The 144,179-nt window shown below is 39.1% G+C and overlaps 1 protein-coding gene across 4 annotated transcripts; it reads left to right on the forward strand.

The window, feature by feature from the left end:
* The first annotated feature begins 26,181 nt into the window (after window positions 1-26,181).
* Window positions 26,182-102,355, forward strand: CASR (calcium sensing receptor). Of its 4 annotated transcripts, none has more exons than XM_059391055.1 (7): window positions 26,182-26,347; window positions 73,163-73,587; window positions 75,814-76,120; window positions 79,359-80,243; window positions 94,583-94,813; window positions 97,948-98,071; window positions 99,388-102,355. In XM_059391055.1, the coding sequence occupies exons 2-7, from the start codon at window positions 73,403-73,405 to the stop codon at window positions 100,902-100,904; spliced, it is 3,249 nt and encodes a 1,082-aa protein (XP_059247038.1). In that variant the 5' UTR covers window positions 26,182-26,347; window positions 73,163-73,402; the 3' UTR covers window positions 100,905-102,355. The 4 variants fall into 4 exon arrangements, with proteins under 4 accessions (XP_059247038.1, XP_059247039.1, XP_059247040.1 ...); XM_059391056.1 differs by lacking the exon at window positions 26,182-26,347 and adding an exon at window positions 26,562-27,065; XM_059391057.1 differs by lacking the exon at window positions 26,182-26,347 and adding an exon at window positions 26,562-27,054.
* The last annotated feature ends 41,824 nt before the right edge of the window (window positions 102,356-144,179 follow it).

Consider the following 144,179-nt stretch of genomic DNA (forward strand, 5'->3'; position numbering starts at 1 on the left):
TTGCTTTTATTTCTTTCTCTCTTTTTTCTGCTTTTAATTTATTTATAATATAATTTATTTTCAGCATAACATAATTCATTGTTTTTGCACCACACCCAGTGCTCCATGCAATAGGTGCCCTCCCTAATACCCACCACCTGGTTCCCCAAACTCCCAGTCCCCGCCCCTTCAAACCCCTCAGGTTGTTTTTCAGAGTCCATATTCTTTTTTTTTTTTTTTTTTTTTTTTTTTAATATTTTTTTTTTTTATTCGACAGAGAGAGATGACAAGCAGGCAGAGAGGCAGGAAGAGAGAGAGGAGGAAGCAGGCTCTCCACCGAGCAGAGAGCCTGATGCGGGGCTCGATCCCAGGACCCTGAGATCATGACCTGAGCTGAAAGCAGCGGCTTAACCCACTGAGCCACCCAGGCACCCCCAGAGTCCATATTCTCTCATGGTTCACCTCCCCTTCCAATTTCCCTCAACTCCCTTCTCCTTTCCATCTCCCCATGGCCTCCATGTTATTTGTTATGCTCCAAACCATATGATCATTGACACTCTCTATTTTATTTATTTCACTCAGCATAATCTCTTCCAGTCCCATCCATGTTGCTACAAAAGTTGGGTATTCATCCTTTCTGATGGAGGCATAATACTCCATAGTGTATATGGACCACATCTTCCTTATCCATTCATCCGTTGAAGGGCATCTTGGTTCTTTCCACTTATTTCTTAAGTCAGACTTTCAGTTCTTAATTGATGTATCATAGAATGGAAAGTCTTGGTTCAGCTGAGTCCAAAGGTACAATCAATATCTTCAAGCTACTCCCATCCTTGCTTCTGCTTCCTTTTGGCTTGGATTGTCTTTGCATTTTGACCTCCTCTCCTATCATAGGAAGATTCTTTCAATACAGCTGGGAAAGATGGTCACAAGAAGTTCCAGCTTCTGTTGTCTGGAGAATCTTTTTTGTCAGCCACAACAGAAATATTCTTGAGAGAATGTCAGTTGGGTTTGTTTGGGTCACAAGTTCATCCCTGAACCAATCACCATGGCCGGGGATTTCTGACTTTATTAAATAGGTCCAAATATTGCTCTCTTCTCCCTCCCAAAAATCCCAGGGGAGTGGAGTCAACTCAAACTGGAATACAGTATAATGTTATATTGGGGAGAAATGGTGTAATGGGTGTTGGTGCCCCATCCAGTTTCCCTTATCTGGACAATGCACCCATCCCCCTGGAGCTGTGAATGTTGACATTGTAAACAACCCATAAACTGCCTTCTCTCTCTCCGAGTCTTGCCCTTGGCCAAATAAGAACTTCCTCTCCTAATTCTATATTTGAAATTTGATTTTATTCATTATGATTTTTAATTAATTTTGATTAACTTAAAATGTTGCGTTAAAATGGTGTTCATCTTCATTAATGACTCTTTGCCAACCTTCAAATTTTACCCTGCTCCCCTCACCCTAGTCCTGGCCCCAGCTAAGAAGCTATTGCTAGCCCTCCACCATCCCCTCTGGGGACAGACCTCAGTCAATGATTAACTGATGTAAGGGTACAAAAGGTCGGGGCCCCATTGCCTCAAGACAGCTCTAACTCTGCAGGAGGAGCTTCCCATAGGATTAGATCCTATAGTTAGTTTCCAGCTAGGACCACATTCTTGCTGGTTTTTATTCCTGCCTCATTTCTGCCTTTCTCTCCTTTTCTGAGAGCATTCCCTGCAAGTTATATGGATAAGAATGCTTGACTCTGAAAAACAATCTGAGGGGTTTGAAGCAGCAAGGGGGTGGGAGGTTGGGGGAAACAGGTGGTGGGTATTAGAGAGGGCACGATTGCATGGAGCACTGGGTGTGGTACAAAAACAACGAATACTGCTATGCTGAAAATAAATAAATTTAAAAAAAAAAAAAAAAAAAAGAATGCCTGTCTTCAGGGAACCCTACTTAAAACAGTTGCTACCCGGAACAGTTCTAGAAAGTAGAAACTGAAGGTGAGTTTCTGTAGTTCAGTTATTCACCAGTTGGATAACAATGAGAACTAGGTTTTGATACTGCCTGGATGCTGTGGCAGTAGATTATTGAAACTTACCTGCAGTGAGCTATTATGGGATCCAGACACAAGAAGATGCATTAACTGGTACAATGTCCTAGCATTAAAGTCACCTAGAATCTCTAAAAAATTCCCAAGTCCAGACCACATGAAAGATAATTACATCACAATTTCCTGGGAGGAAGGACACAGGCACCAATCTTTTTAGAAGCTTCCAGGTGATGTCAATGTGCTGACAAGTTTAGGATCTACTGTCTCAGGCAGTTGAGGGGTATGGGAGCAATAGTGACTGCAAGAAAGTACTGTGGAATCAGCTCTTGGAACTCATTAATTTTTTGCAGAGAGAAAAATCATAATTTTATTAATGAACAATTTTAAACAGAAGAAACGTCAGAGTATCTCTTTGACATGTAAAGAGACACTCTGTTTCCTGCAGCTGGAGGGGAGACATGGCTGGAGACTAGGCTGAGGCTATATCAAGAACTTCAAATTGTCTGACACTCTAGGCTTATAGAACTGACCAGCTGTCTCCCCTATTGAAAGCTACTGCTCTCCTGCTGCTTAAAGGCTATAAGGAGATCTCCAGGAGGTAGTGCTTTACAAGTAGAGTTGCCAGATAAGATGCAAAATGCTCAGCTAAATTTGAATTTCAGATAAACAGTGAATAATCTTTTAGTATCCCAGTCTCCTGTATCCTGTATTGTTACTTGCTAAAGCTGGCAACACCAATTTTTTCAAGATTAATTTATTCATTTGGGGCGGGAGGGACAGAGGAAGAAAATCATCAAGCAGCCTCCACATCCAGCCCAAGAGCCTGAAGCAGTGCTCAATGTCATGACCAATGAGATCATGACCTGAGCCAAAACCAAGAGCAGGATGTTTAACCGACTGAACCACCCAGGCACTACTGGCAATCCTATTTTTAAGGCAATTCTTGCCCTCTACATGGTCTGCCCCCACTTCCATCTGGCTACAGGACGCATCATTAATACCAGGGCTATCTAAAAACCTGACTGGGAAGTCTGATGCTTGCTAAAGGAATAGGAGAGAAACTATACCAAAAAAGCTAAGGACCTGGCTGGCATGTACTGGCAGGAATTGGGAAAGTATTCCTGGGAGTGAATCCTGAGGTGCTGGATAAAGGGAGGAGGAATGAAAATCTAGACAAAGGATTTAACACATGGCCCTAAGAGGATCCTGTGTGACAACTCCTAATATATTACTGAAATGGCACTTGATGATTGGAGAAAAACATGGCTCATTGTAAATGAAGTAGAGGTGTCAGAACTGTGATGGCAAAGTGTGGAGAAAGCCTCAGAAGGTTGGAATACTAGAGAGCAGGGGCAGCTCTTAAACCTCAGAGGTAATGGGTGTAATTAATGTGATGGGCAGCAAGACTGGAACAGTAGGTAGGGGACCTCACTGATCCCTAGAGATGACTCCTAAAAATGGTACCCCTCGGGGCAAGGAAATGGGCCACCCTCGGAGGTCCTGTTTTACATATGTAACCAAAAAGGATCAGAACAGATAAGAAAACTGAGGTCACAAGCCCACCATCACCCTACATCTGGAGGTAATCTCTATCTTTGTGATAAATTTTTCTTGTTTGATTTATTATTTTGTAGCCTATGTATGTACCCTAAACAACATAATTTAGTTTCCCTCAGTTTCCAACTTTTATATAAATAAAATTATACTCTACAGTTTTTAGTATTTTAGGTGTGATTAATTTCCTTCATTCTATATTATGTTTGTGAGATTCATATGTATCACGAGTGTCCTCCATGTTATTCCATTGTATGAATATCCTATACAAGGTCTGCTTTGTGGGACATGCAACCAGGATAGTCATACAGGCTCTCGCACTCAGAAGGACCTGTTTTTGGTCTAATAGTTTTATCTTTGAATTTTAGTTTGGTAAGGGAAGTTTGATGGAACAATGCAGCATGTGGTGCAGGCTTGAAGTCTCGGCTCAAAAATGATCCTACCTCCTGCCATCTTCCTGGAGTAGGTTTCAGCCAATCACTCCCAACCCCAGTCTTCCCAGGCTTCCTGGCCCAGCCCCATTCAGCAATGGTTAACACCCTATCAGAGATCTGGGCAAGGGCCCAGAAAGGGTTAGGAGAGTCTCCTACAGTATCTGGGTGTGGGCAGGGGGTGGAATATGGTTGCAATCATCCCTCTAGGCTGGGAATGCCATGGTGAATTTAGAGGTAACTTGATGGAGACGAACCTCTCACCCACCTATGTCCAGGAACCTAGCACTTTCAGACATTTGATTCAGGAGGTTTCAATACTTTGTGGATTAGAAGGGGAGAGGACTGCCTCAATTTTGGGGGCCAGTTCTAGAAGCTGGTGGGAAGAGTAAACCAGCAGTTGGTGGGTTTTGTGCCTGCACCAGAGAATCTGTACTTGCTCCATGAATGTCCCTGAATCCAGTAAAGCATACATTAGACAGCAAATCATAACCACCTTGACAAGTCGAGAGAAACCACAGAAGAAAGGAAAACCCTTTCTTCTTGCTTTTGGAAGGTGAACACGTTTTCATTTGGCACTGGGCCTGGCAAATGATGTGGCCAGCCCTGATGCTATAGTTTGTTTGTCCATTATTATTTAAATCAATTTGCAAACCTTAAAAATTGTACCCATATAAAAATGCATATTTAAGGGCTAGTACAGTCAGTTGAGCATTTGGCTCTTGGTTTTGGTTAGGTTGTGATCACTCAGGATCATCAGATGGAGTCCTGTGTGGGGCTCTACACTCAGTGCAGGGTCTGCTTAAGTTTCTCTCTCCCTCTGCCTCTCCCTGCCCTCTTCTCTAAAATAAATAAATAAAGCTTAAAATATGTATAATTAGATGTGTTTGACATATTTATACACCCATGATGCTGCTGCCAAAACCAAGATTCAGAACATTTCCCAAAAGATTCCTAATATCCTTTGCAGTCCACTCTTCCCTCCATCCTGGCCCCTAGACAACCACTGATCTGCTTTTTGTCATTATAGATCGTTCTACAGATGACAGGTTGCTTTTCAAGAATTTTACATGAATGAAACTATACAATATGTATTTTTTTAATTAAAACATTTTATGGAAGTATAGTTGACATACAATGGTAAATTAGTTTCAGGTGTACAACAGTGATTCTATAACTAGTATGTATTATTCCTGTGTGACTGGCTTTTTTGACTCAGCAGTGTTTTGAAAATCTACTTAATCTTGATGGACAGTTGAATTTTTCCCAAGTACAGCTGTTATGGAAAATGCCATTGTTGACTTTCTCACACACATGACCTCGTGTACCTTGAACAAATGTCTCCAGGGTTCATACATAGGTCCTGGGCCATGGTTAGTTTCTATTTTATTAGATAAAGCCAACCTCTTCCAAAGTTGTCATTCCAGTTTAAATTCCCACCAACATATATGACAGTTTTCCCTACTCTATATCCTTGTCAAATCTTGGTGGTGTCAGTCCATTTAACTTTTGCCAATCTAGTGGGTGTGTGGTGACATTTTATTTGTGGTTGGTTGGTTTTAATTTGCATTTCCCTTATTACATCATTTCATATTCTTATTGGCTAATTAAATTTTGCTGTATTATGAGGTACCCATTTATACAGTTTTTATATTAGATCTAACTTTTTCTTTTTGATTCATAGGAGTTCTTTATATATCTTGATTACGAGTGAGTTTTTCTATCAGTTTATATGTTACAAATATCCTCTCCTCTTCCATAACTTGTCTTTTCATTCTTTTTATTGTACCTTCTGAGTAACAGAAGTTCCTCATTTTAAGGGACAAAAGCATCAATCTTTTCCTTCATGATCAATACTTTTTATATCTTAAGAAATCAGTCCCTACATGCAAATCATGAAGATATTCTCCTCCTGTGTTATCCTCTAAAATATTTTTGTCTTTTCCTTTCACATATAAGTACTATCTACAATTTATTTTTTTGTATCATACAGAGTAGATATCCCAAATAATTTTTTCTTCAATTTGGATACCCAATATTCCCAGCATTGTGTACTAAAAAAAATCCACCCTTTTTCCACTGCTCTGATATACTACCTCTGTCATAAGTCACTTGTCCAGATATGCATGGATTCGTTGGGGGAATATCTGTTTTAGCTATTTATCTATTTTTCCATCCTTACACCTACCACCACACTGCCTGGTTAGTGATTACCAAGAAGTCTTAAGCTAAAGTCTAGTAAACAAGTTATTCCACTTTCTATCTTGACTAGTCTTAGCCATCAGCACTTTCATATATGTTTTAAAATTTGCTTACCAAATTCCACAAATAGATCTTTTTGAATTTTGACCGTTACTACATTAAATCTATGAATCAATTTGTAAAGAATGGACATCTTCACAAAATCATGTTTTCTATCCTATGAGTATGGTAGAACTCTCCAATCACTTATGTCTTCTTAGATGTCTTTCAATAAAATGCTTAAATTTTCTTCATGGTAGCCATGCTCATTTGCCCATCTTTTGATAGAAATGATCCTTGGCACTTAATGTGATATTTTTAGTTTTCTTTCATGTCTAATGAACTGTTGCCATTATCGAGAACTACAATTTATTTTTGCACATTGATTTTTGTATCCAGAAAACTCCCTAAATGCTCTTGTTAGTTCTACTAATTTATCTGTAGATTCTTTGAGGTTTTCTACTTACACAGTCATTCATTTCATCTGAGACTAGTGATATTTTTATTTCCTTTCCAATCTTTATACCATCTTTTTATTTCCTTGCCTTACTGTATTTCCTAGGATTTTCAGTACAATACTGATTAGAAGGCATTTTAATTAACAGGCATTGTTTTATTTTTTATCTCAAAGGAGATGCTCTCTAGTGGTTTACCATTAAGAATGTTTGCCGTAGGTTTTTGTACAGATTCATTATCAGTTTAAATATATTTTTATTCTTAGTTTAAGAGATTTTTCATCCTATAATTATAAATGGATATTTAATGTTATCAAATGGTTTTCTGTATCCTTTGTGACAATAATACAATTTTTCTGTATCATTCCATTAATGTGGTTAATTATGTTCATAGTATTTCCAAAGTTATTTGATTTTATATTTCTGGGATAAATGCTATTTAGTCTTGATCTTTTTTATATATGACTAGATTTGGCTTGCTAAATATTTGGCTTCAGATTTTTGTATCCATTTTCATGAGTCAGATGTCTGGTAATTTTCCTTTCCTCTCCAGTGTTCTAGTGCTAGTCCAGTTTTGGTATCAAAAGTATATTAGTTTCCAAAAATGAGTTAGAGAAACGTTACTCCTTTTCTATTTTGTAAGAGTTTGTCTCATACTAGAATTATTTCTTTTTGTTTTTTATTGTTTTTGTTTTTAGATTTTATTTATTTATTTGTCAGAGAGCGAGCGAGCGAGCACAAGCAGGGGGAGTGGCAAGCAGAGGGAGAAGCATACTCCCTCTTGAGCAAGGAGCCTCATATGGAGCTCAATCCCAGGACTCTGGGATCATGACCTGAGCCAAAGGCAGCAGCTTACCCAAGTGAGCCACCCAGGAGACCCTAGAATTATTTCTATTTAGAATGTTTGACAGACCTTGCTGGTAAAACCATCTGTGCCCAGAGTTTCCTGTAAGGAGATTTTTACTACTGATTCCATTTCTTTAGTAGTATAGCACTATTCAAGTTTACTTTTTCTCTTTGAATCAGTTTTGTTTGCTATATTTTTCTGGGAAATGGTCCAATCTATGTAACTTTTCAAATTTATTGGCATAAAATTATTTATAAAATCTCCTTGGTGTGATTATTGATGTGTGCAAGATCTGTAGTGATGGCTCCTTTGTTATTCCTAATATTAGTTATTTGTACCTTTATTTTCCCTTTCTCTCTTTCCATGCCAACCTCTCTCCCATACATGAACTCAATGTCACCAGAGATTTGTCAATTTTATTAGTCTTTCCAACAAACTACCTTTTGGCCTTGTTGATCCTTCCTATTTTATACTTTTCCTACTTCATTCATTTTTGCTCTTATATTTGTTATTTCTTTCCTTCTACTTTCTTTTGGCTTAGTTTGTCATGCTTTTTCTAACTTCTTTAAATAGAGAATCCATCCATTGATCTTCAGGCGATTTCCTTTCTGATCTACTTACATAAGGCTATGAATTCCATCTAAAAACTGCTTAATTATATCCCAATACTATGCCATGCAGCATTTATATTATTGTTCAGTTCAAGATATTTTTAAAATTCTATTGTGATTTCTTATATAGCTCATGGGTTACTTTTATTTTATTTTATTTTTTAAGATTTTATTTATTTATTTGAGAGAGAGACAGTGAGAGAGAACATGAGCGAGGAGAAGGTCAGAGAGAGAAGTAGACTCCCTGTGGAGCTGGGAGCCCGATGTGGGACTCGATCCCAGGACTCTGGGATCATGACCTGAGCCGAAGGCAGTCGTCCAACCAACTGAGCCACCCAGGCATCCCCATGGTTTACTTTTAAATGTACTTCTCACTATCTAAATATTTAGGGATTTTCTAGGGGGGTTTTGGTTTTGTTGCTTTGTTTTTACCAATTTTTAGATTAATTTTACATCATAATCAGAGAACATGATCTGCATGATTCCTAGTCTGTGGTTTTTAGTTGTTGTTGTTGTTCTTTATAGCTCAGTATGTTGTCAAATTTTTTAGTTTGTTCCTTGAGTTTGAAATGGAAGTACTTTTGTAGTTGTTGGGTACAGTGTCCTATATAAATTCATTGTGTCAAATCCATTAATGTAGTAAAATCATTTAAATTCTTATTGATCTTTTTTTGTATTGTTATCCTATCAACTACTGAGAGAAACTTTTTAACTCTCCCATGATATCTGTGAATTTTTCCATTTCTTATAATTCTGTCAATTTTTGCTTTGTATATTTTGAGGCTATATAATCAGATGCATTGTAAATTTTAAATTGTAATGTTTTCCTGGTGAATTAAGCCTTTTATTGTTATAGAGTAATTCTCACTACATATGGTACTTCTGCCTTTAAGTATACTTTGTGTTATGTAATTAGCCATACCACATTTGTTGGTTAGTATTTGCAAACTGTAGTTTTTTTCATCCTTTTAAGATACCTCTTAGTGTCTTTATGTTATAGATGTGTCTAAACATTTATTCTTAGTTTTTATAAATCCAGCTTATCAATTATTATTTTATTTATTGTAATTGTTGATATATTTTGCTTAAATATATCACCTTTTTGGTGCTTTTTATTTGTTCCTTCTGTTTATGTAAATTTTTCTCTCCTTTCTTGCCTTCTCTTAGATTAAGTATTTTCCAGTATTCTACTTTTATTCTCTACTGTGAAATTAAATATTTTGTTTCCATTATTTTAAAGACTTCTATAAAAATAACAAAATTAAAAATTAATCAAATTTGAAAAATTAAAAATAAACAAAATAAAAAAATACAAATTCTCAAAGTGTACAATTAATTACCATTTCCTCTGGGAAAATACAAGGCCCAACTACACTTTTAATACCATTTAAACCCCTTCCAACTTACAAATTATTTTTTATGTATTTAACCATATCTTTTCTTTTTTTTTTTAATACCATAGACATCATTACTGTTTTATATAGTCAATTTACCCACATGTTTACTACTTTTACTGTTCTTTATTTCTCCTTAAACTCTAGGCATTTCTTCTAAGTATCCCTCTAGGATCATTTTCGGTCTATCTAAGGCATATGCATTAGGCCTTCTGCCAGTGAGAGTTTGCTGCTGAAAAACTCTGTTTTGATTACTAACCCTTATTCTTGACAGATATAAAATTCTATGTTGGCAATTTTTTTAAAGTCCAATGAAGATATTACCCCACTGTTTTGTAGCTCTCCTTGTTACATGGAGAAGTCAACTGACAATCTGTCACTCCTTTGAAAGCAATCTATTTTTTTTTTCCCTTTCTGGCTTCTTTTAAAATCTCTTTATCTTTGGAACTCTGATATTTCATTATGATGTGTCTAGGTATAGGATTTCTTTTTATTTATGTTGCTTGAGTTTCATTAAGCTTCTTAAATTGCTGTATTGATATTTCTTTTTTCATTTCCAATAAATTTTGATCCATTATTTCTTCATATATTGCTTTTCCAAATTTCTCTTTCTTCTCCTACTAGAGTTCTGATTAATTTATTCAGGTCTCCCCATACTACCCTCCTTGCCTCTTAACTTTTTGTCTGTGTTCTCCAGGGTTTTTTCCTCTAGACATTTTTTCTTACCCTATCTTGTAATTCACTAACTATATCTTTACCTATATCTAATTTGTTGTTAAACATTTCTACATTTCATCTACTGTGAGATGAAATTCTTGGTCCTTCTCAAAATAAAATGGTTGTCATTCATTCATCCATTCATTTATGCAATTAACACTGAGTACTTACTATGTTTCAGGCACAGTGGATGAATAAACTTGGATATATAGTAGTGAGTAAAGCAGACAAGACCCCTGCCCTCATGGAGCTCACAATCTAGTAGAAAGAACATACATTTAGGAGGTACTTAAACATGCACATTCATTCATATTGTAATAAATATGATGAAAAAGAAGAACAAAATATTGGGAGAGGAAATGGGCGTTGGAGTTTCCATTGTGCCTCTTTTACTTTCACGAAAGCTCGCATCCTGATTTATTCTAATTGTCTGATACTTGTGGCTATTTCTTAGCTACCAACTTGTCTTTTGTCTGACACTATTCCTCTCTGAGCCATCATCCCTAATAGGGATACACCCAAGTCTGACTCTGCTTCTCTTTACCCTGGCTTCCCTGCTGACCTAGCATGGCATGAGTCAGTCTTGCTCTGAGAAACAAAGTTCTGAGAAAACTGAGCCAATGAAGAGGTGACAAAAAAATAAAACTCCTAGCGTAAGGGATTTGGAGCATGTAGGGGTGGAAAAATCACCCTGGAGTTGTCAGATGAACCTGATCCAGATAAAATACTCTGTGCTTAGATGAGCAAACAGATAGAGAAGTAAATAAAAGTACATTTTGAGTACTGTTTGGAACAGTGGCACATAAATACCTCCTGTGCCTTGAGAAAAACCCTCACACTAATAGAGATCTCATGACAAAATAAAACCTAAATATTTAGACTGTGAAAAAAACAGAAAACCAAACATGCAGTCAATGAATCCACATTTCCCTAACACCAGAGTCTGGAAAATAAACCATTAAATTCTCAGGGTTTCAGGATTTTTAAAAAAGTCCTAAAATGACAGGAAATTTCCTACCAGTGTCTTCCTTGAGCTGAGTGCATTTACCGTCAAATCTCTGCTCCACCAGCTACATGGTCTTAGGGAGACTGTTAAGTCTTATTCACTTTGAGCTCAATTCCTCATCATAAAATGTGAGTAATAATGGGCCTTCTAGGAGGGTTTGATACTTAACATGTGATAGGTATTATAATTTTATAATATATAATTTTTTCGGCATCCAGCTCCATGCCGAGCACATATTAAATGCTCAATAAATGTTTGGTTGTTCTATGAGATGTACTTTTATTATTGAAGCCCCCCTCAAATAGTGAGGCTACATCTCTAAGATTAATGGGTAGGTGGTATCTGCAGCCTCACAGAGGCTTTCAGAGGTCTGGTGACCAGATCTACAAAGAGTGACACAAAGGTACTCCAAGACACATTCACCAAGCTAAGCTCCCCAGGCACGGAAAGGAAAATACTTTTTCCATTTACCTAGGCCAGGTGCTTTGCTTGACCTATCTATCTTCCACCTCCTTAGGTAGACAAGGTCACAGAAACAGAACAATTTGCATATTCTTTAAACAAATAAATAAATAAATAAATAACACTGGGTAATGATTATAAACATTCTTAATCTAGCTGAGCTAAAATGAAAACTCAAACTGACTAGAGGAGCTTTGCCAACCACCGGCTCAACATATAAGGTTGTGGTAGAGTAGACAGTTAGTTAGACATGAGCTGCAGGGAAGAACACTGATAAATAGGTTGCACATTAGAAGACTGGGGGCACAGCATTCTGACTTTGTGGCTTTTAAGACCCCTCAACATCCTGGCCTTTCGGCTTCTAAGGTCCCAGGACTAACAGACCAAGAGCCACCTATGCAGTACAAGCACCCCATCCTTCTATTTCTGCCTCAGTATAACCCATAGACTCATTATAATGCACATGCACTGTGATTTTAGTCCCACCATGGGGAATGCTGCCATGACTGTTCTGGTACAAACCTTGTAGGGTCAAAAACTTCCCCTCCCAACTTGTGAGAAAACTGTGCCAAATGTTTGGAATCCCTTTATTAGAGACCACTCTCCATGACCCAAGACCCAGCTCACATAAAAGGAAAAGACCCCTGTAGCCTCAGGGCACACCTGAGGGGCCTGCCCACTCTCCCTTCTCGAGGGTGTATAGTCCTTAATAAACTGCTTTGTGCTTACTACTTTCCTTCTGGCTGTCTTTATTCAAGCATGGATCCTCATGTAAATCTTTCACATAATGTAGCCTCTCCAAACCATTAACAGTTGCATGGACTTAGCTTTACAAGAAGACCACCGACACAGTCCCAGGCCCTACACCTCTTTCCTGACCAGAGTTCTAGCCCACACCCTGGTGGTCTTCGGTCAGCTCATATGTTTTAACTTTCCCCATGAAGCAGCAGCAATTACCTTCTTTATTCTGTCACCCGCTTCAGCTCCGTAGCTACGAAATGGCAAATCATGAACTGTCAGAAGATGGGGCAGGGGCTGTCTGCAAGGTCACCACCTCTGGCTGCCTCCCTGAGTATTTAATGGAAACTTAAGCTCTACAGGAAACTTTGTTGTTAAGGCCCTGGTACCTGGGGTATAAGGAGACTCTCTTGGAACAACACTTGGTCCCAAACCAGTCTGTGGCACAGAAAAAGAAGGTATTCTCAGGAAAGGAGAGACAGTCTGCAGGGCTCCCCACCTGAAAGGGTAAAGTTCGCCTTAGAAAATTTGATGGACCTAACCAATAAATCATCTAAAATTCAAGGAGATTTGCTCCTACCACAAAGAAAAATAAGGTCAGAATTTTTCTTCTCAAAAGAACCAAAGCTACTCTTTGGAAAGGAAGTTTGATATTTATAACTATGGGTTTCTTAGTAATCAGCTGGCAACAATTTTATAAATCAAGAATGGAGACAAAATTAAACACTCAGATATGAGTTTTATACATCATAGTTAAGGTCAATCCTATGACAGTAAAATGGTTAATCGTGGGCTTTAGCTGTTCAGTAAAACAGGAAAAAAAAAGATAATTTATTTCCTGAAAACTAAAGACTAGGCTTTCTCTTTAATCCCAGACCACATTATCCTGATAAATAAGGAAGTTGGGCTTATTAACAGGAGCTTAATAAGATTGCATCCCCCTTTAAATATCCTGAAGACATTGGTGGCTTTCCTCTCTAGCATCAAACTGTGGTAAGCAACTCAGAGTCATTTCCTGCCCTGCTCTTGACTCCCGGCAGCAGCCTGTGGACATGGCTGACCAGGGCACAGGGCCATGATTCATCTATCTTCCAAGCATACGGATATGAGGGCAGCACCATCTCACAGGAAAGCACAATTTTGTTTTACATTGTTTAATGTGCTTCTGGGACAGCACAAGCTGTCCCTATTCTAAGGCTAGAGAATTTTTATTTCCTCTCTTGTTTGTGGAAATGGGCTCCAAATCTGACCCTATTTAATCACAAATTGATAATACTAAGCACACTAAGATGCCAACTGGAGGACTTCCCTGGACCATGGCAGACAGCAGCACTAATCCTTCTCACTGAACTTAAGCCCGACCTCAGAATACAGAAGTCTTGGCAGCCCCACTAACAACAAGAGTAGGTATGTGTGATTAAAACCATCATATATTTCCTCAGTTCAACAGTTCATACTATTTTTTCACCAGGAAAGGAAAACAAGTTACTATTTCAACAGTTAGCATGGAATTCTACTAAGGGAAGAGAACAACTAGTTCTCTTGTACATTCTTCTGATGCCTTTTTTTTTTTTTTTCTCAGTTTTACTTTCAAATTCCCCTCGGAACTCCCTAACTCCTCAGTCAGAATCCAATATAGATAATCACCTTAATATTCCTGTAGACTTTGGGGAATGGAGGAAGAAGGATGGTGCCTATGTGAAATGAAGCACAAGGAAGAGAGGACCACAGACACTGAAAGAAATGGTAGAAGCCAGGAAAGAGTAGAGAGGCAGGCTGCAGAGTGGATAAACTCAGAAAGAGGCAGACACAAGAGAATCCTGCAGATAAGTGGGCAGGGAATGGGGAAACAGGTGCGTGAGTGTAGACGGGCTTGGGGCTGTTATATGGTGAGTCAATCTCCATTTATTTATTTACTGGACTATTTTTCTGGTCTATTTTTAATTGATATCTTCAAATTTTTCACTTTGTCTTATCTTTTTATAGCAAGTTTATTGAGATACAATTCACATGCCATAAAGTCCATCTTTCTAAAGTGTCTAATTCAGTGATATTTAGTATATTAACAGAGTTTTGCACTGATCATCACTATTTAATTCCAGAAGATTTTTATCACCCTTAATGGAAGCTCCATATCCATTAATAGTCACTCATCATTTCTTTCTTCCACATAGCCCCTGGCAAGTACTAATCTACCTTACGACTTATGGATTTGCCTATCCTGGACATTTCGTATAAGTTGAATTACACAATGCATGGCCATTTGTGTCTGGCTTCTTTCACTTACTATAATGATTTCAGTGCTCATCTATGTTGCAGAATGTTATCAGAACTTAACTCCATTTTATGTCAAGCTCCATTAATTGGAGATACCATATGTCATTTATCGGTGCATCAGCTGATGGATATTTGGGGTGTTTCCACTTTTGATTATTATGATAATGCTGCTATGAATATTTATATGTAAGTTTTTGGTGGACATTTGTTTTCAATTCTCTTGGGCATATACATAGGCTATAGGTATATACAATTAAACATACTTGGAAGTACTAGATCATATGATAACTCTCCAACATTTTTGAGAAATTGCCAAACTGTGTTTCAAAGTGAGACACCCCTCAGCAGCATTTGTTAAAGAAGACTATTCTTGGGCACCTGGGTGGCTCAGTGGGTTAAGCCTCTGCCTTCGACTCAGCTCATAATCTCAGGGTCCTGGGATGGAGTCCCGCATTAGGCTCTCTGCTCGGCAGGGAGCCTGCTTCCTCCTCTCTCTCTCTGCCTGCCTCTCTGCCTACTTGCAATCTCTGTCAAATAAATAAATAAAATCTTTAAAAAAAAAAAAAAAGACTCTGCTTAAACCTAGCCAAAGAGGTAAAGGATCAGTACTCAAGGAACTACAGAACATTCATGAAAGAAATTGAAGAAGACACAAAAAGATGGAAAAGCTTTCCATGCTCATGGATTAGAAAAATAACCATTGTTAAAATGTCTATACTGCCCAGAGCAATCTATACTTTCAATGTTATCCCAATCAAAATTCCACTGGCATTTTTCAAAGTGCTGGAACAAATAATCCTAAAATTTGCATGGAACCAGAAGAGACCCCGAGTTGCTAAGGAAATGTTGAAAAAGAAAAACAAAATAGGAGGCATCACCACTGCCTGATTTCAAGCTTTTCTACAAAGTTGTGATCTCCAAGACAGCATGGTACTTGCACAAAAACAGACACATAGACCAGTGGAACAGAATAGAGAGCCCAGATATGGACCTGCAACTCTATGGTCAAATAATCTTTTAAAAATCAGGAAAAAATATACAGTGGAAAAAAGAAAGTCTCTTCAACAAATAGTGCTGGGAAAACTGGACAGCTATATGCAGAATAATGAAACTCTACCATTCTTTTACACCATAAAAGACCTCAACGTGAGACAGGAATCTATCAAAATCCTAGAGGAGAACATAGACAGTAACCTCTTTGACATAGGCCACAGCAACTTCTTTCAAGACACGTCTCCAAAGGCAAAGGAAACAAAAGCAAAAATGAATTTTGGGACTTCATCAAGATCAAAAGCTTCTGCACAGCAAAGGAAACAGTCAACAAAACAAAGAGGCAATCCACAGAATGGGAGAAGATATTCGCAAAAGACAATACAGACAAAGAGCTGATATCCAAGATCTATAAAGAACTCCTCAAACTCAATCCTCAAAAAACAGATAAACACAACAAAAAAAAAATGGGCTGAAGGCACGAACAGACACTTCTCCAAAGAAGACATACAAATGGCTAACAGACACACGAAAAAAATGTTCACCATCATTAGCCATCAGGGAAGTTCAAATCAAAACCACATTGAGATACCACCTTACACCAGTTAGAATGGCCAAAATTGACAAGACAGTAAACAACAAGTATAGGAGAGGATGTGGAGAAAGGGGAACCCTCTTACGCTGTTGTGGGAGAATGCAAGTTGGTGCAGCCACTTTGGAAAACAGTGTGGAGATTCTTTAAGAAATTAAAACTAGAGCTGCCCTATGACCCTGCAATTGCACTACTGAGTATTTACCCCCAAAGATACTGATGTAGTGAAAAGAAGGGCCATCTGTATCCCAGTGTTCATAGCAGCAATGGCCACCATTGCCAAACTTTGGAAAGAACCAAGATGCTCTTCAACAGACAAATGGATAAAGAAGATATGGTCCATATATACAATGGACCTCCATCAGAAAGGATGAATACCTAATTTTTGTATCAGTATGGACAGGACTGGAGGAGATTATGCTGAGTGAAATAAGTCAATCATATGGTTTCTCTTACTTGTGGAGCATAAGGAATAACACAGAGGACATTGGAAGAAGGAGAGGAGAAGTGAGTTGGGGGAAATTGGAGGGGGAGATGAACCATGAGAGACTGTGGACTCTGAGAAACAAACTGAGGGTTTGGGAGGGGAAAAGGGTAGGGGGTTCCATGAGCCTGGTGGTGGCTATTAAGGAGGGCACGTATTGCATGGAGCACTCGGTGTGGTGCATAAACAATGAATCTTGGAACAGTGAAAAATTAAATTAAATCAAATTTTAAAAAGAAGACTATTATTTCACCCATGGTATGGTCTTGGCACCCTTGTCAAAAATCAGTTGACTACTAGGTATTTACTCAGAAGGATAATATTTACCCAAATGATACAAAAATACTGATTTAAAGGGATATGTGTACCCCCAATGTCTATGGCATTATCTACAACAGGCAAATTATGGAAAGAACCAAAATGTCCATCAAATGATGAATGGATAAAGAAAATATGTTACACACACACATACACACACACACAATGGAGTATTATTCAACCATAAAAAGGAATGAAATATTGCCATTTGCAATAACATGGATGGAGCTAGAGAGTATTATACTAAGCAAAATAAATCACCCAGAGAAAGACAAATACCATGATTCCACTCACATGTAGAATTTAACAAACAAAACAGATGAACATAAGGGGGAAAAGAGAGGCAAACCAGAAAACAGACTCTATTGGAAGGATAGGTGGGCGGGGAGATGGGTTAATGGGTGATGGATATTAAGGAGAGCATGTGTGATGAGCACTGGATGTTGTACGTAAGCAACGAATCACTAAATTCTATAGATGCAAACTAACACTACACTGTATGTTAACTAACCAGCATTTAAATAAAAAACTGAAAAAGAAAAAAATCTGTTGGTCACAGATTCGTGGGTTTTTTTCTGAACTCTCCATTCTATTCCATTGATTTGTATGTCTATTCTTATGCCAGTAGTTAGTTCATGATCTTGATGACCACAGTTTTGTAGTAGGTTTTGAAATTTTAAAAAATGTGAGTCCTCAACTTTGTTCTTCTTTTTCAAAATTGTTTTGGCTATCTTAGTGACTTGCAATTCCATATGAATTTCAGAATCAACTCATCAATTTCTATAAAAAGTCAGCTAGGATTCTGATAAGGATTACATTGACTCTGTAGACTAATTTGGGGAGTATTACCATCTTTTTTTTTTAACTTAATTTTATTTTTTCAGTGTTCCAAGATTCATTGTTTATGCACCACACCCAGTGCTTCATACAATATGTGTCCACCTTAATACCCATCATCAGGCTCAACTAATAATATTAGCTCTTCTGAATTATGAACATGCGGTGTCTTTCCGTGTATTGAGGTTTTCTTTAATTTTTTCAACTGTTTTGCTGAACTCATTTATTCATTCTTATAATTTTTATAGATTTCTTAATTTTGTTTTTATATAAAGTCATAAGATAGTTTTACTTTTTTTCCCCAACATGGACTTTTTAAATTTTTTTTTTTTGCTTAAACACCCTTGTTAAACTCTTCAGTACAATGTTGAATAGAAGTGGCAGAGCAGAAATACTCACCTTGTTCTTTACCCAAAGAACTAGTCTTTCACTTTTATGTATGATTCTCTAACTTGTTGACATATAACTTTCTATTATATTCTCTTATAATGCTCTTTATTTTTGTAAAGTAAGTAGTTATGCACCTCTTTCATTCCTTTATTTTAGTAATCTGTGGTTTCTTTTTTCTAGTTAACCTAGCTAAAGTTTTGTTAATTTTGTTGGTCTTTTCAAAGAACTAAATTTTTGATTTATTGATTTTATTAGTTTTCTATTCTCTATTTCACTTGTTTCCACTCTAGTCCTTTTTTCCTTCCTTCTGCTAGCTATATGTTTAGATTTTCCATCTTTTTCTGTTTGTTTCTTTTGATGGAAGACTAGATTATTGACTTAAAGATCTTTCATTCTTTTCCATATAGATGTTTGCAGCTATAAATTTCTAAGCACTAGTTTACTTGTATTCCATGTTTGGTGTGTTTTTCATCTCAAAAAATTTCTAATCTAGCTTATAACTTTTCCTTTGGCATAGTTGTTATTTAAGAGTGTGTTTTAACAATCTGAGGGGTTTGAAGTGGTGGGGGGTTGGGAGGTTGGGGTACCAGGTGGTGGGTATTATAGAGGGCCCGGATTGCATGGAGCACTGGGTATGGTGAAAAAATAATGAATCCTGTTTTTCTGAAAATAAATTAATTTAATTAAAAAAATAATATGTTTTAATTTCTACATATCTATGAATTCCCAAATTTCTTCATTAATTAATTTCTAATTTCATTCCATTGTGGCCAGAAAGCATGGTTTGTATTATTTTAATCCTTTTAAATTAATTGAGACTTATTTTTTTTAAGATTTTATTTATTTATTTGACAGAGAGAGAGATCACAAGAAGGCAGGGGGTGGGGAAGCAGGCTCCCTGCTGGGCAGAGAGCTGGATGCAGGGCTTGATCCCAGGACCCTGAGATTATGTCCTGAGCCAAAAGCAGAAGCTTAACCCACTGAGCCACCCAGATGCCCCAATTGAGGCTTATTTTAAGGTCACAAACAAAAAGTACATGTATATCCTCTCTTTTATTTATCTTTGTAATTACCTTTACTGTGCTTTTTATTTCTTCATGTGGGTTTGAGTTACTGCCTGGTTCTTTTCATTTGAACCTAAAGGACTACACTTAGTATTTCTTTTCCAGTTAGTTGACATATAGTGTAATATTAGTTTCAGAGAATAGTTGGAGATATTGTTTGACCACAATCTTATTGTGTATCAATACTGTGAGAGAGAAAATTTTAGAAAGAGCCAACTCAGGCAAGTAATATTCTAAATTTACCATATGCATCAGTCAAATCAGTCTGGGAGCCCAGAATGAAAGAGAACTTTAGCAAACTAGAGCTCATACTAAGGAAAGAAGAACAATATGAGAGAGTCTTAAAACCTGTCTTTGAGGAACTGCTAAAGGAATTGAAGCACATGGCTCAGAGAAGGGAGTGCTGCTGGGGAATAACTGAAGAGCCAGCACATACTAGAAGACTTGTTAGGGATGCTTGGATGGTTCAGATGGTTAAGTGTATGTATGTCTTTTGCTCTGGTCATGATCTCCAGGTCCTGGGATCTAGCCCCAGCTCAGCAGAGAGTCTGTTTCTCCTTCTCCCTTTGTTTCTCCCCCTGCTTGTGCGGTCTCTCTCTCTTTCTAAGAGAGTAAATAAAATCTTTTTTTTTTTTTTTTAAAGACTTATTCTGTATTGTCCAGAGGAAGGAAGTATGAATTGCTAGAAGATGTCAGTTCGATATAAGTCAATTCAACTCAACAAATATTTATGGCACCTATTATATGCCAGGAATTGTTTGAGGCACTGGGAATAAAGTAGTGATCAAAATCTCTATTATCAAAGAGTTTACATTTTATAAGAGAGATAGACAATAACACAAATACGTCAGGTGATGAGGTGATAATGTATCCTAAGAAGATAAAGCAACGTATCAGTGACAACCAATTAAGAATGACATTTTAAAATGATGCCAGATACAATTGTATCAAAAACCATCAAGAAGTGCTTGGGTGTCTCAGCAGGTTAAGTAGCCAACTCTTGATTTCAGGTCAGGTCATGATCTCAGGGTTCTGGGATCGAGCCCCACTGGGAGCTCTGCGCTTAGCGGGGAGCCTGCTGGAAGATTTTCTTCCTCTTCTTCTGTCCCTCCCCAACTTGTTCACCTACTCCCTCTCTAAAAATTAAATAAATAAATCAATCTTTAAAAATAAAGGATTCCCTCAAATGCCTAGGAATAAATCTAGGAAAATTTGTGCAAAAGTTATACACAGAAAACTCCAAGTTATTAATGAGAGTAATTAAAGTAGACTTAAATAAGTAGGAGAATATTCATGTTTATGGATTGCAAATCTATGAGACGTTAATTTTCTCCCAAATTGACCTATAAATTCAATGTAATTCCAGTAAAAATTCTAGAGCTGTGTGTATGTGTGTGTGTTGACAATTTGATTCTGAAATGTATATGGAAATACAAAGGACCAATAGCCGCCCACATGATCTTAGAGAGGAATAAACTTAGAGAACTTTACCAAATTTCAAAACTTACTATAAAGCCACAATAAAAAAGACAGTTTGGTATCTCAGCAAAACAATAAGCCAATACATAATGGGACACAATAGAGAGTCCAGAGACAGACCCACACATAATTGGGTATTTTACAAAGATGACACACAGAACAGAAGGGAAATGTTGATCTTTTCAGTAATAGTGCCAAGTCAATTGGATATTCATTGGGGAAAAAAAGAAAGTTGACCATAAAAAAATCAATTCCAGGAGGATCATCGATCTTAAAGTAAAAGGAAAACAACAAGGCTTCCAGAGATAACATTGGAGAATATATTCATGACTTGGTGTAGGTGAAAGACCCCTCCCCGGGAGGATAGATAGGATAACTAACCGCTTGTTTGCTTTTCTGTAAATCGCTGGCTTTTAGATATAATATTAGGATCCCAGTTGTGTGATTAATTGCTCTTTTGCCTTTCTGTAACAGCTTGGCTACTAAGGCAAAGCTTTCTTAAGCCGGACCAAACACACTAATCATAAAGGAAAAGACTACATTATTTTTTGAAGATTTTGTTTATTTATCTGTCAGAAAGAGAGAGAGAACACACAAGCAGGAGCAGCAGGGAGAGGGAGAAGCAGATTCAGATTCCCCGCTGAGCAAGGAGCCAGATGTACAATTTGATCCCAGGACTCTGCGTCATGACCTGAACTGAAGGTAGACGTTTAACCAACTGAGCCACCCAGGAGCCCCAGGAAAAGACCACATTAAAAATAAAACTTCTGTTCATTAAAAGGCAAACCACAAAATTGGAAAAGACATTTTTCATATCAATAATTGCAAAGAACTAGACTATAAAAGGTATGCAAATATTTAGCGTCAGAAGAGATTGTCAAAGAATGTTCTAAAGTCAGAGTAATTTCTATTTCCACCGGTAGTAAATGAGAGTTCTTAGTTATCTTAACCCAGTAATTCTACTCTGATATATTGCTCAACAGAAATGCAAGCACATGTACACCACAAAATATCCATGACAGCATCATTTGTAATAGTTAAAAACTCAAAACAACTCAATGCCCATCAAGTAAAATGGATCAATAAATTGTGATACAGTCATATGAGAATACTCCACAGCAATGAAAAGGAACAAAGTGCTGCACAATATGGTTGAATGTCACAAGCTGCTGAGTGAAAAAAGTTAAATATAAAAGAGTATTTACTCAACGATTCCATTGATATAAATATAAATACGGTGTTCTAAACCAGGACAATGGTTACTTTCTGGGGTTTTTACCAAATGGAAAAAAGGTACAAGTGCTGGTCAAGTTGTACATATTTCTAAACATGTGTTCCACTTCAATAAAAACAAAAACAAAATGATTAGGCCCCATCTGAGTTTCTTAGCCCATCTTAAGAGGGATCAGGGTGAAAGAGGACACGGGCTAGAAATGAGAGTGTGAGAACATCCTCTAGCAATAACATAGGAAATTAGGAATCCAGGAGGAAAGACAGCCAAGGAGAAATTCATGGCAGCTAGATTCCTACGCGTTTGTAAAGAACAGAGTATTACATATTCATTTTTAAGTTGTGTTCTGGGCTGCAATTTGCTCCAACTTCTCTGACCCCATCACCTCTCCCCCCTTCAACTTTATTTCCCTCAAGCCATATATAAAGTTCACAACACCCTAAAATATGGTAAAGCAGAATAAAGAAACGGATGATGTGTGGAGAAAAAAGGACTATGCTATTAAGGGATAGGAATCCCAGAGGAAGGCATCTCTGAAAAGGTAACACTCGAATAGAGATCAAAAAGAATGTTCCAGACTGGGAAAAGTAAATGAAAGTCTCTGAGGCAGGATCTGGTGAGCATATTCAAAACCCAACAAGGAAACCAGTGTATGGGAGCCAAGGAGGATTATAGGAGATGAGATCAGAGAAATAGCCAGAGGACGCTGGCTTGTCTGGGCTCTGAATTTTACTGGATTTTAGTCTGAGTGAGATAGGAAGTCATTCCAGACAGGGTTTTGAACAAAGAAATGACATAATCCAAGTTGTGTCAAACGTATCCTTCCAGGTGCCGAGGGAAGAACAGATTGCAGAGAGGCAAGGTAGGATGCAAGAAAAATTAGGAGGTTTTCTAAGGGACACTGGCTTAGATAAAGCTGGTAGTGCTGGAGGTGGAGAAAAGAGGTTGATTCTGGCTGTATTTTGAAATTAGAGCCAGCATGACTTGCAGATGGACTGGGTATGGAATGAGAGGGAAAGAGAGGTCTTTCAGGGAAGCCTTAAGAAAGAACTTTCTAACCTAAAGAGCTGTCTATTGAATGAGCTTCTCTGAAAGCAGTTATTCTAATGGGGGCAGTTACTCATTCAATCTGTTTGCTCTTTTCCTTCTAGCTTGCCTGTCGTGTAAGATCCCAAGAGGATTCCTGCCTTTAGAGGCAAAAGGCCCCAGTGACATCTTAAGATATTCCAAGTGCCAAATACTCTGAAGCTTTAAGACAGTCTGATAGTGATCCTGTACTTGATGAATTTTTAGCCCATACAGTTGTAAAGTAAATTTCCTACACCAGAGTCACTTTTTAACGGCTGTGTACCTTTTTCACACATACGCATTTTTATACTTGTCAAAATGAACAGCAGAGACAGATGCTTTGGGGCAAGCAGACACCACACAAGCATGAGACTGGCAGATACGGATATTTGAAAGAAGGAAGAGATGCCCTGTCCTCCTGGTCTTTGGAAATCGTTATGAATACAGACGATACCAGAAGAAAGTGAAGTTAAAGAGTAGATGATTGAATTGTAAACAAACACCCTAACATTTTCAAACCCCCTTCCCCAAATGCTATCTCTTTCAAAGCAATTACCTTCAGAGTAATTTACCAGTGTTTCATACATAATACAATTGTCACATTGATGCTGCTGTTGCTCAAAGTTCACCTGGAACCCTTCTTTGGGAATTTGTCCTCAACGGGAGTTAATGTGACTTTTTTAAAAATGCAGTTTTTCCAGAGGTCAAGTCTCCGGCAAGCTCTGCTGTCAAGAATCTCAGATTCTCCTGGTTGGCAGGAACGTCAGAGCTTATAAACTATCTAGTGTGTTTGCCTTCCCATGCCATCACTAGTGACAAGCAGTCATCTAAATTTCGCTTCAGTTCCCGAAGGGAGCGCAATGTGGTAAATATTGCCATGGCAGCCCTTTCAAATCTTCTCACCCAGCTCTGATTGTCAGAAAGTTTCCGTTCGGGGTGCCTGGGTGGCTCAGTAGGTTAAAGCCTCTGCCTTCGGCTCGGGTCATGATCCCAGGGTCCTGGGATCGAGCCCCGCATCAGGCTCTCTGCTCAGCGGGGAGCTTGCTTCCTCCTCTCTCTCTGTCTGCCTCTCTGCCTACTTGTGATCTCTGTCTGTCAAATAAATAACTAAAATATTAAAAAAAAAATTTTTTTTAAAAAGTTCCCGTTCATTTTGAACTGAAACCTGTCCCACCACACCTTTCATCCACTGGTCATAACGGAGTGTGAGGCAGGATTTCCCAAAGGTTAGGCATCTGTTACCACCTTCATCATTTGGCCATTTCTACCATATCCAAATAGCACTGGTCTTATTCATTCTTTAATATCTTTCTTTGAGGTTACCCAATTTTCTTAGGTAAGTAAATTTACCTTAAATGAAAGCTACAACATCTTGTAAGTGGAAAACCTGTATCAGTCAGAAATTAACAGTGTAAGGAATAATATCAGAAGGAAGCAAAAGCAATGATATTAAATTCTACTTAGGAACTGTTGCCTAGCAAAGATGTTGAGCCTGAGGCAGGCTTTCTCTTTGTTAAAAACAGATTAGCAAGTGTTAGAGAAATGTAAAGACAAAGAATCACAAAAACGATTGTTCTTCTTTAGGCATAATCTATAGAGTGGAGAGAACTGAAAAGGACAGAACTTCTTTCACCATGTGATCCACTGTTATTTAATTTCCTCACCTGTATACCACTCAAAGCCATTTACTACATCCCGGGTGGGAGATGTACACACTGGAACTCACTGGCAAAGGGTTTGACTGTGGTCAAACGACTCAGATTTCAGGTCATGCTTCTGCCACCTCCTAACTGCTATAAGCTTCAGTTTCTTCTTCTTTAAAATGTAATAAAAGCTCTTCAGAGTGAAGAGCTTAAATGTCTTAAAGACATTTAAACGTGATGCCCAGGTGTGAGTTGATCACAGAAAAGTATTAATTCAGCCCAAGGCTGCAGTGTTATTCAGTTTTGGGGTGGAATTATTTCAGCTTTTGGGCACTGACTACATTGTGCTTGTAGCCAACTACAATCTTCCAGACATCTTGATATGGACGCCTGCTGAGCCAAATCCCCCACTATGAACTTGCATTGCTGGGCATTTGGGCCTGAAGGAGGGCTTGGCATTTATTCTTATTAACTAGATTCTCCTCTTCACTTTATCCTGGTGCTTGAACATTTATGCAACTCCCCTTATGCTGCCTTCGAGGGGAAGTAAATTAATGGGCAGAAGTTGGCTGTGATGAGGATGTATTTGAGAGATTACATTGAGTCTATGCTCCTTTGAACCAAGAAAATGGAAACTTTTTGTGGAGTAACCACTATGTATCCGGCATTTCCCCCAAATACTTAACTACATTTAATACTCCAAGAATCCCTCAAGGTGTTAGCCCCATTTTACAGAGAAGAAATTTGATTTTTTTACTTGAAGTTGTTAAGCTTAGTAACTATGCTTAATGTTATTTTGTAAACACTTCACCACGTTACTTCATCTTTTCCTTTAAAAATAACTATTCCCCTCTTGTTCTAAAAACATTTTGAGGCACACATGCCTTGATGTTTTTCATTTTAAGGATTGTGCAATATCTCATTAAGTTATCCTCCCATAATTTATTTAACCGATTTCCTATTGTTGACAGTTTGGCTTTGTTTGTTTGCTTTTTGTGTTTCTTATTATCATTAATTTATGTAAAAAGATAATAATCTTGCTACAAACATCTACACATGAACATTATTTTGTTTTGGAAATTTCCCCAAGAATGAAATTACTGCATCAAAGGGATAATAATTTTTGTCATTCTTTATAGATGCTAGCAAACTGCCCACCCAAAGGGGTATGTGTTGTTTGAGGATAAAAAGAAAAACACGGGTTTTCTACAAAAGAAATTAATTTTCCCTACTGAAAAAATATTCGAGCGTCTGATAGGTGGCGGGCGCTATGCCAGGCGCCCCGGACTGGAATGAGCAAGGCATCGGTCCCCCGGTCTACCAGGAGCGCAGGGTCGGGTCGGTGCAGGAAACCACAAGCTACAGGTGCCTGCATCTGGCGGAGCAGGATCTCGAGTCCTTTGGAGCAGGAGCTTGTACAGAAGCAAGGAGGGAGCTGTTTTCGAGCACCGAGGAAGTCTCGCAGCGTAAACAGCGCTTGACCCGAGTCTTACAGAATGAGTAAGAGTTTGGGCATGGGATTTGTATTTATTTTACTGTGGCTCTCTGGTCTTTTACAAAAAAGAAAAGAAAAGAAAAGAAAAGTTTCCCACTGTTGGCACAGAGAACGTTAGTGGAGTCGCAAGCCCCCAACGTCTTAAAGCCTCTTTCCATTTTCGAGGAGGAGGGAAGGGGTTCTCTCCGACTGCGGAAGCAGGATCTGGGGTCCGGGAAATTCCTGGTGCGGAGAGGACAGGGGAGGACCTGAGCGTGGGACCCGCTGTTCTCGGGAACCAGACCCAGTGGGCGGCCCCCGGGGGAGAGAAGAGGCGCCCTGGGCGCCGGGCTCCAGAGGAGTTAGCGCAGCTGGATCTGGGCTGGGAAGACCGTGAGGGTGCTGGGGTTACCAGGGGTGCGAGGTTACGGAGCAGCGGGCGAGTGGGCTCCGAAGGGAGCTGGGCTCCGCAGTCTGGGATCCCCAAGGGACAGGCGGGCGGGGAGCGGGAGAGGGGCGGAGCTCCGAGGCCCGAGCCGCGGCTGCCGCCCAGAGGGTCTGCGGGGGCTGCGGTGGCTGCCCTGACAGCCGGCGCCTCTCCGAGACCTTGACCGAGACCGTGGTTGCTGGGCCCACCTGGCGTCCGAGCTCAAGTTCCTGCCCATCTTCGTGTAGATCCACAGCCAACCGGCCGGCGCTGCCCCTGGTGAGAGAGCTGGGGCCAGGGCTGCAGGTAGGACCAAGGTACGCGAGGGGGGCGGGCGGAAAGTGCCACAATGCAGGATGGGCAGTGGCGGGGTCCAGGGACCGCATGGGCTCAGGAGCAAACGAAGGGCGCCCGTCGGAGCAGCTCAACCCCGGGAACACCGGGTGCGTGGCTTGAGGGAAGTCAAGACCAAAGACTTCAGGAGCAGGACCGACTGTTCAGTTACCCGCAGAAGCTGCTGGGGGTCGCCCTTTGGGTTGAACGGGAGTGCGTACCAACACACGGGCTGTGGGTAGTGTGCTATGCCTGCGCCTTGTTTCTGCCTGTGGCGTTGTCAGAAAGAACTCCCTTTCCCTGTGTCTTAACAAGGGACCGGGCAGCTTTCTAGTATGTTCGCAATGGAAAGGGAGGGCCACCGTGTCAGCATCCAGCCTCTTTAGCCAAAGCCTCCAGGTGCCTTGAGGACACTGCCTCTGTGGCACCAAATTAAGGTGTCAGACCTGATCACCAGCTGCCACATTCCCTGTGGAGAAAAATAAAAGGTACCAGACAGTAGGTGGTCATTTATTATTTTTTAGGTTATTTTAAAACTGTAATTTTAACAGATAACACATGCACTTGGTTTTTAAAATCAAATATTGCAAAAATCTTGTCTTCCACTTTGTAGCTTTTTTTTTTTTTTAACTCATGTCCTTTCTTATTCTTGCTCTGTCCCCTCCTTTTGATTCTTTATCCTACCTCCTGCCTAAAGAAAGTACCAGAAGAAAATGACATCACTGCCACTGCCTGCATCTCATAATCGCCAGTGTTCCCCACTGGCACAGCCCCTGCTGTCTTCAAAGTCTTTCACTGGGGTAGCCCTTTGGGGTAGGGAGCCCACTACTGAGAGGACACTTCATTTACTTTACTTAACTCTCCCAGCCTTAGGGAAGAGTCCATGATGAGTGCTAAAGTATGTTCTTTTCCTTAAACTAGAATTTCCAAGTGTGACTTAAGTAGAGTCTGGTACTGAGGGGAATTGATGAAGGGTATTTCCTAAAATGCGCTTGATTTCCAGGAATTAACACCTCAGGAGTTCCTATTCCTGAAAACACAGTTTTGCCAATTATGGCTCTTAGTAGCTTCTCCCTTCTCCACCCAGGCCCAACAGAGTGGCAGGCAGAGGATTCTTCCTCCAAAAGAACCTCAAAAGCTGGATGTTTTATACTTGTGAAGGGGCTCAGGGACATAGCTTTGTGGCAGACAACGGAGGTGGGGAGGTGGTGGGGAGAGATGTAGAAGAAGGGTTAGAGAGGAACACAGAAGTAGGAAGGGAGGAGCAGGCCAAGATTCTTGAGAAGAGAAGAATCCTGAAGCATAGGGCCCTGGCATTTAGGAATAATCTCCAGATAATTTTGCTATGAGACCGCACATGTGGCGTAACTTCTTGCTAACAATCAGCACAATCAACTCTGTTCCAACGCTTTTACTAGGCAAGGCCAAAATGTATTGAGAAATGAAAAAAAATCAGCAAATAAACCCATTTTTATCTATTTGACAAAATAGAAGTAGTTTGAATTATTTTTAAGAACTAATAGGCTTTTTTAGAAGTTATGTAGTGTTTAAAATAACCTAATAGGGGGCACCTGGGTGGCACAGTCAGTTAAGTGGTCGAGTCTTGGTTTCAGGTTAGGTCATAACCTCAGTGTTGTGGGATGGAACCCCTAGTCAGGCTCTGTGCTCAGGGCAGTATCTTTTTTTTTTTTTTAAGGTTTTATTTATTTATTTGACAGACAGAGATCACAAGCAGGCAGAGAGGCAGGCAGAGAGAGAGAGAGGAGGAAGCAGGCTCCCTGCTGAGCAGAGAACCCTATTCGGGTTTCGAACCCAGGACTCTGGGATCATGACCTGAGCCAAAGGCAGAGGCTTTAACCCATTGAGCCACCCTGGTGCCCTGGATGGACAGTGTCTTCTTAAGACCCTCTCTCCCTCTCCTTCTCCCCCTCCATCCTGCTTTCTCTCTCTCTCTGAAATAAATATATAAATCTTTTAAAAAATAATAAAGTAAATAAAATACCGTAATAAGTACTCTAAGTCACTACATTTCCTTTATTTTGTTCATTTTATTCATGTTGCATTACCTAGACCTGGATCCCACACGTGTCAGAAAGTTCAGGTTGGGGAGAAGCTGCACTTGTAAGGAGACTTTTTTAAAAAAAGATTTTATTTCTTTATTTGACAGAGAGAGAGATCACAAGTAGGCAGAGAGGCAGGCAGAGAGAGTGGGGGAAGCAAGCTCCCCGCTGAGCAGAGAGCCCAATATGGGGCTCGATCCCAAGACCCTGAGATCATAACCTGAGCTGAGGGCAGAGGCTTAATACACTGAGCCACCCAGGTGCCCCATAAGAAGCCTTTTTGAATGGAGGTGAGTAAGGGAGATTTGAAAATAAGGACTGATCCTTGTGGTAGAGAAGGGAAATAATGAGGAGGAATAAATTGACTACCAGCTTGAGTCTCATAAGGAATGAGGTATAATTCTTAAGAGAACATGGCAATGATTGATTGATTGATTGATTCATTCATTCATTCATAATGTTTATAGAGTATCTGGCTATGTGTCAGTCACTGGAGGAAAAAATGGTGAAAAAATAAAGAAAGATCTCTGATCTCCTGGAGCTTATAGATGCATCAGGGAAGCAACTGTTAATAAAATAACAAAGTATTGAATATGTAATTACAAATTAAAACAAGTTCCCTAAAATAAAGAAGTAAAGTTCTTTGAGGGTGTATACAGATTGTATTGCAAGACCAAGGAAGGGTTTCTCAAGGAGGTTTCCCTTCAGCTGAGATTCCAGAGTAGGTGGAAATATTGAAGATATAATCGGTTTTGAGATAGGAGCAGAGTGTATCAGCTAGAAATTGCATTTGGCTGCTAGTAATCAAGAAGTCTGGCTGCCACGTAGTGTTTGCCATACAGCATGTGTATACATGTAGAACTAGCATTTCTGAAATTCTGGAAAAGGATTCCTTGCTGTCACAGTATCATCTGTGCTGTCTTAAGTTGGTCATGGTTTTCCATTGCTGTTACTCATGCTTTTAAATGAAGTGTTTAATTTCATTCTTATCTGTTTATTTTACTATGCATAATAAAATATGTGCATTATGGTTCAAAAACAAATGATCTATATTCCCATTGCTAACATAGATATGCATGTATCTGCCATACCAAATTTGACTTGTACATGACAACTCATTGTTATCACTTTCCCAGTGAAAAGAAGTGTGGCAGATAGACTACAGTATCTTCTCTCCACTCTTACCCACTGCTGTAATTGGTAGGATGTCAAAATGTTCAGTTACTCTAAAGCTGCAAGTACCTCTTCAGAGTTTCATATTCAGTCCTTTAGTAAAGAAAAACAATTACTAATTGCATTGATGCTCTAAGTAAAAGCAATATAAATTTCACAATGTATTAACGTGGGATGCTCTGACCAAGCAACATACTTCACATGTGAACAAATATTTTCATTCATCCAACAATATTTGCTGTAAATCTTCTATGTGCCCAGCACTGTGCTAGATACTATGGATAAAATGGATTAGTAAGATATAGTCCCAGCATGTGAGGAATTCATAGAAGTTTAAGACGGGGGACTCATACTTACTCATGTAAGGATGGGAAAGCGCTGTGGTTGCCATAATGAAAGCATAATTAAGGAACGTGATACACAGGGAGCCAAGGGGTCTATTTCACCAAGGAGAGGAGAAGTTGAGGAAAGGTTCAGGGATGAGTTAACACTTGAGATGAATCTTGAAAGATGAGACATTCCTCAAGATAAACAAAGGAAAGAGGGCATTATAAAAGAAGGGATTTGTGTGGAAAAACAAACAAAAACAGAAGTGTGGAACAGCAGCCAAGGTCTAGGACATGCAAGTGGCTCAAAGAGCTGAAGCATAAAGAGCAAAAAGGAGCTCATGAAGGGATGAGGCTGGAGTGGTGAGCAGACCAGGTCATTGGAGAACCAGCGTGCCATCACATGGATAGATGCCGGTTTTAAAATGTGCACAGTGAAAGCACACATACCCAAGTTTGAGTCACAGCTCTGTCACTTTCTAGCTGTGAGGCTTTGATTAAGTATCTTGACCTCAATAAGTAATGGTAATGAAGGTTGCATCTCCCTTATTGGGTTCTTGCAAGAACTGAGGATAAATCGTGTAGTACCCAGCACAGATTATGTATCTAGTTATTATTGGCGTGCTTTTTTTTTTCATTATTTATCCTAATACAAAGGAAGCCACTATAGGGTTTTAAGTAGAGGAGTGACTTAATGAGCGTTTTTATTTAGACCATAATCATTCTGGCTGCATAAGGATGCTGAGTTAAAGGGGGGACAAGTTTGGAACAGAGAAACCACTTACAGAAATTATACCCATTCAGATGATGATGATGATAGCCTGAACCATGGTGGCTGTGGCAGTGGCCATGGAGAAAAGGAACCAAAGCTTGAGATGTCTGCAAGTTTTGTAAAGTCCACAAAACTCATTTACTCATTACTTGTGGGGAGTAGGATTCTAGTCTGTCATTTTTTGGTTTTGTCATCTAAATGACTTTAGGATAACAAAAGGAAACCAGGTATCCACAAGGACTAGGGATCAGGTATCTAGGATGTGCTTCTGTGCAGAGGACTTAATGATTAGAACAACAACAACAACAACAACAAAAAACCCTGTCTTTGTAATTGAGAAGACTCCTTGACAACTTCTATGTTACAACATAAAATAATGTCAGGAAGGCTTAGTTGATCCAGAACAAATAAAAGCCATTATCTCCCTCTCTCTCTCTCTCTGTCTCTCTCATCTCTGGGAGGCTTTTAGTTCAAGGTGAATGAACATTAGATCTCATCCATTTGCCACTGTCATAAAGTGGCACATACAACACTCACTCATGCCTGGTAGTTTTGTTTTTCACTCTTGCCTGACACTAACCTGATTGAATTTTTTCTCTTTTTTTCTCAAATGCCCTCTCACAGTTCAATATGCACAAGCTAAGGTGCCTCTATTAAAGCCAGTGAGAATCAGGGGATTTCGATCATCCCTATTTTATAATGCAATGTAGTCTTGCTAACCACATCATCCATTTCATAAGATGGAAAATTATCCAGATGTGTGTGGTAGTGCTCGGTGCACCGTTGCTGGGAATTTTGTGCCTGTTTCCCCCAAACGTGGATCCTAGGAAATGCTGACTGAGTGTTGGATTCACTTGCTTGAACAACTGTATCATTACTTGAAGCCACAGAAATGTACAGACATTATAATTAGGCAGGGCCAATGAGTGAGTGGTAAAGTGTAAAATGAGGAAAAATAAGGTCTGCCTCTACACTAGACGGTCTAGAATTTGGATAAAAGTGGACTGTCCATCTCTGTGACTTTGGGCAGCATACCTCACCTCTCTGAGCCCCAGTTTTTACTGGGGGATATTCCTTTAGTTATCTGTAAAATGGAGGATGTCTCCTTGAAAGGGTGGTTGTGAGGTTTACATGAACTATATAGGGAAAGTGCTTACCACAATGCCTGGCATATGGTAGCCGCTTAACTGGTCCACATGCTTTGGCTCAGCTCCTGTCTGAGATCTTTCCTTACACTGATAAAGCAGGAAGAATGATGATTTCTTAGGTTAAGTAACCTGAATTAATTGGCTTTTATGTGTTTCTCATCTATAATTGATTTTTTTCCCTAGGAACTGGGGTGGAAACCTGTTTTCCTCCACCCTCGGGAAATGCTTATCGGTAAGATGGGGGCAAAGGTAATGTGATACCCGCAGGGAGAAAACTAATTTTAGCTACTCTTTCAACAAGTCTTTCACATGCATACAAGCAAAATTACTAACAGAAAGAAAATGAAGTGATTTGACTTCTTCCTCCCTTGTCTTTTGTTGGTGGAGTTCCTAACAAGCATGTTTCTTGTTTACTTGCTGTTTTTCATGTAGAAAGAAAGAAGCAGGCTCAAAGACACTGTTATTGTTTCCCCCACCCCCCAACAATAATTGTGAGCTGTCGTCCTTAGGAAAAAAGTTGTTTTTCTCCTCTTAATGGAAGTTGATGGTTGAAAAAATTATCATGTCCTCCATTTGGTCCTTCTAAATTTTCTGTAATTCGACATAAGCCTTTAGTTTAGTTCCACAGCATTGGTTGAGCTCCAGCTGCACGTCAGGCATTCAGTTAGCTCTACTCACTCAGATAGGCCAGTCTTGATACCCAGATCTCCAGTCTGGTAGCCCTTGTGGGAGATGATGGGTAGGGAGAGGAGGGGACGTGCCAGCTGATCAGAGAGAGCCAGTGAGAGTGGAACCATCAGACCAAGGTTCTTTACCACAGCTTCAGACCCCCAGTCCATCAGAGCTCCTTCAGGTCAGGATCCTAGTCTGCCCCTCCCTATACTGCAAACTGCTATCCAAGGGAGCCCTTTAGCACTATTTGTCAATGGAGAGTTCAAGAGATAAAGGTAGTGAGGAGGCCATATGGCCTTCCCTTTCTTTATTCTTAAAAATGAAAATATTCCAAATAAAGTTTCACTCTGCAGTTATCTAATTATCACCTTCATCTTTTGGGAAGCAGCACAGCCTCATGGCTTAAAGTCCAGACTTTGGAGTTACACTGCCTGGGCCTGTGTCCCAGCTCTACAGCTTTCTAGCTGTGTGATCTTGGGTGAGTTATTTAACCTCTCTGTGCTCCAGTTTCCTTATCTATAAACTGGGATTATTTATTTTATTATTATTATTAATATCACCTACTTCGTTGGGGTTTTTTATTTAGTTATAATTGAGATACATTATATTAGTTTCAAGTATACAACATAATGATTTGATATTTGCATATATTGCAAAATGATCACCACAATAAGTCTAGTTAATATCCATCACCATGAACAATTTTTTTCTTGTGATGAGAACTAAGATCTACTCTCTTAGCAACTTTCAAATATGCACTACAGTCACCATGCTGTTCATGACATCCCTGTGACTTATTTTTATAACTGGAAGTTTGTACCCTTTGAAGCCCTTCACCCATTTCAACCACCTCATTTCGCCCACTCATTGGTTGTTAAAAGACCTAAAAGAGCTAACACACATTGTTCAACCTTATCCAGCACAGATAACAGGTCTTATTCGATGTTGAAACCCCAGAGTCCATTGGAGGAGCTGAATGAAGGAACGAATCTCAAGATGTAGACTGCTATAGCACTCAGTGGTGGTAAAGCACTTTCCTAGTATTAACTCATATGATCCTCAGAACATCTCAGGAGGTCAATAAGGGAGATGCACAAGATAGGCATCATCATCTTACAAATGAGAAAAACAGGGCACTGAAAGGTGGAATGACTTGCCAGAGAAAACACGACTATCAAGATGACAAAGAGGATTAACGTTCCTGAGTACATTTATTTCTAGCCCTCGACTTTTCCCACTAGCTGACTGTCTCTTGATTGTATGCAGGTTTCATGGAACTCAACTCCATGGATATCTATTAGCAAAAGTGAACACACATAGCTCTTATAGTTTTCTGAAGAAGTGAACTTCTTACTGTAAATATACTCCCTCAAATTGTAACTTCAAGCTAAACTTGAAGTTTGGAAAGTTTCTTTTTGGACGTGTGAGGAGGAAAAAAGGATTTTTTATGGGGATGAGGAAATTCTTTTTAAGTGTGAAAGTAGCAGAGAATCATGAAGGAAAATATTGATAGACTTTATTACTTAAACATTTAAAATACTATGTATAAAAGTCATAATTAAAAGGAAAACAAACTAAAACAAATCAGGCCAAATATGCCAAAAGGTTTAAAGTTTCAGTATCTAAAGAGCACATAGAATTTAATAGAAAGAACATTAAAACTGTGGTTCCAAAAAAGTGGGCAAAGGATTTAACAGTTTTCAAATAAAGAAAAGCATGTGGTTGGTGGGTATATACAAATATTTTAACTTTACATGAATAAAAGAAATAAGAATTTTTAAAAATGGTATGCTAGTTTATTTATTAAAGATACTAAGACTTTAAAGATAATATAGGTGGAGTGGGATGAAATGGCTACCCTCGTAACACATTATCTGGAAAACAATTGTCTTAAAATTGTCTTAAAAGTGGACCTTGACCAAGGATTTCAGTTTCTGGAACTCCGTCCTAAACAAAATATCAGGAATATGGTTAGAGTCTTATATCTGAAGAGGTCCTCTACAGAGTTTATTTATGAAAGTGAAATGCTAGAGACAACCTATATGTCCAATAGAAAAGGAATGGTTATATCAGTTATAGTCGGGGGCGGGGAAAAAGCAACATAGTCTAGCAGCTAAAAACATGGATTCTAGAGTCTCACCACCTGGGTTCAAATTCTGCTCTGCCACATATTAGCCTGTAACCTTGGAAACCTCTCCATGCCCTACTTTTCTCATCTACACAAAGAGGATGACAAGGGTACCTACGACATAGACTTGTTTTGTGGCTTAAATGAATCAATATCATTTACAACTCCAAAATCCTCAAGGCCCTGAAAACCTTTGGGGCTAATGGTTTTTTATAACTTTATTACCAACAAAGCATAAATGAACTGACATAAACTGACATAACCTAATCCCACTTACTGTACCCATATTCTGTAACCATCATCTATCTTAATCATTTCCCATAGTTTTACGTTCCATGCAGAATCTCTAAAGTTCTTTATAAATTAATAACCTTCATGCGCTTGTGGAAAGATTAACTTTAAGGTCAAAGCTAACTGGAATCAGGTGTATCTACTTTGAGCCAATCTCTTGGCCAAGAAATTTTTCCAATTCCTCCAGCCCAGGACTTTTAAACTTTAAGGATGGGAATATTCTTCACATGTAGATTGCTGAGTTCCACCCCCCCCCCCCAGAAATTCTGATTAAGTAGCTCTGGAGTAGAGCCAAATGTCTGTAATTCTCACCAGTTCCCAAGGTGATACTGGGGATGCTGATCCAAGGACCACACTTTAGGTAGCCTTGCTTGGATCCATTCCGTCATTAATTTTTAATCACCCTTTACATTGTACCTTTCTTATTTGAACACTTAGGTTTCTAGAAATCTTCAACTTGTTTTTTATGTTACTGTTCTCCTATCCTCTCCTTCCTATGCTGCGCTTTTATCTCCAGAAGTAGTCATATACTAAAATTTTATATCACTTTCCAAGCACTTACGATGCTCCAGTAACTGTGTAGTGCTTAATTCATAGTATTTTTTTCATCCTTTCAACCATCCTCATTTTAGAGGTGAGAAAACTGAGGTACTAGGACTCCTAGTAAGTGAGAAGAATAAGTCCTCTTGGCCCCAAAGCCCAGACCCTTTCCATTTCACTGTCCTGTCCCTGGTGGTACATGTCACCAGGTCTCCAGTCAACATGGCTTCTCAGTCCTTCCTCAGCTGCCTAGCTCCTGCCAAGTCCCCAGTCGAGAGCCTCCTCTCTCATCATCGTCTATCCAGATCCCATGCGGGTCTTCTATACCAGGAAGCTTTCTCAGCTACACCTGCCCACAGCCAAAAACTCACCACAACTTATGTTCCTACTTGACATTTATCATATGTGTTTGCATTTTCATATTAAGGGATTTTTGTCTTTCTAACTGAATTTGAAACTCTTCGAAAGCAGGGCTCATCTCCTGCATCTTTGGATCCCCTGTGGAGTAGCTATCGTGGGGACTGATTGCTTCCCTTACCCACACCCCCCTTCCTATTCTTCTCCTTTCCTATCCTCCGTTTCTACCTTATCCCTTCCTAATTTGGTGAAATCAAGACACATTAACAAGAAGTCAAAAAATAAGCCAACCTTAACCCTCTTTCCCCTCCCTTGTGTGTCAGCTATGGATGACTTGCTAGTGTACCCTGTTGTTCCATAGTATCATGAGAAGGAACTTTTCTATGAGACCCTGTGTTTGGCAGAGAAGCACTAGCAATGCCCTGTAACACCTGGTTCTTTTTGAGGGTTTCCAGACACCCTCCTCTCCTTCCATATTTCCTCAAATTCCATTTCCATTATTTTACTTCCTAATTCCATTCATCCTTCATTGAATGTCTTTACCCAAGTGTGTCAGGAGTTCTCAACTGCCTGCTCCCAGTTTGTACATCTGTGGAGCTACTCCCCCCACCCCCAATGAAATCTATTAGGCCAGTATGGTAGGACCCATTCATTTGGTCTGCACACTTTGGTTATTTTCTCCCCTCCCTTCTCTTTTCCTTCCCTTCCTCTTTCCATGCCTGCCTTCCTCCTTCTTTTTGAGGTCACTATTCCTGTTATTGCTTGAGTGGTGCTATCAACCCGCTAGGTCAGCTTACACATGTCAGGGCTTAAAATCTTCCTTTTATAATTTTCCCAGAACTTGTCATTATCTCCTTGGAAGGAGGAGTCTGCCGAGCAGCTGGGGCCTCCTAACAAAGGGGTGAGCTTTCCCATAGCGCTTTCGTTCCTCCCTGCCCATCAGTAGGAGAGTGCTCATTTGTTTGTGTTGTAGCCTGGTGTAGCTATGATGCTAAAATGACACCACTAGGACATAATTGTAGAGTCAGTTCATTTTCTAATTGAAGAAGGCTCTTTTTCTGACCCACATTAATGAGGTGGTTTTGTGGTAGCCCTGATGCTTTCCTTTAGTATCCCATGTAATCTGAATTCCTTCTCTGTGGCGCCTCATTCCATATGCTATTGTTGGTAGCTTTCAATATGAAACCATAAGAAAAAAAATTCTAAGGAATACCATTTTCTGTTTCTTTAGTGTTCATAATGTATTAGACATTGCGCTAAGCATTTTTATACCTTGCTTTAATACCATCAAAAACTTTAGTTAGGTATTATCCGAATACAATGAAAAAACTGAGGTTTAGTGAGGTTAAATGGCTTGCCTGAGGGCTCATGGCCAGTTAGTTGAACCAGCCTAGATTCAAACCTATGTCACATAATTCCAAAGCCCATAGTCAAAATTTAGTTTCTGGGAGCTTTGTTCCATTCTTCGGACTCTGAAAAACAATCTGAGGGTTTTGAAGGGGCGGGGGGTGGGAGGTTGGGGGAACCAGGTGGTGGGTATTGGTGAGGACAAGGATTGCATAGAGCACTGGGTATGGTGCAAAAACAATGAATACTGTTACGCTGAAAATAAATTTTAAAAAATATGATGATTTTGCCAAAAGCTCACTTGTGTATTACCTTGACAGTATAAATGGAAACACCCTTATTTGAAGGCAATTTGGCAACAATATTATAAGCTTTTAAAATGTTCCTTTCTTTTAATCTAGCAATTCCCATGCCTGAATTTATACTAGGAAAGAATAATTAATAAGTGCGAAGATTTAACCCTAAGGAAGGTTAGGGAGGCAATATTCATAATATGAAAAATTTGAAATACGTTCCATGTCCAACAGAAGGGAATTAACTATGATACACAGAGGTAATGAAATACCAAGTAGTCATTATAAATTATTTGGAAAAAGAATATTCAGTGGCATATAAATGTGTTCATGATATAGTAACTAGTACAGGATTTCAGATTACATCCATTTTTATAAAAACAGGTATGATACAGTAGAGTCAAAGAGAAATGACACAGAGCTAGAGACACAGATATGTAATACATATTAAAAAATGTGAAGAGTTGTGAGATTAATGAAATAGAATTCAGACTAATTTTTATTTTCTTCTTTTATCTGTGTACTTTTTAAATTAACACTGACATTTTTAAAAACTTATTTTCCTTCTTTAATTGGAAAAAATGCCTGTGTGTTGTCTGAAGACATGGAGTCTTTGGAACTGCATCTTGCTCATTCCCTCTGTTTTGTGCTTTTATGCTAAAGACTTCTTGGATTGTTCTTTTGGCCCATCCCTGTGCAGGGCTGAGCTGGGAAGCTGATCGTATGTGCTGGAAATGTTTGCATGAAGCTAAGCTCTTGTCTGGTATTTTGTACCTTGTGGTTCAGGTAGCAAATTTATAGCTTGTTTGAACCAAATCCTTTTCCTGGTCTAAATGAACTAAATGCTGTTTCCTCTTCCTTCTGCTGCCTGGTTCTGTGCCCGGCAACCCTTATGTCTCCTGTAGAGCAGGAGCCAGCCACCACCTTTCCTCACCTTCACTTACACTGTGAAGAAAATTTCACTCTTTTTCTTTCATTACAAGATCTTTGACTGTGGTTCATATTTGCCAGTGCTCTTTTTATATTTATAATTTCCTCCACAAACAGACCGTTTTCTACAGACCGTTGAGTTCCATCTTCTCAGCTTCCTTAATAACTTTTTTTTTTTCTTAATGCAGGTTTTTCTTTCTTTTTTTTTTTTTTTTTTTCTTAGACTCAGGGCACCTTGGTTTCCTAGCCAAGAGACACCTCCCAACTGCCTCTTGCTGCTGACTCATATACATCTCCCAGCCTTATCACATTGTCTCCCCTGCTTTCAGGTCTCAGGGTGTCTTTGGAAAGCACCTCCCATTCTTGTTTTCTTTCTGCCCTCATCGCTTTGATCATCTCTCTGCTGACTTCCTTCATTGACCGTTTAGCAGTCCCCATTTCTGCTTCTAGAGAATGTATCTGTCTCTCATCTATTTATATCCTCCATTTAGCTGGTAATCCTTAGTCTAATCATTTCAGCCTTTCATTTGGACCTTCTCTGAAGTGTTTTTTCAGATATTTTTAAAACAAGTTCACCACTCAGGCTCCTGAAGGGGATGTGGAGCTTTCTGAATTGTGCCTTTTTCTTTAGAGCATAATCAATTGTAGAAGGACTAGTTTAACCTTAGAAAATAAAATACTAAAACAAAACATCAGCTAGCACTCTCTGTATTTTAAAAAATGTATATATTGGTTTGTTTGTTTGTTTTAAAGCAAGTAATCTTTGAAAAGAGCAAATCATCCTTGGCCAAAAAAGCTCATGACATAGTATTTGCACCTCTAGGAATTAATCCTAAAGAGATAATCAGAGAAGTGTTAAAGAAGTATTTAAAGATTAGTTAACTGAAATATTGTTTGTAATAGGAGAAAAAGAAGAAATATCTTAAATGCCCTGCAATAGATGACTGGTTACACCATTAATCATTATGAAGCTGTTAAATATGATTGTTACTTATTTATGGAAACAAACACATTTGTTGAATGGAAGAAAAAAAAACTGGGTTGCAGTCCAGAATGTATAATATGATCCCTTTCTGTAAAATTATACATGTATGTGTATATGTAGTCACCAGAAGGAGGGCTCCTGGTGATGGACTCTTTGGGTGATTTTTAATTTTGTTTATTTTGATGTCTTCTTTATACCTTTGTACATTGCTTATATATATATTTCAGTTAGTAAATATTGCTTTTAAACAAAAAAAACCCTAGTTTCTTTTCTTAGTACATTACATAACTAACTTTAATTTTTAATTCTTCCTTTTATATTTTCTTAACATTTTACAGTGAAAATATCAAACACTGCTTGATTAATTATGAAGTATGTTATTCATACTATACTATAGGTATGTAATATACATGTATGGTTTAAAGGGTAATAATAAAATAATCAGTTTAAGAAAATTAATCCTTTGGAACCCTTCTGTGCCTCTAATCAAGCCCATCCTGTTCCTTCCTCCAAAAAGGAAGGAATTTGTATTTCACATTCTCTTACCTAATAGTTTTATGAAATACAGGTGTATGTTCAGTTGATTATGCTACAACTTGTGTTACTTTAATGCACACTAGTTCATATGCAATGAGTAAAAAAGGGAATTATGTCGATATACACAAAAGTCACATTATTTATATAATATTTTTCTCCCCGCATATATGTTCTGTACTACTAAGGAGCAGTAGCTAACTGCAAAGTATACTCACAAGGCTGAATGGAGCAAGCTGAGAATTTCTGTACACAAAACTTACCCACCCCAAGTTCCTCTCTTGGCTCATTTTAGCCTCACTCTGTCTGGGAAGTGCTTGTACCTGTCTAGGAAATGTTTATTACACAGTTCTTCCTGAACTTCAGGCTTAAAATCTTTGTCCCAAATCAGCTTCCTCAACCTTCCTTTCAGCCTTCTAAGAAGCTATTTTCCTCTTTTCTGTAAGATTAATTCTAATATTTGCAGACATCTTTATTTACTAAGAATGTAATATGACTTCTAACTATACTAATTTTTTACTAGGATTTTTATTGGCTTTATTAGTATTCTGTTTACAAGGTTATCTGGAAATTTTTTTTATATTTTCCAGAGGAAAATAGTCCATAATCTCTGTTATTGTTAATGCATGGTTTTACAAAATAAGTGGCTTTTTAGTATATATATCAGAGACACATTGTATCCCTTAACACTATTGTTTAATTTGCATTGTTTTGAATTTTGTACAAATAGAATCATGCTATTTGCATACTTTAATGTGTACTTCTAAAAATATTATATTTGCGAGAGTAATCCATGTTAATGACTATAGCTGTGGTTCATCCGTTTTCACTGCTGTATAGATTTCACTCTAATGGAGTAACAAAGTTTATCTATTCTCCTGTTGATCAGCAGTTGGTATTTGCAGTTCTCTGGTGTTATTTTTAAAATGTTATAAACAATTTTGTACATGACTCCTTGGCACATATGCAAGAGTCTCTAGTTCATTCTACCTAGGAATAAAAATGCTAGGTTTAGGGTATGCACATCTTCATGTTTCCTAGACAATGTGAAATAGATTTCCAAAGTGATTTTACCAACTTAAACTTCCAGAATTATTGTATGAGAGTTATCATTTATCTACATCCTTGCCAACAGTTGAGTGGTTGCCAAATTGTTATGGTTTTAATTTTTTTTAAGATTTTATTTATTTATTTGACAGAGATCACAAGTAGGCAGAGAGGTAAGCAGAGAGAGAGGTGGGGGGTTGGGGAAGCAGACTCCCTGCTGAGTAGAGAGCCTAATGTGGGGCTCAATCCCAGGACCCCAGGATCATGACCTGAGCTGAAGGCAGAGGCTTTAACCCACTAAGCCACCCAGGCACCCCTATTGTTTTGATTTGATTACAGATGTGTATGTATTTCTTTCCTTGTCTATTCAGAAGTTTTTCCCTCAAAAATGCCTGTTCATGTCCTTTGGCCATTTCTTTTCCATTGGGAGGCTTCTATTTTCCTTTCAATAGGAATGTTGTACATTCAGACTACTCCTCCTTTTTCAGTTAGATTGCTGCAACTATTCCCTTCCTGTTTGCAGCCTATCTTTTCACTTTACAGGATCTTTTTATGAGCAGTTCTTAGTTTAATGTAGCTAAGCTACATTAACTGAAACTACATTAACTAAAGTTAATTTGTCATCTTTCTTGTATTATTTGTATTTTTTTAAACTTCCTTAAGAAATCTTTCCATACTTGGGTTATACGACATTCGACATTTTCTTCGAAAATTTTTTTGTGCAAACCGTAAACTTTATTAACGGAAAATGGAGTGGCTTATTAATGGAAATCTTGTCTTAAAAATGGCAGAGAAGGTCACATTTTTTTTTAAAGTGGATTTACATGGTATTGAGCTGCATCATGGTGGCAGGATTTGCTTGTATTTCTTAAAAGATTCTACAAGTTCAAGGTTACTCTGGCTTGAGATTCAACTGTGCATCTGATTGCTTGGAAACTCAGAATGAGTGGGGTTTAATAGTGGCAGGTGAAGTAGGAGTACAGGTGGGCGTGGGAGGAGGGATGCGTGTGTGGGACTCAGCTGCCTTGCATCCTTTGCCTATCACACTTAAATCTTCAAGCCATTTGCAGTTGATTTTTGTGTATGGTCTGAGTATTGGTCCAAATTCACTCTTTCCACACAGGTAATTAGTTGTCTCAACACTTTTTAGGTACAGTCCACTCCATCTCCCACCAATACAATATCATCTTAATTATCAAGGTTCTGTGTATTCATGAGTCTCTTTCTGTGTTCTCTGTTCTATACTATTTGTCTTCCCTGCCATTATCAACTATCTCAATTATTCTAGCATAATATTGTTTTGGCCAGCTGGTAAGATGAGCCTCCCTTCCCCTTTCTTCTTCTTTGGGACTATTGACTATTTTAGGCCTTTGTTCATCCATATAAATTATAGAAGCAGTTTGTCAAGGTGTGTACATGCAACACACACACATATCTGTTAAGATTTTAATTAGAATGTAGTGAATCTATAGATCAATCTGGGAAGAACTGACATGATAGCAATATTGAGTTTTCCATGAATACAGGAGAGAGCTCAATTTATTTAGATTTTCTTCAGCGTCTTTCAATAATGTGAAATTTTCTCCAAAAAGTTCTTGCGCATCTTTAGTTCATTCTCTTCTGAAGAAACTAACTTTTTTCTATTATAAATAGTACCTATTTATAAAGTATATATTTGTTATTGATAATTAATAGAAATGCAATTGGCTTTTATCTACTATATAACTGGCAACTTTGCCAAATTCTCTTATGAATTCTAGTTATATGTTGTAGATTCTAAGATTGTCATATGGTCTATAATTGATATTTTTATCTTTCTTTTCTAAATCTTACATTTCCAATACATTCCTATTATATTACTAAATTGTCTAAACCTCTGAGAAAATGTTAAAGAGAAATGATGATGGGACATCCTTATCTTGTTTCTAATTTTAAAAGGATGGCTTTTAACATTTCATCATTATATACAGTGTTTGACATCTCTAGCACAGAGATACCTTCTAATTTGGAGCACACTTTTTTCATACTTGATTAGTAAGACCTCAACTCAAGTTTAGACTTGGAACAAGAGGCAAAATCATATGCCTTAGATCTAGATTACTTAGGCTAATGTAGTATAGAAAAAGGATTTTCTATGTGGCCCACTAGAATTTGACATTAGGGTTTGGAGCCAAAGTCCTATATTCTCTGTACAAATGTTTTCCTCTGAGACCTTGAGGCAGGATTTGAGTAGTTCTGAGTCCCAGCCAAAACCATTTCCTAATGCAGTGGATGAGTATCAGAATCAAATGTTGGTGGGCTCCCACCCCAAAGTCTATGACTCAGCCGGCCTGGAGTGGGGCCTGAGAATTTGCATTTCTAAGAAGTTCCCAGGTGATGCTGATGTTGAAGGTCCATGAACACCTCTAGAAAACATTTCCTGGGACACCTGGTTGACTCAGTTGAGTCACTGAGTTGGTTAAGCATCCTACTGTCAGTCTCAGCTCATATCTTGGTGTTGGTCTGAGTGCATGTCTGGATCTCAGCGATGTAAGTTCAAACCTAACTTGGGCATGGAGCCTACTTAAAAACAAAAGCAAAACACTGTCTTAATACCATCTCTTTAAAACATCTCAAGAGTGACCATCAAGAGACAAGGAAACAAAATTATTAAAGTGCTTGGGAAAGAACAAGGCAGACTGTAACCATGAATGCCAGTCCTGGACTCCATGACTGGGGGATGAGAGATGGTCAGTCCAAACATGGGAGAAATGAAAGAAGGGGAAAACACAGGAGGAAATGGGAGATTTGGGACAGAACAATGAAAGAACTCATGGGAAAGTATGAAGGAGACCACAAATAAGCAAATAAATCAGGAGGTGCTGATTATTCAGTCTGCATCCAACAAAGGACACGGAGGGGAAGGAAGACAGTGAGACCTGCATAGCTTTTGGGAAGGGCAGTGATGGAATGGCCATTTAAGTGAAAATTCTCTGCTAAGATCTGTTCCACAAAGAGGTGGGCCCCTGCCAATTAAGATAGTAAGTGCCGGATAAATCAGAAACCTAAGCCCTAGGAAGTAACAGATTTAAGCAGATAAACTGGATTTATTCTTAAAGTAACTAAGAAAATGTAAGGTACCTCAAGCAGAAAAGCCTTAAAGTCATGTTCATTACTTCAGGAGCTGCAGTCCCTACCAGAGATGCTTTTACTTGGACTTGGGGCCAGTGAAGTGGCAGGGGTAGGACAGGGAAAAGGAAGAAGTTGGATTCATTGCCCTATTGGAGGGAAAACAATACCAGAGGTGCCAGAGAGAGACAAAGACTAACTGAACATAGGACTACAATCAAATGATGCTTTTTGATACTGGGTTTTTACTCACCTACAGTGTAAATTAGGGACTGATAAAACATAGGAAGGGTGTAAGTTCTCCACTCCCCTTCCATACCTGCTGCCAGCCAACTTCCTGTCAAGGGCTAGCTGGCTCTCTGGGACATCATGTTTGAAAGCTTCTTGGATTTGATAGTGTACAACATCTCATAGCTAGAAGGAATCACATAGGTGGTCCTCATACTGCCCATACTGCAGGAGTGACTAACCAAAAGTCAATGTGAGTAAATGCATTCGTTTACTTTATTTTACATATTTGGCATTAGGACTCTTTGATTCAACTTATATACATATTAAAACATATAAATCAGTATCTCCATATTTACCCTATAAAATCTGAAAAGCTTGCCTTGGAAATATGTAGCATGTTGCCGCTAGGTAAACTCAAATAGTTTCATGTGTTTAAGTTTATAAAAACCATTGAGAATTATATCCCTATGAAGGATTTTTATCCCAAATTAGTTCAAACCATTTTTAAGCAAGTTGTTTCATTACTCTGTGATTCATTGCTCTTATGAGGCTAGAAGTAAAAGCACTTTAATTTCAAAGAAAGGTGCAGTATAAATTCAAGGTAGTTCTTAGCATTGTAGATTCTAGTGGGACATGGAGATCATCTGTCCACACTCACCCACGGCCCGATGTTCCCTCTGCTTCCCTCACACCAGCTCCTCCAGCCTCTTCCTGAACACTTTTGCACGCTCACTTTGGGAGGCATATATTTCCATTGTTGCATTGTCCTAACAGTTGTAATAGGAAACTTTTCCCATGCCTAGTAGGTATAAACCTACTAGGTTTATAGCTTGTACAGTTTTGATAGTTAGAATATTCTTTCTTACTTCACACCAAAATCTATCTGCCTGGAATATCTGCCTCTCTGTCCAATCCTATTCTTTGTACCCACTGAGAAAAAACCCAAGACCTCTTTCAGCATCCTGAGGACTCCAATCATGTCCCAACTAAGAGTTCTTTTCTCCCAACAAACTATCAGTATTAGTTCCCACAACTGTTTCCTCCTCATTGTTTCATTTTATTTCCTTTTTTTTTAAGGAATTTATTCATTTATTAGAGAGAAAGAAAGAGCAGATTTCAGGGGGCATAGAGGGAGAAGGACAAGCAGACTCCCCACCAAGCTCAGGGCCTGACAACACAGGGCTCCATCGCATGACCCTGAGATCAGGATATGAGCAGAAACCAGGGATTGGAAGCTTATCCGACTAAGTCACCCAAATGCCCCACCACTTCATTTTCAAGCTTTTATTGTCCTATTTGCTTCTCTGGACAGAAGCCAGCTTGTCTGGATCCCCTTCTCTAAGACTGAAATATACATACCTGAACACCGTGTGGCATAGCAAATGTAGGCAAAGGGTAGGTATGATAGGGTTCTTCGTCCTCCTGGTCCTTGTTAACAACCCACTGCGTTAGTAGTCACCTGACCCTGTGACTCATATTGGCTATAAACACTATAGACTCCTTCTATCTTTTTTCTTACTATATGAGTATAGTTGCTAAGCCAGTATCAAAACACCTATCTAAATTACTCAAATCAACACTCATTTTTTTATCCATCAGTTGGACAACCATAGCAAAAAGAGGTCAAAAATAATTTAAGATGACTTGCACAAGCTGGTTCCTGACTATTTCAGCTGTGGTTTCTAAGAGATGCAAGCCCTCCCCTTGAAGATACCTTTCTCATTTCTTCCATGTGCTTCCTTCTCTTGGCCAAATTCTGCCAACTGCCGTGGACCTTTATCAGTGTATTTTCTGCCCACATTTAGCTCCTCAACACCTGACCCTGTGTTATCCCCTCTTCTTGAAAACTCCAAGGTGACTCTTGGAAGTACTTGCATATTTGTTGTTGCAGTATACTATTTCCTTATCCTTTTGTCCCTCTGAACTTTCATCTACCAGATTCTTTCATTTGCAATTTTAGGTTTGTCGATTCTACTTTATGACTCTGCTCTCTTTTTTTCTGCCTACAGTATTCACTTAAAGATCCTTTTAAGAGTCTTTAATAGGGACTGTCTACTTTGCTTATTAAAGTCTTTGATTTGCGCTGGCTTCTAAAAAAAATGTTTTCTTCAGAACTTCTCTAAAAATATGCTACAGTAATTTTATGGTATCTTAAAAGGGGGTACAGACAAGCAGTTTCAGAGCTGGAAGAGAATCAAGTTCTCCAATCTCTCACTTGGATGACTAAGAAAAGAGAATGCAGACACAACCTTACTGTTCTATCTTAGTTCAGTATGTTCAAAAACCCCAGGGAGATAGTGGACTAGAAAAAAGGGGTGAGAGTGGACTGGGAACATTAAGATCATCAAATGACACATGCTGAACACATCTAAGTCCCAACTCTGGCCCAAAAGAGAAAGTTGTACTACTATTCAGGTAAATTCAGTTGTCATTCACTCTGTACTTAGATTGTACAGGAATGCTTTATAGTCTGGACTCTAATGGTGAGAATTTAGCCAAATAAAATCTCTTTTGGCTGCTAAGGGGTCCTTGGAGTGAAAATAACAAAGAAAACACCATGTGCCCTAACTGGACATATGGCAACAGAGCAGTAAGTTCCGTTCTTTGTTTGAAAGCACCCATAGCACAGTATTTTTTCAATGACTGGACTAAGGGTCACACCAAAGTCCATGATAAATGACTTGCTTTTCTTCTAAGTCATTTATTAACCTCAGGATTGTGGAATGCATCACCAAGAGACTAATATTTGCCACTGGAAGGACATAAACCAGAGTTTTCTGGACCACTAAGGGGGAGGGTAGAAAGGAAGTAGGTTTATCCTTGTTTTTGCTATTCTCCCAAATATGGCCACCTCACTACCCTGAATAACAGATGGATAGAGAGTCTTTGACCAAACATATGAGAAAGCTGAGCCATGCTATGATTAAAGCCTCCTGACTCCAAGAGTAGCCAAAGTCACAACTGACAGTTGGGCTATGAATGAGGCATAAAATGACCTACAAATTTATTTTAAATCAACATACTGGTGTGTGCACAGACAAATTAGTGTGGTCTCCATTTAAGTAAAGCCCCTTGAAAGGCTTTCCACTTATTGCATGATGGTTCTATTGCTCAAAAGATCTAGGGGGATTTGGGTGCAGGAAAACACACTTGCACACACTGACAGTCATTTATATTTACAGGTTAGAAATATTTTGCTATATTTGCTTTCAACATTTTTCTTTAAGAAATCTGTTTCTATTGTTTCTCATTAAAGCAAAACATGGCTTATTATAGAGATTTCAAGTAATGCAGACCAGAACAAAAATTGAAAGGTTTTTTTAAACACCTCAAGGTCCATCATTAATATTTGGTGTAAATTCCAAGAATTTCTCTATATATGCCATTCTTTTGAATTTCATCAGTTTTTCAATTGACAAAGTTTCCACCTTTGAGAAAGTTTTTTAATTTGATTTTTGGAAATAGGTCAGAGTTGCCAGGAGCCAGCTAAGTCTGGTGAATAAGGTAATGATTTACCTGAGTGACAAGATTTTGGTGCCAAGTCAGGTGTAATTGGTTTTCTTGGACAGAGAGGCACCCGTGTCAGGAGTGCTTTGAACTCCAAGAGCTATCCTCTGAAGGGCTGTCTCTACAGGATGTGTACATGGGGTGGCAGAAGCCTTGGGAACCGCTCTGGAACCAAGCCAGGACTGAGTCCCATGTAAGCTATGAGCCTCGATCCTTACCTATGAGGAGCCTCTGTTTGCTCATCTTTAATGGGATGTTCATAATATCCACTTTTCATGAGCAGTTATGAGAATCTAATTCAATCATGGACATGAAAGCACTTTTGCAAACTGTCCAGCCCTGTACAAATGTAAGGCACTATTATTTAAGTATGTGTGTCAGATTAATCTTGTTTCTTGATGGGCACACCTCCTACACACACAGTCTCCATGGACGGCCACATCATCAAAACATAAGTGGGTAGGACTATTCTCTTGCCTTCTAGTTTCCTTCAGCTGGAGATTTATCCCTTCAAGGCTGCCTTGCCCTTGACCTCATGATCATTTTACCTGATTTTTCCAGTACCTGAGCATAGGCAAGGGAAATCAGAGAAGAAGTGGTGAGACATTGTTTAAATCACCACCACTGGCATTTCTAGGTTTCAGAAGCCTGGGGGGAAAGCCTGGTAAATGATCTCAGTCTGGGATGCCTGTTTTGGAATTTTAAAAGGATCTGGTCAATTTATCACTTACCTGAAATATTTTTTTGACATTATCTCTCACAGAACAAGGGAATCTGAGAACAGGAGTTCCCATGATGTATTAAAAAGGGCAAGAAACTAAAAACTTATCACATCCTCAAAAATGGGTATAATAACTGTACCATCTTAATAGTTGGCTGGGAGGACTAAATTTTTAAAAGATTTTATTTATTTATTTGAGAGAGAGAGAGAGAGAGAGAGAGATCACAAGTAGGCAGAGCAGCAGGCAGTGAAAAGGGAGGGAAGCAAGCTCCCCGCTGAGCAGAGAGCCTGATGCAGAGCTCTATCCCAGGACCCTAGATCATGACCTGAGCAGAAGGCAGGGGATTAACCCACTGAGCCACCCACTGAGTCCTGGAGGACTAAATTTTAGGCACTATTTATGTAGCCAGTACAGTCTGGCACATAAAAAGTGCTCAATGTTAGCTAGTATTTTTGGTGTTTTTATTAATACAAAGATTTGAATTTATAGACTTTTAAGTTATAAAAACATCAGGACATGCTATCAGCAAATTTTGGCATGTAAAAGAATACCTCAGCAATAATGAGCTAATATTACTTATATATACAGATTTAATTTCACCATTTGGATTGTCTTACAATTTATATTTTATTCATTCAACATGTATTTATTGAGTATTTACTATACATAAGGCATTGTGCCATCCATTGGAGATACAACAGTGAACCAAACAGACATCACTCTCATCCCCATGGAGCTTACAATGAAGGCAGCAAGCAGTAAAGAAATACTTATGTGTACAAGTGGTGCCTTCCTGGAGCCGGAGTGGGAACTGGTTCAAAACCTTGGTCAGGGCTAGGCCAGCAATGAAGGTTAGAGTGGCAAACCCACCAGTTCAAGGTTAGAGGGATGAAGAGGTACCATCTATGATACCAGATTGATGAGACATTTAGTGGATGATGCAGACATGTGAGCTCTATCGTAGAATACCAAATACTATGAACTCAATGTTGTTTAGCTTCTTGTGATTTAGACAAGAGGAGCTCCTACCTTAAAGACTTGGTTTGCTCTAGAGTGTGAGGCCTTTGGGAAGCCTCCCTAGGAATCTACTAGCCTTTCTGATCCCATTCTGTTTCTCTCCTTCTCAACGTTGTGCACATAACGTAAACTATTCAGAATTCTGTGAGAAGTTTCAGTTCAGTATTGCCAGTACTGCTCTGTCTGCATGTACATATGTATATACACACATTGGGTCAACCATGATGAGCATGTGTGGAAGTTGGGGCGTGAGGAATAGCTACATCCAGGTGCATTAGCCTGCAGAGCAACAAGCATCTCCATGCTTGCTACGAAGTTAAAGAATAAGCAAAACTAATCTAGAGTGATAGAATAGAATTTGAGGGTGTAATTGGGAGAAGGCATGAGGGAGTCTTCTGGTATGCTGGGAATATTCTATGTCTTGATCTAGATGGTGTTTATATGGCTGTTGTACCTTTGTAAAAATTCACCAAGTTGTAGTTTTATAATTTGTGAACTTCATTAAGTTATGCTCAATAAAAATGTTTTTATTAGAGAGAGAAATAGAAGAGATACCTGAACCCAAAGCACATAAGACAAAATGATGGTCCATCCTAGTAACAATCCAAAGGAATAGCAGTGTGTCTCCTCTCAGAGCTTGCTGGCATCTGACCTCTCCTTCCTATCTTGCTTCCAGTCTCAATCCCCAGCCAATGTTAATGCTACCCAGCCACATATAGAAAGGTTGACAATTTATGCCAATAAGTCAGGTTCAGTGAAGTGTCGGACAGTACTGATTATTTCCAACTATCGGGAATTCAGCGACACAGACTGAAAATTTCTAGACAAATCCAAAGCAGCATCCGTGTTAGTCATCATCAGTATCCCTGATGATCACAGTTAAATACAAATAAACAGAACGATCATAGAATACCAAGGATTTACAGCACTATTAACTTGAAATCCTGGAGAAGAAAAACAATAAGAACAAGAAAATTAACAGAATGAAATTATATTTGTCTTGCCTTTCAACTTTATTTACTGTGTCCTTTTCTTGAAGATTCTACAATTCACATTAGGCTATTGACGGCACTGATAAGCCCTATAGTCAACAGACATGTTTACTCTTATTTTAGACAGTGTTTCCTTATATATTTGATCAAGAACATTTTGGGAATCTATGGTTATCATTTATTTTTTCCCCCTCATTTTCTTCCTTGGAAAATCATCAAAGCTCACCATTCCAGCTGCCATCTTGGTGCTATAAAGTCTCTCTTGTCTTATAAAGCAAGGAGGATGTCTGTTGAGCACATCCCCAGCCTCTCCCTACAGCTTTAGGACATCTCAGCCCATAGCAAATTTTTACCTAAATGGTCTACATGGTACAGAATGGGGATCTAAAAGGAGTTCAGAGGGAACTCTGAATTCATTATCCTTTCATTCAGTGAATATGAAGAATGAAGCTGGTGATATGAAAAGGCTCTATTTCTGCAGTTTTTATTAAGCCACCTTGAGAACTGAACCCTGAACTCAATGAATCTTAATGACCAACTATGGCAAATATAAAATACCTTTTACTCACATCTGTCTTATCTGTCATTTAACTCCCATCTTCTCCCACTTCCTTTTAGATCCATGAAGCTAGAACATTTTCCACACAAACACCTGAATCTACAGCGATTCAGACCCCTCCTTCCTGCCACAGACATATTAGCTGAGAATTCTACCAGAAAGGGAGAACGTGGCTGACTACCTTCTTCTAGGACTGAAGTGGGGTTGGGCTTTCTCTGAGAAAGCCTCTAAAAGACAACGTCATTATTTCAGAACAGATTCTACAGAGAGGTAATGGAGGCCCTTGGGAGGATCCACACCCAGCTGGAGGTAAAGACAATTCACTTTGTCTAGACCCTTGGTTTTCTCATTTGCTAAGTGATTCCCAAAGTTCCCACCAGCGCTGATGGTCCACATACCCAGGGTGTGTGCCTAAGGTGCCTGGCAGCTTGCCCGCACCACTTGCCCATGAGAGGCTCAGGAAGCAAGTAGGATGTCTGTTGAGCACATTACTGTATCATTTCTTAAAGCAAACAAAAACAAAATGGTTTTCTATTGGCATCTAAATGACTCTCTGGCCAGGTTAATGTGACCACTTCAAAGTAACAAGTCCTTCCTGAAATGTACATACCTATGAGGGACACCAGCAGTCTGAGGAAGGAGTGGATTAGAGTGGTCCAGTGGAAGAACACTGAATCAGGAATCTGCAGTCTGGTTCCAGCTGAAGCTTTGCCAGTTACCAGCTGTGTGATATTGGGCAAATCACTTAAACCCCCTCAGTCTCAGGTAATCTTGGTGTAGCTCTGGTTGTTTGTTTGTTTTCAGCATTATGGGCCTAACACTAGGAATCACTTCCCTGTCTAGCTCACAGAGATGTTAATAACGCTCCATTTTTTCTTTCTATGTCTACGCATATTTTTAAAACCAGTTAGTTTCACCATACATGCTGTTCTGTAAATTTGTTTTTCAATTTTTTAACAGCATATTATGAGAATTGTAATATGCCTTTTGGTGGTTTTATTACCTGTTTTTAAGGACTGCACAGTCTTCTGAGATTGTACCATCTTGGCATGCCAGTCCTCACTTGTGGGACATGGAGTTCCATTTTTGCTATTAGAAATAAATAGTATTGGGACACCTGTGTGGCTCAATCAGTTGAGCATCTGCCTTTGGCTCAAGTCATGATCCCAGTATCCTGGGATTGAGTCCCACATTGGGCTCCTCACTCAGTGGGGAGGGGGGGAAGGATGAATTGAGGAGAGGAAGGGAGGAAGAAGGAAAGAAAAAAAGGAATAGTATTGCCAAGTGCAGAGTACAGGAAAGAATCTGGTCTTCTCGAATAGAGATCGGATCTCTCATGGGCTACTTATACAGACTCATCTATCTCTGGCGAGAGTTGAGATCCCAAGGACAGAAAGGACTGAAGGACTGGTCACTCAGAGGAGAGGAAGAGGCTCAGGAGAACAGGGCAGGAGCTGTATGCCATCTGTTTATTGGGAATTGAGGTACCAGACACTTGTATGGCTGTTAGAACAACCCTATGAGATAACGGTTGTCCTCCATTATCTCGGGGCATTAGCTAGGCCGCCCTAGCAAGGGTGAACTGAATGTGCGCTCCTGGCTACCAGCTTAGAGGGGAAGCTAAGAAGGGACCACAACTACCTGCTCCTGTGCCTTCACCCTCTCTACTCCCCAGCAGGCATCCTCCCTTCCCTCCCCCATCTACATATTCCATCCCCCAATGCCCTACTCCTCTCTGGTACACCCCCCAGATACCCATTGACTTACCCTATCTGGAATTCCCAATCACATATTTAGCATTTTATTATAAATGATCTAACTCTCAGATCCTTTGGGTTACCACAGTTGATTAACACAGCCTTGCCTGTGTGCAATAAAGGGCCTACAAGATAGAAAAATCCCTGTTTTTCTGAAATATTGTTAAAATTTAATAATCCCACAGTACAGTGAAGATAATCTATGCCAAATGCTTGTTTTATTGTGAACAGTCTTATATTTAAAATTAAATTTAAATTTTATTTAAATTTATTTAAAATATATTTAATTATATTTAGTATATTTAAATTTAAATATACACTTTAAATCTGCTAAACATTTTTTGCCAGCTTCTCTATTACTCTCTCCCAGTTCCATCCCACCCTCAAAATCAGGATGCACACTAGAACCAAAATTTCCTACTTCCCTCCTGGAGTGCGTTTATAAGGTTTGTTTGCATCTCGGCTTCCATTCCTTACCTAAGCAATGAAGTGACAGAATGAACATTCACATTCTATTCCTGGCACTGCCAAAGGTCATGTGCCTTGGCAAGTTGTGTCCCCTCCCTGAGCCTCAGTTAACCCGTTTGTAAATGACAGATTCAGACTAATCATAGACATGCCGCCTGGATTTTACTGGATTCCGATTATGTATTCATTTTGCTCAGAGTGTGTCTCTGGTCTTAAATTATCAATGACTCCTAAAGGAGCCTAAGGCCTTGGGAGGCGATCCCCCAAACTGGCCCGAGGCGTGTTGGGAGACCTTTTGCGTCAGTCCCCTGCCAGGAGCAGGAAAGTGCAAAGGCAGTGTCCCCTCTCGCCGCGGGGCCGGCGCGCAAGGCCATAGAGGACCTCTCCCCCAGCTCCACGCATTACAAGTCAAAACAATCTCACTTCCTTGCTGACGCCACCGCCAGGCTGAGGCTGGAAATCGATCTGCGATCTTTCTGCTCCAGCACAGCCGGGCCCCTGGCCCATGCGGGCGCGTGGACGCGCGGGCGAAACGGCGGGGAGCTGCGCCGGAGCGACGGGCAGGGGCTGCTGACGGCGGAGAAAGGAGCGGGCTTCCGCGAGGGGCATCCTCTCCAGCCCACTATCCCCCCAACCCAGGACGGTTGCTGAGCCCAGGGGGCTGGGCGAAGGGAGGAGGGAGACCCTCTCACCCTTGGAAGGCGAGGGGTGGGGACAGGCAGAGTGGCCAGCCCTCTGCTGAGGCTCCGCCCGCAGGACTCACCAAATCGGTGCTGTCCAACTCAATCAGGGGGAGTGGCAGAGCCGAGACTAGAACCAGGGTCCCCTGGCCCCTTCTAGTTCTCTGTCACCAACAGGGTTTCCCAGCCAAAAGGCTTTTTCTTGGTTTCTCCACAAACATACTTCCAAGTTGTTGCACTGACCTGTCGGACTGATACATAAAGCATCAGAGATTTGCGCAGTTGAAACCTGAAACCCATCTCTCCCTTTGGGATCTACAGCGGAACTTCCTTGCTTGTTTTACTTGCCATTAGCTCAGAACTTCTGCCAGCTTTCACACTGTCATCCTCTGGCCTATGGTCACCCTGGGAGACATGAGAAAACGTCCTGATCACGATCCCACTGTAAGAGTGTGTCACACAGCTAATATCCACCCTGTGGACAGGATGCTAACTGCATCTCTAACCCAGCTGCTGGGTGGCATGTCTGACTTTATGCTCCAGTCCTGTGTCATCATCATACACTTGCTATCTGAAGGTAGCTGCACCGTGGGTGAGCTCAACCCGGTGTATTCTGGGACCAGAGAGAAACAGCAAAGTAACCTCTCTGCTCAGTTAAAGTAAAGCGAGGGGCGGGGTGGGGAGGGGAGCTGGCATTGCTATCATCATGTTAAGAAGTAACATTTATCAAGTATCGACTGCGTGCTAGGCTCTGTGATAAATTCTCACAAGATTATTTTAATGTAATCCTTACAGCAACCCCATCATTCCTGTGTTCTAAAAGAGGAAACAAAAGCACAAAAATGATACAGCTTGCCCCAAGTCACCACCTAGTCATTGTCAAAGCGGAGATGAGAACCCTGGGTTCATTCAGAGCTTGTGCCTTCAACTGTTATGCCCTGTTGTCTCTCATGACGGAATGAACATTTTGATTTTAAAGGAAAAGATAGCAGATGGGGAATAAGGAAATTTAGCTTCCATTTTTGCCCTGCCTCTTCACAGAGGTAAGAGAGTGGTACCTCTCCACAGGAAGAAAAACCTCCAATCATATAACCTTGCTTTTAGGCTATATGAAACACCTGAAACATACAGAATTATGTGAAGATGTGCATTTTTTCTGGGAAGCGCAGACATAGTTGCATTGGCATTTCAGAGAGAGGCATATAAATAAGTGCTCTGGACTATCTCATCTTTATAGCCTTTTTCTTGCCAAACAGCCTACTCTACACTGTCTTCTAACATTTTAAATAATGATGCAATAGCAGCTTCAGACTCCAGGACACCTCTCTGTCCAGGGCTCCTGGCTTCATGCTGGCCTTTCCAGCACACCCGCATGTCCAGATAGTGATCACAGGAAGGACCACATCGGGATGGGATCATCAAATTCATCCTCTACCTATTTGCAACACCTCAGCATTTTTGCTTTAGCCTGTTGTATTCGTTACTTGCAACCAGACTCTAAGTTTGTATAGAGAGACACCAAGAAAAGATTTCAGAACCCTTTTTAATTATACTATAAAAAGAATTCTAGTGGTGGAAACTCCACCAGGCTTGGGGTAAATTGTCCATTCATTATTGACGATCTGCAATGTCCAGAGCATAGGGCAGTGAAAGACCAGATCCCTGACTGCCTGGAGATTCAGAGGGACTAGCAGGGAAATGCTAGGAAGATGGAGAGCACTAGGAGGAGTGAGGCCTGGAGAGGCAGGAGGGGCTTCCTTGTGAGGTGATGGAATGTGAGCCAACCTTGAAGAATGAGTAGGAATGAATTAAGCCAGATATACAGGTCAGAGTGCGGGAAGAGCACCCGAAGCAGAGGAAACAGTTTGTGGGAAGGACCTGAGACAATAAAGAACCTGGCCCGTTGGAGGAAGTGAAGGGCTGGGCCGACTAGAGCACAGGAAAGAGAGTGGTATAGGCTGTCCCCACACCTACAATGAGGCTGGTGAAGGAGGCAGGACCAGCGTATGCAGGGTTCCTGGAGTCAAGAAACATGGGTCCCAGAACCAGCTGTATGATGCTGTGTGTGTGTGTGTGTGTGTGTGTGTGTGTGTGTGTGTGTGTGAGAGAGAGAGAGAGAGAGAGAGAGAAAGAGAGAGAGAGAGACAGTCCTAACTGGCTGTGTCATGTTAGCAAGGAAGGCAACATCTCTGATCTTCCATTTTCTTAGCTTAAACATGCAAGGTTCGAACTAGATAGCTTCTAAAGTCCTTTCTGGCTCCACTATCTTGTGACTTTTGTGACTTTAAGGAAGTGAAAAAGAGTCAGTCAGTGAGACTAACTGGTCAGTGAGAAAGAGAAAACTGGCCCCTGATACTGGGGAGATGGGTGGCACTATCAGTAAGTCCCTGATGTTTTCCTGCCGAACATAAGCAACTTCATAGAACTTCACCATCAAACAAGACCAGTCTGTGACTGTGAAGGACAGAGACAGAAAAAAAAAAAAGCACTTCACAATCATGTCTGAGCACAGATTAAAAAAAAAAAAATGTTAACATTATCCAAACCACAAAAACAACCAAATATCCCCCTACCCTGGCTCAGATGACTACTGCATCTTTACAATTGCAGCTTCAGCCTCTCTCTAGTCTTCCTTCACTTTAGACAAGAGTCACTAAAATGCCCTCTCCAAATTCCCCTCACACAAACCTCAGCCCTGTAGTTCTTCCTACTACCTTCTCTGAGATGACCCACAGTTCTGCTTCTCCGCAGTGAGTAACAAACCACACTTGTCCAACCATAGGGCTGTGCCTCCCAAAGGGCCAGGACAAGGGCCAGCCCTCACAACCAGTGCCTCTCCCATTCTGCACCCTAGGTGCCTCCCTTCCCTCTTGTCCTGCTGGTGCCTGGCTGCAGGGCATTGACATAAGTCCCCTCCCCTTCCAGTGTTCTCTAATCTCCCATCAAGAGCCCTCCTCTGAGCCTCAGGGTCTTGGGAAGTGGAGCTGTGATGAGGAGGAGAAGAAAATGAGAGAAATGCAAGAGGACAGCTTCACAAAGGCATTTGCATTCATCAATGATAGAAGCAGAATGAAAGTGATCTCCAAAGCAAACATTTTTTCCCTCACTTGAAGTTCTGGGCCGTCTCCTTTCAGGCCTCCACCCTGCCAAGACCAGGCATGGGCTACATGGGAGGTAGTGGTATTTCTGTTTCCCAACCAAACCACACCAATCATACCCTCCCTTAAGGTCATCTTCATAGGAAGGTAGCTGGTTCCCAGGGAACTGACTCATTTGGCAGCATCAAAGGGGGTAAAAACTGTTGCTGCTGGTGATTCAGTGTCTCAGCTTGGACTTCCCATCTTTAGCTAGACTTTTTTCACTGGGGGGAGTCCCCACTACACAACCCACTCCATTCTCTTCATGTGAAAAAATGGCAAACAAACAAGACCCCTGATGTCTCCTGAGTGAGTCAGATGGCAACCAGGGAGAAGAAGTGGCCTGTTTCTCTGGTCACAAAACAGACTGTTGGACTCATTGCCCTAATTGAAAAGGCTAATGGAATCGGCTCCTTTGAACTTTCAGAAACCATCGTGCATACCAGGCACGTAACGATTTCCAACACTGTCAGCCTACAGTCCTGGCAAAGATGGAGTCTTCTCTGTGTTCAGTTTACTTCAGGGGGCAGCAAACTCTGTAAAGGACCAAATAGTAAATATTTTAGGCTTTGTGGGCCAATGTCTGTTGTAACCACTCAAATCTGCCCTTGTAGCACCAAACCAACCATAGATAATATGCAAGTGAATAGGCCTGCATATATTTAAATAAAATGTTTACAAAAAGAGGTGGGCCAAATCTGGTCACAGTTGGCCCCTTGGTCTAATATAGTCAGCACATGGGCATAGCTGAAGAGGAACAGAAATAATAACCTTTCCCATTACTTTTAAAAGAGCTCATTTCTCATCAGAGAGATTGGGAGAAGTGTTATAACCCAGTTTGGAAACTTCAGAAAGACCAAAGAAAGCAAAAGAGGCAAAGAAGAGAGAAGAAAATCAAAATAAAATAGGATTTCACTTCAAAAGAGGAGTGGAGGCATCAGAGTGGAAGGAGATCTTTGTAAGGCCTCCTCTTACCCCAACAGGTCTTCAGGAGCCTCTCACAGGAGGCTCCTGTCTCTCAGGAGCAAGCGGAGAGACACTGATAGTGCACTGGATAGACACAGACTGTTCAATGTTCAGGACCGTTCCAGCTTCTGAAGGAGAGGTCTTTCTGAGCCCCCAGAAGGGCTGACAGAGTGAGCAGAAGACAACAGGGGGTACAGGACAGAGGGGATTTGTGAATCTTAAATCTTAAGATTCTTAAATCTTCCAGAATCTTAAATCTTCTTTTAAGATTTTGTTTATTTATTTGAGAGAGAGAGCATGCAAGCACGAGGAGGAGGAGAACCAGAGGCAGAGGGAGAAGCAGACTCTCTGCTGAGGAGGGAGCCCTATGTAGGGCTCAGTCCCAGAAGGCTGAGATCGTGACCTGAGCCGGAGGCAGACACTTAACAGACTGAGCCACCCTGGTGTCCCTGTGAAAGTGACTTCTAATGGCCACATGTACACAGAATCCTGAACCTTCCTATCTGGAGCTAATCCACTGGTTGTGAGGAATATATATACATTTGGCAAATCTGAAAGAGGAATTTAATAATGAAAGAGTTAAGTTTAAAATTAGAGCTCCCGGGGTGCCTGGGTGGCTCAGTGGGTTAAAGCCTCTGCCTTCAGCTCAGGTCATGATCTCAGGGTCCTGGGATCGAGCCCCACATCGGGCTCTCTGCTCAGCAGGGAGCCTGCTTCCCTTCCTCTCTCTCTGCCAGCCTCTCTGCCTACGTGTGATCTCTGTCTGTCAAATAAATAAATAAAATCTGTAAAAAAAAAAAAAAAAAGTTTAAAATTAGAGCTCCCAAGATTCTGCCAGAGAAAGGTAGAAGAGAAGGATCACTAGATAGGTAAATCCCCTGGCTGGGAGGGAAGGCCAGAAGTGGCCAATCTGTGGTTAATGGACATTTTCTATAGTTCACAAATCATGCATACTTTTTATAGATACAGAAATTCACCCTAGCTACTGAGCAGTGATTTATGAAGTATGTTTCCTGGAATACTGGTTTTGTAAGATGTTAACAATTATTACGTGAGAAGAATTTCAGAGAAACTGAAGAATGAATTGACATTGACAGGAAACTACTGTGTGTGTGCGCCAATGCATTTCTGCCTTATTAGGTTATGCTTAGAAAAAAAAAAGTTATAACATTGGGGAAAAAAGGTTCATTTTGAAATTATTCTTAGGAACCAGATTTTCCAGAGCCAAGAACAGACTACTAACCCATGCCAATGCAGATAAAAAAGAATTGTTTAAAATAGTCTAGCAGCAGTTCTCAAACTTGAGTATACACTGGATATAGAGCTTATTAAAACCAGATTGCTGGACCCCCTCCCAGAGTATCTAACTCACTAGGTTGGGATGGGATGCAGGAATTTCTAACAACTTCCCAGGTGATGCTGTGACTGATGTGGTAGTCCAAGGACTTTACTTTGAGACCCACTGCCATGCCCCCAGCCCAGTGCCTGACAGATATGAGAATCTATTCAATATTACCTTTCTGCCTGAGATTTACCACATTGCAGGAAATCAGTTGGATGGGTTTCCACCACATGTGAGGGTATGCTGGATAATCCAGCTTCAAAGTCAGGCTTATGGAAACATATGTGGCTTTATTTGGGGAAAGTGTTACTATGCTTCCAGATTGTCTTGTCCAAAACAGCTTCAGGTGTCTAGTGGAGAATCTTCTCCTGGGGGCAAATGAATGTAGCATGTTCCATGTTTTTAATGTACCATGTTTTTAAATGACAACTCATGATCCTCCAACAAGTACACATTTGGAGATGCCAGTTATTTCCTGGCATTTCTTGCCAGGGGGACGTTTCTTCAAAAATAGAAACAAATTCAAAATGAATTTAACAGGGGGTGATAGTTCTTCAGAAATAAAATTCAGTTTGAACAACTGCATTGTGATATATCTGGAGATTTTTTTAAAAAAATGCCAGTATAGATTCTGACAGGACTGTGAAACAAATATATATTAGAAAAACAAGAAGAACCCAGATGACCAGAATGTTGATGCGAGTCACCCAAATTATATTGTGTAAACAAAAGGCAGCAAACATGTCCTGAGATCTGTCACAAAAGGGCAAGGACACAATGCCTTTCAACCTCAAGTCAGTTTCAAGCATGGTTCCATTTTTGTTAGCATACTCTAAAGACTGACGTGAAGAGGTTAGAAAAAGTTCACAGGATATTAACATATATCTCTAGAAAAATATGAAATTGTCCTAAGCAGAAAGGTTTGAAAGAAATTTGAATTGTTAAGCCTGGAAAAAAAAAAGGAAGGCAACTCTATTGCACCATTAAATGAATTAGAATTTTTTGCCTCTGGACTTTTGCTGCAGTGATAATGTAAGCTAAAGGAAATAGCCCTAATTTTTAAAATATATGTGATTTTGGTTAACTTTAAGGCAAAATGTTCTTTAAAATAGGATGATGGGAGTATGTCATTTTGGGCCTTAGATTTTGCAAGAAACAAATAGTAGCTGGGATTTTCACAGAACTCTTCCATGATTCCTGCACAGACAAGAGCAAATCTGAAGGAAGCAATTGCCATTATCACTGAAACAACCCAAATGCCCACCAGTGGGAAAGTGCATGAATAAATTGTGATATATTCACACAAAGGGCTATTAAAAAAGCAGTCAAAATGATGAACAATATAGTAACACATAATAATTGAATTGTATTAATATAACATTAAGTGAAAAAAGTCTCAGAAGATTACATGTAGCATGATGCCCTTTTAAAATGTTTAAAACAATTAAAATAATTTTAATGCTTCTTAGGAATACATGTAAATACAACATAACCATATAAAAGGAAAACAAGAGATGGCTACAGTGAGAAAGCCTGGCAATATCACTGGTGGGCAAGGATACGGGTCAGTGGAAATTCTCATTTACTGCTGATGGGAAGATAAACTGGTTACAACCATTTGAAAAACTTCTTGATATTACCTACTAAGTTAAACATACACAAACTCTATGACCCAGCAATTCCACTTCAGGCATGTACTCAACATATTTCTCAAAAAGACATATTCAATAATGTTCACAGCAGCACTACTCACTAAAACCCCAAACTGTGGGGCATCTAGGTGGCTCAGTCGGTTAAATGTCCGACTCTTAATTTCAGGTCAGGTCACAGACTCAGGGTGGTGGGATCGAGCCCTGCATTGGGCTCTGTGCTCAGTGTGGAGTCAGCTTGATTCTCTCTCTCTCTCTCTCTCTCGGCCCCTCCCCCTGCTTGTGAACTCTCTCTCAAAATGAATAAGTAAAATCTTTCAATAAAACTGTAACAGGGGAATGGATATAATGTGCAATATAGTCATATAAAAATGCTATACGACAATGAGAAGAAAACAAACCATGGTTACACAAAACAGTATAGATGAATCTTGCAAACATAACATTGGAAAAAAGAAGCCAGACACAAAAGAGTATATACTACATAATTCCATGTATATAAAGTTCAAAAACATGAAAAACTGATCTGTGATGGTAAAGGTCAGGTTACTGGTTACTTTGGATGAGAATAATGACTAGGAAGAAGCATGAGTGAGGTCTCTGGGGCTCTGGTTCTATTTCTCAATCTAGTTTCTTGGATTCTGGTTTCATGAATGTGTTACATTGTGAAAAATCACTTATGATTTGTGTATATGTCTTGATGTCTTATATTTCAATTAAAAGTTTGAGAGACAGAGAAGAGAGAAAAAGAAGGTAAAAATTTTATTTAAAAAGAATGGGAGATATGAAGTAAAAAGTGGAATGAATGTAAAAATGGAAGTAAAAAGAATGAAGAAGTAGTATGCTTATGGGTTAAGCATATTTTTCAAAATATATTTCAAAGTACATATAGTATGACCAGATAGTAAAATCATTTTTGCAGTGTTTTTCCTTCATATTTAATGTTTATATCTATTTATATAGCCATCTTTTTTTCCTTAGGTAACCTTTTCTTTAAAATTTTTTTCAACCTATTTTTATTATGAATTTATGTAGGATAGGGAAAACTCAAATATGCCTATCCGAACCTTTTAAATAACATTTTACAGTAATATGTTTTCTGATTTAAAAAAATTACACATTTTTTTAAGTTTCAAAAACAAAAAGCAAAATGGGAAAAATTCATAATTCTACCACTGAGAACAAATCACTCAACATTTTGATGTATATCTTCCCAGTCTTCATTATGATTAAAAAAATTTTTTTATTTCTTTTTTTAAATTTTTTAAATTTTTTTAATGTATTTGACAGAGAGAGATCACAAGCAGGCAGAGAGGCAGGCAGAGAGTGGAGGAAGCAGGCTCCCTACTGAGCAGAGAGCCCGATGCGGGGCTCAATCCCAGGACCCTGGGATCATGACCTGAGCGGAAGGCAGAGGCTTTATCCCACTGAGCCACCCAGGCGCCCCCCCCCAAAAAAAAATTTAAAGCCGGGGTTGGTGGGGTGGAAGGGAAAGCAAAGAAATGATGGATATGTTCAGGATGATGGTCTCTTTAGTGGGAAAGACATAGGAGCACAGGATGCAGGAGGGGAACCTACAGGGAGGGTACTACTAATGTTCTTTGGGATGCTTATTCATTATTATTAAAAATAACTTAAAAATAAAGAAATAAAAGTGAGTAATGGTGATCAAAAGATATAAACTTCCAATTACAAAAAAAGTAAGTCATCAGACGTAATGTACAACATGGTGACTATATAGTTAATAATACCACATTGTATATTTGGAAGTTGCTAAGAGATTAGATTTTAAAAAGTTTCATCACAAGAAAAAAAATTTATAACTATGTGTGATGGTGGATGTCAACTAGACTTTTTGTGGTGATCATTTCACGATATACACAAATACTGAATCATTATGCCGTGCACCTGAAACTAATATAATGTTATATGTCGATTCTATCTCAATAAAAAATCTCCAGACAATACTAGAGAATCAATGAACAATGGAAGTAATTTAAATAATAAAAGAATTCAGTTAGTTATCAACATACGTAATTAACATACAAAAGTCAACAGCTTCCATAAACACAAATAATAGCTAGAGAACATAATGGTAAAGAAAGTGCCATTTATAATAGCAACAAAAATAATTAAATACTTAGGAATAAATTTAAGAAAAATGTGCAAAACCGATGAGAGGAAACACTCTTGAAAGACATGAAATTACTTTTTTTAAAAGATTTTATTTATTTATTTGACAGAGATCACAAGTAGGCAGAGGTAGGCAGAGACAGAGAGGAGGAAGCAGGCTCCCTGCTGAGCAGAGAGCCCCATGTGGGGCCCCATCCCAGGACCCTGGGACCATGATCTGAGCCAAAGGCAGAGGCTTAACCCACTGAGCCACCCAGGCACCCCTACATGAAATCACTCTTGAAACAAAAGGAAAGGCATCCTTGAAGTTCTTGGATAAGACAACTCAACACCATAAAGATGTCAATGTAATATAATCCCCATAAAAATATCTACAAGCTTTTTTTATGAAGCTGGACAAGTTGATGCCAAAGTTTATAAGGAAGAACAAGCATGCAGGAATAGCCTAGAACACACTAAGAAATGAAAGCTATAAATGTAGACTAGTCCTACTAGGTAATAAACTGTACTATGAATACCCCTAATTAAAACAAGGTGCTACTGTGGTACCTGTGTGGTTCAGTAGGTTAAGACTGCGACTCTTGTCTCAGCATAGGTCTTGATCTCAGGGTACATGAGTTCAAGCCCCATGTTGGGTTTCATGCTGGGCACGAGACTACTTAAAAACAAAAACAAAAACAGCTACTGCCACTGCCATAAGAATAGACATACAGACAAGGATAGAATAGATAAAAGGGGTATCTTCAACCACAGAGCAAAGATGGGCTATTTATTTACTTATTTAGTTTAGATGAGCTTTTTAATAAATGTTGCTGGCACAACTAGGTAGTCACTTGGAAACAAGGGTAAAATCAGACCCATATCTCATAATATACACAAAAACTGATCAGGAAACTAAATGTAAAATTTAAAAAGTTAGATAGAAAATAAATTAACAAATTAGAGTGGAAAAAAATACGGTGAGCTCCTCTATAAACTCAGTGTAGGGAAAATCTTTCTAATAATTCAAAATCCAGAGACAATAAGGGAAATAATTCATAAATTTGACCACATAAAATGTATTTTAAAGTTGGGTGGTAAAATAAAGTCAAAGAACTGCCAAATTCGTTGAAAATATTTGTAACAGGGCACCCAGGTGGTTCAGTAGTTAAGCATCTGCCTTTGGCTTAGGTCATGATCTCAGAGTCCTGGGGTCGAGACCCACATTGGGCTCCCTACTCAGTGGGAAGCCTGCTTCTCCCTCTCCCACTCCCCCTGCTTGTGTTCCCTCTCTTTCTGCCTCTCTCCATCTGTCAAATGAATAAATAAAATCTTAAAAAAAGAAAATATTTGTAGCATATCCCACAACTTAAGGTATTGTATTAGCTTACGGACTAATATCCATAATATATAAAGAACTCTCAAATTTTGAGGGGGAAAACCCAAAACTCTGATAGAATAATGGGAAAGATAAATGAACAGAAAAATTTTTCCATAAACAAAAATAAAAATAAAAATAATTTAATAAATAAAAACAGAGCAGGTATGGGCCAATGGTGAGGGTGTATCACCAACCAAGGATTATGATTAATACAACTCTATGTACCTAAGGGCCAGTCAAAACTCTAGGAATTCCCATAATAGATTTTATGCTGAAAATGAAAGTAGCTTAGTCTCCTAAAAACCTAAAATGCTATTACTAAGATACATTTGGGTGCCCAGACAAACAGGGAAAAAAGGAAATGACTTCTCTTCCCTTTTGTTGCTGAATCTCACAGTTTTCCCCATGGGTTCTGAATTCCAACTCCCACACTGGGTAAGAGTGGCCACCATGATCCAAACATTGAAGTGTCAGAAGGTTTCAGGGTGAACCTGTTATTCTTCCCAGGTCCCTTCCACCTCTAAAATTCTGTATTCTATTTTTTCTTTTTTTTTACTATGTTCAGTGAGCCAAAATATATTGCATTATTAGTTTTTGAAGTAGTGTTCAACGATTCACTCGTTGCATATAACACCCAGTGTTGATTAATGACCTGGTCTCCCAAAACAGTCACTTAAATCTACCCACTCAGTTACTGAGGCAAGAATGGCTTTCCCAGACTCCCTCCTCCTCACTGCAGTCGTTCCCGGGGGCACTTCTTATTCCCCATAGCAGAACCCCCAATATATATTTGTTTCTATGTTTATATCCCTATCATTGTTATAAAAATGAAAGATTTAATAGGGTGAGGAAATGGGATGAAATAAGCACAGAAAGAAAAAGCAATATGTTGAGTAATGTTAGAACACAAAAATGCACTCTTTGATTTCTATATTCTCTAGAGCTGGAACTCAAATTTGGCTTCAGCTTCCTAGCAGGCAGAGCAGAGAAGCAAACAGGAGGTAAGAGAAGATTTCATAATGCCTATAACATTGGAGCCAGTTTTTCCAAAGACTGCATTTCCATTTGCTTAGAGCTGTGTCCCAGCAGTGTGTTTCGACAGGCTTCTGCTATCGGCCCGTGAGAGCCAACAGCTAAATAGCAAGGATTTTTACAAGTTGGTTGTTAAATCATTAGTAGCTTGAAATCTGCCAAGGTGGGAACATTCAGCAAACACTACAAATCAGGTCATTTTTTCTTTCATTTTTTTTTCCTTTTCTTTCCCTATTTTATTTTTGCCTCCAGAGAGCCAGTTTACCAGCACTGCATTTACCTGCATTTACCAAAGGTCCTTGTAGGGGAACGCTATTCTAGGTCAGAGTTGCTGCAAGTGGGAGGGAGAAAGGTTTGGTGTACAAGTTTGTTGAATGCCATGGAAACATCTTGCAGGAGAAGAGAGCAGGAACATGTATGCCCAAGATCAGAGAATGACTGGACCCCACCCCCTATTTCCAATACCATCCTTTGGAATTTCATTCCTGGGATTACAAGAAATGCTATGCCCAGGAGGGATGGACATACCTCCCCATTCAAAAATGCATCCAGAGAGACTGGGGAGGTCCCAGGGGAGGATATTATGCTTTTCATGAGGTTAACATTTCCCAAGACTGTGTTTCACAGCATTGTTACTAAGAGCTTCATGCTGAAATAAATTTCAGAATGAGTGGGTTAAAGTTATCTTTAATGCAGGACTTCTCAAAGCCTTTGGGAGGCAAATGTGTCCTTGTGGCACAGAGTGTACATCAATTCCCAAACTTACTTTACCTGAGGACACTGTAGTAGCATATCTTGGGACACCAGGCTAAAAAAACACCTGGCTTATCAGGGTTCCTTGCAGTTTTGAAAAGTTGTACCAGGACATTATTCCACAGAAATATTTTTTTCATATAGGACTTGAAGCTCTGACATTTTTCTTTATAAAGACATGAGTTGCATATCTTTGCTTTTCACCTGAACCATTTAATTATGCCCATTGGTGTCCACACATCCATCAGCAGAGCTTACTTAAGGCATGAAGGGAATCATTTTAGGACAAGAAATTTTCTAACTCATAGCCTGTGTCCCCAGGAACTCACTCTGTCCTGTTGTGGAAACCAGGCATCGGCAATGTCAAAGTCCAAAGCCAGCACACATTTCAACTTCTAAGACTCTACAGCAGAGAATGAGCATTTCTCATCATTTTTTAACCTTGACTTTTTCACCTTCCCTCAACTCCCATTCCATTTCCTTTTTTGTCTTTTTCCTTCTTCTTAATAGCTTTATAAACTCCTAAGATGGTTTACTGTGATGTGGGCAGCCTACATATATATTCACTCGCCTAATCATTCATGGTGTCCTTCTGGATTCAGGGCCACGAATGGGAAAGACCAGGCCATGTTGTCACAGAGCTCCTAGTACAACATTAATGAATGTTCATTTCCTCTCCTACTTATCTCCTTTATTTGCTTTGCCTTGGCTCTTTCTCCCCATTTTGCTTGACACTCTATGCTGTTCCTCCCCAGTCTTGTTCATCCTTTCTCCTCCCTTCCTTGATAGCTTTTTCCAATGACTAACAGGAACCCAGCTCAGCTGGTTTTTATCACGCTCCTGTCCTTGCATTTTTCCAACTCAATTAAGCCATTACCAGGACTAAATGAGGCATGGACTCTCCAAAAGTCACACCTGTTGTCAGGGAGATGGAGGGTAAGAACCTGTGCAGCTGGCGGGTGAACAGCAAGCCAGGCTGGAGGGAGGCAGCCGAGTGTGACTCGGCAGGTTGTGTTCCCCCAGTGCTGAAAGAGGGCCCTCATTTTAAAACAAGATGTCCCTTGCTTTAATACAGAAGGAATGAAGTCTGACACAGACCTGAGGATGGTCACATTAATGATGACAGATAAGATGTCTCTAATTTTTTAACAAATGCACCCCAGGTGCGTATAAAAACCCACATTGTGGATGTGTCCTCAGCTAGAGGTAAAGAAAGCTGTAACCAGAGCCAGGTACATGGGTTTTGTGATTATTGGTTGAACTTTCTCAGGTTTTTCCCTATTCACCCTCATTAAAGTGTATACGTTTCACCTTTTCTGCAATGGTGGCTTCACACCTTACTGTTACTGTTCTTTATGATCAGCATGACAAAAGAGGCCAAAGATTATAGTATAATAAATCACAGACAAATAGACAAATCCATGTATTCACTGTATGTAGATAAATGATTTCTACTGGAAATTTTTGGTTTCATAACCACCTTTTCTCTAGGCAACCTAGAATTTTTATGTCTGCATGTTAAGAATCAACAAATTATATTTTTTTGAGCTTGTCATGCCTCTAATTTACTGAGTGGTTTTATTTATTTATTTATTTCTGAGTCGTTCTATGTTTAGAGGTCTATGCTTTGGTTTTGTCTAGCTGAAATGTAGACAAAATCATTCTTCTCTAGAGTTACACAATTTCTGGAAATGTTAAAGCCAAGGGGGCAAGAACCAAGGTGGTTTTTACTTTGCTGGAAATCGAAATGTTGCAATGTTGTCTTCTAATCTTGCCCTTCCATCCTCTGTTCATTCATCCCTGACTCTGGAGCTTTTTGGACAAATGCAAGTTCAAGAGATATTGACACTTTTCAGTATCAGGTACCATGTTCAGTACTGAGAAGGCAACTGTGATCATGATGAAAATCCTTCCCTCAGGAACCTTTGGTCTTGTGGGATGACCCTTCTCTATTTTGTCCTACAATTCCCCCCAGACAACTGCTCATTTTTACTGGTCATGTTTCATTCATTCTTTCTTTCAGCAAATATTTGTGGAGCACATATTAAATTCTAGGCATTATACTTGGTGCCAAGCTACAGGGATGAGAAGAGACAGGCCATACCCTCAAGAAGTTTCTGGTCCCCACTTTGAATTAATTCTCCTTGAAGTATCTTCTGCCTCTGTACTTTCTCAACACCTACTTCATGCCTCTTTGTGGCATTTGCATCACTACTTATAATACGTATCTTTATCTCCTTTTAAACCATGAGTACCTTGAAGGGAACAATCTCAACTTCCTCTCCTAGGTTCCTCACATCCTCTAGTGTTTAACACATTGCGGGGGAGCTCAATAACTGTTTTTGAATGAACCAATAATTCCATGAATTTACAAATTAATGAACCTATGGAGCCACAGACCAATCTGCCTGACCTCCCATCCCACATCTCCTGGATTAGGAACTCACCAATCAGTCATCTGTTAGTACTGAAACACCCATCATGATTTCAAGGACCTTCTAAACATAAAACCAGCTGGTACACGGGTCATTTCCTCTTCCAAATATATTTGCCTTTGAGATAAAGAACAAATACTAGCTTCAGCTTGTGTTTACAATACTTTCTTACAGGAGGACAAACATGATTATATATGATTTAAATGAAATGAACTTATAGTAAGGAAAACAAATGGGTTCACTTGTGACTCTTGGATAGATACTGTTAATATAGCTACAGAAAGAAGAAATATAATAACAATGGCTTAAACGAGCTAGAAGCATTTTCTATCTGTCATGTAAAAGTCTGGAAACAGTCTCATACAGAGGTTCTGCTCCATGAAATCATCAGCTCATGGCACCATCATTCCCTAAGATAGGGTGCCTGGGTCAAGATGGGCTCCAGCTGTCACCTAGACCTCCGATGCAGCAGAAGGAAGGAAGAGGGATGAAAAGACAAAGGACAAACACGAACTCTTAAGCAGTTTCTTGGAGGCACCTCATCTGACATCCCACTGGTCATAAAGGAAGTTGAGGGAAGTGGTTTTTATTTCGGGTAACCACATGTCAAGCTAAAAACAATTTTAGTGTGGCATAAAAGGAGGGATACAATCAGATGTCCTTACTGCAGATACTGCAACTGAAGTGTTAGTGACTAAGGACTTATGTACTTTGATTCCTGCAAGCTGAAGTCACAATGAACTCCAAGTGTTAATTCACTGTGCTATGATCACAGTTGACACTGCTCTGAGTGTCACTTTCAATGACAGCAGGACTGAGGGAGAAGGAAAAGAAAGCTTTTGCAGTAAGGAAACTGGGGGGCCGTGGGAGTCTGGGAAAGGCAGCAGCAACAGCAGTGGCAATAGCAATTGAAAGGGGAAGACGGGGTGGAGAAAGATGGTAGAGTCAACAGGACAAAGTGGTTGGATATTGGAGGAAAGAATGAGGGAGAATTTAGAACAATTTAGCTTTCAAACAAATTAGACCCTAGTAATTGGACTAGAAAGGGCAGTTTGGAGACTGCATTGGACTGGTGGACTTAACTGCTACAAATTGACCCGAAATCTCTCCTTGATCTCTTACTTCTCACCATGAATTTTCTTTTGAACAGACTAATGAAGTTAATAAACTTCTCCAAGTAGTTAATCTTTCACAGAGAAAATTTAACAGGTCTTAGTGACCTACCTTAATCAGTAATAATGTTCACTCTCCGAATTCAGTACACCACTCCAGACTCCTTAAAATTCTTAGTTCTTGAGGTATTCTTAATTCAAGTGCCAGAATTTCTCACTTGAGTAAGTTGAATATATGGAGAATCTATTCCCCCATCTAGAAAATAAAGTTGGTATTGCAGTTGTGAAATTTAAAATACACTGGATGTTTAAAGGACATGACACAAGGCCTGGTTCAATAAATGCTAGTTTTTGTCTCCTTCCAAAGTGCTTTTTTTTTTTTTAATGCATTCATTCAACATTTATTCAGCACTTACTATTGCAGACATGGCTAAATGCTAGGGAACACAGCTGAATTTAGTTCTTGAAACCAAAGTTATCATTTTTTTTTCACTTCTGAATGGTGAGATAAATTCTGACCCCCTATACCAATGTGCCTGCTACTGGACTGGGAGTTCCTGAGGGCAGGGAACATACATACATTTGTTACCTTTATATTCCCAGTCCTCAACACATGTACTTATTAAGTGTATGAATGAATGCATGACCAAGGTCCAAGAAATGAAGCCAAAAATCTAAATGCAGGACTGGAGTCAGAGAACTATGGTAGTTCTGGATGGATCATGGATGTTCAGACATGAGGTCATGGAGAAGTTCAGACATTATGGGAGATAATTCCATGAATGCTGAGTGTCCGTGGGGGTACTCCTTCCACATGGGGCCCAGCATCTGCTAGAATGGCTATTGGAGGAGGTAGCGTTCCTAAAGGGCAAGAGGCAGGCAGCATGGGACATGGGAAATCCAGGCTGTGCTCCACCCCTAAGCTGGATGCCTCAGTGTGGGGCTTTGTCTGGCCCAGAGGAGTTCTTTTCTCCATTCACACAAAGGCCCGAGTTTGCCAAGCTACATCCTGTGGATATGAGCTCCTAAAAACTGAAAGATTAGATGTTTTCCAGGCAAAGTTTAGGCCAGAGGGACCAAAGAGGGGGAATGGGATGTGTGGGGTCTGAGAATTTTACAAAAGGTCTGGTGTACTTGAGGAACTGAAGGCACTTTGGGATGACTGGAGCGTGGAGTTCAAAGAGAAAACCACCAAGAGTGAAACTGGATCACAGCTAGCATTTTCTGTGAGTTTACTACTTACACTGTGTTAATGACCCTCCATGCATAGTTATTCAGATCACAGAAAGTGACTTTACTAAAGTCATATGTTAGAAAACAGTGAAACTATGATTCAAAGCCAGGTTTAACTTCAGACTCTGTGCTCCAAACCACACGTTCCATGGCATCCAAAGATTTGTAAAAGCAGATTGCAAAGGAATGAAACTGGAGGCAGAAAAGTCTATGAGGAAATAGTTGCAGAAATCCAGATACGAAATGCTGGCAGACTTAAGATGGCCTTGGAAATAGAAAGGAGTAAATGATTTCAGAGATTTAGGAAGCACAATCCACAGGACTTGGTGGTTGTTTGAATATGAAAGGCAATGATGAGAAGAGGGAGGAGGCTAGGATGACTCCTTATTTTGTGTCTTTGTGGGTGGTACACCATTTGCTGAGATTAAAAAACAATGAAGTAGCAACCAGCAACCTTGGGAAAGAGGTGAGTTAAGAGCCTGCCAAGTTGGAAGCACCTGTCATCCAGGTGGAGATGGCCACATGACAGTTCAGTACTGGCTCTGAACCTCAGGAGAAGCTGTAGAGTTACCCAACATGAACATATAACTGGTAATTGACCCAGAAAGTGGGTGATAGGGTGTAGAGAAGAACAAAGATTTCCTAGCAGAAGGACTTTTCCCTAGATCCAGCTGTTAAGCCTTATCAGCATAATCTGACCTTTGATTTATCTGCATCTTCTACAAGAATCATTCCTCAAAAGTTTACAGAGTATTATATTATAAACTGAAACCAGAAATCTGTGATAAGTTACAAAAATGGGAATCTACTATAATAAAGAAAGAATTAAAAAATGGCCTTTTCTGACATTTTTGATTGATTTAAAGCCAAATTTAAACTTAAATATGACTATTCTGTATTTTCTGTAAGAACATAGGTGCTGAATAAAATATCATTTATATAACAATAAATGCAAGGAACTACTACTACTAAGAAAATTCTATGCATTATTCACGCAGAAGAATGAATGAATTAAAATCCAGCAATGACGTCAGTGGAGGCCTTAGCTTATCAATTACCTCTTCAAAATGTGGCCTCACAACTGAACACAGTCCTTCTCCAATATGGGCAAGTAAAGTTTTCTGTATCTCACGCAGTGCTATAAAAATGAGACTCTCAGTCATGCCTTACCCTCCTGTTACCCATCAGCCTCTCTAAATGGAAATTCTAAGCCATGTTAGTTGCAGTCATCATAACAAGATGGGATTTAGGCTTAGCTGAATTCATTTTATCTCTTTTCTTTTAGAAAGCCTCACAGACACCCTTTACGTGATGTGGCTTCTAAAGACTCAAGGACCACCCACCTAGTAGTCTGCAAAGGCAAAGGCAGAAATGGATATTCAAACACCACAGCCTCCGTTCTGTTATTAATTACTCTGTAGACATGTGCCCACACTGTAGGGAGTGAACTGCACCAAGGGGGAAAGTTCCAGGGGCCCCCAAACCACCAGCACTCTTGTTTTCCCCCTGGAGAGAAAGCAGAACTATGGCGTTTTATAGCTGCTGTTTCATCCTCTTGGCAAGTACCTGGTGCACTTCTGCCTATGGGCCTGACCAACGAGCCCAGAAGAAAGGGGACATTATCCTCGGGGGGCTCTTTCCTATTCATTTTGGAGTAGCAGCCAAAGATCAAGATCTAAAATCAAGGCCGGAGTCTGTGGAATGTATCAGGTAAGGAAATGAGCCAAATCAAAGCCTATCTTCTATTGTAGAAAAACTGTACCAAACCCAAAGTAATTTTTTTGAAACTTGGTTCTCTCTTTTTAAAGATGGTGATTGGTAGTCATGCTGAAATCACTCCATTCCACTTTTTAAATGAAATTTTTCAAAAAGTAGAATGTCAAAAATATTGAGTAAAAAAATCCATGGCCTGTTGGGGATACGTGTCCAGTCACTTCGTAAATGAATCGACATTGTTCATCTAGCAGCAGTGTTGCTGAATGAAAGACTAAGTACCTAGATGGAAATTGATTACAGGTCTTGCAAACCTGAGTAGTAAAATCTCCCATTTTCCTTAAGTGCCCCAGGTATTAAAGTCAGTAATACCGGAGTGTTGGCTGCCTCACTCTCACTTTTTATTAAAAAGGATTTTAAAGTTGAAAGAAACTTCAGTGGTTGATATGATCCAGGCATCTTCAAAATGCAGACTGCAGGATTTTGGAAGTCCTTCTTATAGAAGGCTGCAATCCTCCTGCTTAACACAGAATATACCTAACGTCAATGGAGAAAACACAGATATCTAAGTGTCTCACTGAACTCTCTCTTCAGTTACTGGAAGACAGTTATCATGTCCCATTGAATCACTTCTTTTCCCCGCCTGAGTCTTGGTTTTCTGAACAATTACTTCATGACATGATTTCCAGACCCCTCACCATTTTCATTGCCCTCCATCTAATGTTCCCTAATTTATCATGACTATGATACAGCATCTAGAATTAAGCACAATTCTTTCAAACAAGATCTGACTTCTGCAGAGTAGAATGGACTGTGTATCACTTCCCTTCACAAGGGTATCAGAGACCAGGAATGCACCCCAAGTTTTTACCCACCTTTTAAGAGAAAATACCACTTTCTCTCTAAAGACTTGCAATGCTCAAAAGGGATCCTGCATTTTTTTTCCTACTCTTCCTGTTTGCTGGAAAGTGAAAATGAAAACTACAATTGCTCCAACAAAACTGGATTTCTGTTCATGTTTCTAATGAAAGCTGGAATAGATAAAATTTTCACATTTTTCTCATGAATACAGAAAAACTAAGTACAGAATTTCAATTATGCTGATTATATACCTCACATACCCTCTTTGTTGTGCCCTACTGGACAGAGTTGTGTGTGTGCTATATACATACTTAATATCAACTAAGAAACCCTGAAATGCTGTATTTTTTAAATTATATTTAAGAAAGACAACAAAAGCAGTATAACTGTTTTATGTAAAGAAATAGTCTATAACCTCTCTAATTTTTCAGGTTTAAAACAAATAACTAAAAAATAAATGATGGAAACATAAAGAAAATAACTAGGAGAAAATGTCACGTTAAAAATTAGGAACCTAAACAATACAGTGGAGTATACAGCAAATTGTTTTTACCACCTATCATTGAGTTCCTGTAATCTACCATGTAAAGAGAGAACCTGAGGAGTTGTTACATTTCCTCCTTTGGGCACTGATACACTGATTCTAGCTCTTACTCTTGGCCAGATCCGGAGAGATGAAAACTATGTCACTGACCCTACTTCTCTTTGTTAAATTTGCTTGATATTTATTTAAAATAATGTTCTTTGAAAAGCAATGTATCCTTATTTTTAAAAACAGAATATATAAATAAAGCAAAAGTCCACAGTTTTAAAACCATCCCTCTACCACCCAGAAATAACCAGCTTGCAAACAGCCCTTCTAGATATGTTTGTTAGTTTACAAAGATGAGACTCATCATTTCCCTTTCCCCTTTAAGCTCCAATAATGTCATAATCTAAATTTGTGCAAACCTCAAGTAATTTTTAGGCTCCAGCCTATTAAAATCCTAATGTTATTTATATTTTCCCTAATCTTTTTTTATCTGTATTATTTCTTAATACTCCACATTATCAACTTCAAATTCTTTGCTGGATGAAGCAGAAACAAATTATTCATTCTATTACTACAATCTTTGCTATCATTACTCCCTCTGTGTAAGGACCAGAGTGAGAATTTTACATAATTATCTCATGTTCACAGCTACCATATAAAAGATAGGCAATGTCCCCATTTTACAGAGAGGTCTCTGAGTCTCAAAGAACACATCATGAAACAAAAGGGTAACAGAGCCATGCATGATTCCAGCACAGCTTTGCCCAGTCCCTAGTCTCAAGGAATTGACCAGAAAGCCTCCATTTTCTTCCATTTCTTCTTTCTTCCAGGTACAATTTCCGCGGGTTTCGTTGGTTACAAGCAATGATATTTGCCATTGAGGAAATCAACAGCAGCCCAGCCCTTCTTCCCAACATGACACTGGGATACAGAATATTTGACACCTGCAACACCGTTTCTAAAGCCTTGGAGGCTACCCTGAGTTTTGTGGCACAGAATAAAATTGATTCTCTGAACCTTGACGAGTTCTGCAACTGCTCAGAGCATATCCCCTCTACTATTGCTGTAGTGGGAGCAACTGGCTCGGGCATCTCCACGGCGGTGGCAAACCTGCTGGGCCTCTTCTACATCCCCCAGGTACATGTGCCTTCTCAAGTGGGGCAGCAGGGTAAGCTGTGTGTGGACTCAAAGAGCTTCCATGCCCACTGTCCATACAGCTTGCTATTTTCCTACCTCTGGTTTACATTAGCACAGAAGGCCTTTTAATTAGTCAGGGCACTCTACCATGACCATTTGGGATTTCTGAGACCCCAACTTCATCATGTCAACTAAACCTTCACAACTCTTCCAAAATTCTTTCTAAAATACTGTGTATAAAACTTTGTCTTTTTTTTTTTATCAGAGTGTTCAGTTATTTACTTTTCACTCCCTTCCTTCAGTGAATGCCCACTCTTCTGATTTTACTAAAAGGAATGAGACCATGTGATGTAAATCCCATCTTTCAAACTCAAAATATCTGTCCCTAATCCTATTCCCTTAAAAGTCTACCTCTCTATGTTCTGGTTGAGGGTTTAGCTCAGGGGGAAGAAGAGTATACTTCCTCACAGAACAGGAACTTACTCACTACCTTGCACATTCTAGAAATGGAAAATATTCTATTTCATTCAACAAATATTTATAGAACATATATGAATAAATAGTATCCACCCTGCAGGAACTCAGCCTAGGTGGGAAGATGTCTGTATTTTGAAATACTAGTAAACAGTTCACTGAAACAAGTGCTATCATAAACATTTATTCAAAGTTGCATATTTTTCCCCTGTGAAGTACACCTTTTTGCATGTTAATATTCACAGATCTATGACATCATTTTGTAAGAGTGAAAAATTGGAAACAACCTAAATGTCCATGGATGGGAGAATCAACTCAAATGCAACATCCGTTATAACAATTTTTAAATCAAATTATAAATGATAATTGAATTTATCATTTTCAATGTCTAATATATAAAATTTGTAAGAGTACCTTTCATAAATTCACATTTATATGTTGGGAGTCTCCATTTCTTTGGTGATAGACATTATCCTTTTATATACATGTGGCAACTCAAAAAGTCTTGTCATCATTTCCCAAATCCTTACTTCAGGGAATTAAAGGTGCTTCCCATGGGGAAGCCCTGACTATAACTTTCACGCAAAAATGATCTAACAATGCCCTTATCAGTAAATGTGCTGGGCAACATGCAAATATGCATCTTATAATTTTGGCATATTGTACAGAATTTTTTTTAAATACACAAAATGAGTTCTTGTAGCCAACAAGGCATAAGATATAATCACCACCGAATAAATAAAGAACCCAAAGTAAAGGTTTAAACTTTTTGTGGTTTGGATGAAAGATGACTTTAAGCTAAATTGGAATTATTAAAGTGAAAACTATAATAATTCTCAGTCAAAACAATGTTAAGTGTATCTACAGCAGTGGTTCTCTGCTGTGACTGCATGTTGGAATCACATGGGAAGCTTTAAAAATGCTGATGCTTGGGTCTCACACCCCCGAGGTCCGAGGTCCGGGTTTAGGTGACAGGAGAAGCAGCCTGGGCGGCAGGAATTTTGAAAGTTCCCAAAGTAATCCTTCTCTGCAGCAGAGTTGGGAACAGTTTCTCTGCAGGGTAGGGGCAGAGGCCCAGGGGTATTTCTTAGGCCACTCATGCCACCAAGTGGATGCAATAGGCAGACCAGCTGGAACAGTTGTGGTTAGAAGTTTTCTGAATCATTCATGAACTTCTCCCCTCATACAATAAAAAAAAAAAACGTTTTGTGTGTTTTTAAGGGTTTTTTGTTCTGTTCTGTTTTGTTTTGTATTTTGGTAGGGAGAACAAATAATGAACTAGTATTTTTGTCCACTTTTCTGGTTCCTTTTGAAAAACTGGACAAATATTATAAATCTTAATTTTAAGAGAAACATATCCATAGCAGATATATTTGTTTGTAATTTTAATCCTTTTAAAGTGCTTATCAATCCACTTTTCAAAAGAAGAAGTAAACAATAATGGATGAATTTACAAAATGCCTGAGTAGGTTTTTCATCTGCAAATATCTGATTCAGAAGCTTGCTGTTTATGTCTGCAAGTAGAGCTCTGTAAAAACAGTAACATCTCAACAAATTACTTAACCTAACTACCCATACGTCATGAACTCTCGTAACAGCCAGAAGGAACTTATTCCGATAAAAGGAAAAAATGTCGATTTCCTATTATAACTTCCATAATCAAAGCTCTTATCAGAAAAATCATGCCCCCTTAGTAAAGATGGACCCGCCCTGGTCTGGGCAGAGGGAGAGGGTGAGTAAGAATCTTAAGCAGTTGCCATGTCCAGCACAGAGCCTGACACAGGACTCAATCTCACCACCCTGTGATTGTGACTTTAGCAGAAATCGAGAGGGACGCTCAACTGACTGAGCCACCCAGGTGCCCTGGCTCTGATCTTTCATACACCAATGTCTTTCATGTTTTTGATGTAGAAGCTATTCATTGACAAGAAGGTATATATTGGGAAATTCAAGGAGGACACATGATGTGATAAGCACTGGATGTTATATGCAACTAATAAATCACTGAACACTACATCAAAAATTAATGGTGTACTAGATGTTGGCTAATTAAATTTAAATTTTTAAAAAAGGAAAATTCATTTTAAAACATTGAACATAGAAAACTAGTTGTTTCAACTGGTGAGAATTATTAAAAGGACATTCTCCCCAATTTTTTCAACTTGGCTTCCTTTAAAACCTCTCTAGAAAACTAGAGAACAAGAGATATTAAACACTCTTTCATTACCAGAAGAGAACAAATGGAGGGAGAGAGAAACTAGGCAGAATAGGAAAGAGGAGCTTCCTTGGAGCTCCTCTGAAGAGCTGTGGGTTTATAACCCACAGGGAACCTCATTCCTTCCAGAAGTGAGTCATAGACAAAGTGTTCGTCATAGTGAAGGGGAAGTTAAAACGTTTAGATCAGAACATGGGTATATTATAACCAATGAGGCAGCACAGAGGAAGTTAGGAGCAACTACAAAACAGTGTATAGAAGACTTTCCTTGATAGGATAAGTAGATTCCACTACTGCTGTGTTGACTTTATGGCCAGACCCATTTCTCAAGGTAGTTTTAAAGAATCACCCACTGGGAATTAGAATGCTCCCTGAAAGACAAATGTTTGAGGGCTCACACTGGAGAGGAACAGATACTGGCTGTCTTCACCCTTTCATCCTATCTACCATGAACAGCATGTTTGATAAATTAAATTAATAAATGTTCAAAAAACCACCTCTGCACAGCCTCATTCACTGGTACCTCACTCACTTATATGTTCTCTCCAGGTCAGCTATGCCTCCTCCAGCAGACTCCTCAGCAACAAGAATCAGTTCAAGTCCTTCCTCCGTACCATCCCCAATGATGAACACCAGGCCACCGCCATGGCAGACATTATTGAGTATTTCCGCTGGAACTGGGTGGGCACAATTGCAGCTGATGATGACTATGGCCGGCCAGGTATTGAGAAGTTTCGAGAGGAAGCGGAGGAGAGGGACATCTGCATCGACTTCAGTGAACTCATCTCCCAGTATTCTGATGAGGAAGAGATCCAGCAAGTGGTAGAGGTGATCCAGAATTCCACAGCCAAAGTCATTGTTGTTTTCTCCAGTGGCCCAGACCTTGAACCCCTCATCAAGGAGATTGTACGGCGTAATATCACAGGGAGGATCTGGCTGGCCAGTGAGGCCTGGGCCAGCTCTTCCTTGATAGCCATGCCTGAGTACTTCCATGTGGTTGGAGGCACCATTGGATTCGCTCTGAAGGCTGGGAAGATCCCAGGTTTCCGGGAATTCCTGCAGAAAGTCCATCCCAGAAAGTCTGTCCACAATGGTTTCGCCAAGGAGTTTTGGGAAGAAACATTTAACTGCCACCTCCAGGAAGGCGCCAAAGGGGCTTTGTCCATGGACACTTTTATGAGAGGTCATGAAGAAGGTGGTGGCAGGATAAGTAACAGTTCCACTGCCTTCCGACCTCTTTGCACAGGGGATGAGAACATCAGCAGTGTGGAGACCCCTTACATGGATTACACACACTTACGGATATCCTACAATGTCTACTTAGCTGTCTATTCCATTGCTCATGCCCTACAAGATATATACACATGCTTACCTGGAAGAGGGCTCTTCACCAACGGTTCCTGTGCCGATATCAAGAAGGTTGAGGCTTGGCAGGTACATCCTTCACTCAGATAGCAGTTCACTGTGTATTAAGGCAGAGGTGGGTGGATCCAGGCAAGACAGATAAAGTGGTTACCTCAGAAAGGCAGTATTTAAATGACATTGCTATACATAGCTTTGGATTCAAATTGCCTTTTCAAACATCTGAGCAACTGACTTCCACAAAATTAATAGTCATTTAATTTGACTATCTGTTTAAAGGCTTGACTCAACTGTTCTTTAGTCCAGCAGTTCAGAATACCTAGAATATGGCCTCTAAAAGTTTTTAAATATCCTGGAACAGATTTAGTACTGTGTCAAGTATTTTTTTTTTTGATGCTTAAATTACAAATATTGTTCCCTTTTAGCAAGTATTTATTGAGTACCTATTATATTCCATGTACTAAGGGACATAAAACTAGAGTTACTGTGTTTAGCCACTACTTTTACCATAATATTATTCACAATATAATGTGCTGGAACACCCAGTAAGCCAACAAAGTTTAGGACGCTAGCAAATCAAGGGCATAGGAAAAAAAAAAAAAAAACCTCTTCTTAAAAAGATTTCATATTGGATATTTCAAAAAGAAACACTGAAGTAGTTATCATAGAAAATGATTAGATGAAGGTGGAATTTCTATACTTATTTTATGATTTAGTTTTGTTTTGTATTTTGTATTTGAATTGCACATAAAGAGACATCATAATCTTTTTCATTTCATAGAAATTCTGAAGATAAAAGTTTGACTGACTTAAATCCTACATAGCTGTTGTCTTGCATACCTTGATTTTTCAACCAAACCTCATTTTACACTCTTTTTGTATTTTCCTCAGTTCCAGACTGACCTATCAGAGAGTGCATGATCATTAAGGGGAAGGGAAGGGGACATTCCTGAACATGAGTTGAATCACCCAGCCTCCAGCTTCAGCTCCAGCTCCCTAATCTACTAGCTGTATCATCCCTAGCAAGCCATGCTTTAAGTCAGTCTCTTCATCTGTAAGATGGCCCTAATATGTAGCCTACTTTCCACCCAAGGTTCTTTTGAAGGTGAAATGTGATAACATATGTGAAAGCAATTTATAAATTTTCAAGCTCTAAATGGATGGTGATTATTATAGTAGTATTATGCCTCTAATTAAGCTATCAGGTTAAATGGTAACTAAAACAACTGTATATGTAGAAACCAACTCCCAACTACCACAGATCCGTGGGAAAAGATACCAAGAAACAAAGAATGTATAACCTATGTCAGTCATTTTAGCCCTCTCATGGGATCAGGAGTGACTGGGTGACAGAATGAGCCAGGACTGCAAGTACTTCTTAGTCCTTCTTATATAGAGAAAATCTCACTCAGATGTCATTGTTGGCTAAACTTTGTCATCTTTATGAGGTACTTAAAAGTTTCTTTCCTTACACTGCACCACCCTCTTCCTGTACTCTGGCCAAAAAAGAAAAAGAAAAAAAAAAAGCCAGGAGGAATTCTAATGACAGTCAAAAACAAAAAAGACTTGAGGAGCCATAATGATAAGGAGTGGAGTTTTAAAAAAAAGGAGGAATAAAGGGACAATATTTTACTAAATACTGTTGTCTTTCCTCCCTTCCCTTCCATGTCCCCTGAAAGGAAGACTCCAGTCCTTGAAAAGCCTATAGGACAAAGGTGAGGTTGAAGGGGGAAGAGGCTTCCAGTAAGTAATTTGACAGTTCTGTTCTTCAGTGGCTCCTCTCCAAACAAGGAAGTAAGATCCAGATGGTTAAAATCAAAGCTTAGGCATATGTGGAAAAAAAACTGTAAGAAGGAGGCTACAGTCAAGAGTTTTAGTTCCATACAGTAGAAAACCCAAACCAAATTGGCTTAATCAGAAGAAACTCATATTATTAGAGGCTCATAATACTGAAAACTAGAGAAGTATTCCAGATACAAGTAGATGTTTTCATCTCTATCTATGTTCCTTATTCCCCATGGTTAGCAGTTTTCAGTCTCTACAGTAGCTTCAGGCTCATCAGGTCTTTACTGTTAGGCTCTTACTTCCCAGGATCTCTTGTAAAATTCCCAGAAGCCATGTTGATTGAACAGTCCAGGATCACACATCCATCCCTGAAGCTAGGAGTGGAATCCTTTCAAATTATATAAACAGAGTAAGAGGGAGAGTGGATCCCCAAAGGGAAATCAGGATGCTGTTACCAAAATGAAGGAAAAAAGAGAGGCAAAGTAGGCAAAATAAAGAGCCATCACACAGACACCTTGGCCGACAGGTTAAGTACAGGTTAAGATGTGCACTCCTGGCTCACACACAGCCTGGCACAATTCATCCAGCAGAGAAGACAGATAGGAAAGTAGGGGCACAGCTCTAGGAGGGAATAACGTGATCATTAGCCAAAACGTCCATGTACTTGCTCTAAGTCTCCTTTAAGCCTCGGGAACCCACGCAGTTGGTGGGCATTCTGGAATTTGAGATATTGGCCATGTCTGTATCTATCAAGAGATGGACTCACAATTATTCACTCTCATTATGAAGACCTACATGAAAACCTATCACCTGATCAGTATACATAATCTCATCCAAAGATCTCAGCCTGGGATTCCACCCCCATCTCTCTCAATTCTCTTATAAGCCAACCAGCCTGACACATCCCCACAAAACCATCTATGAGGTTCTGTCACCGCATTTTTACTTAGATCATATCCCACACCTGAAGGGCCATCAATTTTCGTTTCCTTTATCCTCTGTCCACCACAAACTTTTAACCCTTTTTCAAAACTTTCTCCTAGAAGTCTTTGCAAGTCATACTCCCACACACACTCTTTATGGCCACTCCTTCTTCCTCATTTTTGCCATTTATATACTCAACTTAAGCTTCTATAACTCTTCAGTTGACTGAAATAAATTCTTATTAATTAAATTTCTCATTAAACTGGGTCAATCACAAGTTTTTTCTTTTGTTGATCTTTGCTCCCCCTAAAATTTGTCAGTCAATTCATATGCCTTAAAGTATCACTAACAGATAATTTATGAACATACAATATACAATTCCCTCCTGACCTCCTTGGAGATGCCAAGTCCTTCTCCACTGCTCCTCTCTGTCTTCACTCTGACTCCTCTAATGTACTGCTCAGAACTATGGCCAGAATACCTGACACCTGAGTATGTATAGAATAAATGAAAGAAAGAATAGAAATCTAGTTAATTTGGCCTTGCAGAAAACTGTTCAATCCAACAACCCATCCTTGAATCAATCACTCTAGTCCAGTACTCTAGACTCTGATTGGATAAGCCTGTGTTACAATGCCCAACAATCAAATTTGTATGGAACATTATGTAAGGAAATATGGAACCACCTTCTTCTTTCTCTCAGGATGATTGTACATAAGGCATACTTTTCCCCCACCTTAAACCAACCACTCACTAGTCAAAAAAAGGTATGCATAATGACAGAACCACGGTGATAACAGAAGTCAAATGGAATTGATCACTCCAGGAATTGCTAGTACTACTGGGATTTGGAGAGGGGGGTGAATTTTAACCAGAAAAGATGGGGGTATATAAGGAAATATGGTTGAGAGTAGAGAAGGGAACTGGTCCTGGATCTTCCCAATACTCTTAGTACAGGAAGTGGGCAACAATAGTCTCTTTATCTGTGTAAACCATCCACCATTCACCCCTGTGGGGATGGGGTGCTTTGTACCATCCCATCCCATTTTCCCTCTGTGCTATGATGCCAAGTGTAAGAGCTGGAAATCCTAGATGACAGTGGGGGATTTCTAGTCTCTAGTCTTTGGCTTCGTTCAATTAAACATTAGAGAATGTGCCAAGAAGTGATTCCCATTTATGCTTATAATGAGCAAGTTTGACTTTAAAATCCTTGAGAGGAAATACCCTAAAAGGCCACAAGATGGAAATAGTACCACATAAAAGACAGTAAATGACCATCTCAGTGTTTATACGTTGTACTTTGTCCTTTTCGCAGTCTTTCGTTTTATGAGCCCATCAATTTCGTCTGAATATTATTTTCTATGTTTAAGTCTTCTCACTAGCTGTTTTCCTTTCTCTTCCCCTACATTTATTCTTATTTTCCTCATATTTCTCCCCAAGTAAAATAATTTAGAGGCATATTATACTCGATTATAATCTCAATTAAAATTTTATATTTTCTTTTTTAATGGAATTATTAGTCCTTTCTTTTAAAATTCCAGAAGAGTGCTCTGAGGAAAATACCTAAATTATTTTGTAATGTATATTCTCTTTTGTGGGTCAATGAATATCACTTTAAAGATCCCCTATATTGCTTTTAAGGGTAAAACAGCTTCCATCTCAATCTTCCCTATTATGCAGGGTATTAGTGTAGAAAATTAGGTGTTCAAAGGCAAAACTTGAAAGTCAACAGTTAAAAGAAACATTAAAGATGTCTAAAAAGATTACTTAGACATATGACTTAGAAAACAAATAACTGACTCTTAATGGACAAGGTACCAATTTTGACTAGAAAAATTCAATACTCATGATTTTATTTATACACCACCTATGAGGATGAAACTACAATACCATGCTGGTTAGGATTTGAAATAAGGACAAAAACAAAAGATATTATCTGAGATAGACCTTGAAGGATGAACAAGATTTTTAGAAAGGGTCTATTCCTTGGAGAAAATGTCAAATTCAAAGGCAAATGTACAACCACATAGGTAAATACCCCAAACATCATGTTGAGCGAAAAAATCCAGACTTAAAAAGGAGTCATACTCTTTTTATTACTATACTTATATCATATCCTTTCTCTAACAATAGAAAAAAAAAAAAAACACTTTCTCTAATGATAGAAAGAAAACAGATCCACAGTGGGCTAGGGCTCCAAGTGGGGGTGGGGACGAACTCGGAAGCGACATCCGGGAAACTTTTGGGATGATAGCAGTGGTGGTTATACTAGCAAATTTACCAAAACCCAGAACTCTACTTTTAAAATAGGCATATTTTATCCTATGTAAACTATACTTCAATATAGTTCATTAAAAATATAAAATAATGAAAAGTCCCTGGAGTTGGGCAAGTTCATGCCATGATTGGAGACGGATGTTACTCGGTATAGACCCCTTTTCCGATTAAGGCCTTTCATGTTGCCACAAGCATTATACATGTCTCCATGATCCCATTTTAAAAATAAACCCATCTTCTCAACTTAAATTTTATACTAGTTAACCTGTTGTAACTAGCAATAGACAATGTAATAGATTGAGTATCTAGTTGACAGTTTGGACACTTAAATTGCTACTTAACGGTTTTATGACCTTGGGCAGTCACTTAATGTGCCTGTGTCTCATCTTCTTCACCTGAAAAATGGAGATAATGAAATGTATAAGTTCATTATAAGGATGACACTAGTTAATACGTAAAAAGTGCTTAGGATACTACCTATACATAAGTGTTCATGTTAGTATTAAATATTAGTCTTGAGTATTATTCTTTTGGAGGTGAGGAGGTGAGGAAAGTAAGACTCAAAGAAACCAAAATGATTTGCCCAAAGTCATATGTCTAGCCAATAAGAAAGCCCACATCTGCCCTAGGCAGTCTGTTCCCCTAACACCACCTGTTAAAAGAACCATGTACCCAATTGTCCCTCTAGGCACAGGCTTTCTAGCTCCTAAGTGACCGCTGGGTCAGCCAATGGCTTTGCAATGAAGACAGTGGTCCATACCTTAAACCTGGATGATCAGCAGATCACCATCCTGAAACTGATTCATATAGAGACACAAAGACAAAGTACAGTGTGCAAATAAGTAAGAGTGGACACAATAGACCAAATTAGAGAATACCAAACATCCTTTTGTCCATCTTGAATATAACTGTATCTCTTATCACTAAAAAAGTCCCTGTTTGGCCCATATTAGGTGCTTAATAAATACTTGTTGAATGAACAAATAAGAAAAGAAAGAGGATGGGACAATGGTAAACACTGAGAGAAGACAGTGGTTAAATGAATAACTACAAAACAGTATAGAGACATAGGCACAGAAAAAAGAAAGCGAGTGGTCTGGAAGAAGTTAGCAGAAAATGCTCATGCAAAAAACTCCACAATAACTCGGACTTCATAAATTTGTGCTGAAACTTACCTCTTCATTATCAATGAGATAAATGATGGGAAAAATACCACTTCAGTAAGGATTTTAAGAGTATAAAAAAAGAGTACAAACAGGATTATTCATGCATGAAGATACAGAAACAATTAAATTTTATTCTTATTTTTAATCGACACAGGTGTCCTAAGAATCAGGAACAATTTTTTAGCCTGATTTGTACTAATGAATCTCCTTAAAAGGAGAAAAGACACTTTTTTAAAAAATCCATTTTTGCATTTTATTTTAAAATTTTAAAGGGGGGGTTGTCCTTCCTGCAATTAGTTTGAATTAATTTACCACAGCTAGTTGAATAATTCTGGTTCTCTCTCTATTAAGGGACTGCCAGTCCTACATTTTAGGTGTTGGCCGCTCCCTTCACCTTCTGGCGTACTCTGTCATCAATCTTACATGGAACAGTTGTTTGGGGGACTTACCTTTTTTTAAATCCAGGATGTTTTTCTTTTTAATTCAGAATGTATGAACTTAAGTTACAGTTATATCTCAAAGGGAAAATTTGTGTTGGCTTTTAATCCTATAGTATAATTTTAAGTATTTTGCTTTTAAAAACAGGTTTAAGTTACAACTGTTTATATAAAAGCCTTAATTTTTATGGTCTTCAATGAAGTTTTTCAAAAAGTGAATCCTAAGTCTTTTCACCTTATTTGAAAGTTCTTTTGTTTGCTTGTTTTTGTTTATATATAGAACTTAGAACTTTATCTTTTCAGTCTGAATCAGCAGAATTCAGCCAACTGTACTGGCTAGAACCTCCATTCTATAGCTACAGTGTATAGCCACAGTGAGAATTCACATTCTTGTTTTGATCCTGATCTTAGAGGAAAAACATTCATTCTCTCACCACTAAGCATAATGTTAACTACAGGTTTTTCATAGATGTCCTTAATAGGATTCAAAAAGCTCCTTTTTACTCCTAGATTATGGAGAGTGTTTATCAGGAATAGAGATTGAATGTTATCAACTTCTTTTTCTATATTTATTGAGATGATCAGATTGTTTTCCTTTTGTAGTATGTTAATGTAGTCAAATGTTAAACCAACCTTGCACTCCTATGATAAACTCTACTTGGTCACAGTGTATTTTCCTTTTTGCAGATAGTTAGCATTTGGTTAAGAAATTTTGCTTCTACATTCATGAGAGATATTGGCCAATAGTTTTATTTTTGAGTACTATCTTTATCTGGTTTTGGTATCTGAGTAATACTGGCTTCAAAGAATGAGTTAGCAAGTACTGCCTCCTTTTCAATGTTCTGAAAGAGTTTCTGTGGAATTGATATTACTTCTTCCTGAAATACGCGGCAAAATTCATCAGTGAAGCCAGCTTGGGACAGTTTTCTTTGTGAGAAAAATTCTGAACTGTAAATTCAATTTCTTTAAAACTTATAATGCTGGGGCACTTGGCTGGCTCAGTCAGGTAAGCATCTGACTCTTGATTTTGTCTCAGGTCATGATCTCGGGATCATGAAATAGCCCTGTTTTAGGATCTCATTAGGTGTGGATCCTGCTTAAATTCTCTCTCTCCCTCTCTCTGTCCCTCCCCCACAGCTCTCCATGTACACATGCATACTCGCTCTCTCTCCTAAAAAAAAACAACACTTATAGGGCTATTCTGGTTACCTCTGAAGACAGCTTTGATAGTTTGTGTCTTCCAAAGACTGTATCTCAATTGTTAAATATACTGACATAAATTTATTTAGATTATTATTGATTAAATTGTTATTAATATTCTCAGACTATCTGCAAGATGTTTAGTGATCTCACTCCCCTCATTATTTTTGGAATTATACATCTTCTTCCTTTTTTTCTGTCTATCTGGGTAGAGATCAACTGATTTTTTTTTTTTTAAAGATTTTATGTATTTATTTGACAGAGAGAAATCACAAGTAGATGGAGAGGCTGGCAGAGAGAGAGAGAGAGGGAAGCAGGCTTCCTGCCGAGCAGAGAGCCCGATGCAGGACTTGATCCCAGGACTCTGAGATCATGACCTGAGCCGAAAGCAGCGGCTTAACCCACTGAGCCACCCAGGCGCCCCAGAGATCAACTGATTTTACAGATCTTCCAAAGAACCAGTTTATGTTTTAGTGACTTTCTCTCTATTTTCCTGTTATCTGTTTCACTGATTTTTGCTCTGATCTTTATCATTTCCTTTCTCCTGCTTTATTTGAATTTACCTTGCTTTTCTTTTTCTAGTTTCTTAACTTGGAAAGTGGGGTAACTGTTTTGAGACCCTTCTTCTCTTCTAATATAGTAATTTTAGTGTTACAAATTTCCCTCTAAATGTTGCATTAGCTGTAGCCCCCTCAATTTTTATATGCTATGTTTTCATTTTCATTTAATTCAAAAATATATTCTAACTTTCCTTTCATTCCTTCTGAAATGAATAGGTTATTTAGAAGAGTGTTACTAGTATCTGAGTATCTAGATTTTCCAAATATCTTTCTGTTGATCATTTCTAATTTAAATCCTCTGGAGTCAAAAAGTATATACTTGGTTTGAATATTTTTAAATTTGTGGAAACTTGTTTTATGATCCAGAATATGGTTTATATTAGTAAATACTCTATGTGCCCTTAAAAAGAATGTGTATTCTACTGCTATTGGCTTCAGTGTTCTATAAATCTCAATTAGATCAAGTCTGTTGATCAAGTATTATTCAAGTCTTTTATATCCTTATTGATTTTCTACCTACTTGCTCTTTTAACTAATACAGAAACTATGTTGACCTTTTCTTATTTATCCTCAGACTAGTGAAAACCTCATTATGGTTTGACATTACCTGACAAATGCAACAGTATTAGTTTAAGGCCCATACTATTAACCAAACATTCAAAAGACATAGTTTGAATATCCATTAAAATTCAGGGAGTTGGGGTAAATTGGAAGGGGAGGTGAATCATGAGAGACTATGGACTCTAAAAAAAACCTGAGGGGTTTGAATTGGCGGGTGGGTGGGAGGTTGGGGTACCAGGTGGTGGGTATTATAGAGGGCACAGATTGCATGGAGCACTGGGTGTAGTGAAAAAATAATGAATACTGTTTTTCTGAAAATAAATAAATCAATTTAATTTTTAAAAAAATTCAGGCCCTCTACAAAACACTGGGGATAGAGAAAGGAATAAATCTTCTTTAGAAGAAATGTGTCTAATCTTAGGTATAAAATTTCTAGCCACAAAAATTCTGGGTGCTTCCTTTTCTGGATAAGATATTTGTACTGCTCTTACCTTCTGCCTACCCTTTTTTCCCTGTCTCATTTGAGGTTAGAATTGCTATGTCTCATTAGTAAATTCTCAACATCAAGTATGCTCAAGGTTACCTTGTTTCAAGATACCTGCTGCTAGATACCAGCTTCACTGGGAAAGTCATATTTGGATATGTGAAATCCCTTTTGATACCTCCTCTTTTAAACAGCTTTTTAAAGATATAATTCACATACCATACAGTTCACCTATTAAAGTGGTTTTTAATATATCTGCAGAGTTGTACAACCATAACCATATTCAATTTAGAACATTTTCACCACATTAAAAAAAAACTTCATATCTTTAGCTATCACTCCACCCCCTTCACTCCCCCATTAGTAAATAACAACAAATCTACTTTCTGTCTCTATATATTTGGATATTTCTGGACACTTCATATAAATGGAATCATAAAATATGTGGTCTGTGTGACTGACTTCTTCCACTTAGCATGTTTTCAAGGTTCATCCATGTTGTAGCATATATTAGTACTTCATTCCTTTTTATGGCTGAATAGTATACCATTATATGGATATAATAATTCATCCATTAATCCAAATGAAGGACATTTAGCTTGTTTCCACTTTTTGATTATTATGAATAGTGCTACTATAAACAATTGTGTTAAAGTTTTTTAAAATTCAATTATCCAACATATAGCACATCATCATTTTCAGATGTAGGGTTCAATGATTCATAACTTGCATATAACACCTAGTGCTCATCACATTCCATGCCCTTCTTAATTCCCACCACCCTGTTCTCCTACCACAATCCTCAGCTAGTTTCTCAGGGTCAAGAGTCTCTCATAGTTTTTCTCTCTCTCTCTCTGGTTTCTTCTCATTCAATTTTCCCTCCCTTCCCCTCTAATCCTCTGCATGATTTCTTATATTCTGCATATGAGTGAAACCATATGAATATTGTCATCCTTTGACTTATTTCACTTAGCATTTAATACCCTGCAGTTCCATCCACATCAGTGTAAATGGTAGGTATTCATCCTTTCTGATGGCTGAGTAATATTCCATTGTATATATAAACTACATCTGTTCATCTGTTGAAGAACATCTTGGCTCCTTCTGCAGTTTGACTATTGTGGACATTGCTACTATGAACATTGGGGTACAGGTACCCTTCAGAACACTACATCTGTATCTTTGGGGTAAGTACTAAGTAATTCAACTGCTGGGTTATAAGCTAGTTCTATTTTTAACTTCTTAAGGAACCTCCATACTGTTTGCCAGAGTGGCTATATTAGCTTGTACTCCCACCAACAGTGTAAGGGGGTTCCCCTTTCTCCACATCCTCACCAACATTTGTTGTTTCCTGTCTTGTTCATTCTAACTTAATGGCTAACACTAGTTAGCCATTCTAACTGGTTTAAGGTGATATCTCATTGTGGTTTTAATTTGTATTTCTGATGACAAGAGATGTGGAGCATTTTTTCATGTGTCTATTGGCAATTTGTATGTCTTCTTTGGAAGAATGTCTGTTCGTGTCTTCTGCTCATTTCTTAATTGGGTTATTTGGGTTTTTCTGGGTATTGAGTTTGATAAGTTCTTTATAGATCTTGGATACCAGCCCTTTATCTGATATGTCATTTGCAAATATCTTCTCTCATTCCATAGGTTGCCTTTTAGTTTTGTTGACTGCTTCCTTTACTGTGCAGAAGTTTTTATCTTGATAATGTTCATCAATGAACCCAATAGTTCATTTTTGCTTTTGTTCCCCTTGTCTTTAGAAATGTGTCTTGCAAGAAGTTGCTGCAGCTGAGTTCAAGTTTTTGTGTGGATATAGGTTTTCATTTTTCTTGGGATGGCACATAAGAGTAGAATTTCTGGGTTGAGTGGTAACTCTATTTTTAACTTTTTGAAGAAGTGTCAGAATGTTTTCTAAAGTGTCTGCACCATTTTACATCCCCACCAGCAGTGTATGGAGGATTCTGATTTCTCTACATTCTCATCAACCCATTATTATCTAGTCCTATGCCTTTTATTATGAAATCTAGCCTCTGTGCCTTAGCTCCTCTTTACCTATCTACTTTATGTCCCTCTGTTCTCTAGCACATACACAAATTTTAAGAAGCTGGTTTCTTTTTTGCCCCCACACCACTTCATATTTATTCCTAACTTGATCTTTGTCCATGCCTTTCCCACTGTTCTTAACACCATCCTTCCTTCTGTCCTCTGTCAGTCCAAATTTCTACCATGCCTCAAGCCTGCATTGAGATTTTTAGTATTCCTTTTTAATTTCCATATCTCCTGAACATAACTGTATTTAGAGCTGATAGCCCGTAAGTTAGAGCTTAACTATATTTTATCTCACATGGTTTGTTATTTCATCCAATATTTATGTCTTATTCCTTATCTCTCTAACCCATTTGTAAACTCCAGGAGGACTATATTACTAAGCCTTATACTACTGCAGCCTAGTTCAGAACACATAGTAGATACTCTATAAATATTTATTGTTGATTCATCCTAACAGCATACAAATCTCCCCTTATATTTAAAATGAGTTTTTTAGTGGAAACTTTAAGAAAATGGTTTTTGATTAGCTCCTTCTTCATTCAAATTAAGATTATGGTAGAAATCTCCATCCCAGGCCACTAGAAATGCAAAAGGGTTATAGCCAGTGATTATCTTTGAGTCACTTTTCTGCCCAATTTGACCAATGTAGAAGAAAACCATTTAATTATAAAATGATTGTCCCTGTTCCTTTTCTTATTCACCCACTGACGCCTGGAGAGTTTCACTGCAGAGAACCTATAGACAGAAAAAAGGATAAAGGGAGCTTGATGCCTGGCATAATTGAGAACCAAGGAATTAAACCTGAATAGAAAGTAAATTTATACTAAATACTCTAGCTTTACCGCTATATATGTTTTTAAGATTATTCTTCAAATAAGAGTGATGCTTTTTTAAAAATATATTTAATGAGGAAATATTACTGACAAATACTTGCCATGGACCCTCTAAACAATTTCTATCAGAGGCGGGATGGTGTGGTAGGAAGAGCTCATATTTCAATCATAGCTCAAGAACTTCCTAGCTTCTGACTGGCAAGTTTCTTGACCTCTCTATGTCTGTTTCCTCATCTATAAAATAAAGATAATAACAGAGTTGTTGTGAGGATTAAAAGAGATGTTGTGTAAAGCATTAGTACAGTGCCTGACACAAAGGAAGTATAAACAAGAGGTAGTTCCCTGCCTCTCCACTCTTTTCATCTCCTTTTACACACAACAGAGCAAAGACAGAGTTAGCACAATTGTGGAAATGACCATGGACCCTATACAATTAGGATAAAACCCTTGCACTGAAAGTAATGGTGGGTATGTGGGATGAAAGTATAGAAGGTTTTGGAAGCTACTTAGAGAAGTTTGAAGCATATTTCTTCTGAGACATGAGAGATCCCCAGCAGGTTGTGGGAAGAGAATGATTGTGGAATGGAGACAGATATTGACCATGTCAGAAAAGTTCCAGGGTGGGTGGAAGGAATGAGGTTCTAAGTACTGCAAAAGAGCGTTAGCCTTACAGAGTAGAAGGACTGTATATTCCTCTCAGGGGAAGAAAGCTGTGTCAGGACAGGGTTGTGTTGGGGTAGAGACAAAAGTGACACCACAGATACCACTCTTTATAGGAGGCCAGATCATTCCAAGAGCAAGGAGGAAAAAGAAGGAGAGCTGAATGTATAAAAAAGGAGCAAATCTGGGGTACCACTCTGCAGACGGGATTAAGAGCTCAGTAAAAATTAAGAAAGAAATATAAGATTGATGACCATTGAGGAAAACTCTGGAGAACACAGGTGGTATGAATCCTTAGTAGGATTCAGTCTCCATCTTTTTGAGGATAGCTTAGCAGTTCTGGTTGCAGAGCAGAAGAACAGGTAGCAAGGAGTAAGGTAACCCCTTTCCTCCATAGGTCTGGACAAAAGTCAGGGCAGCCAGAGTATAGCAGGATAGCAATGAGAACACTAAAGGAGTAAATCACACAGAGAAGGTTAGGTGAGGCACCCAGGGTGCTATGTTCGTGTGCATATGTGGTCTGCCATAGACTCTGTCCCCAGACTTGTCCCAGAGTTGTTTTGAGAAAATTCAGGTAACTCCTGAAAATAATCTCATTACCGATGTATTAAAAAGCAGTGTCAACTCTGGAATGGAATGGGACATTAAAGTGGCCCTCAAGTAGTGGAACACTTAAGGTCTAGCTCAATCAGCTGAGTTTGTCATGCACATTAATATGGATAATGGCTGCTAGGCCCCAGTCAGACCATCCACTAGACAAAATCAACCCAAATTTTTTTCCCAGTGTCAAATTAGATGCTGGTTTTTATGATAAAAGGGAGAAGTGCCTCTAGATGTACTTCTGAGACCACCAAACCACAGAATAGAAGAAGTCCATACCAAGGTTTGTAGAGACCCTGTAGCCTCTTTGGCCCAGCACTCTCCTTACAAAAGTGAAAAAACATGCTCAGAGTTAGAGAATGATAAAGCCCAGGGACTTGTGAGGTACAGCAGAAGCAAGCATCCCTACATTCATAGGCAGGACTGTGTCTTAATCTCTCTTGGTGGCTCAGTGACCCCTGGCATGTCCCACATGGAAGGGGCTGAGTGTCCACTGCCTCCTCCAAGCCACATCAGGGGCATACGGGAAGCAAAGCCAGAAGCCTAATGATGCAACAACAGAGCACAGCTGTTAAGAACGCAGGCTTTACACCATTTGCTAACTGTGTGACCCTAAACAAGATACTTCCATTTCTATGCCTCACTTTCCCCATCAAAAAAAAAAAAAAAAAATGGGGGTGACAGTACTATTTGCCTGACTTCAAGAAAGTGTTTCAATTTGAATACCAAGTAAAGCCCATGGCTTACCGGGGCTGTTGCTAACACATGCAAGTACCTTAGTGTAAATTAGAAAAAGTGTCTCTTCCCAAAATATTTAACCATACATGGCAGCCTTGTGGCTTGTACTCAGAATCTTCATTCCTCTTTAGGTCCTGAAGCACCTCCGGCACCTAAACTTTACCAACAATATGGGGGAGCAGGTGACTTTCGATGAATGTGGTGACCTGATGGGGAACTATTCCATCATCAACTGGCACCTCTCCCCAGAGGATGGTTCCATAGTGTTTAAGGAAGTCGGCTATTACAACGTCTATGCCAAGAAAGGAGAAAGGCTCTTCATCAATGAGGAGAAAATCTTGTGGAGTGGGTTCTCCAGGGAGGTATGTGCTCTCCATCTGAACAACAGATGGCTCTACCATGTGCCGAGGAAATTGTGCTCGGCCTTGGCGGGGAAGAGGGTTGGGCTTCACCACTGGACTTGAAAAATGGTAAGTCCACGTCCTTCAACTCACTAACTGTGCACTGCCAAGGTTCTCTGTGAAATCTATCAGTGTTTAGTACACTAAAGAGGAGAATCCTATATTGGAAAATTTATTCTTTATAAATCTGACTCCTAACAATTTTCTTGTCTAAAACTTTCCCCAACTAGTGCAAAATATTTAAGCAAACATAAGCATCATTCAAGGCAGAGCCTGGACTATTCAGAGTTAGTTCCCTATCATCCAAATAGCTCAAGATGGACTTATAAGTCAAAAGGACAATTTCTTATAATATATATGGGTTGATGACTTGGGAAAGAGAAAATCTCTGAGAGTACTGTGTTACGATGTTTGAGAGTGCTAATGTGTACCATCCTTCACTATTTCTTCTCCTTTCCTTCCCTCCCCAGGGTCCCAGGAAACTTAGAAATCCTCCGGTCCAATATTGCCCTTTCTATCCCTCTTTCATTAGAAGATAATGCCAATCATCTTCTATTTGGATTTTTTAAAAAAACTTCTTGTCAAATCAGTTATTTCTTTTCTGTTAGAACAAAGAAATTATTTTATTGTTTTCCATGTGTTTAACTTTGTAAGATGTCTCTAAACCATGCAGATAGGTGGGAATAGAAGGGAAGAGTCTTATTAAAGAGACACTTTGAAAATAGCATGAGCTCTGCCATGTTATCTGACATGATCATATGGAATGAGGCAGAAGTAGAGCTTCTGAAATGATGAAGCAATAAATTAGACAAAACTGTCAAAAACAACCATTTAAGGATCTGGCAGTCAACCAAAATCAAACAAAAGGTGAAGTGTCTTTCTAAGAAAAACTAACGAAATTCGGATATGAGAAGTCTAGCATTTTAGTTTCGGGCAGCTCCCCAATTATTTCTAACAATCTGGTTTTATTTCTTTTAAGTTTTCTATGTGGACAATCATATCATCTGCAAATAATAAGTTTTATTGAGTTATTTCCAATATTTATGCCCTTATTTTTCTTGTCTTATTCCACTAGCTATGAACTCCACAATGTTTAATAATAGTGGTGATAGCGGGCATTCTTGTTTTAAAAGAAATGCTTCTTATATTTTCTCATATAGAATGATGTTTACCTAAGAATTTTCTATATCATCCGTTACAAGTTAAAGATATTTCTTCCTAACTCCTTTCTCAGTTAAGTTTCTAATCATGAGTTCATGTTGAATTTCATCAAATGTTTCTTCTTCATCTATTGATGATCATATGATTTTTCTGCATTAACTTATTAAGGCAGGGGATGACACCTATAGATTTTTCTAATGATAAACTTGTTTGCATTGCTGGCATAAACCCAACATGATCATGATATATATTGTTTCTTAAGTCCTTTGAGTTTGTTAGTTGTTTTAGTACTTTTCATCTTTTTTCAAGTGGTGAAAAACAGTTACATTCTTTCCAGATCCTTTCAGATTCCTTATACTTAGTATATAGCTCCAGACTTCGGTGTATTTTTCCTTCCAATAACCAGAACTCACCACTCTTTTTCAGGAGACAACCAGCAGGCTAATGGATCCCACTTTGCCCACAGGCTCAGAGAGGTAGAAGAGCCTAGGAATTTACATTTCCCTAAGATGACCCTTAAAAACTAGTGGTGTGGAAGTATGAAAGCCCTGGCTCTCTTTTCCTCAGGTCAGGAGAGCTCTGAAGAATAACCTAGAGTGGAGGGTTCTCCTGTGGGATCAGGCAGAAGCTAATCTTTGAGGGTCTTTGCTCAAGATCACACCCTTGTTGTCTTCTTACCTTCTGTGTCTGACTTTCTCCATTCTCTTCCCGGTTCCCTTGAAAGAACTTTCTTTATAAACTACCTGTACATAGATTCTCAACTCAGGTCTGCTTCTGAAGACAAAGTAGTGAGATGAGACTGTAATTTCTTTTTTTCTTTTTCATACTGCTCTTGTCCAGTTTTGGAATCAGGGTTACACTGCCCTTATAAGAAAGAGTTAGGTGTTCCTTTCTTTATTTTTTTTTTTTAAACTTTGGTAGAGTTTACGTAAGATAAATTCATCTGTTCCTTGAAAGTTTAGTGTTATTTGCCTGTGGTAAACATAGAATAGTGATCATCTCGGTTATGAATATCTGGTGGGGGAGGAAGCAAGGGATAGAGGAAACCATACAGTTAGGTGTGGGTTATTGTCCTGGTCCAAGCTTTTGTTTTGGGTGGTAATCATTAAAAATGACTAAAAGAGATTGAAACATGGATAAATAATGAATAAATAATAAATAAAAACATGATAGGGAAAAAAACCAAGGATTATGATCAATCAAATTCCATGCACCCTGAGTCCACTAGGGAAATAAGCAAATAAATAAAATCTCTGTTACCTGAAACTAATATAGCTATTGCAGATTTCTTTTGGATAGTAATTGCCTGACATATCTTTCTGATCCATTTACTTTTGACCCCTCTATGCCTGTCCTGCCTTCCTTGCTGAATGGTTACAAGTATCTCAGAAGTCTCCCTATAAAGCCTAAAATAAAATTGCAGGAATTACAATTCACTACAAAGTTCAAAGTCTCATTTTCCAAACAAATTTCTCATCTCAGCATCTCCCCCTTGTAATTGTCCTATCGTGTGTAGGTCCATGTCCCTGTATCTTTTAGTTTGTCTTAAACTACTGTTTCCATGGAAAGTAAACAGGTGTCCCATTCTGAGACTTGGAGGGAATGGAACAGGGGATTATTTAAAGTGGATTTTGGTCACTGTGTGGAGTCTCAACAACTAATCTTTCCAGAATCCCATGAGTGAGTGTGTGTGTGTGTGTGTGTATGTGTGTGTGTGTGTGTGCATGCACAGGTGCAGGCACTTGCCCATGGACATCTCTCCTTTTCATAAATAACAGGAACAAGGATCTCTGGAGCTTCCTCTGTCTGGAATGGGCCTGAAGTCTGTTGTACTGGTCCTTGTGCACAAACTCCTCCCCTGTACTTACGTAAAAGGAGCTGTGAACCTGATTCCATAGCTGCAGCCCTTCACTTTTGTACTCTCGGTTCTCCAGGTGCCATTTTCCAACTGCAGTCGAGACTGCCTGGCAGGGACCAGGAAAGGAATCATTGAGGGGGAGCCCACTTGCTGCTTTGAGTGTGTGGAGTGTCCTGATGGGGAATACAGTGATGAAACAGGTAAAGGAACATGCCCATATGGACACCACACAAAGCCTTGTCCACTTTGGGGCCCTCGGGTCAGTGATGTCCCTGAAAGGGCTATGCTGAGCAGGTACTTAGCACAGTTTCTCACTGAACAAGGTATGCCTGAAAGTCACATTGGGCCAAGCACTGAGGGGGATAGAAAAGAAATATTAGATGTCTTGTAATACTATAAAAGCTTAGACATCTTTCTTTTACTTTGATACCACTCTTCAACATTGTATTCCTTTTCTTATAGCTCAGGAACCCTGAATAGACAAAGTTCTGTCTGTTCCAGACTACAGAGTTCATAGGCCATGATATATTGCCTGCTGGGTGCTTGGCATTGCATTTGCTGTCTACTTATGCTTTTCCCGTGCCTCAGTTTCTTCATCTATAACATGGGAAAAATAAGCCCATTTTATAGAGTTTGGGAAATTAAATGAGTTAATGTTAGTTTAGCAAGTGGTAAGTTCTAGATAAATATTAAATAAAAACCTTACCTGACATATTGGAGGCACCCTATAAATATTAAATGTAATTGTTGTTATTATTATTCATTTCATCCTCACCACAATAATGGGATTATTGTTTCCATTACAGAGATGACTCAGAGATGAAACTGAGACTCAGAGAGGTTAAGGAGCCTGACCAAATCTACACAGCTAGTAAATGGCAGAGCCAGGATTCCCATCCAAATTGCTGACTGAAAGCCCATGCTTCTTTTACTCCCCAAAACTGCATGCTGTTTGGGACATAGAAGAGACTTAATAAATGTCTATTGTCTGAATGAGTCTGCAGACTCCCTCACTGAAAAGGCATAGATATGGAGTAAGCAAGGCAAGGTCTTTTGTGTGGGATACTCTCCCTTGCTCTAAGAGGAAGTCTATTCTGACATGTCCACAGAGCCCATCCATATATGCAAAATGAGTCAGGCTGAGTGCATATCATTATAGAAAGTTGATGAACTATGCTAGACACCTAGTGTGTAGGTAGCCACCTGTCCAGCAAGATGGATCATTCCCTGCTATAAGCCATCAGCCATCTAAGGAAAACATGTGGCATGACCCCCCACTGTGTATAAAGGAAAAAATAACAGAACTATTATAAATACATGAAATTAAATAAGTATATTATTAAACATAAGTCAAAGTTCAGTGTGTTTGTAATGTAAAAATCACAGTTATTTCATCAACAAAGAAAATTTAAAGTGACCACATCCAATAACCTGTATACCCTTACCACCACACCCAAACTCACAAATTACAGTCTATGCCATACAGTATCTAACTCTTTCCTGGAATAATTTACAGATGCAAGTGCCTGTGACAAGTGCCCCGATGACTTCTGGTCCAACGAAAATCACACTTCCTGCATTGCCAAAGAGATTGAGTTTCTGTCCTGGACAGAGCCCTTTGGGATTGCACTCACTCTCTTTGCCGTGCTGGGGATTTTCCTGACAGCCTTCGTGCTGGGTGTCTTCATCAAGTTTCGTAACACACCCATCGTCAAGGCCACCAACCGAGAGCTCTCCTACCTCCTCCTCTTCTCCTTGCTCTGCTGCTTCTCTAGCTCCCTGTTCTTCATTGGTGAGCCCCAGGACTGGACATGCCGCCTGCGCCAGCCAGCCTTTGGCATCAGCTTCGTGCTCTGCATATCATGCATCCTGGTGAAAACCAACCGTGTCCTGCTGGTGTTTGAAGCCAAAATCCCCACGAGCTTCCACCGCAAGTGGTGGGGGCTCAACCTGCAGTTCCTGCTGGTCTTTCTCTGCACTTTCATGCAGATCGTCATCTGTGTCATCTGGCTCTATACCGCCCCACCCTCAAGCTACCGCAACCATGAGCTGGAGGATGAGATCATTTTTATCACATGCCATGAGGGCTCACTTATGGCACTGGGCTTCTTGATTGGCTACACCTGCCTGCTGGCTGCCATCTGCTTCTTCTTTGCCTTCAAGTCCCGGAAGCTGCCAGAGAACTTCAATGAAGCCAAGTTCATCACTTTCAGCATGCTCATCTTCTTCATCGTCTGGATCTCCTTCATTCCAGCCTACGCCAGCACCTACGGCAAGTTTGTCTCTGCCGTGGAAGTGATCGCTATCCTGGCAGCCAGCTTTGGCTTGCTGGCCTGCATCTTCTTCAACAAGGTCTACATCATCCTCTTCAAGCCATCCCGTAACACCATTGAGGAGGTGCGCTGTAGCACTGCTGCTCATGCTTTCAAGGTGGCAGCCCGGGCCACACTGCGCCGCAGCAACGTCTCCCGCAAGCGGTCCAGCAGCCTCGGGGGCTCCACGGGCTCCACGCCCTCCTCCTCCATCAGCAGCAAGAGCAACAGTGAAGACCCCTTCCCACAGCCCGAGAGGCAGAAGCAGCAGCAGCAGCCACTGGCCCTGACCCAGCAAGAGCAGCAGCCACAGCAACCCTTGACTCTCCAGCAGCAGCCGCAGCCACAGCCACAGCCTCAGCCCAGGTGCAAGCAGAAGGTCATCTTTGGCAGTGGCACCGTCACCTTCTCACTGAGCTTTGACGAGCCTCAGAAGAGTGCCATGGCTCACAGGAATTCCACACACCAGAACTCCCTGGAGGCCCAGAGAAGCAATGAGACCCTGAGCAGACACCAGGCATTGCTCCCGCTGCAGTGTGGAGAGACAGACTCAGAACTGACTGTGCAGGAGACAGGCCTGCAAGGGCCTGTGGGTGGGGACCACCGACCAGAGACAGAAGACCCCGAGGAGATGTCCCCGGCACTTGTAGTGTCCAGTTCACAAAGCTTTGTCATCAGCAGTGGAGGTAGCACTGTCACAGAAAACATACTGCATTCGTAAAATGGAAGAAGATGGCCAGTCAGGGAGGATCCAGAAGGGTTTCCTGGGAACACATTCTCTGACAGGAATGAGGAATCACCCCAGTCTCCTTTCTTTTGTGGAAGGAGGAATAAAACACACCAAACACCTCATACTTTGTTGAACTGTTTGAAATAACAGTGAATTGACTCATGTTCCCTTTAAAATTAAAAAAAAAAAAAAAAGAAGAGGAGCCGCACGACTCTGTGGTTGGCTATGTCAGAGTATTGAGAACACCATAATCAGATTTGCTCCTCACGTCTCTTCTCTGCTCTCGTCCTCTGTTCAATTCACCCAAAAGCCAAGAGATGAAACAAAGGCTGTAAGCAACCCACCTATTCCCTTCTTTTTCCCTTAACACTGAAATGCCTACTCTGAACATTGCAGACACCCTGGCCCAGAGACAAAAGTGTGCAGAGTGACAAAACATCAGGCTGGCCACCACTAAATTTAAGAGTCTGAAAGACAGAACGTCACCAGTGCTGTCCAGCACCTCGACAATGGGAAGAACTTCAAATGTTCAAAACCATAAGGTGAACATGTCCCCTCCTATTTATGAAAACTGTAAGATATTTGGTCTCCTACTTGCTGCTGCTATCATGTAACATCTAGAAGGTTAGCATCCCTCCTGTACAAACTGCATTTGGTCAAGAATATGATAATGATGCCATGTTTAGATTCCAGGATCACAAGAATCACCTCAGATTGCTGGGAAGGGACCCGTGAATCCAATGAGCTGTATCTGTAATTAATATTCTAACATCTAGTTTTATCTTTAAGAAAATGCTTCTGTTATAATAGTTCATGGACAATATAAACTGGAAAAAAAATGTCACAGTCTGGTTAATAAAAGGCAGTATTATTGAGCTCCTTGCCCACCCTTGCCCACCTCACCACCTTCACCGCCATGAACTAAGACCAAGTGAGTCCCAGGGATCCAGAAATTCCCCCCATCCTGCCCCCAAGGCTTTCTGAAGCCGGATCCACACCTGACCCTGTGGAGAATAAGCTTCCAATCATTAACCTCTACCAGTTGCTGGGATAAGAAAGTGTGATTCCAAGAGATGTCTCATAGAACCTTAGCCTGGCACTCCCCCTCCACACACACACACCAAATACCATACCTGTATTCCCTCCAGAAATGGGGATCTGCCTATGGGTGGTTAAAGTGATTGAATGGCACAGCTTCTTCTGAGCATTCAGGGTCTGGAGTCAGAGAGACCTGGGTTCAAGCCAGTCACTTACAAGTTGGGTGACCACAGGCAGGGAACCTTAATTTCACTAAACCCTAATTTCTTTGTCTCTAAAATAAAGGTAATAATCATTCTTTCCCCACAGAGCGCTTATGTGAATTAAACAAGATAATGTATGTAAAGTACTTTAGCATGGTGCCTAGCACATAATAAACACTCAATAAATATTAGTTAATATTATTACTGATACTGCAATTATTTTTTTCACTTGCTTAGAATATAAAACAAACCTTATTTGTTTACCATTCAGATTTTAATGACAAGTCCACTGAGGACAAAATCTTCCTTCATAATAACCCCCAAGAATTCTGGGACCTGGTTCAAGGGATTGGGTCAGTCCTAGCAACACTGGCTCTGGGTGGCAAAGCCAAAAAGTCAGTCAGACCCCCAAAGGTCCCCATGCTCTGCTTCTCTGGTTCCAGCACCAAGGGAAGACGGTCACCAGTTTGGCAGTAGTTTCTTAGATCACTCTAAATGCTGCTCTTAAGGAAAGCCAAAATATAGCAACTAAATCTATGTGAGGCTTCAACTTCACAGCTCTTGATGACTTCTTCCTCTGGCACATTCTAGGGCACCGTGTGGGTGCGTGACTGGAAGATGCTGGTGAGGTATCTGCTCCCCAAGCCAGGAAGGGCCCTGGCCTCAGGCCCCACCTGCTGCTCCTGCCCTCATCATACCACTGAGCAAGGCACAGAGCTGAGTGAAGATTTACATTCAACATTTTACTTCACCTTAAAACAAAAACAAAAACAAACAAACAAAGGTAACTGAAAAGTTTGAGGGCTTGGCTTTTATGCAACAAAATAGGCATGTAGAAACACATTTCGCTGTACAAAATGTCACCCCTTCATCCTTCATCAGCAACATCCATGTTGCTGATCTGGAGGGGGCTCATCTAGAAAACACACAACATTTACATTAAGCTCCATTTCACCAAGTACTTACAAATAAAACAGTATTTCCCAATATTCTTGTCAGAACGGTAAACTCGACATCATTGTCCTCATTTACATGCCGCAGGCACAACTCTCAGACAAAATCAGCAGGGTGAAACATGAACTTTATTTTTCTGTAACAACCTAGTTTCTATCCAAATTCCCATTCAGCCTAGTGACAGCCCAATTTATCTTAATTAAATTAGGGTTTTCTCAGTAACTTCAGAGTTTTCTGAATCGCTTCAGAGGCCTCCCCCTTCCGTGAGGGCTTTTAGTGAAAAGGGAGCTGGTGTTCGTCAAACATCAACAACTCCAACTGACATCTCTGAGAACATTCTTCTTGGGCCCTCTGTAATTGTTACACCTCCACACCGGCATCCTCTGGGGCCTGGCATCCCCACATGGTCCCCAGTCATGGGATCCACGGTGATTTTCACAGCTGCATTACTTTGTCCCAACCATAGTATCCTCCCAGGCCTGCCAGCTTTCTCATGAATAGAGAACACTGGGGCCTGGGAACTGCCTGGCAGCTCCCAGGCCCCTCCTTCCTGGTCTCTACTTCGCTGCTGTCTCCACAAAGGTGCCAGAGGGAAGAGAGGGCGCGTGTCTCCAGATCTGTACAGGAATTGGTTGAAGGCTGAATAACAGCCCCTCAAAGATGCCCACGCCCTAATCCCCAAAACCTACAATGACAAATTATGTGGCAAGAGTGAAGTAAGGTTGTAGATGGGATTAAGGATGCTAATCTGTCAACCTTGATGGGGAGATTATTTTGAATTATTCATGTGGGCCCAATATCATCACCAGCTCCTCAAAAGTGGAAGAGAAAAGCAGAGAATCAGCATCAGAATAATGTGATGCGGGAAAGACTCCGCACATCATTGCTACTTTTGAATATGGAGGGGAAGGATAGCCAAGAGACACAGGCGGCTTCTAGAAGCTGAAAAGGCAAAAAAAAAAAAAAAAAAAAAAAATCATCTCCCCAGAGCTTCCAGGAGAAACCAGCCCTGTCAAGACTTTGATTTTAGTCCAGCAGGGGCCTTTTTGGGCTGCTGGTCTCCAGAACTGTAAGATAATAAATTTATGTTGTTTTAAACCAGTAAGTTTGTGGTACTGTTACAGAAGCAATGGGAAACTGATAAATTTTTACTGTCCTCCCTTTCCTGAGTTTTTTTGGCTCAAGGAACAGGTCAGGGTTTTCTCAGAGATCCATCTGCTCTCGCCACCAACTAGCTCTTTCTCTCTCCTCCCAAAAGAAAGTTCTACCCCATATTCTATTCCTTCAAATCTATTTGGGAAGTATAAACCTTATGTTCTTAGTCTTTCTGGGTTTCAGTTTTAGATAATTAACAGCCATTTGCTCTCAATCTCACCTGTTAGTAGCAGAAAGCTAAAAAACAGTAGCCTCAACAAACAAGGGTGTGTTTCCTCTCTTGTATAAAGTAAGTCAAGAGGTTTTTTTTTTTTTAAGATTCTTTAGAATCCATTGGCAATGGAAAACTGTTTATCTTTCTTTTGAAAATAAAAATGAATTATATAGTTATGAAGAATTTTCACTCAAATGAAAGCATTTCCCAGATTTTAAGAATTTACATTAGAACACCACAGGTAACAATCAGCATGTGACATTATCACTCTGAAAGTCCCTATGATCACCAAAAGTCTAACTGCATTAGTTTCAATTCTGAGGAAATCAGACTTCCCTCCATCTTTCTCCTTTCTCCTTTTGGAAGTTGCATTTCTGACCAATGTTATTTTTCCTTTGGGACTGGGTAAAGTCATAGAAGCTGTGGGTTAGCTCTGCATAGAGCAAGTTTTCTTGTTACCTCCTGTACCTGAACACATCTGGGCTAGCAGAGCAAAGGAACACCAGTAAGGGGTGCTGGTTAATCACCCCTGGCCTGAGCCTGGACAGTCATTTTAAGAGTCCACTGAAGATAAAATGAATCTTGAAGGTGGGTGGAATTGGCGTAGATGGAAGAAAGTTATTGTAATCACTGTTTTCCAGGATACCCTGGCTCTCCTGTCCTGGATCATGGGAAAATACCAGCAGTTGTAGTGAGAAGTTTGCTATCATTGCAAGGAATGAGGTAGGGGTCAGGAATACAACAAGTACAGGGTTGGATGAGTCACGGAACAAAGGTGAATTCCAAAGACAGAGAGAAGAATTTTAGCCTTGAGGGGAGCTGCTCAGCTAGTGGTGTAAGTGGAGAACAATTAGAAAAGACTGAATAGGGGCAGGAGACTGAGCAGAACAAGCAGAAAGTGTATTTAGGGACTAGCGTATTTAGGAATCAAGTGGGCAAGGGGGACCACCTCCTGTGCTGAAATGACCACCATATCCGTCCCCTCCCCTGAATCATGCACTAGAGTGGGGAGAGTTTGGAATAGAGGTAAGGATACCTGTTTATAACAAGAGCTGAATTAGAGGAAATGGATAGGGGAGCAATAGAAATTATTACCAGCAATCTCCCTCTGAAACTGGGGCATTAGCTACCTGGATCACTACCTAGAGTAGGAGGCTAGAACTAATAAAACAATTAACTCTAGGACTAATTTCCCAGCAGATGGAGTGCAAATATTTGTGAGTATAATGGATCAAAGCCCAAGAATTAACCCTCAGGGTTGGAACAGGATTTGATCCCTCATAGAATTATCAGGAAATGTTTCTGGAAGAATGTGATTCTTGACATCAACCCAAAGATGTGGTTATTGCTCAAAATCTCCCAATTTTCTTTAAGTGTTTTGTTTCTATCTGACCTATAAAAATATTCAGATGTTTTTAGACATTGCTGCTTGTGGCAGACCGATCATTTCCACCTCTTTAGAATTATCTGTAGTTCCCAAGTTTTGTATATTAAGCACAAAATTGTATCAGAAAAATTAAGAAAAGAATTTAAAATTGCCATGAGTGAAGTTTAAAGCAGATAAGCAAACTATATTAAATAAGAATTATCCAATTAGGTCAATTGCCACTATAAAGTTTTGCTCAGGCTATAATTAGCTCAAGGACTCTTCGGGACTATTTTTTATTGTTAGTCATGAATAGGTCTAGTACTGGAGTAGTGAAACACCAGGAGTGGAATTCTAAACAGCGTAACACATAAACTATATATGTCCTTAGGCGAAGTATCCAATTCATTTGTCTCAGTTTCTTATGAAAAGAGGATACAACATTACCTGCCATAATTATTTGGCAAATAAAATAACTGACATAAAAGTATCCCTCCCCCCTTCAGGAGTATAGGAAAAAGATAGAAAACCATTAAAACCACAGATGACTGAAGTTTAGAAGATTTGCTTTTAGAATCTCAAAGAGTTCAATAATGTCTTCTATCAAGTTTCTTAGCTGGACACAATAAAATTCATTCTAGCTAGTCTAAGCAAAAAAAAAAAAAAAATCTGTTACAAGGATATTAAAATGCTTATAAAATTATGATCATCCAAGCTTGGATGCTACACAATCAGGAACAATGCGGCCAGGAGAAATACCTAATCCCTCCATGGGGTTCTTTTAGCAAACCCATTTCCCCTGCCTTCTACTTAGTACCCCTGGCACAGGGAAATGGACACTGGACTCTTCATTGCAGTTGGAGGAACCAAACTCTTCTGCAACTGTGCTTGGCCCATTCACCTCAACCTTCCAGGCTTCCCACTGGCTCTGGGAGTCTGGAAATGTGGCTTTTGCTGTCCAGCCTCTACAGTATAGAAAGACCTGCTAGGACAAGGTCAAGAGGATGATAGACATGCCAATTTGCAGTACACCATGCTCACAAACAAGGCATTTTTAAGATCAAACAGAAAATGAAAAATACATTCTTCTGAGAAAAAGCAAGAAACATAGGATTCCCTTTCATCTTAACAGCTATGATAGATAAAAAGTTACTACCCTGAAAATAGAGCTGCAGCTGGCATTTTGCCATTAGAGGCTGCCAGCAGATAACAGAGAGAACGTGGGAAGTACTTCAGGTGGGGATACTGGAGGGGATGGAATGATGGGAATTATGTGCTTGATCCTAAGCCCATTAGTACTATTTGACTTTCTAAATGATAGGCATATTTTGTATGTATCTGTCTGTGTGTACCTGTGTCTGTTTAATAGCCTGGAGAAAAATACATAATCATTAAATAGTGATTGTGCTGGGTGTTAAAATTATGAGTGATTCTTCTTTTCCTTTTAATATTTATCTGGGTTTTTCCATTAATTTCTTTCTAAAATCATGGTTTGTAGCAAAACTAGAAAAAAAGTGTTCTTAAATTATCAAATGTGATATTATCATGGTCATGTTTTTGTTTGGCTGGGTGTTTTTTTTTTCTTTCATTTGTTTTACTTTTTATTTAGAAATAATTTTTAAACTTAGAGAAAATGTGTAAAAGTAAGTACTACAAAACCACACATATAACCCTTTACCCAAATTCACTTACTGTTAACATTTTACTCTATTGGCTTTGCCATATGTACTATGGTCAGTCAATAAGATGTGATGTAGGGTGAAGTATTTATGGGTGAAATCATATGATGTCTAGGATTTGCTTTAAAATATCACAATGGGGACGCCTGGGTGACTCAGTTGGTTGGACGACTGCATTTGGCTCAGGTCATGATCCCGGAGTCCCGGGAACGAGTCCCACATCGGGCTCCCGGCTCCACAGGGAGTCTGCTTCTCTCTCTGACCTTCTCCTCGCTCATGCTCTCTCTCACTGTCTCTCTCTCAAATAAATAAATAAAATCTTAAAATAAAATATCACAATGTGTTGGGGCACCTGGGTGGTGCAATTCATTAAGCATCCAACCCACTGGTTGCAGCTCAGTTTGGATCTCAAGGTCTTGAGATTAATCCCCTGCATTGGGCATTGGACTCTGCATTCAGCACAGAGTCTGCTTAAGACTCTCCCTCTGCCCCTCCTCAGCCCCTACACTCATGTGCGCTTTCTCTCCAAAATAAATCTTTAAAAATAAATAAATTAAATAAAATATCATAATGTAAGGAAGAAATAAGTATATAGGAAGAAAAGAAAGAACAACACAAAGCTAATGGTTGGTGAAGCTGGGTAATGAGTACACGGGCCTCTATATTTCTACTCCTTCTACTTTTGTTATGATTTTAAAATTTCCATAATAGAAGAAGTTTTTAAAAATAATCCCAAAAAATGAGAATTCATCAGCCAAAAAGATCACACAATAGAAATTCAGTGATTTGACTGGCCCCAGTTTGTCACAAGAGAAGTCAGTCCATCAAACACTCAAACAAGAACCTGAAAGTCTGCCAAGCAGCTAAAACTGTTGTAGTTGAAAAGCAAAAATACTTAAATAAAATTAAGATATTTATAACAAATTTCAAAAAGTAATTCTTTGAAGCATATCAGAAAGGCCTTCTTGGAGGCTGATGAAGACCAGTCCCTCTGGATCTTCTGATGTCCTCTATTAGGATCTATCCTTAGGTAAATTAACTCCAGGCTGGTTTCATTTTCTGGATTGTCCTTTGGCAAAAGGTTTAAAGTTTCTATAAAGATCCTTCTCAGCCTTCGTGCCAATAGTTTCTCTTTTATGTATACACCCCTAAGAAAATAATCCAACAAGAAACAATTAATTAAGCGGCACCATATTCCAGCAACATGAGAACCCACCTGAGCCACATGCCTGGAGCCTGCACCCAAGGGAGCACTAACACACTGCTGAGGTTCTGGGATACAAAAAAAGAAAGAATCCAGATGCCCAACATCCAGGGCATGGATAAGGAAATTACACTATAATCTCATTGCAAGAGAGGCCACAAACATCAGATAAGACAAGCATGTATACTATATCAAAACACATCATCAAGTTTAGAAGTAAGGTTAGGGGGGAAAGCAGAATAACACAAATGAAGTTTCATTGAAAAGGAAGAAGAGAAAATACAGGGAAGGAAAACAGAGTATTGTCTGCTTGCTTCTTTCTTTTTCAATGTTATATAACATCATTGAAAAGAGAGAGAGAAAGAAAAAAGGAAGGAGGGAAAGAGAAAGAAACGAGACTACATGTAGTATTTTATCTACAATTTAAGGATGAATAAAGCCAAGATTATAGTGGACAGCAGACGAGAAGAAACCATTTGTGAGTTCTTGAGCTAAATCCATCAGAATTCTTGATTGGATAAGCTATGGACCATGTTAATCCATTTCCCTACATCCTGGCCCCTATTAAGTGACCTTAAATAAAGTGAAAGGTTGGGATGCCTGAGTGGTGGAGTCTGTTAAGCGCCTGACTCTTGGTTTCAGCTTGGGTCATGATGTCAGGGTCACGGGATCAAGCCCCATGTCAGGTTCCATGTTCACTGCAGAGTCTGCTGGGCATCCTCTCTCCTTCTCCCTATGCCCCTCCTGCTTGTATTTGTGCTCGCTCTCTCTAAAGATAAATAAATAAGATTTTAAAAAAGAAAAGAAAAAACTTCTAAGCTTTTTTTAAAGTTTTAAGTGGAAGATAAAACATTCAAAAAATAATTTTATTTTTTTGAATGGCCTTTTCCATTCAATTTATTTCTGTATCAAAGAATAATTTTAAAAACACACATCTTTGTTACAAAAATGTGGTAAGTAAATGTAACCCAAATATAAAACACACAAAATATTATTAGCATCTCTCAATCTCTTTTCTAGTCTCTTGACTTTCCCTTCTCCCCCAGCACGCTAATTATGGCACCAGACATCTATGTCCTGATCTTTCACAACTCTAACAGTCCTATCAAAAAAGCAAAACTCAGGGGATATAATCCTAAAGTAACTTTATTTTTGTTTTCCTATCCACCTAAATCTGCTCCTTGGGCCTAATTCTCTTTTCCTTAAGTGAAAAACTTAGGTATGACTTTTCTGGTAACTGTTAGGTGATACAAGATCCTATTCAGTAATTCGAATGTCTAGTTTCTTGTTATAGTCAAACTCTTGGTTTAATTTAGTCCCCCTCCCATTCCCTCAGCTCCAGCTTCCTGCAGAGAGAGAAGCCATTAGTCAGGGAAAGGGCTCTGGTCAGCCATTTCCCTATTTATCCCACAAGTGCTATGCCCTCTCCTCCTTACATATATGGCTATCCTCTCAAGGATGGGGCACAGAGAGAAAGAAAAAGTAAACTGGGCAGGAAAGTCCCCATACTGATTCATACCCAGCAGGTCTTTACAGATTACTCTTGCTCATGAGTATTTCCATGTGTTCCTTAGAGATTCCCTCCATTGCTGGGGTCCCCTCTCCTGCAGGTTCCTTAATGTGGGTGATGAACTCTCCTCACTCCCAAATATTCCACAGTATCTCTAGTTTCTCTGTTTGCTCATGCAGGTGGCCCTCTTAGTCAGGATCTAAGAACATGCTGAAGATAAGCTCTAGGTTCCCACTGCCCTGAGGTTCCTTCCTAAGTAGCAATGGCCACTGGGAAGAATAAATAACACAGTGTGGATACACAAAAGCACTAGTTTGCTAAAACTTGGCACAACCACATAGCTGAGGTTCCCAAGATGTTCTTAAGCTCACAGGCTCCTATAATAACTGTTATTTGGAATTCAAGACCATGCCTTCAAAATCACTACTTGGTCTACTGCGCAAGCCCCTCCCAATCTCCTTCCAGACTTTCTCCAAGGTGGAGGTTGCAGATTTTCCCATTATAACATCATTAACTTAGAGTAGGCCTCAAGAGTAGAGGTTTTGACTTAAACTGAAGCCTCTAATACACCTGGTTCAACTGTAGATACCTTCTTGGTTCAACAAACTATTGTATACCTAAGATTCTGTAGTTTTTTCCTTCTTATTTTGTCTGACTGCCCCCAAAATCCACCTAAACTTACTAATTTAAAACATTTCACTCTACTAACTAAAACCTTATCATTTTCCTTTCCCTACCTAACCAATAATATCCAACAATTTTCATTTGCCATTTCAGAAAAACCCCACCAAAGTGAGTGGACAGATTGTATTTTATTTAATGAGACACCAATAAGTCTGATTTTTCTTAAGTCTGAGAAAATTAGCTGAGCCAGAAACAATTTGCATTGCATTAAGAGCTATAAAAATTATCAAAATAAGAAGTCAGCACCCAGAGGGGCCTGTAGATGCTAAATGGCTGTACACTACATCAGAACTTCACATTTTTGTAAAGTATGAAGTCTTGACACTACATGAGTCTGGATGTTCTCATTTGAACAGATAACCCAGAACCAGGTATGTGTGACCCACCTGTGTTTATGGATTCTTTCATCATACCTTCAAGTGAGAGAAAAAGAAAACCAGAATTTAAGAGGTTAAGTTGAGGTGAATTACAAGATTTGAGCCATTTGGATCCTCCAATTATAATCAGAGAAAACACTTAACTTCCTTATCAAAGTAAAAGAAAACTAGCAAATGAAACTATCTGACTTCAGATATATCAGGGTTCAATACAGCATCGCCTTTTACTGAATTCCAATGCAAAACAAACATATAAGGTTGCAGTGGTTCTGTGACCTTGTCAGGTCACAGAATTGTGGCCCCAAATAATGTCTTCATCCTAATTCCTGGAACCTTTGAATATGTTTTGTTACACAGCAAGAAAGAATTGTTATATATGGAACTAAGATTCTTATTAGCCGACCTTGAAAAAGGAAGAATATTTTGGATTATATTCAGGTGGACCCAGTGTAATCACAGTAGTTTTTATAAATGGAAGAGGGAAGCAGGAAAGTCAGAGAGATATCTGAAGATGTTACACTACTGGTAACATCCTGAAGATGAAAGAAGGGACCAGAAGCCAAGGGATGCCCTAGAGAAGCTGGAAAAAAGTGACGAATAAAGCTTCCCTTAGTCTTCAGAAAGGAACGAAGTCCTGCCAACACCTTGATTTTAGCCAAGACCCATGTTGGACTTCTGACCTCCAGAACTGTAAGGTAATAAATCTGTGCTGTTTGAAGCCACCATATTTGTGGTAACTTGTTACAGGAGCAATAGAAGTCTATTATATTTAGCCTTTTTAACATGTCAGTTGGGATTGGCTCTCCTGCTCTGACATTCTCTGGTTACAAGGCTTCCAGAGTAATAGAAGAGACAGTAAAATAATTTTGTGGCTTCAAACCACTGCAACTTCTGAAAACTTTCACATGATAATAGGAATTGGTTGTCATCAAATTAATTTGACTATATACTCTTAAATTCAAGTGACACTATAAATAAAAGTTAGACAAATCGAAAATATTGGACATTCTATAAGACAACTGTCCTGGTCTCTTCAAAACATTAGTATCATTATTTTTAAAAAAAGATTTTAGGGATGGGCAAGATGGTGAAGGAGTAGGGGACTCTATTTCAACTGGTCCCTTGAATTGAGCTGGATATCTACTAGACCACTGAACACCCACAAAATTAGCCTGAGATGTAAGAAGGTATATCTGGATCTCTACAAACAGAATATCTCCAGCAGTTGGTTTTGATGTATGAAGCGGGGAGCCGTAATTCTGAAGGCAGATATTGGAAGATAAATGGAAAAGAGAGAGAGCCTCTAGGATCCTGCACTCCTGGAGGGCAAAGTATCCCATGCTGGGGACTGGGTACAGACTCACAGACAGGTAGTAGCAGGGAAAGGACTTTAGGGCAGCTCCCCAGACTGAAACTGGAAGCTGCAGGGGTATGTGTGTGAACTGGGAGCAGCTGGTGGTTTTAGAAGCACAAAAGGCAGAGATGTGCCTGGCCCTAGAAGCAAGGGCTGGGAGTGCTGCCTTGGGGTGCACAACCCAGGACACTGCAGTTTTTAGCAGCACAGACAAAAGCAGAGACAGTGTGGCTTGTTGTGCTTACTGAAGAACAGGCTGTGATCTCTCTGTTCTGAGACAGAGGTTTGGATATGGTCATTTCTGCTCTGACTCTCAGAAGAGACATGGAAAGCCACCAGGAAAAGCTGCCAGAGAACAAAAGTCCCCCCAAACCAGTTTTCACTGAGCTCATCTCCCCCCCACAACAGGGGCAGGGCAACTCTGCCCAAACAAGGTTGCCTAAGCAACAGCACGGCAGACCCTCTCCCCCAAAAGACAGGCTGAAAGAATAAGAGGCCAACAACCCTAAGGTCCTTATAAAACTTATAAAAGTTTTATAAGTCCTTATAAAAGTTGTGGTCAATAATTTGTAATCTGTAATCTGTACATTTCCTCAACCACCCCTCAACAGAATGACTAAAGGGAGGAAACCCCCAACACAGGAAAAATTCCGAGACTGTGACCTCTGCCACAGAACTAACAGATATGGATATAAGCAAGATGTCAGAAATAGACTTCAGGGTAACAGTTATGCAGCAACAATAGCTAAGATGGAGAAAACCATAAACAGCAACATAGATTCTCTAAGGCAGAGAGTTGATCCAGCCGACCTTAAAAATGCTATCAATGAGATCCAATCTAATCTAGTTACTCTAACAGCTAGGATAAACGAGGCAGGGGAATAAATTAGGAATCCAGAAGACAAACTGATAGAAAAGAAGGAACAAGAGGAGGCCTGAAACAAACAGTTTAGAATCCATAAACACAGAGTTAGAGAAATGAATGACACCATGAAATAATCCAATGTCAGAATTGTTGGGATCTCTGAGGTGGGGAAGGGTGTCTAGAAGATATGTTTGAGCAAATCCTAGCTGAGAACTTCCTTAATCTAGGGAATGAAACAAGCAATCGTGACCTAGAGGCAGAGAGAACCCCTCCCAAGATGAAGGAGAATAAACCAATGCCCCGGCATATAGTAGTAAAATTCGTGAATCTTAAAACCAAGGAAACCATCTTAAGGGCAGTTAGGGGGATGATATTCCTTATGTTCAGAGGGAAGAACATTAGAATAATGTCAGATCTGTCCACAGAGACCTGGCAAGCCAGAAAGGGCTGGCAAGACATATTCAGGGCACTAAATGAGAAGAAAATGCAGCCAAGAATACTTTATTGGCAACACTCTCATTTAGAATGGACAGAGATAAAAAGCTTCCAAGACGGGCAAAAACTGAAAGACTATATGATCACTAAAACACCCCTGCAAGAAACATTAAGGGGGGGGGGGGTTCTATAAAAGGAGAAAAATCCCAAGAGTGATGCTGAACAGAAATTTACAGATACAATCTATAGAAACAAGGATTTCACAAGCAACATGATGACAATAAAATTGTATTTTTCAATAATCACTTTCAATGTCAATGGCCTAAATGCTCCCATAAAAGGACACATATCTCCAGATTGGATAAAAAGACTGAACCCATCTATATACTGTCTACAAGAGACTCATTCTGAACATAAAGATCAGAACGTACATCCAGACTGAAAGTGAAGGGTTGGAGAACCATCTTTTGTGCCAACAGACCACAAAAGAAAGCTGGGGTAGCAATTCTCATATCAGACAAATTAGATTTTAAGCCAAAGATTGTAGTCAGAGATACAGAAGGATACTATATCATTCTTAAAGAGTATACCCAACAAGAAGATCTAACAATTATTAATAATATGCCCCCAACATGGGAGCAGCCAACTACATAAGCCAACAATAGTAATCAAAATAGAGACATATTGATAACAATACATTAATTGTAGGAGACCTCAACACTCCACTCTCAGCAATGGACAGATCACTTAGGCAGAAAATCAACAAAAAATAAGAGCTTTGAATGACACACTGGACCAGATGGACCTCATAGACATATACAGAACATTCCACTCTAAAACAATAGAATACTCATTCTTCTCGAGTGCACATGGAACTGTCTCCAGAATAGTCCATGTACTGGGTCACAAATCAGGTCTCAACAGATACCAAAAGATTGAGATTATTCCCTGCATATGCTTTGATATTCCCACAATGCTTTGAAACTAAAACTCAATCACAAGAAAAAGTTTGGAAGAAATTCAAACACTTGGAATCTAAAGACCATTCTCTTCAAGAATGTTTGGGTAAACCAGGAAATCAAAGAAGAACTTAAACAATTCATGGAAACCAATGAGAACCAAACACATTGGTCCAAAACCTCTGGGATACTGCAAAGGTGGTCCTAAGGGGGAAGTATTTCCAAGCCTCACTCAAATAAATAGAACAATCCTGAATACACTAATTAACTTTATATCTTAAAGAACTGGAGAATCAACAACAAATTAAACCTAACCCATGCATGAGAAGGGAAATAATTAAGATTGGAGCAGAGATCAAAGAATTAGAAACCAGAAATACAAAAAAAAAAAAAAAAGAGAGAGAGAACCCCTCCCAAGATGAAGGAGAATAAACCAATGCCCCGGCATATAGTAGTAAAATTCGTGAATCTTAAAACCAAGGAAGAAAGAAAGGAACCAGAAATACAGTAGAACATATCAACAAAACTAGAAGTGGGTTCTTTGAAACAATAAGATTGATAAACCACTGGCTAGATTTACCCAATAGAAAAGAGAAAGGACCCAAATTAATAAAATTATGAATGAAAGGTGAGAAATAACTACTAACATTAAGGATACAGAAACAATCATCAGAAATTATTATCAACAATTATATGCCAATAAGTTAAGCAACCTAGAAGAAATGGATGCCTTCTTGGAAACCTATAAACTTCTAAGTCTGAAAGAGGAAGAAATTGACAACCTGAATAGACCAATACCCAGTAATGAGATTGAAGCAATGATTAAGGAAAAACAAAACAAAAATAAAAACAAACAAACAAATAAACAAACCTCCCAAAAAACAAAAGTCCAGGGCCTGATGGATTCCCTGGGGAATTCTACCAAACATTCGAAGAAGAAATAATACTTATTTTCCTGAAGCTGTTTCAAAAATGAGAAACAGAAGGAAAACTTCCAGACTCGATGAGGTCTGCATTACCTTTATCCCCAAACCAGGCAAAGACCCCATCAAAAAGGAGAATTTCCTTGGTGAATATGGATGTCAAATTCTCAAAAAGTTCCTAGCTAACAGGATCCAACAGTACTTTAAAAAGATTATCCAACACGACCAGGTGGGATTTATTCCTGGAACGCAAGGGTGATTCAACATTTGCAAATCAATTAATGTGGTAGAACATATTAATAAGAGAAGAGAGAAGAACCACATGGTCCTCTCAATTGATGCAGAAAAAGCATTTGACAAAAACACAGCATCCTTTCCTGATTAAAACTCTTCAGAGTATCGGGATAGAAGGAACATTCTCAATTTCATAAAATCCATCTATGAAAAACCCACAGGAAATACCATTCTCAATGGGGAAAAGCTGAGAGCCTTTCTCTTAAGACTAGGAACACGACAAGGATGCCCACTCTCACTACTATTATTCAACATAGTACTACAGGTCCTAGCAACAGCAATCAGGCAACAAAAAGAAATTAAACATATTCAAACTGGCAAAGAAGAAGTCAAATTTTTCTCTTCACAGGTGACATGATACTTTATGTGGAAAACCCAAAGACTCCAGGCCCAAATTACTAGGCCTCATACAGCAATTCAGTAATGTGGCAGGATACAAACTCAATGCACAGAAATCAGTTGTTTTCTTATACACCAACAATGTAACTGTAGATAGAGAAATTAGAGAATCGATTCCATTTACAATGGCACCAAAAATCATAAGATACCCTAGAATAAACCTAACCAAAGAGGTAAAGGATCCATATACAGAACACTCATAAAGGAAATGGAAGAAGACAAAAAAGATGGAAAAATATTCCATGCTCATGGATCAGAGGAATAAACATTGTTAAAATATCTATGCTGCCCAGAACAATCTACACTTTAAATGTCACCCTGATCAAAATACCACTGGCATTTTTCAAAGTGCTGGAACAAACAATCTTAAAATTTGGATGGAACCAAAAAAGACCCCGAATCGCCAAGGAAATGTTGAAGAAGAAAAACAAAGTTGGGGGCATCACGTTGCCTGATTTTAAGCTCTATTACAAAGCTATGATCACCAAGACTGCATGGTACTGGCACAAAAACAGACACATACATCAGTGGAACAGAATAGACAGCCCAGATATGGACCTTCAACCCTTTGGTCAACTAATCTTCGACAAGGCAGGAAAAAATATCCAATGGAAAAGACAGTCTCTTCAATAAATAGTGCTGGGGAAATTGGACAACTATATGCAGAAGAATGAAACTGGACCGTTCTCTTACACCATACACAAAGATTAACCCAAAATGGATTTAAGACCTCAGTGTGAGACAGGGAATCCATCAAAATCCTAGGGGAGAACATAGGCAGTAACCGCTTCGACACTGGCCACAGCAACTTCTTTCAAGACACGTCTCCAAAAGCAAGGGAAACAAAAGCAAAAATGAACTTTCAGGACTTCATCAACATAAAAACCTTCTGCACAGCAAAGGAAACAATCAACAAAACAAAGAGGCAACACACCGAATGGGAGAAGATATTTGCAAATGACAGTACAAAGGGCTGATATCCAAGATCTACAAAGAATTTCTCAAACTCTATACCCAAAAACAAATATTCAAGTCAAAAAATGGGCAGAAGACATGAACAGACACTTTTCCGAAGAAGACACACAAAAGGCTAATAGACATATGAAAAAATGTTCATCATCAATAGCCATTAGGGAAATTCAAATCAAAACCACATTGAGATGCCACCTTACTTACACCAGTTAGAATGGCAAAAATTGACAAGGCAAGAAACAATAAATGTTAGAGAAGCTGTGGAGAAAAGGAACCCTCTTACACTGCTGGTGGGAATATAAGCTGGTATAGCTTCTTTGGAAAACAGTGTGGAGGTTCCTCAAAAAATTAAAAATGGAGCTAACCTATGACCCAGAAATTGCACTATTGGATATTAACCCCAGAGATACAGATGTAGTGGCAAAAAGGGCCATACGCACCCCAATGTTCACAGCAGCAATGTCCACAATAGCCAAACTGTGGAAAGAGCCAAGATGTCCTTCAACAGATGAATGGATAAAGATATGCTCCATATATACAATGGAATATTTCTCAGCCATTAGAAATGATGAATACCCAGCTTTTACATCAACATGGATGGGACTGGAGGAGATTATGCTAAGTGAAATAAGTCAAGCAGGGAAAGCCAATTATCATGTGGTTTCACTTATTTGTATAACATAAGGAATAGCATGGAGGACATTAGGAGAAGGAAGGGGAAAAAGATGGGGAGGAATTCGAAGTGGGAGAGGAACCATGAGAGACTATGGGCTCTGAGAAACAAAATGAGTGTTTTAGAGGGTGAGGGGTGCAGGATGGGTTAGCCTGGTGGGTGGTATTAAGTAGGGCATATATTGCATGGAGCTCTGGGTGTTATACACAAACAATGAACCATGGAACACTACATCAAAAACTATACTGTATGGTCACTAACATAACAAATAAATAAATAAATAGATAAATAAAACTTTATCTTACACACCCACACAAAAATTTTTTAAATCTTTCTAAATTATAATATTCTAAACAGCGCCTAAAGTAATGTGTTAAATTTGAACTTGAGGGAAATTTAGGAAGTATAAATATGGACTGGTTATAAGATAAAATTAAGGAAGTACTGTTAATTTTCTCAGGGATAATAATACAGTTATGTCAGAGAAAGTCCTCTTTTTTAGGGGATACTCTTTAGGGCTAAGTAAATGATCACAGTATCTGTAATTTTAAAATGTTTCACCAAAAAGAGATATATATTTAAATATGTGGCAAAATATTAATTATTTAATCTGAGTGGTGGTATACAGGTATTTATTGCACAATTTTCCTGTATGTTTAACAACTTTGTAATAAAAAGCTGAGAATTTTTTTGAAATTTATTTTTTAGAACTGCTTTTAAATGTTTGTTGAACTACTGCTTAGAAACTTTACATTTTATCTTAACATGCCTTTTGTGTATAGAACTTTCTAAAATTATTTGTAGGAACTTAGAGTTGTGGCTAGGCTATGGCAAGATAAATACTATCATATGTAAAGTAGTTTAAGTGAGTTTCCAGTTAGAAAGCTGATGGGAAAAAAGTGATGTCATTCTATGAATCAGTGGAAAATTACTGCCCTGTAATTGAGGAAAGTAACCTGGTAGAATGGGGATTTTTGGTCTCAGCAGTTCAGAGATTTTCATTTCTTGCTTTTGCCAAGACAAGGGATAAAAATGAAACTCTGAAAATAAGAAATGGAAACTTATGGAAAGTTAAAAAAAAAAAAAAAGACAAACACAAAAATTATTCCCTAAACCCAACATCCTAAAACCAGTAGCAGAGGGAAACTACAATGAATTTGTGTTACCAATTTAACTGAAGTCTCAGAACTGTGCCAGCCATTTCCTATTGATATATTATTATAAAACGACATCAGAGAGAATTAAGAAATACCATTCTAGTCAGTGTAGCGATAAGTACAGGATTAGTTAGCAAAACAATGAAAAATACTTCTATGTAGTTTGTCTCTTACACTTTATTTAAAAATACGATTGATAAACATTTCCTATTTGTATTAAAGCAATACAAGTTTTTATTGAAATTCCCAAATGAGGGGCACCAGAATGGCTCAGTTGGTTGCCATCCACAAGGATGGCTTCAGCTTGGCTCGGGTCATGATCCCGGAGTCCTGGGATCGAGCCCCATATCCAGCTCCCTTCTCTGGGGAGTCTTCTCCGTCTCCCTCTGTTGTTCTCTCACGTGTGCTCTCTCTCTTTCCAAATAAATGAATAAAATCTTTAAAAAAAAAATTTAAAAAAAGGTCTTTCCTTAAAAAAAAATACTCATTATGCTGTTAATTTTTTAAAAAGATTTTATTTATTTATTTGATAGACAGAGATCACAAGAAGGCAGAGAAGCAGGCAGAGAGAGGGGAAGGGAAGCAGGCTCCCTGCGGAGCAGAGAGCCTGACGTGAGGCTCAATCCTAGGACCCTGGGATCACAACCTGAGCCAAAGGCAGAGGCGTTTACCCACTGAGCCACCCAGTCGCCTCATGATGTTGTTAATTTTTATTTGAAAAATGTATAGCTAAAATCTACAATGAAATCTGAGCAGAAAATTAAAAATTTGAGCTCTTGGATAGCATAACCAAGATATCTGCTGTCACCTAGTGGAGAAATGACTGAATTACAGGAAAACCCTGCGATAAGTACGTAGGGGAGATTACCAATATCTAGTTTAAAGCATGAAAAATCCTTCTAAAATTTCTATTCCAGAATCTCTGTTTCTTATATTGACACACGAAAAAATTTAACTTTTCCCATTATGTTTACCAAATAGACCCGGTTTATTGCACATTCTGAACACAATAGGCTACATACTCAAATAGCTTTGCTTTTCTCCCATCCTCACTATCTTTGACCAGGCTTTGCTGAATCTTTTTTTTCCCATCCCTTAACAACATTTTGGGCAGAATCTGTCTTTCCGGTCACTTTTATTTATTAAAAATTCTAGTATTAGTAAAATTTGAATTTCAAATCCAATTTAATGATCACACCTTTTCCTCATCCCATCAGCAGGCCAACCTTGGCTTGAGAGACTCAGAATGAGAAAGACCTATGGTCTGTTCTTTCACTCCTACCCCTCTCCCTCTTCTTGGTCTGAAAAGTGAAAAGTAACAAGTGTCTCTGACTTATCTGGCCACTCGTATCATCCTCTCTTGGCTGCCTTCACTCATCTGGCTAAAGTGATTGTCAATGTCAATAAGTGGATAATATATACCAATAGCATTTAGAGCCATCAGCTGTCCTCAGAGGCAGACCATTGTCTTTGCCCCTGCATAGGTAAAGAGGAGTCAGAAATTTAAGAGAGCTGGTGATTCATTAAAGTTTATACGACCCATAGAGTGAGCATGAGTCCCCAGGTCTCCCAACTTGTTGGTACCAGGGCCCTTTTTATATAGTTTTTGTGGTAAGTACAATCTGACTACAGGGGTACCTAGGTGGCTCAGTTGGTTAAGCATCCAACTCTTGATTTCAACTCAAGTCATGATCTCAGGGTCATGAGAGCAAGCACCCCATAGGGTTCTATACTCTGTTTGGGATTCTCTCTCTCCCTCTGCTCCTTCCACCTGCACACTCTAAATAGATAGATAGATTGATAGATAGATAGATAAAATCTTTTTAAAAATCTGACTACATGAGGAAGGTAATAGGCAAGATATAATAATGTTACTTTAAATAACCATAGATTATTTCTTAGCTCTGATATTTAAAAACAAGCCTAATTAAATACTATAAGCTTAAACAATATAAAAAACATTAATTAAATGATGTATGTCATTAATGTATACCATTAGTAATGAACCAATATATCATTTTAGAAAGATTAAAAATGAAAACATAAAGAAAAGCTTATAGAAAAATGGTTGATTCCAGGTCTGTGGTAGAAAATATACAAGATCAATCTATGACATCTTTTTGTGCCAAAAAAGCAAAGAAACTATTAAAGACTACTGAAATTCCATCAAAAAGATATAAGAGCCTACTCAAAGAGGCTCCCAATAGCCTACAGTGGCATAACACAAGCACCAATGAAAAGACAATGACAGTTACTGACTGAAACATTTCAGATACATAAAAATGCATGAGTTCATAATAATACCCTTCCAACCTCCCCCCCACCAAAAAAAAAGGCGTTGGAAAAAAAAAAAAACTAATTGTTACCAGTGGAAGTTTCCAGAGCATCAAATCATTATCTGTTAACTGATAAATTAAGGGAAAGAATCAGCATTTAGTTTGACTTTTCCTATATGAACCAACCGAATTTCAGGGTAATCTAATAGTTAGTGAAAAATAGTTACTGAAAAATTCTTCTTTATAGAACAATTTAGTTATCAATATATAATAATGCATTATATAATCATCAGTGTAAGTATATTAGCACACAAAAACTAATTAAATTGTATACCTCAAAAATGTACATTTTATGATATATTAATTAGACATAAATAAATCTATCAAAAAATAAACATAATCACAACCAAAAATAGCAAAAGAAATGAGAAGAAAATCATCGTTTTCCTACACCCAATACATTAATAGGCTAAGGGTACGACATCGGTGAATGTTAAAACTATTATACTAAAGCTTGATAGGTTTCTAATGGAGGACCAGGCTTACTCACCTAAACCCAGAGAATAATGTCTGTATCACTGAAGTGGAACAAGACATAACATGTTTCATGATCTATTGCAAAGGGAGGTATATAGCATCCCCATGAAGTATTACTGCATAAAACATTGAACAATCTAATCAAAACTGAGGTGTAATTAGCAATTTACAAAAAATATGGAATATAAGAAAGTAGGTTAAATGAAAATATGAGGCAGCGAGCAGCCAAATCCTAGATATGTAACAACATATGAGATAAATGACCTGGTTTCTCCAATAAATCAGTAGAGAAAAAGAAGGATACTATTTAAAAAGAGATTTAAAATAATCACAATGTAGGTGCCTTGTTAGCGCATTAGGTAGCTTGTCAGTTTCATAAAATAATCACAATGTAAAAGAAAACTAGATATTAATGGCAAAACCAAATATAAAAAGGCCATTCCACCTTGAAGTTAAGAAACCTTTTATTAAACAGAGCAGAAAGAGAAATTAACAAACCCATTTACAATTGTACCAAAAATAATAAAATACTTAGGAATAGACTTATCTAAGGAAGGGAAAGACCTGTACTCAAAAAACCATAAAACAGTGATGAAGGACAATGAAGATGGATATAAACAAATAGAAAGATATACTATGTTCATAGATTAGAAGAACAAATATTGTTAAAATGTCCATAATTCCCAAAGCAATCTACAGAGTCAAAACAACATTTTGCACAGAAATAAAACAAAGAATAATAAAATTTATATGGAACCACAGAAGACTCCAAACAGCCAAAGCAATTTTGAGAAAGAAGAACACAGCTAAATGTATTACACTCCCAGATCTCAAGACATACTACAAAGCTGTAATAACCAAAAAATCATGATACTGGCACAACTACAGACACACAGGTCAATAGAAGAGAATAGAGAGCCCAGAAATAAACTCACACTCATGGTCAATTTATCTATGACAAAGGAGGAAAGACTATACAATAGGGAAAAGATAGTCAACCAACAAATGGTGCTGGGAAAACTGGATATCTACATGCAAAACCATGAAAGTGGATTAGTTTCTTACACCATACACACAAATACACTCAACATGAATTAAAGACCTAAATTCAAGACCTGAAGCCATAAAACATTCAGAAAAAAGCAGAGACAGTAATTTCTTTTAACACTGGTCGTAGAAACATTTTTCTAGATGTCTCCTTGAGGAAAGGAAACAAAAGCAAAATTAAACTATTGGAATACACCAAAATAAAAAGCTTTGCACAGCAAAAGAAGCCATTAAAAAAACAAAATGAGTCAAGCAGAGAGAGTCAATTATCATATAGTTTCACTTATTTGTGGAGCATAACAAATAGCATGGAGGACATGGGGAGATAGAGAGGAGAAGGGAGTTGGGGGAAATTGGAAGGGGAGGTGAACCATGGGAGACTATGGACTCTGAAAAACAATCTGAGGGTTTTGAAGGGGCGGGGGATGGGAGGTCGGGGTACAAGGTGGTGGGTATTATAGAGGGCACGGATTGCATGGAGCAATCCGTGCAAAAATAATGAATACTGTTATGCTGAAAATAAAGAAAAAACAAATTAAAAAAAGAAAACAAAATGGGAGAAGATATTTGCAAATGATAAATCTGATAAGGGATTAATATCCAAAGTATATAAAAAAAACTTACAAAACTCAACACTGAAAAAACATAAATAATCTGATTAAAATGAGCAGAGGACATGAATAAATACTTCTCCAAAGAAGACATCCAGATGACCAACAGCCACATGAAAAGATACTCAAGGGGTGCCTGGGTGGCTCAGTGGGTTAAAGCCTCTGCCTTTGACTCAGGTCATGATCCCAGGGTCCTAGAATCGAGCTCCGCATCGGGCTCTCTGCTTGGTGGGGAACCTGCTTCCTCCTCTCTCTCTCTCTCTCTGCCTACTTGTGATCTCTGTCTGTCAAATAAATAAATAAAATCTTCAAAAAAAAAAAAATACTCACCATCACTTATCCAGGAAATGCAAATCAAAACCACAGTGAGATATCACCTTACATCTGTCAGAATGGCTAAAATAAGAAATAAAAGGCGTAAGAAGTGTTGGTGAGGATGTGGAGAAAAAGAAATCTTTGTGCACTGTTGGTGGGAGTGCAAACTGGTATAACCACTGTGGAAAACAGTATGGCATTTCCTCAAAAAATTAAAAAGAGAATTACCATATGATCAAATAATTCCAATACTGGGTATTTACCCAAAGAAAACAGAAACACTAATTTGAAAAGATATGTACCCCTATGTTTACTGTAGCATTATTTACAATAGCCAAGATACAGAAGCAACCAAAGTGTCAATGAGTAGATGAAGATAATGTGTTATATATACATACATAAATATATATGTGTGTGTGTGTGTATATATATACATATATTTTTTGGCTGAATATATATATATATACATATATATATATATTTGGCTGAATATATATATACATATATATATACATATATATATGAGTTATTTCATTAGCATTATACTCTCTAGCTCTAGCCCTAGCCATGTTGCTGCAAATGGCAAGACTTCATTCATTTTTTTTTTGGCTGAATATATATATATGTATATATGTATATATGTATATATATGTATATATAATGCTAATGAAATAACTCATTCAGAGAAAGACAAATACCATATTATTTCATTCATATGTGGAATCTAAGAAACAAATTTACAAAGAAAAAAGGAGATAAACAAAAAACTCCTAAATACAGAAAACAAACTGGTGGTTGCCAGAGGCAAGGTGGGTGGGAAAAAGAGTGAAATAGATAAAGGCCATCAAGAATACACTAACCTTGAGCACTAAGCAATGTGTAGAATTGTTGATATTATGTTGTATACCGGAAACTGATTTAACACTGTATGTTTGAAAAAAGAAAAGAAACTTTCTATTAAACACCTTCTGGGTGGAAGGGAAAATATTAATAGTTTTCCTTGAAATTTACTGAGTTTGCAAAAAATAACGAGACTGAAACACTACATATTAGTGTCTATGAGATCCACTTAAAAGTGATCTGAGGAAAATTCATAGTCTTAAACACTTACAGTAATTACAATTAAAGAACGACAATAAGTGAATTAAATTCACACTGAAAAAACTAGAAAAATATAAACAGTAACCAAAAGAAAGGATAAAGAAGGAACTAATAAATCTAAAAATCAAGATTAATACAGTAAAGAACAAAAAAACTGCAAAACCAATAAATCAAAATTCTGGTTCTCTGAAAATTTTTAAAAATCAGAAAAAGTAATAATAAATTACCAGAAGGGACATAACCATTAAAACAGAAAATATTTTAAATCTTAAGCTATATTTTGTACCTCACTATGCAAATACATTTCAAAAGCTGGATGAAATGGAGAATTTCCTACTAAAATACTGTCTATCAAAATTGACTCCAGCAGAGATAAAAAGCTTTAACAAACCAATGTCCATATTTTTAAAAAGAAAAAGTTGCCAAATAACTACTCACAAAAAAGTACTAGGTTCTGTTTCTCTTTTTCTTTCTTTAGTATTTATTTTAATTCCAGTTAGTTAACATACAGTGTAATGTTAGTTTCAAGTGTACAATATAGTGATTCAATACTTCCATATATCACCCCGTGCTCATCACAGTTAGTGCTCTCCTCAATACCCATTACCTCTTTAACCCACTCCCCCACCGCCTCCCCTCTAGTAACCATCAGTTTGTTGTTTTCTTTCTTAAATTCCACATGAGTGAAATCGTGTTATTTGTCTTTCTCTGACTTATTTCACTTAGCATAACACTCTCTAGCTCCAACCATGTTGCCGCAAATGGTAAGATTTCATTCTTTTTATAGCTGAGTAATATTCCACTGTGTGTTTGGAATATTATCCATTCATCAGTCAGTGGACATTTGGGCTCTTTCCATAATTTAGCTTTTGTTGATAATGCTGCTATAAACATCAGGGTGCATGTACCCCCTTCAAATTAGTGATTCTGTATCCTTTGGGTAAATACCTAGTAGTGTAATTGCTGGACCACAGGGTAGTTCTATTTTTAACTTTTTGAGGAGCCTCCACACTGGTTTCCAGAGTGGCTGCACCAGTTTACATTCCCAGCAACAGTATAAGAGGGTTCTCCTTTGTCCACATCCTCACCAACGCTTGTTTCCTGTGTTATTAATTTTAGCCATTCTGACTGGTGTAAGGTAATCTCCTTGTAGTTTTGATTTGCATTTCCCTGATGATGAGTGATGTTGAACATCTTTTCATGTGGCTGTTGGCCATCTGCATATCTTCTTTTAAAAGTCACCAGCTTGGCCAGGGCAGAGCCCAGAGGGCACTGTGCTGCTCCTACAGAAATGCTGGCAAACACCTCAGCCAAGAAACAGCAATCTGAAAATTATCTGGGACACACATGGAGAGATTATTTGTTTTTCTCAAAGTGCTTCGCTGAGACGCAGTGTACATGGAGGTGCCTTGGGCCAGACTCAAGAGAGCTGGGTGGCACCATTCCTCTCTCCCACCCCTCAGGCTCAGTTTCAAAGGAAAATTGTATAGGTCTTCTAAGACCAAATAATCTTAATACAACATAAATTGTTCTAAAGAAGAGAAACGTCCAAATTATTTTCGTGAGCTGAAGCATAGCATTGACTCCTAAACCTGACAAAAAATTGCATGAAGAAAATGACAGTTGCACCTGGGTGGCTCGGTTGTTTAAGCATCTGCCTTCAGTTCAGGTCAGGATCCCAGGGTCCTGGGACTGAGTTTTGCCTTGGCCTCCCTGCTCAGCAGAGAGCCTGCTTCTCCTTCTCCCTCTGCCCCTCCCTGCTTGTGTCCTCTCTTGCTCGCTCTCTCACTCTCTCTTTCAAATAAATAAATAAAATCTTTATTTTTAAAAAATGAAAGAACTGGGTGCCTAACTGGTTTAGTGGGTAGAGCATGTGACTCTTGATCTCGGGGTAGTAGGTTTGAGCCCCATATCAGGTGTACAGATTACTTAAAAATAAAAATTTTAAAAATCTTAAAAAAAAATAACAGAAATATACAACTTATGTATATTGATGCAAAAATTCTAAGATAAAGAATCCAATGCCACATTAAGAAAATAACATAGCATGTCCAGTGGATTTATTTCAGGAACTACGAGAGTGGTTCATTATTAGAAAATCAATTACTATAGTTAACCATATTAATAGATCTAAGAAGGAAAATCATATGATGATCCCACAAAAGCTGAAAAAAATATTTGACAAAACTTAAAATCTATTCCTTAAATTTAAAAATACCTCAAAATATAGGAATTAATGGATATTTCCTTCAGATAATAAAATGTATACACCTCAGTCCTGAGCCCAGCATCCTACAGGTGACATTATTACATATGCACAAAATCTTATAGAATCCATGGTAAAACTAACCAAATAATAAAAGAATTCTAAAGTTAGCAAGATATAAAACTAACATACAGATATACTAGCAATAGATATATTAGCAATAATCAGTCTCAAGACATAATTGAAGGAAAAAGGCTTTATTCACAACAGCAACCAAAAAAGATAAATTCTAAGGTATAAACATAAAAAATATGCAAAATCAACATGAGGATATACTTTAGATATACTAACAATAATCAGTTTCAAGACATAATTGAGGGGAAAAAGGCTCTATTTACAACAGCAACCAAAAAAGATAAATTTGCAAAATCAACATAAGGAGAACTTTGAAACATTCTTGAAACACCCACAAATAGACTTGAACCAATGAAAAAAGACATTTTATGTCCTTAAATATGATCACTCATATTAAAAAGTTGTCTGTTCTTTCTAAGATAACTTAAAAATTAAATAAGATTCTTCATAAGTATACTACTAAGCTTTTTTCTAGAATTAGAAAGCTGATAATACATTTCATATGGAAAAATAAATATGCAAGAATAGCTTTTTTTTAAAAATGAAAAAGAAGAGCTAAAAGGGGAAAGTAACTGTACTAGATAACAAAATATAAAACTTCTATAATTATAGTTTGGTACTGGCACATAAATAGATCTATGTAATGGAACACAAAGTTCAGAACATATGGAAATTTGGAATGTAATCAAAGTGGTATCAAAAAAATCACTGGGGCATATATAGGGTGTGAGGACAACTTGATAACCATTTTTAAAAAGATAAAATTGATCCATACCTCAAATCATACACAAAAATAACTCCAAATGGATCAGAAGTTCTAAAATTAAGAAATAAGATCAGGCGAGCCTGGGTGGCTCAGTTGGTCAAGAGTCTGACTTTGACTCAGGTCATGATCCCAGGGTCCTGGAATCAAGCCCCACACTGAGCTCCCTGCTCAGGGGGGGGGAGACTGTTTCTCCCTCTCCCCTGGCTTGCTGATGTTCTCTCTCACTCTCTCCCTCAAATAAATAAATAAAATCCTATTTAAAAAGCGGGAGGATCATATAAATACTATATAAAATCAATGGTAAATTCCTTTATAACTTTAATATGGGAAAAGGCTTTTTCTGATTCAAAATCCAGATTCAGTAAAAGAAAATACTGATAAAGTTGACTACAAAAAAAAACTAAAAACTGTCACAAGAGAACACCAAAAGTAAAGTCAAATTACAAATAACTCACTGCAAGAAAAATACCTGCAACATGTATCACAGATAATGGGCAATACTCCTTACATGTAAATTATTTTTATAAATCAAATGAAACAGACCAAAAACCCAATACAAAAATGGGCAAAAAGTATGAATACATAATTCACAATCATGTGCTAGAGGAAAAGGCTGTGAAGATGAACAAGTTCTTGTTCTGTTGGCCATACGCAGTTACAGAAGCCACCAACTTCTCTTTTAAAAGAAGGATAAATACTAGCAAGCCACAAGGGTTACTTTAAATATCAGGCTGTTTTAAAACACCTCTGAGGGCCATTTAATTAAAAATAATAGAATGAATTAGAAAGTTGTCATTAGTCTAACAGTAGGGTCAGTTTTATCTATGATTAATGACAGCTGAGGACTGAGGATAACACCAAAGTATATCTGCATTTTGTAAGTCTTCATATCTGGCTTTAAAAGTGAGTAAGTAGGGGTGCCTGGGTGGTGCAGGGGGTTAAGCCTCTGCCTTCAGCTCAGGTCATGATCCCAGCGTCCTGGGATCGAGTCCCATATCGGGCTCCTTGCTCTGCAGGGATCCTGCTTCTCCGTCTGACTCTGCCTTCCACTCTGTCTGCCTGTGCTCGCTCTCGCTCGCTCTCTCTGACAAATAAATAAAATCTTTAAAAAAAAAAAAAGTGAGTAAATTTTAAAAAGTGAGTAAATATGTATGCTTACCTTTTAAAAAAAAAAAACTACTTTTATTTCTAACAGTTGACTAGACAGCGTTATGATCTCCTTAACAATTTATTGCTAAGTGGTTGGAATTTCAGGTCTCCTCCAGCCATGAGAACCTGTGATACTGATAATTCTATGACTGCTCAGTCTGGCAAGCATAATCAATATGCCATTGGCCACTTGGTGGCAACAGACTCCTAAATGCCTGCAAAGTTCTTAAAAGGTACAAACAGCTTTCTAATTGATTTAGAAACTAATTTATAAAGACATTTCGGGCAGGTCACAAATTGACTTAGTTGGAGAGGTCAGCTGAATGCTGAATATCCTTTAAAAGGGCCTTAGAAGCAAAGCACAGCATGTGCTGTCTTTGTCAAAAATATAGTTGTGGGTATGACCTAGAAAATTCTGTCAGGAAAGATCTTTGGAGGTAGAAAAGGAGGAGAAGTGTTGACATAGTCATGATAACTAAAAAGATATGCTGAAAAGAGATATGAGGAATATTAAGAACCTACTACTGTTTGACCATCTGAGTTTGAGCAAGCCAGTTACTTTTAAAGAGACTTAATTTCTTTCTGAGCAAGATCAAGAGGATCAGCACATATTTTCTGTGAGGTGTCAGGTAATAAATGCTTTAAGCTTCATGGGCTATACATTGTCACAACTACTCAACTCTGTCCCTGCAGCATAAAAGCAGCAAATAAGAATACATAAATAATTAAGCTTTGTTCTATTCCAATAAAACTTGATGGACACTGAAATTTTAATTTCGCATACTTTTGACATGTCATGGAATATTCTTCTTTTGTTTTCAACCATTTAAAAATGGTAAAACCATTATTAGCTAGCAGGTCATTAAAAAATCAGCTGCCAGCCTGGACTTGGCTCCTGGAGCTATGGTTTTGGCAATCCCTGTGCTGGACGGTCTGTCCCTCAGGTCTGGCTAGGTCTCTATTAATTAAACTTCTATTGATTCCCTACTTTAACCTAATTCTGGGGTTAAACTTCGTTTACACCTTTTGGCACCTTCTTTTACAGCCTAAAGCATTTTCTCAAGCTGTATTTACTCACATACCCATTAAATAAGAATTAATTAAGGAAGGCACCTATTGCATGGAGCACTGGGTGTGGTGCACAGACAATGAGTCTTGGAACACTGGAAAAAAAAATCTATTATAAAAAAAATACTACCTCTCATAAAACTCATATTATTTAAAATAGTAATGCTTGGTGTTCCAAACATATATACAACCCTGGGTTTTCAAACTTTACATGTCCTTCTCCTCCTCTTACCACAAAGAGATTCCCAGACTTGTCTTCACACATCTGAAGATCACTGCCTTTTAGATGCTTAGACTTGAAAATTCCAAGTTGGAAAGCCCTCCAAAAACCTCACTTCTCCTTTCTGCTAGTAAAGAACATCAGTTTTCCACGAACACTAAAGAATGGTGGCTAACGATAACACTTACTTCGTGGAACTACCAATTCCAGGCATGACCTCCACTTGACTTCCTCTCAGTCCTTTCTTCCACCTGGTCAGAATCCAAAGTATGAGAGGGAGTAAGAATCCCTGTATTTGTCCTTCTCCCCTGTCCACCCAAGATCATGAGACCAGATATGATCAACTTGAAACTATATAATTGGTTACAATAGCTCCAAGAACAAAACTTAGGGAACCTTCAGTATGGTCCGTCTGTACAAAACATCTTGAAACTGGCGGTGCCTGCGTGGCTCAGTCGTTAAGCGTCTGACTTCGAATCAGCTCATGATCTCAAGGTGCTGCGATCAGCCACCTTGGGCTCCGGGCTCGGCAAGAGTCTGCTTCTCCCTGCCCTTCTCCCTTTACACCGCCTCCCCGCCCCCCATGCTCTATCTCCTTCTTTATCAAATAAATAAAATCTTTAAAAACCATATCTTCAAACTGTATAGAGAAGGAAAGAAAGAAGCTACCTGCTTTTAAATCCATACATGACTAGAAGAAGCCTTGAAACATCTCCGGAGGAACAGCAATGGTCCCTGGGCCACAGCGAGGTGCCTGGGCAGCCAGGAATACCCGTGAAGCACCCCCAAGCCATGCCCAGCAGCATATATCTACGGGGAACCAGAAAGTCTCTGTCTGGCCCACGTGACACACGTGCGTAGCTCTGAAAGGTGCTGTGCGCCTGCGCACCTCCTTCACTGCGCCACACTTGTCCAAGAAGGTCATCAGGAAAGACGTCATCCACATTGCAGGCTGGGGCACACTTGATGCTAAAGGGTGTCCTCCAAGATCCCTACCCTGTAAGAAACAGAGCTGTTCTTCCCAGCTGAAGGCATCCACTTTAGCTAGTTCCTGTCCTGTGGCAAGAAGGCCCAGCTCAGCATGGGCCATGTGCCCCCAGTGGACACCATTTCTAAATGCACAATGTGCCATCGTGTGTTGTCTGGAGGAGAAGCCTGTGACAGAGGCAAACTGGCCCAAGCCTTCATGAACGATGCCATTGTCACCTACCCAACCTGAAACCAAGGAGACCCAAATGAAGCTGCCCTCGGGCTCCAAGAAGGTCATCTCCTCAGCCAGCAGAGTTGTGGTCTGTGTAGTGGCCTGAGGTGGCTGCACTTAAAAGCCCATCCTGAAGGCCACTGTGCCTACGACAAGTATAAGGATGCACCATGCATACAGGATGTGATCATGAACCCTGTGGAGCATCTCTTCAGAGGTGGTAACTACCAGCTCATGAGCAAACCTGGTACCATCCTCAGAGATGCCCCCACCAGCTGCAAAATGGATCTCCTCACTGCCCAGGGGACTGGGCATCTCAGAGAAACCAAGACAATGCAGGAGAACATGAATAGGATTGAGGAGGCTCAATAAACTATTTTTCTGCCACATTAAAAAAAAATGAAAAATAACAACAAAAAACACACTTCTGGGAGGAGACAGGGATTATAAAATCGCCCATCTACCATATAGAAGTATTTCGCTGATAAGGAGGCTTAGAAGAAGAAAGGAAGTTCCTGTTCACCCTCTGAAGTCACTAGAGACTATTCACACCCTTGGGGTATATGAGGAATTGGGGCCTAGAAGTTTAATCCACTTACCCCAGGTCTCTTAAGTCCCTTAGATACCAAGGTCAAGCTAGGACTCTAATTCAGACCTCCAAAAAAAGCAATTATCCATTTATCCATTCATTCTGTTTGTCTGTCTCTCTGCCTCTTCTATCTCTATTTCTGTCTCACTTCCAGATCTCTCTCCCTATAAAGCATTAGGTCACTTATGTTTGAGTAATTAAAGTCCCCTAAGAGTCAGTTGGCCAATCAAATTAGATTGAAAGGCTTGAAAGTGAAAGGCTTGCCCACTGAGAATTTACTAGGTAAAATAACCTGTAGTGTTTTCTGTCTAATCTTTAGCACAAATCCAGTTATGAGAAATGGGATTTTTGAAGGATAACTAGGGATAATAGAGCTCATGCTCTAATTACCACAACCTTAACTCTTAGATTAAGATTAATTAACTCTTAGATCTAAGATTAATTAACTTAGATCTAAGATTAATCTAACTCTTAGATTAGAGACTCAGCCTCTGTTTGACTTTTCTGAATTGTAAAACATGTGACGTCATTAATCTGCACTGAAAGCTAATATAAAAAGCTAAAGTCTACTTTTAAAGTTCTCAAGCAAAATCTAAAGTTCCTAAATACTATAAATCAATTCCTAAAGTGCTCAATTCACTACTTCATTCCTTGGAAACAGTATAAAGAAATTTCAGGTATTTCTAAATAATTTCATGATACTATCAGAATTTGCATGAATTATATCCTACAACTCTGCCCCATAAAGCTTTATGCCTCATAAAAATATATACGTTAATTTGAAGCAATGAAACTGTTTCCCATGAGTACTCTTGTTAGGATTTTTGAAAATTTTATTAATTTCTCAGAAAATAGAGAAATTCTAGTGGGTATAAATCTCAAACTATAAGCACAGGATGACCACTAAGATAGGTCACTAAAATAGCTTGAATAGGCAGGGGAAAGTATAAGAAAAGTAAAAATATAAGTAAGTACCTGAAATATTATCTGGCCACACTTTTATCTTTCAGTATTTACATGGGTTCTCAGATATCTTTCCAAAACATTTTTGTAACTGTTATTAGCATCCCTATTAAAATAAATAAATTCATTTTTACCTTTAACCCCACTTTCCTCAATTGAGTATTTCTCTGCTGTGTCTCTATGTTTCCAAAATACCAAGAATCATAGGACTTGAAAAGATAAATTAAACCTGACCCACAAAATCAGGGCATCTGATCATCTGCACTAAGGAAACCGGGAAGAGTAACATCTTCTAATCATTTATTGATTTATCATATAGGTGGGCAGGAGCCTAGATAGCATGATGGTTTTGCTCCATTATTTATATTAGCAAAAAAATTAGAAACAACCTGAATGTCCAATTTTAGAGAATTGTGGTTTGTTGGGGTTATTTTTAGGATTTTATTTATTTGACAGAGCCACAGAGCCCAAGGATGGGGAGCAGTAGAGTGAAAGGGAGAAGTATGCTTCCCACTGAGCAGGGAGCCCGATGTGGGGCTCAATGGGGGGCTCAATGCAGGGCTCAATCCCAGAACCCTGGCATCATGACATGAGCATAAGGCAGATACTTAACCATTTGAGCTACCCAGGCGCCCCAGGAATTGCTTAAATAGCGAAGATCACAGGATAAAATTTTATGCAGCTGTTAAATGTCAAAATGTGGAAGACTATCTGATGATATAGGAAAATATTCACAATAAAAATAATAAAGCTAGTACAATCAATGCAATTACAACTTTATATAAAGTACCTATAGCACCTATAGAAAAAGGTTGGAAATTTCCTTACCAGAATGTTAAAAATGATCCTTGTGTGTTGGTATTATGAGTGAGATTATTAATGATAATTATTTTCTTTCCATATCTTAAAATATCTCTACAATGTGCATATATTTTTTCATAATCAGAGAAATAATGTTATTTGAAAAACCAAAAGCATTTATTGAGCTTATGATTTGTGCACCATCTAGATGCTATATATCAACAAAAGGAATTTTTTAAAGATTTTATTTGAGAGAAAGAGTGAGCAAGAGAGAGGGCACATGAGCAGGGGCAGAGGGAGAGGAAGAGGGAGAAGCAGACTCCCCAGCTGAGCAGGGAGCCCGACTTGGGACTCGATCCCAGGACCCCAAGATCATGTCCTGAGCTGAAGACAGATGCTTAACTGATTGAGCCACCCAGGTGCCCCTACAAAAGGATTTTTTAAAAATAAATAAATAAATAAGAGCAGGGACACCTGGGTGGCTCAGTGGGTAAAGTATCCAACTCTTTGATTTCAGCTGAGGTCATGATCTCAGGATCGTGGGATCAAACCTGGGGCTCTGCACTCAGCAAAGCATCTGCTTGTCGCTCTCCCTCTGCTCCTTCCCAACTCATGCACTCTCTCTCTCTCAAATAAATATATTTTTAAAAATAAATAAATAAACAAGAGCAGAGATCTTCAACAAGAATAAGAAAGAAAAGAAACATTTGCTGAGATCATCTTAGCCCTGGTTAGGTTCCTTGCTCACTAAAGAAATGTTTTACAATAATTAAATTTCTTAGCTAGCCCATAGAAAATATAGTACTGATTTTTTTAAATTCTCAGATATTAATATGCTTAGTAACATAACATATGACATATGCTTGAATATGTCATACAGATTTCCAGTGTGCTGGTTCACAGGTTAAGTGAGTCATCAAGAATCCGTTGAGTAAAATTCTGGTCTGACGACTTGTCTTGGACTTCATAACTCCTGACTCCACCCTTTGTCTCCAGGCTCTGTCTGGCTGTTCCACAGCCCCACCTACTCACATAGGCTTGCAGGTTAGATGAGGAGGAGCAATGGTATTTAGAAGGAGGACTGGAACTTGATCCAAGCATGTCTGGTGAAGAATTATGAATGTGAAGGATAAGAACCCACCTGTCACCCTGAATTTGGGTCTAATTTCAACCTACAGCCACTTTATTTTCTTCTTATATCTGAATCAGTGATCTTTAGCTCCCTTTGGAGTTATAAAGTGGTTTGCTTCATTCAGCGATGTCATCTTCCGCTGTCTTGTTTGATTTTAGCATTGCTTCGTAACGAGAGTGGTAGAAAGGGGATGGTTTCTATCTTTGTGCTGAGAACTGTACCATGGTTAACATTCTTTCTTTTTTAATTTTTTAAGATTTTATTTATTTATCTGACAGAGAGAGAGAGATCACAAGTAGGCGGAGAGGCAGGCAGAGAGAGAGAGAGGAGGAAGCAGGCTCCCCACTGAGCTGAGAGCCCGATGCGGGGCTCGATCCCAGGACCCTAGGATCATGACCTGAGCTGAAGGCAGAGCCTTTAACCCACTGAGCCACCCAGGTGCCCCACCATGGTTAACAGTCTTTTAATCAACTCCGACACTCAAAATTACATCCCGGGTATTTAGGTCTAGTTGACCTTTGATTAACATTAGTTTAACCTCCAGGATTTTGATTATCCTCAATTCATTCATTCCTTTCATTCAACTATGTATTGAATGCCAGGAAGTTTAAGACTATGTGAGGCACCAGGGATAAAATCTTGAACAAAACAGAACAGTTCCTGCCTATGAAGCTTTTGGTTTAGACAGTACAGACCAAAAACATAAAAGCAACATAAATGATTTAAAAAACAGAAAAGAAAGAAAAAACAGGACATTATAATACACTGTAGTAAAAGGTCTGATAGAGAAATTACAAAGTACTACAGGAGTAGGTAATAGCTTGGAGGTTTGAGATCAAGGTTGATTTCTACTGAGGCCTCTGTCCTTGGCTTTTCTATGGTCATCTCTCGCTTTGTCTTTCCATGGTCTCTGTCAGTATATTTGTGTCCTAATTTCCTCTTCTTGTAAGGACACCAATCATATTGAATTAGGGCCCACCCTAGTGACCTCATTTTAAATTAATCACATCTTTAAATGCCGAATCTTCAAATACAGTCCCATTCTGAGGTACTGGGGATTAGGGCTTCAATATGAATTGGGAGGAAGGGACATAATGTAGCCCATAACAGGCCTGACAGATAAAGAGGAGTCAGGCAAATGGAAGCACAGAGAGGGGTTCCCAGCAGAAGCAAAGAGGCAAAGAGAAGGGTACCTTAGGAGAATTTAGCAAGAACCAAATCAGGAAGTTCGTATAAGCCATGTTAAAGGGAGACAAGTGTACCCTGAGAACAATAGAATGTTATTGAAGGGTTTTAACTAAGGAAACAATATGATCGTATTTGCTTTTTAGAAGACATATTTGGCTGTTGTGTAAGGATGGAGCATTGTCAAAAGGGGAAGACTGGAGAAGCTACTGCAGTTATTCAAGAGAGACATAATCATGGCCTGAATGTGGGTGGTGCAATCCCAATGGAAAGAAACAGATGGAGTCCATTCTAACTGACAGTAGATGGTGATCACTTCAAGAGGGGGCTGAGAGTGGGCAAAGAGTGAAGAGTGACACCCATCTTTCCAAGTTGGGAAATAAGAGGACCAAGACATGGAACACAGAAGGAGAAGAGACAGAAAATGAAGGGGGTCATCAGAGGTAGATAGACCCTGCAACCAAGAGACCATCCATCATGACCTACCCAATAGCTCCACTAAGGACCACACGTTATATCAGAAAAAGAAAGAAAAAAAAATACTTAGGTACTCAGCCTGATATGGTTAATGATAATAATGAGGCTTTTTAATCTCACCAATCTCAAATATAGAAAATTAATCCAAAACCCAAATGCATTCTTCCAATATGTTTTATTTTCTTTATTTCTCTGTATATTTCTAGATCCTTCAAAGATGCAGTTGAGGATGCAAAATGTAAGGATGCTCGCTAGGCTATCTGGAAATGAAAATATAACTAGCTTCCATTTATGGGACACTACATATGCCAGACAAAGGGTGAAATGCTCCACACACATTCTCTATTGAACCTTCACAGCCCTGTGAGGTGGTTATGATAATTTATATTTCACAGACAATTAAACTAGTGCTCAAAAGGGCAAAGTCACATGCCCAGGGTTACAGAATCAGACAGATTCTTGAGCCCAGCCATCTCTGACTCTGAAGCCCATTGTATTAACCACTATGCTTTCTACCTCAGTGACCTCTCCCTGGAGAATATGAATGACTTTAATCTCATAAAAGCCTTCTTTCTCATTATGTACATTTTTACTGAAAAATAGGAAACTGTCCTTAGTAAAAACATCCCACAGACTAGAGCTCCACTTTAGAATATAGTGCAAAGAATGCCCCTGGAATTGTGTAACCCAATATCTTCATATCTGTACCAGCTTAGATCAAACTACAAGGCCTTCAGCTTAAATTCAGAACAGGCATACAGACTGCCAAGCAACTCATTTATAAGAACAGATTAGATGAGTGACTGAGCAAACTGTTGAAACATCTGGACCAGCCCTTGGCCAGCAGAGCAGAGAATCTGAAGCCCAGCTGATTGTCAAGGCTGCCCATCTGTGAAAAATGATTATGGAAGAATGTTTAAAGGAGATCCAATGAATCTAGTGTTCTGGATATTTTAGATTTTAACTTTGAATTAAGTGAGCTCAAGGGATTTTCATGCTGATCATTTTATTACTCAAAATTGATTTTGCTGAACTGCCCTTCAGCCAGTATAAAAGAAACAGAATTTCTAAGTCTTGTGGAACTTGCATGTACCATAGTGATATGTTGAAGACAGCTCTGTCACTGCTTTCCAAATCTCCTCTTATAGGACTATGGCGGAAATGTCCATCAGGCCTTGCCATCAGGGAATAGATGTGCTAGTCAAAAGAAACTGGTTTATTTTCTCGTCTCCATGAATTGTTTAACTAATTTTGTTTTCCCTCTCTGCTTTGGCTTCAAGGACCTTAAAATCCAAATCTGTAGTTTGCCTCTGACAACTAGCCCTACCTTAGAAAAGCCACCATTTAGTGTAAAAATGACACCTTGGTTTCAATTTTTTTCTTCTTACTTTTATTTTCCTTCTCTCCTCCATTCCAGATTTCCCCAATTACATACAGTACAAGTTCATTTTGTTGCTGTGTTTGAAGTACCTAGGCATGCTGATCCAAATCCTTTTTAGCATATTGCAGGGTAAAAACAGAAAATGCTTTCAAGACAGAAAGTCTAGGTTGTGTGAATTATATTTAAACCCAGACATTAAAGAAAATAACCAGGGCCAAATAATGATTCTGTTTGCAACTATAAACCCCTCTTTAGTTATTTCACAGGTTTCTCAATTCTGGCCAGGTCCCTGGCTTGTCCACAGTTGTTGCCCATAACAGAGATTGCCAAGGTTCTGGCTACCCACCATTGGCAGGGGTGCCTTGTTTTTCTTGCCAGGAAGCTGCTTGTCTCTCTGGAGCACAGCCTTTTTCTGTCTGAAAATACAGAAAATATTTCTCAACTTATCTGAAAAATATAAGCCCAGCTTATCTATAGAAAGAAAAGGAAAGCAGGGAAAGAAAAGAAAAATGTGACCCTTACCCTTCTTCCCTCTGTGAAATTGTGTTTTATCATTAGAGAGACACAAATATGCATATGGACTCCAGAAGGAGTTCCAACCTATTGGCAAAGTGATTGACTGGATAAACGTGTTGACTGGATAAACCATGTTTATCCAGTCAATCAACAAGTTCCCAAGTTGTGCAGCAACAATTTTTTTTTTTTTTTTAAGTATTTGAGAAAGAGTTTGGTTTTCCGGAGGAGCTGGAAGGGTGGGATGCAGCCAGGAAGTGTCAGCAATAATCTGGTAAGGGTATGATGAAAGTTTTGTTGAAGTGGCACCTGTGAAACAGCAAGGAAGGGTGAATTTGAGAGACTTAAGAAATCAGAACTGCAGTATATCTGAGCAATATTGCCCCTGGATTTCCATACACTGAGCCTTGAGGTTAGAGTTTTCTTAGTGTCTCAAAAGTATAATGCCAAGACCTCATTTATTCAGTTTAATGTAAGGTTTATATTACTAATATTCTATTTCAGTCCTTAGAAGGTCCCTCTATAAAAATAGAGTATTTCCAAATATCAGTGAATGTGACATAAGAGTTTTAAAGTTTAGCTCTGCCTTCCCTTCCTTCTCAGGGTGGCTGGTTCCGTGGAAGGGAAAAGGAACACAGGAAAGGTTAAAATGGTGTAATTTAAGCCCAAGGTAGGTTTTTCTTTTCCGTAATGCAAATGTATGACAGAAGCTTTGATTGCCGGGACATCCACTTCAAAGAAGCATCCACTTCAGAAATGGCTATCTTGAATAAATTCATTGCCAGCCACAAGAGTAGATAAAGAGCCAGGCCACTCCTCCCCCTCTCACCCACACCAAAGCTCCTCTGTTTTAGAGATTTTGGTCGGTTTCAACAACTGAGCGTTTGGGCTATTTATTTTTTTTCTCTTACCACACTTTAAATTCCTGCTCTTATGTTTTAAATTCACCAATAAAGAATGACCCTGCAAAACCTCACCCTCGACCTTAATAAAAGCAGACCCGCAGGCACACACTTGCACTCACTCAGGCTCCCTCATCTACCTCTCTACCTGTGACTTCGCTGTGCGGCCCCACATGCATCATGTAATTTCCAGGACATGGAAATAGTATACTACCCCCCACCCAAAGTATACTGTTGCTGAAGGTGTCTTGAAATCATAATAAAAACCACAGGCTGAAAAAAAAAAAGAAAAGAAAAAGGAAAAAGAAAACCAACCACAAGGCTGGTCCAGCCACACATTGGTTATCTATAGGGCACAAAAACAAATGGAAATGACACAGAAAGCAAAGGGACTCCACAGGTTGTGTAGAAATATTGATCAGCTTGGTTTTCAATAGATGATGTGGTAGTGTTATACTTACCATCTGTCCCCTTCTGATTAAAGAGCTCCACTTGCCCAGTCACAGAATCCTCAGCTACAACGGGGGTGTGGTCACTGAGCTAAGACAAACACTTTTAAGTTCCAGCCCATTACATGGCCCACATTGGATGTTCCACAACACAAACCCAGAACCCATGCATGTAATTGAAGTAAATACCACGTGTTACCAGCATTTGCTTTAACTCTTTCCTTGGGCTGTTTTCATTTGTTTTCTCTTTGTAAAAATGGCTGCCTTCTAGCAATGAATTGCTCTTCCAGATTTCCAACTGTGCACCTCCCTAATGCATCCATAAACTCAGGACACCAACATTATAAGTTGCTAGGCCTCTAAATTTAGTACGTGCAAGAATCATCAAGGGAGCTTCTTTAAAATGCAGTTTCTAAGACTCACCCCCATGGAACGTGAATTTAATAAATATGGGATAGAACACAGAAAGCATCCCAGGGGATTTAGATCATATGTTGGGAAGTACTGCTAAGTTGAACCCAGCAATACATCCACGAAGCTAAAACTCATAAATTACCATTTCCCAAGAATCCTTTGAGAGCATGGCCCTATTCTTATTCATGAGTTGATTTTTCCCAGGGTGTAAACTGACACAAAGTCGTGTTGGGAGATGCCTGTGATCCCAGTGTGTGTTTGGGCAGGGACAGAATTTTCTCCCTAGGGAGAGGTGCAGCAACACTGATTGCTTAATATTACTCCACCCTGGCATTTGTTATTAGTCATATAAATTGACTGAGCCAACTCCAGTATTGCCAGTTTGTTTTACGAGCATTCTATGTGGGTAGACCTTACAATTCACTTCCCTCTCCACTCAGAGTAAACGTGCAACCCAACTCACAGACCAGGCTGCTGAGCTAAAGTCTGAATGATCCCTAAGGTCATACAAGCTTTTCTGCATTGTTTTGGAGACTACCCAAAAGCCACCAGGGTTGCTGAGAACACCATTTACTTTATCTGGTGGAGTAGGAGGCGAATGATTGCTGTTACACTCACTTTAGAATTGAGGAAAACTGTAGGTTCCTGAAAGATTTATTCTTGAAGGATGACAACCTGGTTGTTTCTACAACCCTCCAAACTATGTTCCCAATCTCACCTAGTGTCCTGGCACCAAGAGGGGTGTCCTGGGGCCAGCATGGCACCCAGACTTGTTGGCTTTAAGTACATTAGCCCCACCTTCAGTCTCAGCATACATGGATAAATCTCCTCAAAGTTAGGCAAGTCAGGGACCATTAAAGCAGCTGTGGGTTAAAAACCACCTTATAGGGGCACCTGGGTGGCTCAATGGGTTAAAGCCTCTGCCTTCAGCTCAGGTAATGATCCCAGGATCCTGGGATCAAGTTCCACATCAGGTTCTCTGCACGGTAGGGAGCCTGCTTCCTCCTCTCTCTCTGCCTGCCTCTCTGCCTGACTGTAATCTCTGTCTGTCAAATAAATAAATAAAATCTAAAAAAAAAAAAAAAAAAACCCCACCTTATATCCCCATCCCGTCCTTCCCTACCCCTAGTGTGTCTCCATGCCTAACCACTGCAAGGTACGCACCTCTAACTCATGAAGTTCAGAACTCACCTTTAGGGAACATCATGAACACACTATGAAGGCACACACATGAGTTGTGTCTCTCAACAATGTCTGCTTTATTTAGTCATGAAGCAAAGCTGACAGAATGATTAAGTAGGTCAGGATGCTAAACTCAGGGACATTTCACTACATGTTTAACTTGGCTTCGTACATGTCGCACAAAGCAAAGCACAAGACAAGTCACACAACAAACAAGATAGAACAGAGGGTAGGAGGTTAACAAATCCAATGCAAAGTCAGTCTGTGAACAGGCAGTCCCGTACGGATCAGGTCTTGGCACTTACTGCTTCTTACGTTCAAGCGGTGAACAGGCTTTGTTCTTTTCAGAGATTGATCAGGCAGAGCCTTTGGCAGCAGCTCCCTTTCTGAAGTGGTCAGACACAGAGGGATCAGTGTCTGAGGAGTTTGACTTGTAAAAATCCTCTCTTTTTAAAGGGACTTAATCAGTCTTGGGCTTTTGCTGACCTCCTCTGTTTCTGCTGGTTATCAGTTCTGAGAGTATCATCAGCTGATGCTGGTCTCAGAAATACCTGGTGTTAGCTGCAATGCCCTTAGCTGCTTGAGTCATTGCTTGACACAGGTCCCTGCTTGACCATAGTGACTCCGTCTGGCTCTCTACAGGGGATCTCCTTGGGGGCTTCACTCTCTGCTCATTACTGGCAACCACCACCAATGGAAAGCCAAAGCCCTTTTTTCCTTTGCCTTGTCTTGGCTAGAATTTTTGATACCTTTGCAATGGAAAGATTTTTCTTGCAGTTTCAAGAATTTTCCACGGACAGAGAAGACAAGGATGTCGAGGAAACTCCAAGAAGCTAGAATGCCATGAATCCAATAATTAGGATGTGATTAGCTAAGAAATGCTTTCATATGTACCTTCTACTTTTAAAAAATATATATTTTATTTATTTATTTATTTGAGGGACTGATTGAGCAAGAGAGAGCAGGGGGAAGAGCAGAGAGAGATGGAGAAGTAGACTCCGTTGCTGACCAGGGAGCCTGATGATCCTCAGACTCGATCCTGGGACTCCAGGATCATGACCTGAGCCAAAGGCAGACGTTGAACTGACTGAGACATCCAGGTGCCCCTGTACCTTTTACTTTTTAAAAGAATTACTATTAGCTCAATAAAGGATAATCCTTTAACATTATACTTAGTGGTGAAAAGTTGAAAGCTTTCCCTATAAGCTCAGGAATAAGACAAGGGTACATACTCTCACCAATTTTTATTCAAAATAATCTTGGAAGTCCTAACCAAAGAAATCAGCGGGGTGGTGGGTGGAAGGAATCCAAATTGGAATTGAAGAAGTAAAATTGTCTCTCTTTGAGAATGAACAGATGATATGATATATAGGAAAATTCTTAAGACCCCATCAAAAAATGTGTTACAATTAATAAATTCAGAAAAGTTGCAGGATTTGGCATCAGTATACAAAAATCAGTTGCATTTCTATACACTACCAATGAACTCTCAGAAAGAGAATTTAAGGAAACAATCCCATTTACAATAGTATCACACAGAATAAAATACTTGGGTAATGATTTAACCAAGGAAGTGGAAGATCTGCACCCTGAAAAGTATAAAACAATGATGAAAGAAATTGAGGAAGACACAAATGGAAAGATATCTTGTTTTGATGGACTGGAAGAATTAATATTGTTAAAATGCCCATGCTACCCAAAGAAATCCACAAATTCAATGAAATCCCTATCAATATTCCAGTGGCATTTTTCACAGGATTTTTTTAATCCTAAAATTTGTATGGAACCACAAAAGACCCCAAATAGCCCAAGCAATCTTGAAAAGGAAGAACAAAGCTGGAGGCATCATATTTCCTAATTAAAGACTTTATTGCAAGGCTAATAATCAAAACAGTATGTGATTGGCATAAAAACAGACACACATATCAATGGAACAGAATAGAGAGCTCAGAAATAAACCCATGCAAATATGCTCAATTTGTTTTTTAAGTTTTTATTAATTCTAGTTATTTAACATAATATAATATATTTATATAATATAATATTAGTTTCAGATGTATAGGGTCAATTAATTTTTGACAAAGGATCCAAAATATACAATGGGGGGAAATATTCTCTTCAATAAATGGTGTTGGAAAAACTGGAGAGCCACATGCAAAAGAATGAAATTGGATTCCTATCTCTTACTCTATGTGAAAATCAAATAAAAATGTGTTAAAGTCTTGAATATA

The sequence above is a fragment of the Mustela nigripes genome, chromosome 2, assembly GCF_022355385.1.
Source record: "Mustela nigripes isolate SB6536 chromosome 2, MUSNIG.SB6536, whole genome shotgun sequence".
NCBI lineage: Eukaryota > Metazoa > Chordata > Mammalia > Carnivora > Mustelidae > Mustela > Mustela nigripes.

What these genes read in the sequence shown, in the direction of transcription:
- CASR (XM_059391055.1), top strand. Translation starts at nt 73,403, where the DNA reads ATGGCGTTTTATAGCTGCTGTTTCATCCTCTTGGCAAGTACCTGGTGC. An exon ending in GAGTCTGTGGAATGTATCAG is followed by an intron (nt 73,588 to 75,813) that starts GTAAGGAAATGA and finishes TCTTTCTTCCAG; the next exon opens with GTACAATTTCCGCGGGTTTC. An exon ending in GCCTCTTCTACATCCCCCAG is followed by an intron (nt 76,121 to 79,358) that starts GTACATGTGCCT and finishes TGTTCTCTCCAG; the next exon opens with GTCAGCTATGCCTCCTCCAG.